Source organism: Saccopteryx leptura, chromosome 2, assembly GCF_036850995.1.
Source record: "Saccopteryx leptura isolate mSacLep1 chromosome 2, mSacLep1_pri_phased_curated, whole genome shotgun sequence".
NCBI lineage: Eukaryota > Metazoa > Chordata > Mammalia > Chiroptera > Emballonuridae > Saccopteryx > Saccopteryx leptura.
In genome coordinates, this window is record NC_089504.1 from 183713857 (window position 1) to 183830535 (window position 116679).

At 44.6% G+C, this 116679-nt stretch overlaps 3 protein-coding genes and 1 non-coding gene across 16 annotated transcripts; 1 reads left to right on the forward strand and 3 right to left on the reverse strand.

The window, feature by feature from the left end:
• Window positions 1-29008: 29008 nt before the first annotated feature.
• On the reverse strand, window positions 29009-73449 carry CBX5 (chromobox 5). Of its 9 annotated transcripts, none has more exons than XM_066369671.1 (6): window positions 73297-73449; window positions 53783-53880; window positions 47424-47599; window positions 39869-40055; window positions 34781-34881; window positions 29009-30420 (listed from the first exon to the last, which is right to left on the reverse strand). In XM_066369671.1, the coding sequence occupies exons 3-6, from the start codon at window positions 47555-47557 to the stop codon at window positions 30270-30272; spliced, it is 573 nt and encodes a 190-aa protein (XP_066225768.1). In that variant the 5' UTR covers window positions 47558-47599; window positions 53783-53880; window positions 73297-73449; the 3' UTR covers window positions 29009-30269. The 9 variants fall into 9 exon arrangements, with proteins under 9 accessions (XP_066225768.1, XP_066225769.1, XP_066225770.1 ...); XM_066369672.1 differs by having other exon boundaries at window positions 73321-73447; XM_066369673.1 differs by having other exon boundaries at window positions 73201-73431.
• LOC136396162 (small Cajal body-specific RNA 11) lies at window positions 47678-47816 on the reverse strand. The gene has a single exon (XR_010749568.1). It is a non-coding gene; the product is annotated as a small Cajal body-specific RNA 11 (non-coding RNA).
• Window positions 73450-73969: 520 nt separating the features above from the next.
• HNRNPA1 (heterogeneous nuclear ribonucleoprotein A1) lies at window positions 73970-80197 on the forward strand. Of its 4 annotated transcripts, XR_010749299.1 has the most exons (12): window positions 73970-74102; window positions 74644-74760; window positions 75036-75182; window positions 75276-75486; window positions 75565-75657; window positions 75733-75825; window positions 75960-76034; window positions 76268-76426; window positions 76936-77091; window positions 77325-77390; window positions 79817-79884; window positions 80057-80197. XR_010749299.1 is itself a non-coding variant. In XM_066369688.1 (11 exons), exons 1-10 carry the CDS (start codon window positions 74088-74090, stop codon window positions 77378-77380), a joined length of 1122 nt encoding a protein of 373 aa, XP_066225785.1. In that variant the 5' UTR covers window positions 73970-74087; the 3' UTR covers window positions 77381-77390; window positions 77628-78352. The 4 variants fall into 4 exon arrangements, 3 of the variants coding, with proteins under 3 accessions (XP_066225785.1, XP_066225787.1, XP_066225786.1); XM_066369688.1 differs by lacking the exons at window positions 79817-79884; window positions 80057-80197 and adding an exon at window positions 77628-78352; XM_066369690.1 differs by lacking the exons at window positions 76268-76426; window positions 79817-79884; window positions 80057-80197 and adding an exon at window positions 77628-78352.
• A 3891-nt stretch (window positions 80198-84088) lies between these two features.
• On the reverse strand, window positions 84089-95310 carry NFE2 (nuclear factor, erythroid 2). Of its 2 annotated transcripts, none has more exons than XM_066365861.1 (3): window positions 95085-95310; window positions 87322-87491; window positions 84089-85295 (listed from the first exon to the last, which is right to left on the reverse strand). In XM_066365861.1, the coding sequence occupies exons 2-3, from the start codon at window positions 87433-87435 to the stop codon at window positions 84294-84296; spliced, it is 1116 nt and encodes a 371-aa protein (XP_066221958.1). In that variant the 5' UTR covers window positions 87436-87491; window positions 95085-95310; the 3' UTR covers window positions 84089-84293. The 2 variants fall into 2 exon arrangements, with proteins under 2 accessions (XP_066221958.1, XP_066221959.1); XM_066365862.1 differs by lacking the exon at window positions 95085-95310 and adding an exon at window positions 87735-87885.
• Window positions 95311-116679: the final 21369 nt, after the last annotated feature.

The window sequence follows — 116679 nt, forward strand, 5'->3', positions numbered from 1 at the left end:
GGAGAGGGAGGACAAGGAGAAGGCAGAACCTGTGATGCCCCAAAGGCACACGGAAAGGGGGCCGCTAGGGGTGGAGGAGGGTGCCCCACACTTCCCAAGGAGTCTTCCAGAAAACACTCAGAACCTGGCTAAAGATGAACAGCTCCCAGGGAGAATCGGGAAGAGCAAGGGACCTGGCCTCCTCCACGCTCACGCCCTCCCTCCCTGCTCCCCAGTCCCTTACAAAGACGGAAATGGAAGTCAGATAAGAGAAAGAACCTATGACCTTGGCTGAGATGGGGCTGCATCCCCTTCCTGACCCCCAGATATTGGGGTTCCTCAAATCTCCCCACCCTCTGCTCTCCTATTCATGCCCACTACTGAGTTATTTCATAAGCGGGTAGGTCAAGCTCAGGGCACTTTAAATGCTAGACTTTTCCTCAAAGTGATTGGCAAGAAGTCCTTGAGCAATGTCAAGGGCTACAGGGCTGCAGTCCCCTCCTTCTGCACCCCCATACCCTCTAGTAGGTCTGCTTTCCCTTCTCCAACCCCTTTCTCACCAACTGCCCCCCCCCAGCCTACCCAGCTGCAGTCAAGAATTTCAAACAAGAGGCTAGGTTCCAGGCCCGTGTTTGTGTTTATTTCATGACAGTCTCTGTCTTGTCAGAAGCTGCCCCTGCGCCTGACCCTCTGCCCTGCCCCCAGAGCTCTGCTGAGAGGATACACTGAACAGGGATGCCCAGGGGACAGGCCCTGCAGGGGCCAGAGCCTGGGGAGTGTGGGTGTCCGTATCCTCACAGAGCCTGAGCCCCAAACAGGTGGGGCTGGTCATGTGAGGGTGTCCCCTCCTGAAAGGCCTCTTCAGGATTCAGGGGCCACCTCTGTCTCCTTGCCCTCCCTATGTAAGTATCCCTGCATTCATCCTCCCATGGCCCAAACTGGGAGCCACCAGCACCCCATGCCCCCTCTCAGCCCCATGTCTCCTCTAGCTATAGGGCCCAGGTTCTCAGACCCAGGCCTTCCTCTGCCCCGTGTCCCCTTAGAGTGCAGTCTTGGGGAAGGGCCTGCAAATAGGGCACCAAGAAGAGACATAAACACACAGTGCATGGGAGAGGAACTGGAGATACAGAATGAAGCTGACCCCAAGCAGGTCATAAACAAAGCAGGACCTACTATAAATAAAGAATGAATTTCGCTGTAAACAGAAATGAAAGGGCTATAACATAGGACCAAGGTGGTCAAAACATGATCACTGGCCCCTCCCCAAGTGAGCTGCAAAGGGAAGAAGACCTGGGAGCATCTGGCCCAGAGAAAAGGAGGCCTGTGGACAGGGGCCACAGGAGGGACAAGAGCTTACTGCTGTCTGAAAGGACACCACATAAGGATATGAGTTGCTGGGATCTCCAAACAGCAAGAGAGATGATGGTGGGACTTACAGAATGACTTCTTGGTGTCAAGAACAAGTGTAACATGCCACCCCTTTCCTCTCTCCTTTTATCCTCGCATCTCCCCTCCTTCCAGCCCCACAGAGCAGTGGGCAGATTCCCAGGGGACAGCCAAGAGGAACACTTCAGAAGCTGAGGCCCACTCCAAGCCTCAGGAGAGAGGAGGCCCTGAGTGGAGTGGAATGTGTGGGAAAGTGGGCACAGAGGGAATTATCAAACACCCCAACAAGACAAAAATACCAAATCCTGGAGCGGGCAGGCCCCAAATCCAAAGGTGAAGAGTCATGTCTATTTTTTCTTTCCTCCTCCCACTCCATCTCATCTTGCCCTTCCTCACCTCCTCTGGTTCTACCTCCTTTTTGACCCTCCTCTCGGGTGGCATCTGCAGTTCCAAGGTGTCAGGCTTAAAGGCAAAACTTTGAGTCAATCTGAGTATTGCTTTTACCTATCAACTGATGGATCAGACCGACACTGTGGGAACATCTGGACATCTGGCTCTGTCTTCGTCTCTCCCCACTGGTCCCACCCTGTCCTTACCCTGTCCACACATACACACATGCACACTCACACACACTCCTAAGTGCAAGTTCCCTTCATCTTTCTCTCACCTCTGTGTGCATGTCCCAGACTCTATGACCTGCACCCATCTAAACTCTGGAAGACAAGGTGAGACGTCTCAAATTGGTGCTTGCCTTTGCAAAGGGACCAGATAGACCCTGTTCCATTCCATGGGGGAGAGATGGGGCCTATACACCTTCCCAAAACTTCCTGGGACCAGAAGGTCCAGACACTACCGGACCTTAGAGCTAAAACCTGCTCCGTCCTGTTTCCCCACCACCACTCAATTACTATTCATAATACACAGCTGGGTGATTAATGACCTGATAATTACTCAGGCTAATAAAATAATTAATTAATTTGGCAAGCCATTATTTATCTGTTCATTCTCAGCCTGAAACTCTGCAACTAAGAGTTTAGGAATCTCTCCTCCAGGCTCTTTCAAAAATGTGCTCATTAATGTAGACCAGGAAGGCTGGGGGATAGGACCTTTCCATCCTGAGACCCTCCTAAGGTAGGAGAGGGGAGGGCCTAAGGGCCTCAGAACAAGACGGGAAGGCCTGAAACTAGCTCTCCAGGCAACCTCAAGCCCTGGAAGGAGCTTACTAGGGAGGCTGGGTGGGGGTGGGGGGGACATAACAGGGAACTTGGGGGTAGCTAAGCACCATGTTTGGAGATTTTTTGGATTCATTCTCTCTAGCTAATGATTGATGACACTATTTTTAACAAATGATCTTTTTTCTTCTTCCTCTTTTCCAACTGAGAAGAGGGGAGATAGAGAGACAGACTCCTGCCTGTGCCCCAACCTGATCCACTCAGCAACCCCCATCTGGGGTCAATGCTCTAACCATCTGGGGCCATGCTCGCAGCTAAGATATTTTTAGCACCTGAGGCAGAGGCTCCATGGAGCCATCCTCAGTGTCCAGGCCCATGCGTGCCAATGGAGACATGGGGGGCGGGGAAGTGGCGGGGAAGGGTGGAGAAGCAGATAGTTGCTTCTCCTGTGTGACCTGACTGACCTTATGGCAGGCTGACACTCTATCATGCAAACTGGACAGGGTCTAAATAAATATATATATATTAGCGAGAGAGAGATGGAGAGAGAAATGAGAAGCATCAACTCATAGTTGCAGCACCTTAGTTATTCAGATTGCTTTCTTATACGTGCCTTGACTAGGAGACTCCAGCAGAGCCAGTGACCTCTTGCTCAATCAGTAACCTTCAGGCTCAGCAACCATGGGGTCCCACACTCAAGCCCGGCAACCACATACTCAACCTGGTGAGCCTGCGTTCAAGCCAAATGAGACGATGCTCAACCCAGCAATCTCGAGGTTTCAAATCTGGGTCCTCCGCATCCCAGGCCGATGCTCTATCCACTGCGCCACCGCCTGGTCAGGCCTCAACAAATGATCTTTATCTTACCTCTTGTCTCCCAGATGTGTTATTTTGCCCCTAAGCCCCAGGCTAGACAGGCAAAGACCCAGTGAGTTCTGGTGTGGAGGTGGGCTCAATGTGGGGTCTAAGGATCACTGGGGTATCTCCAGGACTCTGCACGGAGAAGTCTCTCCCTACCATCTGTTTCTGGGCCCTTGAGAAATAAAGCTCTAACTGGAGTTAGATTTGGGTCTTCAAAACCTAGAGGATCTGCAGCACCCCTTCCCTGCAGGGAGGGAAGTAAAAAGCAGGGAGAAAGAAGGAATAGGTGATCTCCTGGGGAGAAAGGGGGAGGCAGAGGCCGGCCCAGCAAAGAGCAAAGATGACTGGCATGTCCAATCAATCTTTAAACAGGTAGGGACATCTCTGCCATGTTCCAGGCCCAGAGGCAGACACAAGACACTAATTCTTGATGTCTGGGCTAAAGTACCGGTTGGTCAGTCACTGAGCAGACCTCTATTGGACTTACCAGTATGTGCAAGGACAAACAGGAATCAGGTCCTGCTCTAGAGGAGCTCAAGTTCTTGTGGGGGGGGAAACAGATGTGTAGATAGATAATGCCCTAGTGTAAGTACCATAAAAGCAAGGTGTATATAAAATGTATGGGAGCACAGAAGCAGCCTGCCCAGAGGCACATCGGAGACAAAATCCCAAAGAGGAGACATTTGAACTGGACCTTGAGGAATGCACAGGAGTTTGCCAAGTAAAGCTGGAGAAGTCTGTGCGAAGACATGGAAGAGCAATATGTGTTTGGAGAACTGTGAGTAGAGATGCAGGAGGCCAGATCATAAAGAATGGAGGTGGCTTGAACCTGAGTCTGGACCTTTTCATGTAGGCAATGGGGAGCTACTGGAGATAGAAGAAGGAGAATGACCCGTGTTTTAGAAAGAGATGGTAGGCAGGGGATCCGGGTGGAAGGCTGCAGCCTATAGGATCTGAGGATCCTGAAGTGCTAAGAAGCTGAGACCTGGCGGTGGCCAAGGAGCTGAAAGAGGACAGGTTGGATTTCAGTCCTTCATAACTGGATGGAGACTACACAGACAGCTGCTGAGATTTACCTCTCCACCCACCACCACACCGTCTAGAGTGGGTGCGGAAATGGGTAGGAAACCCAGACTTGGATTCACCACACTTCTGAAGGGTGGGGAGGAGCTGGACCCTACTCCACAGAGCTGAGAGACAGGGAGAGTTAGAGCCATGCCTGGCTGGAGAGTCAGAGGTCTGGGTTCTGTCGGTCTCCCGCAGGGGAGGCCTGGCCAGACGAACGCAGTGCAGAAACCCACTCATTGAGTGGCTACAAGAGCGGTAGCCGCGTGGCGGTGGCCCCAGTGGCCAGCAGAGGACGCGCAGGAAGCGGGCCGGGCCAGGAGAGGGCTATTGCGATGGTGGTAGCGAAGTGGCTACGCTGGCCTGGGCGCCCTCTGCTGGGGGGTCTGCCCTACAAAGCACGACTCGCGGCTCCCACAGTGGGGTCTTCCATTCCGGTTTTCTGGACCCTCACCTGCTGGACTACACCCAGAATCCCGCAGGGAACGTGGGTCCCGCCCTGGAGAATCATATCCTAGTCCTGGGATAGCCAGTTATGAGGCCACCTGTCTCATTTTTGGGTACCCTTTCTAGCATCTCTGGCAGTTGTCTCTCCAGCTTTTGTTTGATCACTTCCAGAGACCAGGGAGTAGGAGCTTCAACGCGTGTGTCTGAATGTGAGTGTACTTATGCCTGCGCACCCGGGTGTCTGCGTGGCTCGAACACCCATAGTTCATATTTGCATAAAACAAAATGCTTTCATCCATTACTTCACGCAGTCCTCCTTTCAACCGAACAAGACAGGAGGAGTACACCCCATTTCACAGATGAGGAAATGGAGTCTTCAAACCTAGGTCACACGGTTAGTGAATGCAAGAATTAAACCCAGCCCTCCACCTCAAGGCTATATTGATGTCCCTACTGTGTGCTAATCAAGCTGTGTCCCTATTCTGCGAGTGGGGCAAGCTTCCGGAAAGGTACAGGGGGGTCATTAAAGGAAATAACCTGGGAGCGCCAAAGTGGGTGGTGAGTGGGTGATGTGCTGCTGGAACCCATGTAGTTTCTTCAAGCAAGTCTGTGCTGCCAGTGTGCGGTCTGGTACTCGGATGCATCCAGACACAGCTCACCCATCTGGCTGGGGGGACACCCCACACACAAGCCCTATGCAAGGAGTTAGGGGGGTGTCTCGGGGCCACCCAGGTATCTGTCCCGGTAAGCGGTCAGAGTGAAAGACTACTCCTCGGACCCCACAGGCGCTTCCGTGGGGGAAGGGCTCCCGCCTCCACGTAGGCTTCCATGGTACAGAGATTTCAGGTAATTCGCCTCCAGCAGCACCCTCATCCCCACGGGAACAACGTCATCATCCCCTGACTCCAACGGGTAAGTCCTTTCTGGTGTCTGACTACCATTCTTCCTGCTGCAGCTTCAGCTAAACCTAACAAGTTCTGTTCTCACGGGAGCAAGTGGTTACTTTAACTTTCCTTCAATCTAAACCTCCAGCCTCCCTTTCCACGCTGATATCCCATTTCCCCATCCAGACAAGACCTCCCTTTTGGAGGTCCCCATCTTTTGTTTCTCTCCTTTTGTAGTCAAGGTAATTCAAGATTGTCTTCTGATTGGCTGCCCCATCCCTTCCAATTTCCCCTTTCACTACCGGACCTCTCCAGCTGTACTAGTTCCTAATTCCAAGCGCTTGGGCCCATAGTTGGCCTCAATTTCCGCAGTAGGTAGTTGCACCACCCCTGTGGCGCCCCCCTGTTTGGGGGGAGGGCCCTGCTCCACCTTGTATAGGTCATCTTCTCCCTCCCCCAGCTTCTGAACAGGACACTGCCACATTCTTTCATTCATCTCAAAAACATTTATTGTGCCTACTATGTGACTGTTTCAAGTTCCTCACCTGGACTCCCAGCCCTCTGGCTGCTCCCTAGGTTTAGAGGAAGGATCAAGCGATCCATAAATGCTGAACTTCAGTCTGAAACTCTAGGTCAAAGAGCTGAAGGTCGTCCGCAACTGGGTTAAGCCACTACGGTAGAGGGTGTGGGTGCTCGGGGACCACAGAGAGAACACTTCCCCAGGCGCCCCTGCTTCCCAGAGCTCCAGCCAGATGCAGAATTTCTGCATTCTTAGCGCAAGGAAGACCCCTTGTGGCTGTTGTGGGAAGAACCAGCAAGGAAAGGGGGCCGGAGGGAAATGACAGTCCACAGGCCAGACTCCCTTCTAGGTCTTGCCTGGAGTAGGGACTTTTCTCCTAGGGGATTTGCTGGCTAGTTGTGCCCAGAAATCCTTCACCCATCCCCATACCCTCAAAACTCAACAACAAGAACTCCAGGAATAGTCTTCTCGCCAAACCACAGGAAAAATAAAACAAACAGCAAGAGTGACTGTGGTTAGACTTCTGGAAGGACTTCTTTAGAAGCGGAAGAAAAGCAGTAGGACGGATGGCAAGGAAGGGGTAAAAGAAGACAGGCCTTCCGACCTTCTCCTTCCCTGGTGGTGGGGAGAGAGAATTCTCTGGGGCTGGGGTGCCTGTGGGATTATCAAACCCTGCCCTGGGGCTCCTTTTCGCTCACAAAGTTGGAAGGAAGCTATCACTAGCAGGGGGGCTCAGGTAGTGTCCGCGCCAGGGGCTGTCCCTCTGCCTACACCTAAGGTGGGATGGGGTGTGGTGTACAGGTCATTGGAAACAGGGAGGGAACTCCACGTTCGTCATGATAGACTGTTACGGTTCCTAGGCGAGACCGTCAGGGCAGGCAAGTTATACCTCACACACACCTTGTCTGAATATCTTTGAGGGGCATAAGAGCACTTAACAATGCTGCGCCCCTTCCCCCTCTCTGTGAGGCAGCTAGAGACCAGGCCTGGCCAGAGGCAACGCTGATTTGCATATATCTGCATACCCAGCTGCGCACAGCTGCATCTGGCTTTGGGCCATAAATTCGTTGCAGGCGGCTCCGAGTACAGGAGCTCCGCGCCGGGTGGACGCTCTCTTCGCAGGCCGTGACACTAGTTCACGCCCCCGGTGCGGGCGGGTCCTCAAGCCTCCCTGAGCAGCCGCCGCTGCTCCCCTGTCTGTCCCACTTCCCCGGCTCGCGCCACCTTCCGGGCATCTGTGGCTTCGCACAGCTGCAGGCCCTACCGTGGTTTCTTGGGACAGGTTTCTGGTCGGAATTTCCAGCCAGGACTAGGGCATACTCCCTAAAGTGGTAGTCCTGCCTCCAATGGTACCTTGCTAAAAAACAGGTCTAATTATGGTCAATAACTTAAAACTCTATGAACTCCCCAGGCCTGAGAATAAAGCTTATATTGTTCACTCCTGCCAAAGAAAACCCCTCACATTCTGTCAGCATCCCTATTAGAGGGAGGGAGGGAGGGAGGGAGGGAGCGAGGGAGGGAGGGAGGGAGAGAAAGAGAGAACAATAACATCTATTTGTTGTTCCACTTATGTATGCATTCATTGGCTGATTCTTGCACGTGCTCTGACCGGATCAAACCTTGGCTTATTGGGCTAATGCTCTAACCAACTGAGCTACCTGGTCTGGGCAGCATCTGTCTTTTCTTAATCTTTAACCTTATCTCCCACAGGGTAGCCAGTCCCTTGCCTACTACAGACTGCACTACAATTACACAAAACTGCTGAGATTCATTAAATTCCCAGTAAGCTCTCTCCCTCTGCCTGGCCTTTACCTGCACTGTTTCCAGCTGGACTGCCCTTCCCTCTTGTCTGCTTGACAAACACATTTTTAAATCAGTGCTAAAACATTCTCTCCTCTGGGAGAATGTCCCTAATTTCTCTCTCCCCTGGCAATCTGCAATGACATCTATCAGCATTTACTTCACAAAAGGTTGGTAAGTTGCACCCAGCAGATTGTGGAGCTTGCTCAGTTAAGTCAAGAACCACATCTGTTCATTGTTAGGTCTCAGTCCCCAGACACACAGTCTTGCACCAGCAGACGATCAGAAATACTGAATGGGTGAATGAATAAGTAAAGCTGCAATTATCCCAGGCACCCCAGAGTATGACACACATACAGAAAACACTCAGGGCTCTGCTGGTCCCAAGCAGCCCCCCCCTTTTTTTTTACAGAGACAGAGAGAGAGAGTCAGAGAAAGGGACAGATAGGGACGGACAGACAGATAAGAGCAGAGAGAGATGAGAGCATCAATCATCAGTTTTTTGTTGCGACACCTTAGTTGTTCATTGATTGCTTTCTCATATGTGCCTTGACCATGGGCCTTCAGCAGACCGAGTAACCCCTTGCTCAAGCCAGCGACCTTGGGTCCAAGCTGGTGAGCTTTTGCTCAAACCAGATGAGCCTGCGCTCAAGCTGGCGACCTCGGGGTCTTGAACCTGGGTCCTCCGCATCCCAGTCCAATGGTCTTTCCACTGCGCCACCACCTGGTCAGGCCCAAGCAGCCTTTACATGGCACTGTGAGCCCATGGAAGAGCTGTTTCCTCAACTGTAACATGGCAGTAATATTGACTACTTAATAGGGACTTCACAATGATTGAATGAAATAGTTCATGAAGTGCTTACTACATATCAAAAAGTGTTGTATTCCTTGAGATTCCAGGCAGATGTGAGGATCCATCTTACTCCCCTCCCATGGTGAGGAAAGTACTTCCACTAACAGTCTAAGCCAAGAAGCTTAAGGGATTGGGGTTTCCAGAGCCTCAAATTTCACCACTATACATTCTGCAAGAACATATGGGACAGCAAGACCTTCATTCCCTAGGGTGAAGGTCGTACCTGCTTGCTTGCAGTGGTCCTCATTGCTGTTCCCTTAATGGCTACCAGGGGGCAGCACAAAACCCCTAAATCGCCTCAGGCTGCCTAAGGGCTAGACGCAGGCAAGCCTTCTGTGCCAGTCTCTGAGAACTGAGTCCTGGTCCCCATTTCCCTTTGATCTATCCCCTCCCGGGCATGTGTTAGCGTCCCGTTCCTTTCCCCCACTTTCTCGTGTCTCCTGTCTTTTCTGATGGCTTTGTGCTCCCTTAGCCAACTTATAGCAGGTTCCTAGGCCCCTTCATTGCCCAGCCTGCCCTTGATTCTGGCCAATCTTGCCCTAAGTAGGCATCTCAGAATTGGGAGGGGCACAGCCAAAGCCTCTGGAAACAGAATATAGCAGGGAATTCTGTGGAAGATAGAGCTGGGTTCCAGGTCTGGTTCTACCACTAATCAACTGTGATACCTTAGGCAGATCTCAAAGGACTCAGTCTTCTCTCAGAGTTGTGACATATAAATGCATTAACTACATTGAAAGTTCCACTTTGCTCTATGTTTGTTTTATTCAACACTGATTTTTCTGACTCTGCCCAGGATTCACCACATCACGGCTTAGGCCAGAGCCTCCTTCATATCAGCTCTATTTTTATTTATTCATTTTTTTAACAAGGAGGGAGGACAGATAGGGACCGACAGACTGGAAGGGAGAGAGATGAGAAGCATCAATTCTTCCTTGTGGCACCTTAGTTGTTCATTGATTACTTTCTCATATGTACCTTGACCGGGGGCTCCAGCCAAGCCAGCTCAAGCCAGCGACCACAGGGTCATGTCTATGATCTCATGCTCAAGCCAGATGAGCCCGCACTCAAGCTGAGATCAGAGGCTTGAGCATGAGTTCATCCGGCTTGAGCATGGGGTCACTGGCTTGAGTATGGGATCATAGACATGACCCCATGGTTGCTGGCTTGAAGCCCAAGGTCAAGCAAGGGGTCAATGGCTCCACTGGAGCACACCCCCCCCCCCATCAATGCATGTATGAGAAAGCAGTCAATGAACAACTAAGGTGCTGCAACAAAGAATTATTTTTTGAGATTTTATTTTATTTATTTATTTTGTGTGTGTGTGGCAGAGACAGAGAGAGAGTCAGAGAGAGGGACAGATAGGAACAGACCGGAAGGGAGAGAGATGAGAAACAGCAGTTCTTCGTTGCAGCTCCTTAGTTGTTCATTGATTGCTTTCTCATATGTGCCTTGACCGGGGGCAGAGGGGGGGCTATAGCAGACCAAGTAACCCCTTGCTCAAACCAGCGACCTTGGGCTCAAGCTGGTGAGCCTTGCTCAAACCAGATGAGCCTATGCTCAAGCTGGCGACCTCGGGGTCTCGAACCTGGGTCTTCCACATCCCAGTTCAACGCTCTATCCACTGTGCCACCGCCTGGTCAGGCTGCAACGAAGAATTGATGCTTCTCATCTCTGTCCTTGCCTGTCCCTCCACCCCATCATTAAAAAAGAAAAAAAGAAGACCTATCATCCTTAACCCTAACATGCCCTTGGGTACACACACCAAACAACTACTATTCCACCAAGATATGCATCTGGATGCAGCTCTATACCATCGAGGCTTGTGCCCAGTACTGAGGCAATAACATAGGATTCCAGTGACCTTCCACTTATAGAGTCCCACCAGGCTTCTTTTCTGGGTGAGACAACTAACAACTCATTACCTTATAGGAGGCTAGTATGTGTGTGTGTCAGAGATTATGACACCCAAGAAGCTGGGTGCTGGACTACCCAGCCCACTCCCCTCAACCCACAGATAGAAGGACTTGAAGTTGTCCCTGCCAAGACTCTCATCACCTTCTTTCATGGTAATGGCATACAGGAGGTACAAAGACGCAGCTCAGTGCCCCTCCCTCCTGTGGCGCCTTTTCCCTCACTCCCTACCATTCCTCATCTTTCTCGCCATCCTTTTTATTCTCTTATTTTCCTCTCCTTTTATGCACCTACCCTTTCTACTTCCATGTCCTCTCTCCTGACTTTTCTGGGGCTTAGTTTCTTCCTATCATTCTTACCCTCTAGAAATCCTAGTCTCTTTTCACCCCAAATGCTTTCCCCTGGCCTCCTAGGGGAGCTTTCAATCATCTCCCTTCAATTCTCCTCTCTGTTCCCTCCCAGACCTGAGACACCACCAGGGCCCACATGATTTATGCCACACTCTTTAGAGATCTCAAACTCAGAAGCTAACACCTTCTGGGCCTTCAAGGGATATAATGTGTAAGCTTGCAGCTGGGACAGCCTTACTGATAAGAGTATTGAGACCAAGACAGTCCTATGCAGAAAGGGGGGGAGGAGATCTGTAGGGTTGGGGCCAGAAGGGGTCAGACCGTCTGGGCAATGAAAGTCTTGTCAACAGTTGATCTTGGTGAGTTTCACACTTGTTGGTGATAATGGAGACAAATCCAACCTCCCTCGATGTCATGTCATTCTTTAAATTATATTTACTGTCCATCTGTCTGTAATGAACATCCCCTACACCAACTATGTCTTAACTGTGAGCTCCAGAAGGCAGGGATGACATTAACTCCTGCCATAAACACTTCACCTTGAGAAGTCTCCAGGCTACTCAGGAGGAGGCAGCACAAGGCAAATGGATACAGAGGGAACAGAGAAACAGGTTTGGGGTTAATGAGCCTTATTATAAGCAGGGGTTGACATTTTGAGAGTGGCTGAGCTACCTCAGGAGAAGGGAACAGTGGGATGAGAACAAGAGATGAGAGTGCAACGTGGTAACCGCCACTATTTCAAAGGTACGACGCTGAGTTGAAATGGCCTGAATTTTTTCCCCAGTGCCTAGTTGTTTTGGGCTGGTGCTTGGGCTGATGTGGGAGCAAGGTCAGTTGTGAGCTTATATTGCTTCCTAACATCTCTCACTCCAAACTTCATCCTACCACTATTCATGCCCTTGGCCTTCTAATAGCATGCTGCCCCTGAGGCCCTCTCTATCCTCCCTGCCTTTCCACCTGAAGAGACACATTCCCTGCAATTTTTGTTTCTGATCTGTATGACTGTTCTGATCCAGCTCTAAGAGCAGTTTTCCTTTGCCACCATTAATGACTTCTTCTTGACCCAGAGAAGCCCACAAGGCACCTTCCAAAACCCATCCTGAGAGCAATCCAAAACACCAAGGCCGTTGCTTTCCCTCCATTAGAGTGACTCAAACTGGACTCAATGGAATTTCATATGTTCAAATTAATACATCCTTCCAACCCTCATACACACACAGACTGGCCATTTCAATGGGGGAAGAGGGAAGCTGTTTGCCCTATCTCTTCCTTGGAGACAGCAATAGCTATTCAGTTCTGAAAACTCTCTAATCTGCAGTCAATGGCACCTGTACTGCTGACCCCCCAATCTGTTTCCCTATATATACTCTGCTCTCATACCCTTCCTGGTACCATCTGAAGCAGGATTGGGCAGTTGAGGAAAAAAAACATCAGGATTCCAGGATCTCCACCCCCAACACCAGAGTGGAAATGGAAGTCATTCAGAGTGCAGAAGGGCCTCCTGAAGTAATCAAAAATATATTTTTAGATTTTTCAGGGTTGCCAGCCAGTCCAGGGCAAAGACCATTCTAACTCAAAACACATGAGAGTAGCCTGACCAGGCGGTGGCGCAATGGTTGGAGTGTCAGCCTGGGACACAGAGGACCCAGGTTTGAAACCCCAAGGTCACCAGATTGAGCACAGGCTCACCCAGCTTGAGCATGAGCTCACCAATTTGAGTGCGGGGTCGCTGGCTTGAGCTCAAGGTCACTGGCTTGAGCAAGGGGTCTCTCGCTCTGCTGTAGCCCCCTGGTCTAGACACATATGAGAAAGCAATTAATGAACAATTTAGATGCTGCAATGAAGAATTGATGCTTCTCATCTCTCTCCCTTCCTGTCTGTCTGTCCCTATCTGTCCCCATCACCAAAAAAAAGATATCTTTTCAATCAAGTCTTACCAAAAACTTATATATATATAACAAAAAACATGAGGGTAAGTGCTAAATTGTTTCACTGCCTAGAGCTCATCAAAAGTGAAGTTCCAGCTGTCATTCTCTGGGTGAAGAAGACATTCTGCCTGGAGGCAAAGGATGCAGCTTCAGAGGGCCTACAGGCCCCTCTCTGAGCTTTTACATTCCCTTCTTTGCACCTGCATTTTGGCATGTGCAGGCATGAGTACACACACCCTGCACATCTGTTTTTCTAAGCCTCTCATCTCCCATCCTTCCTCATTTCATTCCAGTCTCCCAGGTTTTCATGAGGAAATCCTTGTGCCTCCTCTTGCTTTCACCTCCTCGATCCAAGCTTGCAACTTCATTCCCTACACCCCTGACACAGCTCCTTAAACCCAAACAGAAACTGTCCTCTCTGCTTTCAGTGAAAGAGCGTGGAGGAGTCAAGAGTGGGCACGAGTCAATTGCTGTTCCTCACCTCCTTCTATAGGCAGGCCGGGCCTGCCTCTCAGGGATGGGAAGGAAGTCAGGGAAATGGTTTCTACTTCCCTATGATCCCTTCTGCTGATTAATGGTCACAGGAAATCCCCAAATAGGGGAGTAGTTATTCCCATGCCAAAAGGCAGTGAAAATTTCAGACAGAAATAAGGATCTAATTGGTTTAGCTAGACACTAAAGAACAGTGATTTCTAGTCTTTTTTACAACACCCCAAATGACTCCAGTCATTTCAAGGAAAGTTATAAAATTCTCAAGTTATGATCTTAAAATTTTTAACAGAAAAATACCACATGGAGAATTTTGTTTTTGTGAGGATGGCAAGAATCTCTTGCACATACAAAATCACAAAGAACCCAATAAAAACAGAAACTGGTTTTCAAGGTTAAGAATCCCTGTTTTAGACATCACTGCTGAGAGAATCGGGAGATCTAAGGATGGAGAGATGCTCCAATCTCCAGGAAAAGAAAGACAGCAATATTCCGGTTCCCTATACCTCCAAAGGGGAAGAGGAAAAACAATTTAAACTTTCCTTTCACTCTCAACCCCTTCCCTCAAGCCCTCCTATTAGCTGTCTACTCCTAAAACCTGAATATGGCCTGACCTGTGGTGGCACAGTGAGTGGATAAAGCGTCAATCTGGAACGCTGAGGTTGCCGGTTCAAAACCAGGTTTGCCTGGTCAAGGCACATATGAAAGTTGATGCTTCCTGCTCCTCCCCCTCTCCTCTCCTTTCTCCTGCCTTCCTTTCTAAAATGAATAAATTTTAAAAATCTAAAAATCCCATGGATATAAAAAACGAAGAGGGGAAAAAAGGCACCTAAGAAACTGAGAAGGTAATTAAAAGGGGGAAATGTAACTGAGAAAAGATGATGAAGGAGAGAAAATGGGAGAGGCAAACAAAAAGAAGGGTAGAGAAATCACAGAAAGAGGGCGTACCCTTTGTGTACTGGTCTAGAAGCCGGAGAGATGTGCCCACGCCCCAGAAGAGCAGGTAGCCCCAGCCCTGCTCTCTCCAGGCAGCACTGTGGCAGCTCCCTTTGCTCTACCTCCCAGCTCCATGCAGAATGACTGGAATGGTGAGGCAGGAACTAGAGAAAGGTGGTATGTGACAGAGGACAATGGAGCCCAGTCAGGCCCAGATCTCTGGGGGCTGGGTTCCCTGGCTCTGGCCCGGAATCACCGAAACATACAGCAGCAGTTACAGTGGGGCAGGGGGAGTAGAACCAGGCTGCACAGCGATGTGCTACTTAGTATTGAAACAGCATGAAGGAATGGTCTATCTCATTCTTGCATGGTACAGGCAAGAGTTTTGGTTCACCTGCCCTCCTCCCCCCTGGCTGCAGCTCACATACCTCCCCCCCACACCCCAGAAGCAGTGGCTGTGGCCAATACCAGTTTCCCACCAGCTTCCTTCCCCAGAAGACGGCAGCAATAGGAATGGGGAGAAAAAGGAAAAGGGTGCAAAAATAACCCCAAACGTTCTTATCTCAGCTGCCCCTCAATTTATCAGCAATCTCAATACTCAGCATCTCGCCTGACCAGGCGGTGGCACAGTGGATGGAAAGTCGGACTGGGATGCGGAGGACCCAGGTTCGAGACTCCGAGGTCGACAGCTTGAGCACGGGCTCATCTGGTTTGAGCAAAAGCCCACCAGCTTGAACCCAAGGTCCCTGGCTCCAGCAAGGGGTTACTTGGTCTGCTGGGGACCCGCGGTCAAGGCACATATGAGAGGGCAATCAATGAACAACTAAGGTGATGCAATGCACAATGAAGAACTGATGATTGATGCTTCTCATCTCTCTCCCTTCCTGTCTGTCTGTCCCTGTCTATCCCTCTCTCTGACTCACTCTTTGTCTCTGTAAAAAAAAAAATAAATTAATTAATTAAAAAAAACAAAACTCAGCATCTCTTCCTCTCTCCCTGGCTCATAACAAAATGATCACACAAGGCTTTGCTGAGAAGAGGCAAGAGGCTGTTGAGCTGGCATTGTCTTCTCCCATCTGGGAGGGAGCATCACATTACACACAGAAGGAGATGCACCTGTTTCCAGAGGTGGCACGCATGGAGTAGAAAGAGCTTGTGAAGAGTCACAGATTGTTGCAAAAAATAAAAATTTGATGGTGTTAAAATTAAATATCCAAATCAAGGCTGTGTGCGGAATTTAAAGAGTGTAGAGAACATGTGGTGGAGAGACCAGAAACAAGAAGAAAAAACACACACACGATATAGTAGACAAAGGGGAGAGACCATAAAAAAAAAATACAGATGCACAAATAAAGACAGAAGCTGAGGAAGGAGCCAGCACCTGGAAAGCAAGATGCCACAGCGGCAGAGTAGGTGGGGGAAGCAGGAGAGCAGAGTGAAAGGAGGAAACAGGCAAAGGAGCCAAGGAATTGAGGACCAGACACCTCCCCTCCTGCACCTGCCGCCGTCCACTTTAAGTAGGTGAGTTCACAAGGTTTCTCACTCTCTTCGCTGATTTCTTTTCTTTTCTTTTTTTTTTATTTCTTTTCTTCATCTCTGCTGGAATAACAGAGCCCGTGTTTGTGTAGCATGCTCACACATCAGTTGGCTCCAGCTTTTGCATTGTCTACCCCCTCACCCCCACGGCCCAGGCCGCGCTAGAAGTTTGAGCAGCAGCTTTGCATGTTTACAGTCTGTAATGGGGTTCCCCTCAGCACATGCTCAAGTGCAGCAGCCAACACTAGGCTCCCAGCCCCAGCTCACACTTCCTCCCAAGGGCGGAGGCTGCCTGCTCTCACGGTGATTCCACGCTGTGTGCTCAGTGATCCAGCTAAGCACAGGCTCCCACACAGTGATCCTCCATTTTCCCCAGCTGTCAGTGCTGCATCGATTTCACTGGCTCTGCAGCCATTTCACTGGCTCTGCAGCCGTTCATGTAGACAAAGGGAGGCAGAACGTCTGGCTCTGGGCTTCTCCAGAGCACTGAGGGGCAGGATTCCTGGGAGAAGAGTTATAAGCGATGATGAGCTCATCTAAATGAGTGCCATCCAGGCAGGCCCCCTGACACACTAGAGCCAAGCAAAAACCAAGACACAGTTGTTTAGGAGTGAGAGTGCAGGTGTCAAAATCCTGGAGTTTTCAGATGGGCCCTAGGCAGTGATAAAGTGGTGATGTGAGAAAACTAAAAAATCAAAAGAGGGCAAGCAGTTCCAGGCTTCGAGTTAGGAAATAAATGATGTCCAGAAGGGTTTGGCTCCTAAGTGGACCAAATGGCTCTCTTGTCCCGTGTTTATGGGGTCGTGGACCATTAAACCAGCCAATCTGCCTGACCAGGCAGTGGCGCAGTGGATAGAGCATTGGACTTGGATGCAGAGGACCCAGGTTCGAGACCCTGAGGTCGCCAGCTTGAGCATGGGCTCATCTGGTTTGAGCAAGGCTCACCAGCTTGGACCCAAGGTCGCTGGCTCGAGCAAGGGATTACTAATCTGCTATAGCCCCACGGTCAAGGCACATATGAGAAAGCAATCAATGAACAACTAAGGTGTTGCAACGAAAAACTAATGATTGATGCTTCTCATCTCTCTTTGTGCCTGTCTATCCCTCTCTGTGATTCTCTATCTACGTAAAAACAAAACAAAACAAAACCCAGCCAATCTACAGATGTCTTCATAAGACTTTATGAGATTAGACTGAGGAGCCCCTATAACTCAGCAGCAAGGAGGGAACATGAGAAGGTAGAATTTGGTAAGTGGTGGTAGAAACAAGAGAGTTCAGCCTTAGGAAAAGTCAAATCTCAGATGTCTGGGTTCTGGAATCCCTATTTTCCTCACTTCTTACTCTTCTGTAAGTTTCTGCCTGTATCCATTAGAGTCAAAACTGCATCAGGCATATATTACCCAATAAATTCTTGATTATCTACATATTTTCTCCTCCTAATCCAACTTCCACTTGCCCCTACTGCCCACCCCAACCATGTTCCTGACCTACAATCATTTGGTCCTCAGAGAAGACAGTTTCTTTGACATTTATGAAGCAAATCAGAAAGATAATAAAAGTTATACCTACAAACTCAGACATGCTGGGATTTTTCAAACTTGAAATAGATTGTCAATGTGGCTTTCCACAAATTCTAAAAACCAAGAGCTGACTCTTTTAGGGGTCCCTGAAGAATAATGTTTATTATCTGAGCGATTCAGAGCAGAAACAAGCAAGACACCTGGAAAGCATACAACCTGAACTGGTAAAGGAATAGAGTAAAGAACAGAACACACATTATTTCCTCAAGCTTGCACCACCTTGTGGCTATTTGCAGAAAGTCAGAGACCAACAATTCTTAGAAAAAAGCTCTTGTTCTCCAAAACTCACTACTCCTTCAGAAATACATGTGTGATGACTGGTTGACATTCCAGGACCCAAATTAAAGGGTATGCCTGACCTGTGGTGGCACCGTAGATAAAGCATCAACCTGGATGGAATGCTGAGGTCGCCAGTTCGAAATCCTGGGCTTGCCTGGTCAAGGCATATATGGGAATTGATGCTTCCTGCTTCTCCCCTTCTCTCTCTTCCCTAAAATGAATAAAGTCTTTAAAAAAAAAAAAAAGAAGGGGTGAAAGACCCAGATCTTCAAACCACCACTCAGGACCCGTATTTGAAAAGCAACCATTTATTAGAACCAATACAAGAGTATGAAAAGGGGGAAAAGAGGAGGGTGGAAAAAGGGGAGAGAATGAGGTCTGCATTGGATGTCAGTTGTGGAAAGCCATAAATTGCCAACTTTGGAACACTTACATTTAAAAGAACATATATATATATATATATATATATATATATATATATATATATATATATATATATATATATATGTTCTTTTAAAGAAACATATTGTTGTTCAAGAAATACCAGTACTCCCCCACAAACCAGAGTCCAGACTTCAATTTCCCATTTTTCCATTCAGAAATCTGGCTACAAAGTGTGATTTGTTTTGTTACTCAGGATGGTAGAGAGCAGAGAGAAACCCAGCCTCTTGTCTCTCTGATCCCATCTTGCAGGAATGCTGTGGGCCCTAGGCGAGTCAACTCCTGGCTACTTGACAGGATGTCAAACAGCTTTCTCCATCCTCCAGAACTCCATAGAACCACTCCGTGCCATCAGTGCTGCGTGAACAGAGGAGCAGAGTTCACACAAAACACGGAAAACCAAAAGTGACTGCAGCAGGGGATCAGGACCTTGTGCTTTATCGTGGGTTACACATCTAGGGCCAAGGAAAGGGAAAGGAGAAAGAGCCCCATTGGGAAGGAGCTGGGTGAGCCCCTAAACTGAGATGGAGAGTAAGGCTCTTGAGCCCACCCTCAGGTAAATAGAAAGTGTCCAAAGTTTTTCCAAACTGGAGGGGAAAAAAGGTCAGTAAGGTTCACTGGACACTGTGAATTGACAGATGCTGAATGCAGCGAATTGGATGACACTTGGAAGAGCATCAAAGCCCAGTTCTGAGCATTACACATATCTCTAGAAAATATTTTCCAATGTGGCTCTTTTTAGGTGGGGGCTGGGGGGAATGGTTATTGATCAAAAGAGCTGGCTTCTAGGGGAGGTGGAGACTTCGGCACAGATGCCATGAAGGGCTGCAGTGTCCCAGCTGTCTGGGGGGTCAGGTCAGGAAGTGATAAGCAACAATATATATAAATCTAACCCACTGTCTTTGCTCTGCTTCTGAGACAGCCTGAGACTGTTTCAAGCCCATGGGGCATAGGACCTTAATTCCAAACTTGCAGAGAAACAAGTAGTAACATCCCTGCCTCATGAGTCCCTAATCCAGTGCTCTTGGTCTGAAACAGCCTCTTGGTGGATGTGAGATGTAGAAAATACTAAGTGCCTTCCCCCAAAATACCCTATTAAGACTCCAACACTCACAACAACACTGTCAACATCTGAACTAGCAGCTTTGATGAGGGGTGGGGGATAGAAAACTTTGAATTCACTAATAGTTCCAACCTTGCTCAGTGAGGACTAACACCTATGTCAGGCCTAGACTTCAGCTCAAAGCATCCTCCATCAAGGAACATAAGGTATTCTATCAACTTTGTTTAACAATGCCTCACAAGATCCCTGTGAGGTAGTCAGTATTATCCCCATTAGACAGATGGGGAACTGAGGCATTTAAAGGAATAACTTGCCCAAGGTCAGCCATCAAGAATCAGATGAGCTTGGCACACACAGTTAGCATCCACTCATTCCTGTCCCACTCCCCAGAACATCTGACTTGGGGTCCTCCCAGTGCACTTGGGAGCAAAAGGAGCCAGTAAGTATACCTCACTCTGCAACTAGATAGACTCAGTAAACCCACCAATATTAATTGAGGGCTATTATTTATCTAGCATTATGTGAGGAACCTTGGAGAAACAAACTGCTTCTGAAAGCCACATGTTAATAGACTTTTTGAAAATAAAATTACACTTTAAACTTTAAGGTGAAGGACTAAGTCACACCAATTTCCCAAAATTCTGTACTGAGTAACCCAAATTCCTAAAATCTAGAATGAATCGCCCACACTCAACCGGGAAGATAAAAACCATTGTCCCAGTAGTGGTCTTGGCAATGCTTTGAGCTTCAAGAGCAAGGTTGGTGGGGAAAAGCCGGCAATAGCAGTGACAGCAGCATCCTCTACAGGTTAAACCAGGAGCACAGGAATCCCAAGACCACCACCATCCTCCTGCATGCAGCTCCTGGTCCCTCCTCCACAATTCCCAGAAGACAGCACCTTACCAAACTTTCTGGACTCAGCTCAACTTCAGGAATTGTGGCACCATTATAAACAGTTCAAGATTAAGGATATAAATGGTAACCCCTCCCCCCTACTTTTTCATTTCAGGGAGAAAAGATAAAGCATTCTCTATAACCAATCATAAGACTCTTGTAAATCTTTCCCCCTGTCAGAGGCCTCACCCTTTCACAAAATAAAGGAAAAAGAAAAAATAAACACACGCTCTCCCTTTGGATTTACAGTGAATTCTAGTAGAAATCATTATGACTCTTATCCTAAAACTAGCTGGGGGTGGAGGTGGGATACACTAAATCCATAGCATGCCCTGGTTTAGAATAAAAAATTAAAGCCATACCCCCTCACAGTAGCCAGAGTGGCCGGACTGTACATACACCAGAAGATTAAAGAATGATTTATCAACATATATAGTATATGTTCACCAGAGGTCATCTAGTTCCAGGAAGGACCAACCATTCCAAAACCTAAATATAAACCTTTTTCCATTGATTGCTGATCACTCTGAACAAGTCCAAATTATGCTCAAGTTCAAGACTGACTAAAGTGGCAATGACAGTTCAGGTTCACTCTGTTTGGAACTCCTCAAAGTGTGACAAACTGGCCCCTGGGGCCTGGAGCCACTGGGAGGGTCACATCTGCAAATGCCAGGAGACATCACACACACACAGAAATACAGAATGGCAAGATAGAAAGTTAATTGCATTCAATTTGACCTAATTTCTTGATAATAGTTTCCTATTAGCTTTTCTGATTAATACGGATGGCTCTTACCTAGGCTGTGATAATTAGGTTTTGATCTATTATGACAATGATCACAACCAGTTGACTTTGAAACTTAAGTTAATGGCTCTTTCCTTGTAGGCTGCCTCTAGTGCAGTTCTGCTCCCTCCCTGTTGCTTTTTAACTCCTTCTCTTACTGATCTCAGAGACAAATGACATTTGGAGAATCACTTTCTTCCCATAAACCAAGATCTTCAACTATTTTAAAACACTTCTCCGACAGGGAACAATATGTAAGGTGAAACGAAGATTGGAATGAAAAGGCAAGAGAACATGCTTTCAATGAATAGGGAAAAAAAATCCATCTTAAAAAATGGCCTAAGTCAAGCATATTAAAGAGACAATGACAAGTTGAAGTTAACTCTAGAAAGACAAGATGAGGTAGTTTAAAATTGAAGAAATCCAGCACAAGCAAAAAGAAACTAGAATTGTTTTCATGAAGCTATCTGAAGAACCTTCACACTTTATAATTTTCCAGAAATTATTCAAATTCCTGGGAATTCCGACTTCCAATAGTAGTCAACTCTCAATTGTCCAGCAGAGAAGTGTTCTTTTCCCCCCCTGTGGTCAGCACTAGAAAATTTAAGGTCAGACTGTTTCTCAATAAGGCTAGGCCTCAACCTAACTTTTAGATTTAGATTGAGTAAATCTAAATTCCAGGGTATATTCCTGGGAAGGTTTCCACATAATTGAGAGAAGTCTCTGCTTTAGGAATCACCATCGTGCCCTGGCCAGGCAGCTCAGTTGGTTACAGCATCATCCTGATTTACCAAGGTTGTGGGGTTTGATCCCGTCAGGGCACATAAGAATCAATCAATAGGCCCTGGCCGGTTGGCTCAGCGGTAGAGCGTCGGCCTAGCGTGCGGAGGACCCGGGTTCGATTCCCGGCCAGGGCACACAGGAGAAGCGCCCATTTGCTTCTCCACCCCTCCGCCGCGCTTTCCTCTCTGTCTCTCTCTTCCCCTCCCGCAGCCAAGGCTCCATTGGAGCAAAGATGGCCCGGGCGCTGGGGATGGCTCCTCGGCCTCTGCCCCAGGCGCTAGAGTGGCTCTGGTCGCAATATGGCGACGCCCAGGATGGGCAGAGCATCGCCCCCTGGTGGGCAGAGCGCCGCCCCATGGTGGGCGTGCCGGGTGGATCCCGGTTGGGCGCATGCGGGAGTCTGTCTGACTGTCTCTCCCTGTTTCCAGCTTCAGAAAAATGAAAAAAAAAAAAAAAAAAAAAAAAATCAATCAATAAATGAATGAATAAATGGAACAACAAATAGACATTTTTCTCTCTCCCTTCTGCTCTATAAAAAAAAACCGGGCCTGACCTGTGGTGGCACAGTGGATAAAGTATTGACTTAGAATGCTGAAGTCACCGGTTCAAAACCCTGGGCTTGCCTGGTCAAGGCACATATGGGAGTTGATGCTCCTGCCCCCCTTCTCCCTTTCCTCTCTAAAAATAAATAAATAAAATCTTTCAAAAGAAAGAAAAAGCTAACTTTGAAACAAAAGATCACCATAGTGCAATATTGAATAAAACTACATTTCCCAGAATAGGCATCCAGGTATTAACAGATGTGCCCCAAACCTTTTTAGCAAATCTCATCATTGCAAAAATGTCCCTGTTTTAGGCTTAAAGCCAGGCTCATGTTAATTCCTCCAAAAGGGATGAGAAAATGAAAAAGGAGTGAGCGACTCTGATAAAATGTTCATGAGGAATAAATGTTACAAAACCTACAAACTTAATACATAACTGGACCTATAACACAGGTTAATACTTTTCCATAAGGAGTAATTATACCATTAAATACTTTGGCAAAGAGCCTAAAATAGGGACTGAAATCTGGGGTTCTCAATCCCCACTCATCTGTTGTTCTCAGTAATAACAGCATTTCTAACTTTGTTATTTTTATTTGCTGGAATAAAACAAGCCCTTGTTATGGTCTATGGCCATTTAACTCAGTTCATTCAAGGTCACAGGTCTTTTCCACATATGAACCAATTGTTACCTTTAGGATCACAAACTGTGTCAATAGCTGTTGCTGCCCCAAAATCAGAAATGTGTATCCATTGAAAACATGTATTATGAGCTATGAATAGTTCACCAAAAGTTCTCTGAAGTCAGGGACAGCATATTTTAGAACTTTGTATCCCCTGGGCCAAAAAAATGCTGAATGTTGATATACACCAATGTGGTTGGATATAAACAGCTCAGTACAAATCTGCCACTATTAATTGGGTGGGGGCACCTAATTCTTAGCATATACTATTGGACACAAGGCTGGCAGTTTCTATTTTTGAAAACACAACTTTTAGAATTAGTGGTAAAGCCAATCTGAAACTGGAATACACTGGGTCCAGACCTTCCTCTTCTCCGCTTTGCTACAGGTATGCTTGCTTGGTGGTCCAATTACAAAGGTACAGACCTCAACACTATAATTTTTACTCTAAAAAAGTTCAAAACCAGAATGATGGAGTTGTGGGTGCAAAATTAAGTTTTCCCTTGACCTCATTTGTGAGAAACAATTTCTACATTTTAAAGCTAATTGACATAACCCTTTCTGGGGTTTTCATGTCATTGCAAAGTAGTCTTTTGGGCCCTTGACTTCAAACTCTAAAGGCAAAAGACAATCACTCTGCAACCCAAACATAGATTCCTCTGTACTTGAAGTGAGCTGGTCTAAACACAGATCCAACAAAATCACGACATGAAAATCCCAAGCACCTTCCCCACGGCCGTATGATTTATCCTGAATATAAAGTAAATGGACAGCAAGGTGGCTACAGAGCAGGATTGAAATGAATAACTGCCCAAGTATGGAAACTGAACCTACCTTTCATGAACAAAATGTAACATATAGATATGGCTGGGGAAACCCAAGGACCATCTAGACTTCTGAGTGTTAGGGAGCACCATGGGTCTAAATGTTCCCTTGAGCAGACAAAAACTGCAGGAACGGCTCTCTCCAGGTTAAAAATGGGTGCTTCTGGCCCTGGCCAGTTGGCTGTGGTAGTGCATTAGCCTGGTGTGTGGATGTCCTGGGTTTGATTCCTGGTCAGGGTACAGGGGGAGCAACCATCTGCTTCTCCCCCCTTCCTCCACAGCCATGGCTCAGTTGGTTCCAGCGCATCAGCCTGAGAGCTGAGGATGGCTCCGTGGAGCCTCTGCCTCAGGCGCCAATAGCTCCATTGCAAGCATGGCCCCAGATGGGGTTGCGGGTGGATCCAGGTCAGAGCACACATGAGAGTCTGTCCACCTCCCCTCCTGTCATTTGGAAAAAGAAGGGGAAAAAAAAGAGTGCTTTCATTGGGACCAACATTAGATGTTCCTAACGGCTAATCTTAACGTGAGGTCATCAGTCCAGCTCAGGGTTCAGAGAAGCGGCTACATAGACCTTGGTAAACTTTGCTGGGCAAAGCTCTACTACATTCTGTGAAAAGGAGATCCTTGAATTACTTAAGAAATCCCTTATTAGAAAAATGTTTTGAAAGGACTATACAGAAAAGATAAACTGAGCACCTGAAACCTAGTTTAAGAGTGCTTAGCCCATGACTACTATGAACTCTTCTGAGAGATAAAAACAAGTTTCTGTTTCTGTTTCAAGTTGCAAATCTCCAAAGGCCAGGACAGTTACTCAGTATCAACTAAAGCTAGAGGCATAGGGAGGCACCTGGTTTCCTTTCTGCTGAAGGCTGAGATCAGTGTTGGCCTCTGACTCCCTAATTCCTACAGAAGCAGCTGTGGATAGACAGGGAACGGGAGAGAACGAAAATTATTTTGGTGGCACTCAGCACAAGACCTTGATTCAATAAACTGGACAGAAAAAGATGAAGAGTAAGGTATTACAGGAGTGATAAATACATAGATAACATTGGAGTTATTTTGTTAAAAGAAAAATCAGATTTTGATGAATGTCTTAAATATGTATTACCTATAACCCTAGCAACCATGTGTCTCAAGTTTCTCAGAATCTCTCAGACAGTGGTACCTTGACACACGAGTTTAATTCGTTTCAGGGCTGAGCTCGTGACTCAATCTGCTCGTGTGTCAAATCGAACTTCCCATTTAAATTAATGGGAATGCAATTAATCCATTCCAGCCCCTAAAAGCCACACGAATTTTTTTTGTTTTATATGCTTTTAAATAAAATGTACTTTATAAATAACAAATATATATGTATATATATATCTATATGAGAATGTAAAGAAATAAACTGGTTTATGAAATGTTATTTACCTTCAAGGTCAGGCAAAGATACTGGCAGAGGGTTTCATTTCATGCACTATCACTTAACCTAACTTACTCTCTACACACTTAACACTACATTTAATTGCAAAATTGACCTTACACACTACAGTATGATACTGTATGTACATTTTTATCAAGTTACTCACTACACACTTAATGCTACATTTATTGCAAAATTTAACTTACACACTACATATGATATGTAACTTTATCGTTAAACTTAATTGCTATTTTTTTACTTTGCTTAATCATCATTTTCTTCACTGACTTTCTTGGCTTTTTCGCCACACCTTCCTCGCTTTCACTTAGAGGCCGTTTCAACAAAAACCTTTCCATGGAAGTTTGTTTCTTCATCCCTTTCAGAACGTTTCGATAATGTTTTACAGTAAAGCAAGTCTCTTTACACAGCTCCAGCATATAACCTGTTGCAACTTTTCCTGGATGTGTCTTTTCAATAAACTTCAATATTTTCCCAATTCCCCAACATTTCCTTAATCTCACTCGTACTGATTACCTCATCCACCTTGGGATCCTCCCAGCTCATTTCCTGCAAAATCTCTGTACACTGCTGCTGCTGTAACTCCTTCAATTCCTCCATCGTCAGTTCCTCGCTGTGCTTCTCCATGAGGTCATCAACATCTTCTTCATTCACCTCTGGGCCCGTGGACATTCCAAGGGACACAATCTCCTCCATCACTGACACTTGAGGTTCGAGTCCTTCAAAGTCCCTCTCAGACACAACCTCAGGCCACAGCTTCCTGCACGCAGAGTTCAAGGTCCTCCTTGTAATACCCTGCCAGGCCATGTGATAATTGAGGCAAGTCACAACATTGTAATGCTCCTTCCAGAACTCTCCAAGGGTGAGGTTTGTGCTCTCCATAACCTCAAAGCATCACCAGAACAGCTGAATCATGAAGAGCTTTTTCAAATTTAAAATCAACTGCTGGTCCATGGGCTGAAGGATAGGGGTGATGTTAGGTAGAAGGTAGAGGACCTTGATGAATTTGAACTCATGAAGGATGTCCTATGAGGTTTGGTGAGTGCATGGGAGCACTATTGAGGACAAGGAGGGCTTGCATGGGTAGGTTATTTTCCAACAGATATTTCTTTACAGCAGGACCAAAGAACAGTTTTACCCACTGCACAAATAACTCCCTGGTGACTGACCCATACCTTTGGGTTTGCCCTCCACAGAACCTGCAGTTTTTCTTTATTATATGAGATTTAAAGGCTCTGGGGTTTTCTGGGTGGTATACAAGTAGCAGCTTGATAGACTCGACACTCACATTTGCACAAAGTGCAAGGGTTAGCCTATCCTTCATAGGTTTGTGGCCTGGCATGCTCTTCTCCTCTGCGGTTATGTACGTCTTTCTCAGCATCTTTTTCCAGAATAGCCCTGTCTCGTCACAACTGAAGACTTGCTGGGGGATGTGTGCTTCGTCTTCTACCAATTTTGCAAAAGTTTCAATGAAACCCTTTGCTGACTCATCTGCGCTTGCTGCCTCACCATGCCTGACAAGTGAATGCCTGACTTTTTTTTTTTAATTTTGTTAGTCCTTTTCCGAAGCTGGAAACGGGGAGGCAGTAAGACAGACTCCCGCATGCGCCCCACCGGATCCACCCAGCATGCCCACCAGGGGGCAATGCTCCGCCCCTCCGGGGCGTTGCTCCGTTGCATCGAGCCATTCCAGCACCTGAAGCAGAGGCCACAGAGCCATCCCTGCTCCAATGGAGCCTCGGCTGCAGGAGGGGAAGAGAGAGACAGAGGAAGGAGAGGGGGAGGGGTAGAGAAGCAGATGGGCGCCTCTCCTGTGTGCCCTGGCCAGGAATCGAACCCAGGACCCCTGCACGCCAGGCCGACGCTCCACTGCTGAGCCAACCGGCCAGGGCCCTGACCATTTTTTGAAGTTATCAAACCATCCCCAACTGGCTTTGAATGACTCTTATGATGCTTCGTCCATTGATGTTTCCGGTGTCTGCTTCACCAAATCACCGTAAATCTCTCATGCCTTCTCACAGATAATGCTCTCAGTCACGATATCTCCTACGAGCTGCTTCTCCATCAACCAGACTAGAAATAACTCCTCCATCTCTTCATGGACAGAGATCTGGAGCTTTGAATTAATCTTAATACCCTTGGCTGGCATTATAACCTTTAACAACTTCTGCTTCAAAATTGTATATATTGTCAATGTACTATGATCATATTCCTTCGCCAAGTCGGCAACACGCACACCTCACTCAGGTTTTTTGATGATTTCTTGCTTTAATTCCGTGGACATCATCCTTCTCTTCTTCTCAGCACTGCCCTTGGCACTCATTTTCTTAGGACCCATGGTTAAAAGTTAAGAAATTTGCCAAAAAACTGTCAATAAAGGCAAAAACAAAGAACAAAGCAACAGCAATTCAATATGGATGCTCGCATAGCCAGATAAACCCGTGAACTAAATGACACAGCCTCGTGTAACCTGTGAAACCAAACGTTTGGCAGGCTATCTAGTGGAGGGTGGCAGAAGCTCGTGATTCAAATACCTGCTCGGGACTTAAAAGCAAAAAATCCCACAAGTGACTGCTCATCTCTCAAATTGCTTGTGATTTAAAGGCTCGTGTGTCAAGGTACCACTGTAACTGTTTTGTCCACACGCTGGATTTTGATTTTAAAAATATGGTCACTGTAGTTTACAAGCCCACTGCTCCTGGGAGACACACACTGGCTACATGGATAAACTGTCCTTTTCTCCACCTGCAAATTTAGACCTAGAGTACTTCCTCAGGGGCTCTGGCCTCCTTCTGTCCTATCCTTTTGTCTACCCTAATTAATATTCTTGAATACCTATATAACAAGTCTATTTTCTGACCACCCTTTCCTTTAAATGCCCATCAGATTAGCAGTAAAATGGTCAATTACCTAGCACTTGATCTAGGCCTTTAATCCCTTCAGAGAGAAAGGAAGATGGAGATAAATCCCCTACCTACATTGAGGTATAGATTATGAGCTTTTACCTAATCATATTACCATTCAGGATTTTCCTGATGATTTAAACCAAAATCCTCATTGTTCCAGCCTGTCATCACTGCATTAACAGCTGTATTTTCAATTGTGCAGTACAATTTTTGATATAATTTATACAAGCACAAAGAATTCTACCAGCAGCTGAGCAGGGAGGCAATGTTAACAAATGCTATGAATGGGGATATGATTTGCATGTAATTCAACTCAACTGTGGACTACAGCAATCTATTCATTCCCTTTGCTACTCTGAATAATCTAGAAATGGTTGAATGCTCCTAGCCAGCTATGTTTTAAAAATCAAAGCAACAACAAAAACAATTTCGATGGCTGATGAATTCTAGAGTTAAGGCTATTTCAAGCATTTATGTATTTCCTCAGCTCTGGGCTAGGATAAGGATGCTCAAAACCCTGCTATTTCCTTTAGTTTTGATTTCTCTAGCGCTCCCCACAAGAAAAAAATGTAAAGAGGAGTAGGGCATTTCTTAGGAGACAAAGACAGGTTACAATCAGAAAAATAAACTCTTACTATAATGGTAAATCATGAGGAAGCCAAAAGGGAAATATTTTGCTGCATAGGGAGAGAAGGCTGTGTTGACATACTAATGCCAGGGCCTGTCACTCTCTGAGATGATAGTCTTCCATGGAAATGCATTTTAAAAAAGATACAACTAAGAGTTTTCAAGGTGGAAAAAGGAAGAGCATTAATACTTTGGGGACTCTTGGCAAATCCAAGAGTCAACAAAGCAGAAAATTTATGACTATAAATGCTATGAATATTTAAAACTGATAGTGTGGCCAATGGCTCCCCTCCAAGAATTCCCCAGTGAAAACAATGGCATGGAGGGAAAGCTGGGTCCACTGAGAAGTGAGGGTCAGGTCTGAAGTCTCTTTGGTTCACAGGAATGCTTTGGGAGGCCACGAAAGTTGGCAGGGTTGGAGGGTGCCTAGCACCTTGGCACAAGCAAGCACCAGGCAGTCACTCACACCTACATAAATAATATCATCCAAATGTACAGGATGGAGGAAATAAGACATATATATACCATATGTGTTGATAAAGACAGTTATATCCTATCCCATCATCCTCATGTACTAACAGATAAAAAGCTCCACAGTTAACGATCTTGTCATTTTATGACTATTCCACCTTGCAGAAGCAGAATCAGGGATTGCTAAGAAATAAAGTAAAAAATCCTGGGGCTAAAAGAAGTACTTTGAGAAATCTGAAGTCCTCCAAAGGCTAGAGCTATTCTGGGAGGATGGTGAAGATGAACAACAGATGGTGGCCCAGAATACCACACCAGGAACCCTGTATTCTCCTGGGTAGAGCTAAGTGAGAGTGGGAAAGCCCCAACAGGTAGGCAGTCGCTACTGGCTTTTTAAAAAGATAGGCAACATCTTTTCCACCCCAACATCTCAAACAAAGGCTGGCTGGTCATTAACATGTTTTAAGAACCAAAACCCATCATCATTGTAACAAAATCCCCCAATCTAAAAAGTGACCAACCCTGAAAAGATCAAGACTCTACTAAGGTAATTAAAAAGTTAAAACTCATCTTGAGGTCACAGGGAAAGAGAAGAAAGAGATCAGGGCACAGGAAAAAATTGTGAGAATTATACATAGTTGTAAATGCCTGGTCTTCATGGAGATAGACACATCATGAATCAGACCATCAATTATGTTACAAGAAAACCAATACCAACATTCCTCCTGTGAAACACAGTGATAAGCACATTTTTTTTTATGAGTGTTTAGGATAGAAGGGGGCAGGTAGAAGGGAGAGAAGGCAGGGAAGTGAATGCATTATGTACAAAGAAAAATGACAGAGACCACCCCTCCTTTAGCTCTTTGATGTTTCTTTCTCTTTGTTTTCCGCATCCTCGGGGTATGCATGCCATGTCAGTCTCTCTTCATAAAATGCTATCACAATCTGCGGACATTTTACATTAGCTTCTTTTGCAAGAACCAGGTCTGCTTCATCTGTGTCTTTCCTGGAGAGAAAGAACAGAAAGAAGACTTAAAAGGAGAGGCAAAGTGAAAGTCTATCCAAATATAGGTTTCTGTCATTATCTGGATTTAGCTAACTTGAATTTCTCTTCATCCTGAGTTTGAAGTGAGAAGAATCCTACCAATATTTGTATTGCTTTAAAAATTTTTTATTGAATTTATTGCGGTCCCGTTCAATATTTTCAAGGAGAAATTTAAATAAATGAATTAAATTATGGTAGTTCCATCTCATGTGTGGTTTCACTTTTTACAGTTTGTTACCCAAAGCCAACTGCAGTCTACAAATATAAAATGCAAAATTCCAGAAATAAACAATTAAAAAAATTTTTTTAGTAAGTGAGAGGAGGGGAAGCAGAGCCATAGACTGCATGCACCCCAACCAGGATATACCAGACAAGCCCCCTAAGGGTGATGTTCTGCCCATCTGGGCCATTGCTCCATTGCTGGTAACAGAGCTATTTTTAGCACCTGAAGCCAACTCGCTAGAACCATCAAGCCAAAGCTGCAGAAGTGGGGGTGGAGAAGCCAATGGTTGCTTCCCTTGTGTGCCGTGACCAGGAATCAAACCCAGGACATCCATAGGCCAGACTGATGCTCACCAGTGAGCAAACTGGCCAGGGCCAATTTTTAAGTTTTAAATTGTGTGCCATTCTGAGCAGCATGATGAAATTTTATGCCATCAGATCAGGATGAAAATCATCCCTTTGTCCAGTATATCCACGCTATACATAAAGATATCTTGAGAGAGAGACCACATAACTCTGATTACAGTATATTATTCGAGTTTATCATTAGTTATTGTTGTTAATATCTCACTGTGCCTAACTTATAAATTCAACTTTCTCACAGGTATGTATGTATAGGAAAAAACATAGTGCCTGACCAGATGGTGGCACAGTGGATAGAACATTGGCCTGGTACATGGAGGACCCAGGTTCGAAACCCCAGGTTTGCCGGCGTGAGCATGGGATCATAGACATGACCCCATGGTCACTGGCTTGAGCCTAGAGGTCACTGGCTTGGCTGGAGCCCCCCAGTCAAGACACATATGAGAAAGTAATCAATGAACAACTAAGGTGCCACCAGGAAGAACTGATGCTTCTCATCTCTCTCCCTTCCTGTCTGTTTGAACCTATCTGTCCCTCTCTCTCCCTCTGTCTCACTATAAAAAAACAAACAAAACAAAAACATACTACATATAGGATCCATACTATGAACAGTTTTCAGGCATCCACTAGGTGATGGAGGAAAGACTAGAATATATCCACCAGAAATAAGGGGGGACAACTGTGTTACTAACTACTATATTAGTGAATATCATTTCACTACTATATCAGACAGAAACGGAAATCTTCACAGCTAGAATATGGTTGAGAAACAGCAGGCTTAATTAAAAGGCTAAAAATTAAATTACATAAATTCTATTCCCGTAACATTTTTTTTTTTTTTACAGAGACAGAGAGAGTCAAAGAGAGGGATAGACAGGGACAGACAGGAACAGAGAGATGAGAAGCATCAATCATTAGCTTTTCATTGCACGTTGCAACACCTTAATTGTTCATTGATTGCTTTCTCATATGTGCCTTGACTGCGGGTCTTCAGCAGACTGAGTAACTCCTTGCTCAAGCCTGCAACCTTGGGCTCAAGCTGGTGAGCTTTTGCTCAAACCAGGTGAGCCCTCGCTCAAGCTGGCGACCTTGGGGTCTCGAACCTGGGTCTTCTGCATCCCAGTCCAACGCTCTATGCACTGTGCCACCGCCCGGTCAGATTTTCCCATAACTTTTATTTGTATGTGTGAGCATGTGAGTGAGTATACAATCAATCCCACATTCACCCTTAACGATTATGTATAAATTGATCAACCCATTTTTTTGGGTCATCTAAGTCAGTGGTTTTCAACCTTTTCACACTTGGGGATTGCTGAAAATAGGAGAATTATTTCAGGGACCACTAGGGTAGAAATCAACCTGAGCATAAGGGAATTTGACTAAGGTCACTAGGCCTATAATCTTCATACAACATCAGGGCGGTTAACTCTTTCACGAACCCACATGAAATTTCTGGTTGATGGGTCTGCAGACAGGTGGCTAAAAAACATTGATCTAAATGGAAGCATCCTGCCTGACCTGCTTGAGCCCAAGGTCACTGGCTTGAGCAAGGGGTCACTTGGTCTGCTGTAGCCCCCCGGTCAAGGCACATATGAGAAAGCCATCAATGAACAACTAAGGAGTCACAACAAAGAACTGGTGTTGGCCCTGGCCGGTTGGCTCAGCGGTAGAGCGTCGGCCTGGCGTGCGGGGGACCCGGTTCAATTCCCGGCCAGGGCACATAGGAGAAGCGCCCATTTGCTTCTCCACCCCCGCCCCCCCTCCTTCCTCTCTGTCTCTCTCTTCCCCTCCCGCAGCCAAGGCTCCACTGGAGCAAAGATGGCCCGGGCGCTGGGGATGGCTCCTTGGCCTCTGCCCCAGGCGCTAGAGTGGCTCTGGTCGAGGCAGAGCGACGCCCCGGAGGGGCAGAGCATCACCCCCTGGTGGGCGTGCCAGGTGGATCCCGGTCGGGCGCATGCGGGAGTCTGTCTTACTGTCTCTCCCCATTTCCAGCTTCAGAAAAATACAAAAAAAAAAAAAAAGAACTGGTGCTTCTCATCTCTCTCCCTTCCTGTCTGTCTGTCCCTCTCTCTGTCTCTGTCACCAAAAATAAATAAATACATAAACAAATAAAAAGAAAGCATCCTAACCCTCCTCATCCTGTAGCCTTTAAAACCAAACATTCTTTATCCTTTTGGTCAGAACTATGGATTGGAATATAAGAAAACAAAAATTTAAGTCAGAAACAGTACTTATAAGAGAGTAGGAAAAATGTAAAATGTAATACTAAAATGAAATGTAGGAATTAGCTGCAAATTTTGATTATCCAAGTTATGCTGGCTCTACTACATACAATGTATAACAGAAAAATCTGGCAAGTTCCTTAACCAGGATTCTAAATCAAGGACGAAAAAAACTACTTAAAATTCCACTGAGATGTGAGCAAAGACAACTACAGTACCTCCTTGTCTAGAAAACTGAGATGTTTAATTCATAGAGGTATTATGAGTGAGAAGAGGAAAGGGAGACCTACAGCTTAGAAAAGATACTCAAATTTGGACTGTGGTGGAAAGAGCTAGTTAATATGTGACTACGGGAAATGCAGCCAATACAGCTCCTAACTTCTGACAGAGTATATTGATTCTTCAAAAATAGGCTTTTGGGTAATTTAAAATTTCAATCAAATAAAATGTTAAACTTTTTGATTATACACCATTTAAGGTAATTAGCTTCCTTAGTGGCACCATAGCATGAACTCTATTTGGAGACCAAACCTAAAAGCTCAGAATACTTGGATACAGGAGGTAGTGGAGGCCAAACCATAAATCACCTTGTCTTTTAGAAACCAAACTGAGGGGAAGTAACTACCCTTTCCTCTAAAAAGCCATTCCCTCTACCAGATGAAATAACTTGTGCTCTGGCCAGTATTATTCTTAATGCTTTTTTGTTTAGGATTAATTTTTCTTTTAAACATTATTCAGTGGTCTTGGTCCTCAAAAAAGCCTTTAATTCTTATCCCACGGCCACAGGCTCATGGTCTGATGGTAAATGATTCAGAATGGTGTAGAAAAGATGGTGAGACCATGTTTATGTTTCCTACCTCAATCTACCTTTTTCTGGTATGTGGGCTAATATAACAAATTTGACTTAATACCAAAGCTTGAGAATGTCTTGAATTCATTCCAAGAGTAATTCCCATTTAATACCAATCGGTGTCAGTTAAAGATTCTTGACAATCAAAATTCTTGGATGGGCCCTGGCCGGTTGGCTCAGCGGTAGAGCGTCGGCCTAGCGTGCGGAGGACCCGGGTTCGATTCCCGGCCAGGGCACACAGGAGAAGCGCCCATTTGCTTCTCCACCCCTCCGCCGCGCTTTCCTCTCTGTCTCTCTCTTCCCCTCCCGCAGCCAAGGCTCCATTGGAGCAAAGATGGCCCGGGCGCTGGGGATGGCTCTGTGGCCTCTGCCTCAGGCGCTAGAGTGGCTCTGGTCGCAACATGGCGACGCCCAGGATGGGCAGAGCATCGCCCCCTGGTGGGCAGAGCGTCGCCCCATGGTGGGCGTGCCGGGTGGATCCCGGTCGGGCGCATGCGGGAGTCTGTCTGACTGTCTCTCCCTGTTTCCAGCTTCAGAAAAATGAAAAAAAAAAAAAAAAATTCTTGGATGGGGAATACTTAGTCTTCCCACCCTATCTTCCATACAAATTCAAGTCACTGGCAAAAAACCCCACAATTGTAGAACATGACACAATCTCTCTCACCATTTCATTAGGAACATTAAGTCGCCACAGGAATCTGTCGCCCCAATGATCTTTTCTGGTTCCAGTCCTCTCTCAAAGCCCCGAGCGATATCATTGCTTTGCTATAAATGGAAAATGAAGAAAAATTACAGCTTGGATAAAGAGTTAAAAACCTCCCTACCTCTCAGCTTAACAAAGCATAACCTTATTTAATATCATCTTACACCATATTTGTTACCCATTCATAAAATTGAAGAAATACAATACTGGGTCACCCAGTGACAGTGATGCCAAGACAGTTTTGCAAGGAGATACAGCTGTCCCTCCAGTATTCCTTCAAGATCAGGAATGGCCCCTAAAACTCGATATCCCTTACAATATTTTGGAATCATCATCTAGGAACTCCTCTAATCCAATCTCCTTAATGTTATAAATTGATTACCCCTAACTTGCTTCCGAGATAAAAAGTCTATATTTACCCAAACTAAACCCTTTTGCATATTATAAACTTCAAAGAGACCACACCTCTCAATCTTTTTTTCAGACTTTTAGTTTACCTTAACACTGACCAATATTTTTAACACATATTTTCACATAGTCATCTATATTTCTGAAAGAACAAAGGAAAGAATGATTCAAGGACGTACCATAAAACAACAAATTTCTTTCAGAGCTCACATTGCAATACCCACGCACTGGAGAAGAGTCCCTGGGCTGTGCCTATCCACTCCTGATGTGCCTGAGTCATTAGCATTAGAGAACAGAACTGGACAGTGATTTAAAACACACAAGCTAATTACTCTCTAGGGGAGCATTCAAATTTGGTCAGAATGTAATCATGCAGTCTAGACTTAAGCACAGGGTCTGATTCAGGTATGATGGCACTGGTGAGGAAAAAAATGGCAACATTTTATAAACAAAGCAGTTAATTTAAAAAATCGTATTATGGAAGATAAAGACTGGGCAAATGAACTAATATTTCATGTCTGATTTTCAAATAAAACCTCTGATCTGACATTCATCATGCTTTTTTCTGAGAAACAGAAACATTCAGGGTCCAGGTGGTCCCAAAAGATACCAGAACCCACACTGGGAAGGAAATTCCATGCATGGATCAGGGGAGATACTGACTCAAAAACACACTCTTTTAGGGACATTAAGGGGAAGAGGTTCCCAGATGTGCACACAGCTGCTCACAGCTGGAATGCTGGCACATGAACTGAGTTGTAAATCATAGCCGGCAGCTGAAAACAGTTTGCCACATAGTGAGGGAAAGGAAGAAAAATGTTCAAGCTGCTGAAAAGGAGACAAGTCAAGGAAAATGCTAAAATCACCACACAGGCAGTAATCTTAAATCAAGCATAATGCCGACTAATAAATTTCTTCTTCAGTGATCTAAAGAAAGAAATGCAATCCCCTCCTGTACCTTTAAAACACACAATCACCTATCTTCCTAGCTGCCTAGCTGACAGCCACCAGCACTGTTGAGAATGTTGTCAGGGGCTCCAGATGAACATTACAATATAAGGGACATGGGGTTGTTTTCAAGGTCAGCAGCATCAGAACCGGGCCCAGAAACAAAACTCTCTGCATTGGCCAGTGGCTCTAAGCCAGACTGCTCTGCTCCTTTTTTAAAGGACAAAAACCTCAAGTTGAAAAAATGCACACTATATGTCACAAAAGACTAGTTAGGAAGGAGTCTTACACTGTGTTGTTTTTTGGTCTCTTTACTTAGCTGGAAAATTAATCAAATGACAAAAGCCAGACTATAAAAGACTATTAACAATAATAAAAAAAAAGATGATGTATTGACCCTGGTCAGTTGGCTCAGTGGTAGAGTGTTGGCCTGGCGTGTGGAAGTCCTGGGTTCAATTCCCAGCCAGGGCACACAGGAGAGGCACCCCTTCTGCTTCTCCACCCTTCCCTTTCTGCTTTCTATCTCTCTCTTCTCCTCCCACAGCCAAGGCTCCATTGGAGCAAAAGTGGCCCAGGCGCTGAGGATGGCTCCATGGCCTCTGCCTCAGGTGCTAGAATGGCTCCAGTCGCATGAGAGCAACGGCCCAGATGGGCAGAGCATCACCCCCTGGTGGGCGTGCCAGGTGGATCCTGGTCAGGCACATGCAGGAGTCTGTCTCTCTGCCTCCCTGCTTCACACTGAATAAAAATACAAAAAATAATAAAAAAAATAATAAAAAAAAGACGTATTATAAAATTGTATATCTGAAATGTTATTAACCAATGTTACCCCAATAAATTTAATTTTTTAAAAAACTAGCCAAATCTTAGCTCCTTAGAGAAGAAAAAGCATTCTCAAAAAATTTTTTTAATTTTATTTATTAATTTTTAGAGAGAAGAAGAGGGGGAGGGAGAAGGGAGGGAAGGAGGGAGAATGACTTGTTATGCCACTTATTCATTTGTGCCATCCTTGGTTGATCCTTGTACATGTCCAGATTGGGGATCAAACTCGTAACTTTGGCATGTCGGGACACTCCAAATGAGCTACCAGGCCAGGGCTCAAATTCTTTATCATTAGTTTATCATAATGATATACACACCTTATCAGAATAGGGCAGTCTATAAGGTAAAAAATAAATTTAATGAGGGAAACAAATAAGGAGACATACAAACCCAGAGTCCTTTTTCACTTTCAGCCTCCAATCTATCACTTTTATATCAACCCTTTTGGGAAAACTGGTCTCCCATTTTCTCTCATATGGAGACCAGGAATCACTTGTATAAGTCTTTATAAAATACTGATGCTGACCCTGGCTTGTTTGCTCATTAGCTAGAGCATCAGCCCAACCTATGGACATCCTAGGTTCAATTTCCAATCAGGGGACACATGAGAAGCAACCATCTACTTCTCTCCTCCTCCCTCTCTCCCTCCCACAGCCAGGGCCTCACTTGGTCCGAGAGTCACCCAGGGTGCTGAGGATAGCTCTGTTGGTCCGAGCATCAGCCCAAGACAGGGGTTGCCAGGTGGATTCCGATCAGGGAGCATGCAGGAGTGTCTATCTCCCTTTCTCTCTTAAAAAAAATAAATATTAATGCCTAAGTCCAACCCACAGAAATTTTAATTTAATTGATCTGGAGTATATTTTGGGCTCTGGAGGTTTTCAAAAGCCCCCCTCCACCCCACACCTCCATGATTCTAATGTGCAGTCAGAGTTGAGAACTAATGCTCTAGAAAGATGGTTATCTAAGGAGAATAAAGAAAATAGGACTGCACCTGGCCAGGCGGTGGTATAGTAGATGGAGCGTCAAACTGGGACGCGGAGGACCCATGTTCAAAACCATGAGGTCGCCAGCTTGAGCGCAGGCTCATCTGGTTTGAGCAAGGCTCACCAGCTTGAGCCCAAGGTCGCTGGCTTGAGCAAGGGGTCACTCACTCTGTTGTAGCCCCCCTAGTCAAGGCACATATGAGAAAGCAATCAATGAACAACTAAGGTCCCATAAGAAAGAACTGTTGCTTCTTACCCTCTCTCCCTTCCTGTCTGTCTATACCTCTGTCTCTGTCACAAAAAAAAAGAAAGAAAATAGGATGCTTATGGCAGTGATGTTAGAAGATACAGATTTACGATTTTATTACACTTTAAGGGTATGATACATGCTTCAACACAAAAGGCTCCACAATCTTGTAATAAAGGAAAGGAGTGGAAACTGGAAGGGGGTGTATGTGTCTGCAGAGGTGGAAAAGATATAGATGAAAAAGAGACAATAACAGTGCTTATGCTAATTAAATGAGACTCAAAGATCAAAAGGGACTAAAGCAACTAAAGGAAACCAAATTTCCAATTCTGCAAACTGAACCATAAAATAATTTTAAAAGATTAAAATTAATTTCTTATGTGAAGCATGTAAAAAGAATAAGACCAAAAGAGACTATATGTACATGGCACTGAACTGTACACTTTAAAATGGTTCATTGTATGTTATGTGAATTTCATCTCAATGAAAGAGAATATAAAGGATTGAAAATAAGGGCTATCTTTGGAAGAAAAAATAAAAAGGAAGTGAAGTGGTAAACATTTTTTAAAATTTTATTTATTGATTTTAGCGAGAGGAAGGGAGGGAAAGGGAGAGAAAAACATTGATTTGTTGTTCCACTTATTTATGCATTCACTGGTTGACTCTTGTATGTGCCCTGACCAGAATCAAACCCACAACCTTGGTGTATTGGGACGATGCTCTAACCAAATGAGCTAGGGCCAGGGCAAAGTAGTAAACATTTTAAAGTCATTTTCTACCCTTAAAAAACTCATCCCAGGAGATGCCCCACCTTTTCCCTTCCCTCTCCCACCAAGGCATGTTTCTCTTTTTTCTAAGCTCCCCTTATTTTGCCTCTGTAATCTCTTTCCTAAAGCCCAATTTCTTCTATTTTTGTGACTTCCTAATAAACTTTCTCTTATAAAAAAAGGAAATTCACAGAAGACTCTTCCTCTCTATGACTGCTTATCCGGCCCTGGCCAGTTGGTTCAGTGGTAGAGTGCCTACCCCGCACATGAAAGTCCCTGGTTCAATTTCCAGTCAGGGCACACAAGAGAAACGATCATCTGCTTATCCACTCCTTCCCCAACCCCTTCTCCTCCTGCAGCCATGGCTCTAATGGTTGGAGCAAACTTGGCCGGGACGCTGAGGATGGCTCCACGGCCTAGGCCTCAGGTGCTAAAATAGCTTGGTTGCCTAGCAAGGGAGCTGTGGCCCAGCCGGTAGGGGCTTGCAAGGTCAATCACAGTTGGGTGTATTCAAGAGACTGTCTCTGCCTCCCCGCCTCTCAGTTATTTAAAAATAAATCAATAAAAAGATAGCTTATCCTTCTTCTTTGGAGAAGACAGAAAGGTGGCTGATGCTTTAAAGGGATTTAATTTTGCCACCTCGATGCAATCCAGTATACATATATTAAATTCCTCATTCAGCCAGGAGGGGGTGCTGTAGTTAACATACTTCCTTGGATGCTCTTTTGTTCAATAATTTTATCTTGCAGTCCATCCTTACAGCAGAAATAAACAAAATAAAGGCTTTTTGGTGGGAGGAGAGAGGGGACAGGGGTTGTCACATGAGGGTGGCAAAAAATACTTTGTGGGGAAAAGGAGAAGAAAGCAAACTTACCTCTCTCTTCTTTTTGGATTTGATATCATCAGCACTGTTTGAGAAACTGGATTTCCTTTTGTTACTTTCTGACTTCTCCCTGGGTTTGTTATTTTCACCCTCCTTCATCTTCTTATACTTTTTCATAAACTCAGAAATTAGCTCAGGGCAATCCAAATTTTTCTCAGGTTCCCAAGTATTGTGCTCCCTGCGCAAGAACAAAGATAAAAGTAAAAGAATGAGGGGGGAAAAATCCAATGCCTTGGTTTAAATACGACAAGTAGGCAGAAGGAAAAGAACCCCTACACTGAAAGGAGATAAATCTGATCCTATGAATCTATCCAAGAAAAATGAAGAAAAAAAAATAGATCCACAAAATACCTTGCATACAAGCAGCATTTTGTAGCACCATTTTAGTAGCCAAAAGACAATTCAAATGTCCATGAACTGTTAAATGGATAAACAAAATGTGGTATATCCAAGGCCCTGGCCGGTTGGCTCAGCGGTAGAGCGTCGGCCTGGTGTGCAGGGGACCTGGGTTCGATTCCCGGCCAGGGCACATAGGAGAAGCGCCCATTTGCTTCTCTACCCCCCCTCCTTCCTCTCTGTCTCTCTCTTCCCCTCCCGCAGCCGAGGCTTCACTGGAGCAAAGATGGCCCAGGTGCTGGGGATGGCTCCTTGGCCTCTGCCCCAGGCGCTAGAGTGGCTCTGGTCGTGGCAGAGCGTCGCCCCTGGTGGGCGTGCCGGGTGGATCCCGGTCAGGCGCATGCGGGAGTCTGTCTGACTGTCTCTCCCTGTTTCCAGCTTCAGAAAAATACAAAAAAAAAAAAAAAAAAAAAAAAATGTGGTATATCCATACAATGGACTACTATTCTACAAGAAGAAACACAATACTAATTACTACATGCTACAACATGGAAGAACCTTAAAAACATTATGCTAAGTGAAAGAAACAAGATGCAAAAGACTGTCTATCGTCTGATTCTATTTACATGATATGTCTAAGAAAGACAAAGAGACAAAACACACATCTGTGGTTCCCCAGGGCTCAAGGAAATGTACGGAGGTTATGGAAAGGTCCTAAAACTAGATTGTGGGGCCTGACCAGGCGGTGGCGCAGTGGATAGAGCATTGGACTGGGATACAGAGGACCCAGGTTCGAGACCCCGAGGTCACCAGCTTGAGCGCGGGCTCATGCGGTTTGAGCAAAGCTCACCAGCTTGGACCCAAGGTCGCTGGCTCGAACAAGGGGTTACTCAGTCTGCTGAAGGCCCGCAGTCAAGGGACATATGAGAAAGCAATCAATGAACTAAGGTGTCGCAACGAAAAACTGATAATTGATGCTTCTCATCTCTCTTCGTTCCTTCTGTCTGTCCCTGTCTATGCCTCTCTCTAACTCTCTCTCTGTAAAAGAAAAAAAAACAGCCCTGGCCGGATGGCTCAGTCAGTTAAGAGTGTCGTCCTGAAGCACAGAGGTTGCTGGTTCTATCCCCGGTCAGGGCACATACGGGAGCAGATTGATGTTCCTCTCTCTCTGTCTCTCTCTCCCTCTCCCTGCCTCCTCTCACTAAAATCAACAAATAAAAACAAAATTAATTTAAAAAAAAACAGAAAAAAAAACAACTGGATTGTGGGGATGATTGCACAACTCTATGAATTTACTAAAAAACAACAAAGAAATCACTGATGTAGTCTTTTTCTTTTGTGTGTGTGTGAGTGTGTGTATGACAGAGAGGGTCAGATAGGGAGGAACAGACAGGAAGGGAGAGAGATGAGAAGCATCAATTGTTCATTGACTACTTTCTCATATGTGCCTTGACGGGGGCAAGGGGCAGCAGCCACAACAGAGCGAGTGACCTCTTGCTCAAGCCGGCAACCGTGGGGTCATGTCTAGAATCCCATGCTCAAGCCAGCAACCCCGCACTTAAGCTGGTGAGTCTGCACTCAAGTTGGTGACCTCGATGTTTCGAACCTGGGTCCTCTGTGTCCCAGTCCAATGCTCTATCCACTGTGCAACCGCCTGGTCAGGCACTGATGTACACTTTTTCTGAATCTTATAACTGTCAGAATGATTTTCACAGATTTTAAGTATATCTCAATGAAGCTGTTAAAAAGTCAACTGTGAACTCTACAAGTGGCAAAATCAAGACTTTATACATATACTCATCTATATAAATCATGAGGACAATATAATATAAATCATACTTCCCCAATTAAACATGTTACTTACATTTGGAAGAAATGTCAATAAATTATTGGAGAATTATACATAGTTATTTAGAATAAAGGCAGTAAGAGCTGAAATCATTCGACTACAAACAAATCATAAGACTCAGAAGTGGGACTTGCAGTACATTAATTCAATTGTCTGCACTGAAGTCCACTGTCACTAGGTAGTCAAAAAGTTATTAAGAAAAATCAAAACAAACAAACAAAAAAACACCAAAAACAAGAAACGCCAAACTGAATAACTGGGTCTAAATAAACTTGGATGAAGGGAGTCCTATGATGAGGATGGGTTTTAGAAAACCAAACCCCCAACTCCATCATAAGCTCATGACCTCAAAGCAAGAAATGTACTACCTACATAGCACATGGTACTACTAAACTAAACCAGCATCCTCTTTACTCCTAGCAAGTGTCAGAAGTTCTTTTGGTTATATAGTAAGGATTAGTTTATATACTAACATACATCTGAAATAGATCAGAAAAGCAGTTTCTAAAATACCTTTATAAACTTGGGAACATTTTATTTTACATATTTTATTGTTTTTGTTTTTAAAATGAGGTATCTTTAGATAGGAATGATTTGAACACATGATACGACTCAACTAGGAAGCAGAATGATGAAAAAATTTGAGAAATTACTGTAGACTTCAATAACTCTGTGAAAGAAGCTTAAGAATGACACAAAATTTATTTTTAAGTCATTTGAGCTAAAACTAGAAAAGCATCTCTTGTTCACAGCCCCTTATCAGTCAAAAAAATAAAAACTTAAAAAAATCTTCATACAGTACCTTTTCCCCAAATCGATAAACCATACAGTTACTATCCCAGAAAAAATTAAGGCACCAAAGTCAAGAGGCACGCCAACACCAGATATGGGGGTAGGAGAAAGTCTCTGTTCACAGCACAGAAAAGCAGTCCTATAATGGGACTATCCCTTTTCCTACCATATGTATTGATATTGCTGTTTGTCTATCAACCAAGGTAGAATCTGACCACTGCGCCTAGTCAACAGCAGGTACTTAATTGTAGGCAATGCTGAAAGGGCAAATATGTTCCAGTCTTTAATGAAATCTTTAGTGAAATCTTAGACATTTCTGAGAAAGGACAAATGCTTAATCTGTCTACACCACCGTCTTTTCCTCTTTTATCCTTTTTTTTTTTGGGGGGGGGGTTGTGTGTGGGAGAGGCAGAGAGAGAAAGAAAGAAACATCACACTGTTCCTGTATGTGCCCTGACTGGGGATCGAACTGGCAACTCCTGTGCTTCAGGATGATGCTAAAACCAATCAACCTCAGTCAATACACAACTACTTGGTGTGTATCAGGCCAGGGCTTTATTTTTTATTTATTGAATGATTTTTAGAGAGATAGAAAGAGGAAGGAAAAGAGAGGGGAGGGGGGAAGGGAAATATTCATTTGTTGTTCCACTGTCATGCAGTCATTGGTTGCTTCCCATGTGTGCCCTGACCGAGGATCAAACCCACAACCTTGTTGTTTCAGGACTATGCTCTAACCCAGTGGTCCCCAACCTTTTTTGGGCCACGGACTGGTTTAATGTCAGAAAATATTTTCATGGACTGGCCTTTAGAGTGGGACAGATAAATGTATCACGTGATCGAGACAAGCATCAAGAGTGAGTCTTACACAGATATAACAGAGGGAATCTGGTCATTTTTTAAAAATAAAACATCATTCAGACTTAAATATAAGTAAAATGGAAATAATGTAAGTTATTTATTCTTTCTCTGTGGACCGGTACCAAATGGCCCACAGACCGCTACCGGTCTGTGGCCCGGGGGTTGGGGACCACTGCTCTAACTGACTGAGCTAACCAACCAGGGCCCTCTTTTGTCTTTCTTTAGAAATATGGAGAATTGCCTGACCAGGAGGTGGCGCAGTGGATTGAGAGTCAGACTGGGACATGAAGTTCCCAGGTTCGAGACCCTGAGGTCGCCAGCTTGAGTGTGGGCTCATCTGGTTTGAGCAAGGCTCACCAGCTTGAGCCCAAGGTCGCTGGCTCGAGCAAGGGGTCACTCGGTCTGCTGGAGCCCCCCCAGTCAAGGCACATATGAAAAGGCAATCAATGAACAACTAAGGTGCTGCAATGAAGAACTGATGCTTCTCATCTCTCTCCCTTCCTGTCTGTCTCTCCCTATCTGTACCTCTGACTCTCTCTGCCTCTGTCACAAAAAAAAAAGAAAGAAATATGAAGGATAAATCTGTTTGCTGTGTTATCCACCTTTAGTGCTATGTGTGCTAGATATGCTAAGCATTCCGTAGTGCAGAAATGGTGGCACCTAAAACAGTGCTCTGGCCTGACCTGTGGTAGCACAGTGGATAAAGCGTCAACCTGGAATGCTGAGGTCACCAATTAAAAACCCTGGGCTTGCCCAGTCAAGGCACATACAAGCAGCAGCTGCTACAAATTGATGCTTCCCGTTCCCCCTCCCTCTCTCCTCTCTCTAAAAAAAAATTAAAAATCAATAAATATTGGCCCTAAAAAAAAATTAAAAATCAATAAATATTGGCCCTGGCCGGTTGGCTCAGCGGTAGAGCGTGGGCCTGGCGTGCGGGGGACCCGGGTTCGATTCCCGGCCAGGGCACATAGGAGAAGCGCCCATCTACTTCTCCACCCCTCCCCCTCTCCTTCCTCTGTCTCTCTCTTCCCCTCCCGCAGCCAAGGCTCCATTGGAGCAAAGATGGCCCGGGCGCTGGGGATGGCTCCTTGGCCTCTGCCCCAGGCGCTAGAGTGGCTCTGGTCGCGGCAGAGCGTCGCCCCCTGGTGGGCGTGCCGGGTGGATCCCGGTCCGGCGCATGCGGGAGTCTGTCTGACTGTCTCTCCCCGTTTCCAGTTTCAGAAAAAAAAAAAAAAAATCAATAAATATTTAAAAACAAGCAAACAAACAGTGCTCTGGGTAAGAACCTTTTTTTTTTTTTTTTTTTTTTTCCCTGTACTTCTTTGAAGCTGGAAACGGGGAGAGACAAACTCCCGCATGTGCCCGACCGGGATCCACCCGGCACGCCCACCAGGGGGCGACGCTCTGCCCCTCCGGGGCGTCGCTCTGCCGCGACCAGAGCCACTCTAGCACCTGGGGCAGAGGCCAAGGAGCCATCCCCAGCGCCCGGGCCATCTTTGCTCCAATGGAGCCTCGCTGCGGGAGGGGAAGAGAGAGACAGAGAGGAAGGAGAGGGACAGAGAGGAAGGAGAGGGGGAGGGGTGGAGAAGCAGATGGGTGCTTCTCCTATGTGCCCTGGCCGGGAATCGAACCCGGGTCCCCCGCACACCAGGCCCACGCTCTACCGCTGAGCCAACCGGCCAGGGCCTGGGTAAGAAGCTTTGATTCACATGATGAAATAACCTTAAGTACGTTCCGAAGGCTCCTGATTCATACCTTTGTCCAAAGGTACTGTCAAAATCTTTTTAGTATATTTAAATCCTAAACTTGAAAGCTATGATGTTTAATATGGTAGCTACTAGCCACATGTGACTACTGAGCCCTTGAAATGTGACTAGTATGAAATGAGATGTTCTATAAAATGAAAAATACATGCCTTGGCCAGTTTGCTCAGTGGTAGAGTGTCCACCTGGCGGGTGAAGTCCCGGGTTCAATTTCCCATCAGGGCACACAAGAGAAGCGACCATCTGCTTCTCCACCTCTCCCCCTCCTTTCTTTCCTCTCCCGCAGTCATGGCTGGATTGATTCAAGCACACTGGCCCCAGGCGCTGAGGATGGCTCAGTGGAGCCTCTGCCTCAGGAGCTAAAAATAACTTAGTTCTAAGCATGACCCCAGGTGGGCAGAGCATCAGCCCAAGATGGTCACCGGGTGGATCTCAGTTAGCAGTGCATGCAGGAATCTATCATCCCTCCTCTCACTTAAATAAATTAAAAAAAAAAGTATATACACACACACATCAGATTTTGAAGCCTTAGTATGAAAAAATAATGTAAAATATCCCAATAATTTTAAAATTATTGTTGAAATATCATTTTGGTATAGTGCATTTAATAAAATATATTAAAATTATTTTCACTTTTCTTTAATATGGCCACCAAAAAATTAAAAATTATACATCTAGTTTTCATTATATTTCTACTGGAAAGCACCACTCTAAGGAGGCTAAGCCATTTCTTATTAGTTCATTGGGGTCCTAAACAATCCATTCTTTGTTATCAGGTATCCTGAGAAAAGAATTAACCAGCAATTTAGGCAAAATGCCTAATGTTTACACAGCTTCATACATTTCACCTCTCAAGCGACTTCTATGCTTCAAAGTGTCTAGTTCTATTTATTTCAAAGAAAAAAATAATCTACGTTAGCACTTCAGCACAAAGCCGGTTACCGCCTAACAGACATTCTAGGTATCACTTCAGCACCATTCTTAAAGCTCACTGACTTAATGAGAACAGTTTTCAGGTGGTTAAAAAAAATAAGATTGATGGATAAAGGAATAGATGAATAGATTGCATAAAAATGTTAATTGTAGAAACTAGGTAGTATGTATCTGAGTGTTCGCTCAATTTTTGCCTGTTATATATCTGAAAATTTCAAAAATAAATATGGGGTGGGGGGGGGAAGGACAGAATATGGCACTATGGCCTCAGATTTAAGTCTCATTAACATAAATACTTCATCCTAGGACAGTTCTGAGATCTAGGGATCATTCTGGAAAACTATGGGCTACAGGATCCATGACAATGACTTCATCATCATCTTCTTCAATGTATGTAGTTTGGCTTAACTATATCCAAAAGAACCGGAATAGTCTCTACTTACACTGAGCTTATGTGTCAGGCTCCATATATCTACCCAACATCTCCATGCCAAGTATTATTTCTTATCTCTTTTTTTTTTAATTATTTTTATTTATTCATTTTAGAGAGAGACAGAGAAAGATAGAGAGAGAGAAGGGCAGAAGAGCAGGAAGCATCAACTCCCATATGTGCCTTGACCAGGCAAGCCCAGGGTTTTGAACTGGCGACCTCATGGTTCCAGGTCAATGCTTGATCCACTGCACCACCACAGGTCAGGCTCTATTTTTTTTGAGAAGAAAAAAAATATATTAAGGAACTTAACCAAGGTCCTATCATAAGTGGTGGTGCAAAAATCTGGACCCAGGCAGTCTGGTTCCCAAGTCTATGTTCCCAACCAATTCATTATACTCTCAAAAGCATTATTAGAATACCAGCTCCAAAAAGGGGGAAGACTTTGTTTAGTTTACTGCTGTCATCTGACTCTTAGGAAAGGAGTAAGTGGGGGGAAAAAAGACAAACTGGCAGTGGCTCATGAGGAAATAAAGCAAACGTGTCTACATCTGCAGAGTCCTAGGCCTAAGAGAAGGCACTTACTCAGAAAAGCCTTTCCACTTCAGTAGATATTCCACTTGCCCCTTAACCACACGCCTATCTAGCACCTTCTCCACGACGTACTCCTCCTCATCCTCTGAAGAACTGTCAGCTGTTCGCTTGGTTTTCTTTCCCATGTCGCACACTCTTCCACCTGAAGGACTAAGGCCACTGGGTTCCTGCAAATGGAAAGGACAAAATGGTCAGAATCCATGTGAGGAGTTAAAACTCTCTGTCTCTTCCTTTTTTTAAAAAAAACTGTCCTCTCGTGCCATTAAGGGCCAGCCCTATACTCAGGACAGCCCTCTTAAATTGAGAGGGAGACTGCTGTGTGTCCTGCCAGACCCCCTGTTAAAACTGAGCACAGGGGAACAGAGAAAGCATGGGCCAGGACAAGTGGCTGTCTCTTCTTGATGAGATGTAGAGGGTATAACACAATGCCATGTACCCTTCTCTCAGGTCAAGCATTCTACATACGAATACTAAGAATTTAATAAAAAATTGGGTATATCGCTTGACCAGGCAGTGGTGCAGTGGATAGAGCATCGGACTGGGAAGCGGAAGACTCAGGTTTGAGACCCCGAGGTCACCAGCTTGAGCGCGGGCTCATCTGGTTTGAGCAAAAAAGCTCACCAGCTTGAGCCCAAGGTCACTGGCTCAAGCAAGGGGTTACTCAGTCTGCTGAAGGCCCACGGTCAAGGCACATATGAGAAAGCAATCAATGAACAACTAAGGTGTTGCAATGCACAACGAAAAACTAATGATTGATGCTTCTCATCTCTCCGTTCCTGTCTGTCTATCCCTCTCTCAGACTCTCTCTCTCTGTCTCTGTAAAGAAAAAAAAACAACGGGTATATCCCCACTTTCCCAATCACAAGTTTCTCTTCAACTAACGGGACCAAAATTAGATGGCACAATTGTCTAACTCATATAATTTCAGATTCCAAAATGACAAGTAGTGTGGCATGTTACTCCTGGCTACTTCAGTAACTGTTTACAACAAGCCAGGAACTCAAACAGAAATGTGGAAAACCTGCAGTTAAAAGAACCATGATAGAAATAAAACCTTTCCTTCCAAGGTAAACAAGGTTCTTTATAAAAATGAAAAAAAAAAAAAAAAAAAAAGCCACCAAAATGTAACTTTCCCCTGCTCTGAGCATCTTGACTGATCAGTCTCTTAGCAGCACAGAAAGGCCTGCTCAGCCATCTTTCACCACATTCTCTGTTACTCAGTACATTTCCCTTAAACAAACCAAGCTCCCCCTCAGAGAATCCATCAGCTCACAAAAGCAAGGCTGACATCTCAAACACACTAAGCCTCCTTTTTCATTTGGGAATGGGAGGGAGGAGAAAAAAATTTTTTAGTCCTAAAATCAAAATTAGTCATTGGATTGTTCAGTAATTCTCAAGGCTCAACTAATCCAAATAGTTAAGGAGGTACCTCTCCTCTTAACTCAAGCTGACTTCAGGACAAAGAATGAGGAGGAGGAAAAAGAAGTCTGGCTCCAGACTCACATCAACATGAAGCCTCAAAACACAGAAGAACTATTCATTGGCCCAAGGAAAGCTGAAGGCAACACAAATGAAAATTGAGTTAAGTGCAGAAATATGCACAACTGGGGAGGAGGGGGTGTTCCCCAACAGAGAATCTAGTTTTTAAAATTCCCATGTTATTACCATAATCATTTTTAAGAATTCTTCTTTAACCGTGTTAAATGGTGCCTACAGTCTGGATTATATATAGTGTAGCAGGAATTGTTTTCTTAGCTGAACTCCGTATTTACTTTGCTGTATTTTTAAAGATTTTTTTCAGCACTCTAAAAATATTTCCATCTTGACTAGGAGACTACTCCTAGGATTAGGTAAAGCCACTATTAATCTCAGAATTTTGTTCAGGTAAAGTAGCATAAAAAGTTACATTTACTAATTTACTTCAAATAACAAAATTTAAGGAATTATTCCAAGTATATATAGTTGGAAACCGTATCTCCAGAACTTGCTACCAATAGGTCTGCCCACCAAATAAACTGCCTGTACCCATTAGGGCCCTGTAATAAAACTAAGTTTTCATTAAAACACTTGATTTGGAAGAGGGTGTGGGCAGAAGAATGTAAGTAGAGGGTTTCTAAATAATTTTTCCATGAATTTAGAAAGGAGTCCTAAGCTTCAAAATATATATATATGATTTGATTTATTTAAAATTTAAACAGACTCTGACCTCACCAGAGACAGGAAATTTTCTATTCCAGGGAGAGGACCCCACCCCACCCCCACTCACCTTGGAATTTCCGGGAGCTGAGCAGTTTAGGTCAAGAGCGCTGGGGTTAAAACCAGCCCTGGGTTAGATGCACGCAGTTAAGCATTGTGGCTATGGCCTCCCCTGCCTCACGAGGAAAAACAAGAATTTACATGTGTTCTTCTGTTTGAGGGAGAAAAGAGGAAAATCTCCCTTTATACCTTCATGCAGAAGAGACGGCCTAAAGGGAGATGATGAATGGGGGTTCTCTTTACCTACCGGATCGCCCCAGTTCTTTCTTTCCCTCTGGGCTAACAGGAGGGGCCTTACCTCCTAGGTCTGGGGCTTGGCGGGCTGGCAGCTCCCCCGCCCCCACCCAGCTGCCTGGGCGCCACTGCGCAGCTGTCCCAGTCCGTTGCCATGGCAACTGGCAGCCTTACTAGACTAAGAGGGGGAGAGGCCAACTGAAAAATTGAAAGCCTTAACTTTCCTTTTCAGTGCAGGCTGGGTGAAGAAGTTGGAAGGTACCACCTACCTCGGCCTCAAGGCTAAGGCATTCGGAGCTCGAGGGAACTGGTTCTTGGGTTTTAAATCCAGAACTTGTGCTTATTCCTTTAAAAGCACTGGGAATTAATCAATACCATTTTAAAATCATCTAACAGGATTATAGCTCAACTGGAAGGGGGAGGGGAAAGGCCATGTCCTACAATAGGATCAGTGCAAACCACCCAACCCCTAATCCAGCCCACCAGAAGCACTTTACACAAGACCTCTCTTCTACCATCTGTCACTGAACAGTTAATTAAAATTGCTTGGGGGTAGGAAGGCGAGGAGGAGAGACAACACAAGTGTAAGGAGAGTATTTGGGATACTATATAACCAGGGGTAGTCAACCTTTTTATACCTACCGCCCACTTTTGTATCTCTGTTAGTAGTAATATTTTCTAACCGCCCACCGGTTCCACAGTAATGCTGTTTTATAAAGTAGGGAAGTAACTTTACTTTATAAAATTTATAAAGCAGTTACAGCAAGTTAAAGCATATAATAATAATTACTTACCAAGTACTTTATGTCAGATTTTTGCTTAGTTTGGCAGAATAAATCTTTATAACACAACTTACTATAGTTAAATCTATCTTTTTATTTATACTTTGGTTGTTCTGCTACTGCCCACCCTGAAAGCTGGAGCGCCCACTAGTGGGCAGTAGAGTCCAGGTTGACTACCACTGAGCTATATAACTGCCCTTCTTAGGGAGATTACTAGATACAGAAACAGAACCCAGAGCCTTGAAAAACTACCAAAGAACCTTTCAACTCAAATTATAGATACAAAAAAATGTTAACCCTTAAGTAGTTTTTAAAAAGGGAAGGGGAGAGCAATCCAGCCACAACCATTACTGTTAAAACCACTTCTCCATCCAGGCTGGGCCGCTAGTTGGTTTAGTGTCATCCCAATATGCAAAGTTTACGGTTTGATCTCCCATCAGGGCACAAACAAGAATCAACCAATGGAGCAACAAATCCGATGCTTCTTTATCTCTCTCTCCCTCTCTCTCTAAAAAAAATCAATAAAAATAAAAAATAAATCTACCAATTAGTACATTAATAGGTGGAGCAACAAACTGATGTTTCTAAGGGGTGGGGGAAAGGGAGTAAAAAAAAAAAGAAATCAATGTTTCTCTCTCTAAAATCAATAAATTGAAAAAAAAAAACCCACTTCTCATTAGTTCTTATAATGTTATATAACAAGTTTTAAAATAATCACTACCCATCGGAAAAAATATATAATTAAAAATTACGTATATCAATAATCTGTAATACTTGAGAAAAGGAGGACTAGGATAAAGATCTTAGAGACTTGCAGTTCCATAAATCTGCATTTCTCCTGGCCCTAAAGAACACTTTAGAGAGCTCCAAAACCTGCTCTGTTTTATAGATATTTGTCTTTAGAGCTAGAGGTAGCTGCCATAGGAGAGTAGTAAAAAGGAGCTACCAAAAGTAACCCGATTTGAGGAAAAAGCAGAGAACGAGGACTATTTTAGTTATCAAACCGAAGAAATTACCTGTATAGGATATGAGAGCAAAGTAGACAAGTTTTCAACTATAGAAGATTTACTCAACTTTTAATGGACCCATCATGAAATCTGATTAAATGTTGCCTTTTTTTAATTCTTCCAACTTTCAAAAAGCTTTTCAGTTAAGGGATCACAAGAAAAATATTTAGATGTTCTAAATTAAAATTATAGCAGCTTGAGAGTGAAAGAGATAGAACATTAGTCTCTTAATAGTTGTGAACTAGTCCTGGCCAGTTGGCTCGGTGGTAGAGTGTCGGCCTGGCGTGCAGAAGTCCCGGGTTCGATTCCCGGCCAGGGCACACAGGAGAAGCGCCCATCTGCTTCTCCACCCCTCCCCCTCTCCTTCCTCTCTGTCTCTCTCTTCCCCTCCCGCAGCGAGGCTCCATTGGAGCAAAGATGGCCCGGGCGCTGGGGATGGCTCCTTGGTCTCTGCCCCAGGCGCTAGAGTGGCTCTGGTCGTGGCAGAGCGACGCCCCGGAGGGGCAGAGCATCGCCCCCTGGTGGGCAGAGCGTCCCCCCTGGTGGGCGTGCCGGGTGGCACATGTGGGAGTCTGACTGTCTCTCCCCGTTTCTAGCTTCAGAAAAATACAAAAAAAAAAAAAAAAAAAATAGTTGTGAACTAGTCCTGACAAAAAATTGCTCATTTTTCCTATATATCAGCTGGGTTTTTAAAAAATGTTTATTTTATTGAATTTAGAGAAAGAGACAGAGACAGGAACATCAACCTGCTCCTGTGTGTGCTCTGACCAGAACTGAACCAGCAACCTCAGTGCTTCGGGATGATGCTCTAACCAAACACATTTTCCAGCCAGGGCTATATCTGTTGGAATTTAAAATTAAATTACAGTCATTATTTCTTAAATTATCCAAGAGAGAATACCAGGATCCTATGTATTTTATTTACACATGAACTTTCCAATCTGCTACCCACAGCTAATCCATAGGAGTAGTCACTTCTTCTTTGAGGACTCTACTGTGCCTGTCCCAGAACCAGCTGTTTCAACTGCTCCCACCTCCTCTGTCTATAGTGAATGTAAATCCGTTCAGACTGGTTACATCTTTCTCCCCTCTACCTGACATATAAAAATGCTTGCAAAATTCTGGGACAACAGGCATATTGTCTACCTTCCCCAGCCAGGCTGCTGGTGGTTTATACTCCATGCCTCAAGACAGGGTATGTTTGCTCGTTTTGCTAGCAATGGCATGATAAACCCTTTCTTTTAGACTTTCAGCAGTGGAAGTTAAATTACTTTTTTTCTGGTATATGAAAACAATGCCAAAGGAACTGGATCAGAATTCTGATTGTATGATAAACTTGCCATGTGTGATCTTGAGTAAATAAGTTTCGATCTAACTCCACAATCACTAAAATAGGCCAAATAAATCCCCACTGCCTACCTCCTAGGGAAAGAGTGAGTTTATGTTGAAACCAAAAAGCTGTTCAGTGCCCTAAAGAGAAGCTTTTGTAAAAATATTATAGGGCCGAATACAACAGCAGCAAGAAATATGACCTTCCAAATTCCTAAGCTGTTAAACCATATCACATGCAATAACTTCTGCAACTCAACATGTTAGCAGACAGCAAGAAAGGAGGAACAGTGTCTGTTAATTAAGTGATAAACTAATAAAATAAACCTCCAGAGAAAAGGCAGGTATGTTCTCTCTTAAGAGTAAAATACCTCTTCTGCTTTAAAACTCAGAAAAGCACATGAGAGGACAGAATGAAAAGACTGACTAAAAGTAATTCTGTGAAGAGATAAAGGACAGGAAAGAAGGAGAGCAACACCAACACTTCATTTATTTTTTTAGTGAGCTAGAGACAGACAGGAAGAGAGACGAGAAGCATCAGCTCATAATGATGGCATCTTAGTTGTTCATTGATTTTTTCTGAGTCTTACTGGGGGGCTCCAGCAGAGCCAGTGACCCCTTGCTTAAGCCAATAAACTTTGGGCTCAAACCAGCGACCATGGGGTCATGTCCATGATCCCACGCTCAAGCCAACAACCTTGCGCCCAAGCCAGGTGAGCCCACACTCAAGCTGACAACCTACCTTGGGATTTCAAACCTGGGTCCTCAGCGTCCCCGGCCGAAGCTCTATCCACTGCGTCACCACCTGGTCAGGCACACCAACACTTTAGGAACACTAACCTGTTAGGAAAAAAAAAAGGAATTCAAGGAGGAAAAGGACAAAAATAATCTGGAGTCCACCCATCTCCCTAAAACATCTGGGAATAGAGTCAGATCAATTCCCTCTTTCCATTCTTAAGAACCTAAAGTGGCCCTGGCCGGTTGGCTCAGCGGTAGAGCGTCGGCCTGGCGTGCAGGGGACCCGGGTTCGATTCCCGGCCAGGGCACATAGGAGAAGCGCCCATTTGCTTCTCCACCCCCGCCCCCTCCTTCCTCTCTGTCTCTCTCTTCAGCCAAGTCTCCATTGGAGCAAAGATGGCCGGGGCGCTGGGGATGGCTCCTTGGCCTCTGCCCCAGGCGCTAGAGTGGCTCTGGTCGCGGCAGAGCGACGCCCCGGAGGGGCAGAGCATCGCCCCCTGGTGGGCAGAGCGTAGCCCCTGGTGGGCGTGCCGGGTGGATCCCGGTAGGGGGCGCCGGGTGGATCCCGGTTGGGCGCATGCGGGAGTCTGTCTGACTGTCTCTCCCGGTTTCCAGCTTCAGAAAAATACAAAAAAAAAAAAAAAAAGAACCTAAAGTGCACATGGCTGAGATCCATTACTCTTTGGGAAATAATTTTTTCCCACCATCTCTGTTTGTTTATTTACTTATTTTAGAAATTAAACTTAATGGGGTGACATTGATCAATAAGAGTACATAGATTTCAGGTGAACATTTCTATAGCACTTGAATAGTTGATTATGTTGTGTGCCCATCACCCAAAATCAAAGGAAAATGGGTTTTGTAACAGCTGACAAATCAAATTGGGCCTGATGCCAGGAGTTGGAGTCGAACCATAATATTCTGTAAAGAAGGGCATGCAATTGTTTTGTAAATCTCCTGGACAGTCACAGATCAGAAGCTGGCAAGTATGATGACAAAGTTCTGATGGAATGTGTCTTATCTTAACCTTGAAGTTACAGATCTGCTCAGGAGCAGCAGTAAGAAATGAGAAATGCACTCAGACATGGAAGGAGACATAATTCTCTTTTAGACAGTGCAACCCAGTGTATTAGGGTCAAATGAAACACAAAGCCAGATGGACTATTTAAGGACTAGAGCCCGGGCCAGATAAAGCATCAAGACTGGTGGTGGTTCACACTGAGCTTGGGAGGAGGTAGGGTTTTAGTATGAGAAATGAGACATGACTGGCAGGAGGACGGAGTGATTAAGGCAAAATCCTGATACTGTGCAGGAGGAAGAGAGGATGAGCCTCTCAGTGCAACCTTATCCTTGTGGAAATCTCCATGGGATGGGGAGAGGTGCTTCTCAAATTTCCAGTCTTCAGGCATAACATCTCTAAGCCCTCTCTTGAATATACACAGGAACTCTCTGTTAAAGGCATCAACATCTACAGATTCCAGTAATTTAACTACCCATAAGGATACAAGAAATAGTGGGTCCCACCAACCCTTCATGTCAATGATATAAGGCAAATTCACCTTACAGACTTGAGTGCCAAATAGACACCTAAACCAGGGAACTGGTGAGAGCTGGCTTTGGAAACACATCAAAGAGCATTGTATTTAGGCAGTCAGAACCTTCATTTCAAGCCAATGATAGGGGATGTCTTTAATAAATGAAAATAATCTTCCCCCCCAAAAGGGGGGGGCGAGGAAGAGCTGAGGTGGTGAAGCAGAAAGAGAACAAAAAAAATCCCACACATTACAAGGATAAAAGAAGCCTGGCCAGGTGGTGGCGCAGTGGATGGAGCGTCGGACTGGGATGCGGAAGGACCCAGGTTCGAGACCCCAAGGTCGCCAGCTTGAGCACGGGCTCATCTGGCTTGAGCAAAGAGCTCACCAGCTTAGACCCAAGGTCGCTGGCTCCAGCAGGGGGTTACTCGGTCTGCTGAAGGCCCGTGGTCAGGGCACATGTGAGAGGGCAATCAATGAACAACTAAGAAGTTGCAACGCGCAACGAGAAACTGATGATTGATGCTTCTCATCTCTCTCCGTTCCTGTCTGTCTGTCCCTGTCTATCTCTGCCTTTGTAAAAAAAAAAAAAGAAAGAAAAAAATATTAAAAAACTGCCAATTGGCCCTAGCCAGTTGGCTCAGGGTCAAGTGTTGGCCCGGTGTGTGGATGCCCCGGGTTCAATTCCTAGTCAGGGCACACAGAGGAAGTGCCCGTCTGCTTCTCCACCCCTCCCCCTCCTGTCTTTCTCTCTCTCTCTTCCCTTCCTGCAGCCATGGCTTGATTGGAGTGAGTTGGCCCCGGGTGCTGAGGATAGCTCCAGGGTCTCTGCCTCAGGTGCTAAGAAGAGCTCATTTGCTGAGCAACGAAGCATCGCCCCCTAGTGGGCTTGCCGGTGGATCCCGGTCAGGGCACATGCCAGAGTCTGTCTCTCTGCCTCCCCTCCTCTCACTGAATTAAAAAACTGCCAATCCCCAGATATTAAAGAGCGGGGAGGCCTGACCTGTGGTGGCGCAGTGGATAAAGCGTCGACCTGGAAATGCTGAGGTCGCCGGTTCGAAACCCTGGGCTTGCCTGGTCAAGGCACATATGGGAGTTGATGCTTCCAGCTCCTCCCCCCTTCTCTCCCTCTGTCTCTCCCTCTCCTCGCTAAAATGAAAAAAAAAAAAAAATTAAAGAAGCTGGGGAAATCCAGAAGAACAAATGATGACTAAAACGTGTATTAACCAATCAGTTCTGAAACCCCAGAACCACCCATATTGGGTCTCTATCTGTCTGCTCTGTATAGTTCAGGCTCTGCTCCAGTCCCTCCAGTCTCTTTTCAATGCCAGCTGCCTTGGTGGCTTTTCTCAGATCCTGGGGTAGCAAATTTTATTATCATCACTACTTTCAAGTAAAAGCATACATATATATAACACAATTTTAAATCTTTCTCTAGGTTTTCATTGAATTACTTAAAAAGTAATAGAGCCTGACCTATGGTGGCATAGTGAATAAAGTGTCGACCTGGAATGCTGTTGTTGTGGGTTCAAAGCCCCGGCTTGCCTGGTAAGGCACATACAAGAAGCAACTACTACAATTTGATGTTTCCCACTCTTCCCCCTGCCTTTCTATTAATTTATTTATTTTGGGATGCTAAAGTCGCTGGTTCAAAACCCTGGGCTTGCCAGGTCAAGGCACATACAGCAAGCAATAGACAAACAACTAAAGTGAAGCAACTGCCCTGGCCGGTTGGCTCAGTGGTAGAGCGTCGGCCTGGCGTGCAGGAGTCCCGGGTTCAATTCCTGGCCAGGGCACACAGGAGAGGCGCCCACCTGCTTCTCCACCCTTTCCCCTCTCCTTCCTCTCTGTCTCTCTCTTCCCCTCCCGCAGCCAAGGCTCCATTGGAGCAAAGTTGGCTCAGGCGCTGAGGATGACTCTGTGGCCTCTGCCCCAGGCACTAGAATGGCTCTAGTTGCAGCGGAGCAACGCCCCAGATGGGCAGAGCATCTCCCCCTGGTGGGCATGCTGGGTGGATACCGGTCGGGCACATGCGAGAGTCTGTCTGACGGCCTCCCTGTTTCCAACTTCAGAAAAAAAAAAAGTGAAGCAACTATGAATTGATACTTCTTGTCCCCCACCGCTGTAAAATCAATAAATAAAATCTTTAAAAGAAAAAAAAGGGCAAAATCCTCCAGAAAAAAAGTCATTCTAAAGTGTTAGAAACTGTGAGGACATATGCAAAGCTCCCCATTACATGTATTAATTAAATATGCCAGCAATTTTCATCTAGTGTGCGTGGTGAGAAATTTTAAAACATGTAACACCTGACTATTTAGTTAGGAGCACTGATGTCTTTTCCCTTAGTTTCTCAAATAAAAAATGACAACAATAGGCGTCTGGTGTGAATGAATAAAAATTATACATATTTTTTTGTGAGATCAGCAAAAAAAATTGTTTTTGGTGTGCCACAGAATTTTAGTAATTAGTTTACGTGTGCCATGAGATGAAGAGGTTGAAAATTGCTGCAATCTGCCACTGATGGGTGACTTCAGTGGGCCCAGGCTTGAGAAATTCCCAGATCTCCCCTAAGGTCCTTGGGGAAAGCTAATGGATTAAGTAAAGATTTAAATTGTCAGCTACAACATCGTCTTTAGAGTGTCCTCTCTCTATCTAGCCTTATTGTAACAAATAAAACAGATGAGAAGAAACCAAGTTTACAAATTTACAAAAAATCAAGTATCCTTGATTATCCAAGCCTTCTGCTCCAGTGAGCAAAGGCCTTTTTTCTTTTAAATTAAAACATATACATCATAAATGGAGATAAGGGCTGCCTCATACATTTTTAAAATTTTTTTCATGAGAGAGAAAGAGAGAGATGGAAGCATCAACTCGTAGTTCCACTTAGTTGTTATACTCAGGGAAGCTTCTCGTATGTGCCCTGACAGGGGATTGAATCTGTGACCTTGGTGTGCCAGGTGGATGCTCTATCTACTTAGCAATACAGCCAGAGCCCTGACTTATTTTATTTGGCTGCACGTCCTTCAAGATCAGACCAACATTAAAAAATATGAATTGAGCCCTGGCCAGATATCTCTGTTAGAGCATCAGCCTGAAGCACAGAGGTTGCCGGTTTGGGCACATACAGGGTCAGGGCACATACAGGAATGGGTTGATGTTCCTCTCTCTTTCTTCCTTCCTCTCTGGCTAAAATCAATAAATTAAAAAACTTTTTTTAAAAAAATGAATTTAAAAAGAGAAAAATTTAAATGAATGTGTACTACAGAAATACTCAGAAATGCTTGTAGTTATATATAAGTCTGGTTCTCTGGTATATTTAGCAATAACACACAAATTCTTGATATAATTACCAGATCACATTCCCACAAAATAATTTCATTCCCTTTATTAAAATCTACTGAATTTCTCCTCTCAAGTGTCAGTCTTCTTTAAATTCTGTTAGGGCAGCACACTTAAACCATCAGGGGGCAAGAGGTTAGATACCAAGATTTATGACAAAGTAGAATTTGGCATCACTATGGGCAAATGCCTTCCAGATGGTACTTTCCAACAACTCTATCCTTGGAATGTAGTGAGCTCATCTCAAGGCACTACAGCCTCAGGTGGGCGTTAATCTCACACCTACCATCTCTTAATTAAATGTGATGATCCAGGAAATAGTAGATCCTGGCATCTTTCATAAAGAACCTGGAGATTTCATCATAAACAAATCTTAAGAAAAATGAGTAATAGCCATGTTTGAGTACATTATTATGAATCTTAGATTTTTCCATACCACTTTAGTAGAACATGTTCACAAAATACGGAAGGGATATAGGAGAACTAAAGTGTCCACCCCCAAATAAAGTTATGGTCATAAAGCATTTTTCAAACAGCTATGACATAAAGACTTGGGGCTCACACTGGCATCATCTAGTTTGTACAGAGTTTGGACATCGGCAGATTAAAGATTACAAATATCCCTTCAAGTCATTTTAACACAACCTCTATTTTAAGAAAGTTTCTACTATGCAGACAATTTACGTGCTCTCATAATCTAAGTTTAGTGAAGACATTCTAGAGACATAAAAATTAATTTGTATAACCATAACTAAAATCTCTAAAATATCCCTAGTTTACTGTTGAGATTTTATTAGAATGTAAATCAATATGCTAAAATTTGATTAACACATGCTGACAAAGTTTTTATATATAATAATTGGAATAAGAAAGATAGCTCAGACTATAAAACTTCAGGGAGTAAAAGAGAGCATTCCTTCAACATATGGCATAATTTTGTGCTTTGCTATTACCTTGGTATATCTGCAACATGAATTATATTGAAGTCATAGCGTACAATTTAGATAAAGAAAATCAAGCCAGTATTGAACTTTTTCCCATCCCATACAATAGCATCTTTGGCAGCTCCTTGGCCATCTATTATAATCCTGACCAATTTCTCACTATGGCAATTTAAAAGCTGTAAAGAAATACATAATAGGTGATGACAGGAGAAACAAACCCACACCAGAAATTATTGAACCTTGTAGGTCTTTGCAAGTGTCTCTATTGACATTTAAGTGTGAATTACTATGCCACGATATCATAAAAGTGTGTTCTATATTTCAGATATATTGATAGTTACATGCAAAGAAAGGCCACCATCAGATAAACGGCTAAAGGGATGGCCAATCTCACATCACCCAACTCTTCCACTGAGCATTCTGACATGTTACTTAAGACAAATTAGATGTTCCTGACTCTCTTTTTGTCTAGTCTCCAACAATAACCCTGATTCAAATCCTATACCAAAGGAATAATTAATATATTAATTCTGATTCTTGCTCTAAAATTGTTTGGCATGGCCCTGGCTGGGTAGCTCAGTTATTTAGTCTTGTCCTAATGTGCCAAGGTTGTGGATTAGATCCCCGGTCAAGGCACACACAAGAAACAACCAATGAGTGCACAAATAAGTGGAACAACAAACCAATGTTTTGCTCTTTTTCTTTTTTTTTTCTTTCTTTTTTAGAGAAGATATTTGGGTTGAGCCTTGGAAGTAGATAGGATTTGAACAAAGGGAGATTTAGTAATTTTTTTTTTTTAATTTTATTTATTCATTTTAGAGAGGAGAGAGAAAGGGAGAGAGAGAGACTGAGAAGGTAGGGAGGAGCTGGAAGCATCAACTCCCATATGTGCCTTGACCAGGCAAACCCAGGGTTTTGAACCGGCGACCTCAGCATTTCCAGGTCGACGCTTTATCCACTGCGCCACCACAGGTCAGGCTTGCTCTTTTTCTTTTACTCTCTATAATCGATTTTTAAAAATTAAGAAAAAAAGCCTGGCAAGGTAGTTCAGTTGGTTGGAGCTTTGTCCCAAAATAAATGTTTCTTTCTCTCCCAAAAAGGAAAAAAATCAATACAATTTTTCTAAAAATAATAAAATTGTGCCTGACCAGGCGGTGGCGCAATGGATAGAGCGTCGGACTGGGATGTGGAGGACCCAGGTTCGAGACCCCAAAGTTGCCAGCTTGAGTGCGAGCTCATTTGGTTTGAGCAAGGCTCACCAGCTTGAGCCCAAGATCACTGGCTCAAGCAAGGGGTCACTTGGTCTGCTGTACACCGCCCCCCTCCAGTCAAGGCACATATGAGAAATCAATCAATGAACAACTAAGGAACCACAATGAAGAACTGATGTTTCTCATCTCTCTCCCTTCCTGTCTGTCTGTCCCTATCTGTCCCTCTCTCTGACTCTGTCTCTCCTACAAGAAAAAAAAAAAAAAAACCAAAACACTAAAAATAAATAAATAAATAATAAAATTGTGGGCCCTAGCTGGCTGGCTCAGAGGATAAGAGCATTGGCCCAGCATGTGGATGTCCTGGGTTCAATCCCAAGTCAGGACACACAAGAGAAGTGACCACCTGCTTCTCTCCCATCCTTCTCCTTCTCTCTCTCTCTTTCCCTCCTAGTCAGTGGCTCAACTCCATAGGTCTGAGCCATTGTCAGGCACTAAATATAGCTTGGTTATTTTGAGTATCAGCCCCAGACAGGGGTTGCCAACAGATCCTGGCCAGAGTGCATGCGGGAGTCTGTTTCACTATCTCCCCTCCTCTCACTTAAAAAAATAGAATAAAATAATAATAATAATAATAATAAAATTGTTTGGTTGGTTATGGGATATTTATTGAGGGCTTTGTAAGAGTCAAGCATTGCAGGGGTACTGAGTCTAACCCAGTCTTCAACTCAAAGGCTAGAAATTCTAACAGTTTGTCCTTGGTTAAATCAGGGGTTAGCCCTGTCTCCAAAGGCTGTTAAAAAAAAAAGCTACTGAAGAGGCAAATATTTAACAATAGCAAGATCAGGACTAGGAATAAGATGTGGGGCCTACTTCAACTACATCACTGAAAGGTCGAACTAGAGCGTTCACTTAACCTTAAGGGTATTAGTTACTAGCCCTACTTATCTCACAGGTCTGCTGTGTGAGAAAAATAACAGTAAAACTAGAAAACACTTTTAAAAGAAGCAATAGAAATTAAATGTCTAATAGCAAATGAAGTTAAAAATAACAAATGCATTGATAAGTGTTCCCTCCTCTTCTATTTTCCTGAAGACTTTGTGTAGACCTGATATTATTTCTTCCTTACCTCTCCTAAAATTCACCAGGAAAGCCCTTTGGGCCTGGACTTTTCCCTATTGGTAGGCTTTCAACTACAAATTCTTTTTTAATAAATACAGGGCTAGTGAAGTTCTGTATTCTGAAGTGAGCTTTGGCAGTTTGTCCTTCAAGGAGGTGATTCATTTCATCTAAGACACTGAATGTACTGGCATAGTTGTTCACAATATTCCCTTATTACTATTTTAATGCCTGTAAAATAAGCAATGATATGCTTTCTCTTTTACTCCTGATACTAGTAATTTGTATCTTCTTTTTTTCTCCCTGATAAGAATTTCTTAGTTTATTAGTTTTTTTTTTTGTTTTTGTTTTTTTTCATTTTTCTGAAGCTGGAAACAGGGAGAGACAGTCAGACTCCCGCATGCGCCCAACCGGGATCCACCCGGCACGACCACCAGGGGGCACGCTCTGCCCACCAGGGGGCGATGCTCTGCCCATCCTGGGCGTCGCCATATTGTGACCAGAGCCACTCTAGCGCCTGGGGCAGAGGCCACAGAGCCATCCCCAGCGCCCGGGCCATCTTTGCTCCAATGGAGCCTCGGCTGCGGGAGGGGAAGAGAGAGACAGAGAGGAAAGCGCGGCCGAGGGGTGGAGAAGCAAATGGGCGCTTCTCCTGTGAGCCCTGGCCGGGAATCGAACCCGGGTCCTCCGCACGCTAGGCCGACGCTCTACCGCTGAGCCAACCGGCCAGGGCAGTTTATTAGTTTTTTTTAGGTGTTTTTTTTTAGTTTATTAGTTTTATCAGAACATCCACTTTCAGTTTCATTGATCTTTCTGTTTTTGTTTTTTCATCAATTACTTATTGCTTCCTTTATTCTGCTTACTTTGGTTTAATTTGCTCTTTTTTCTAGATTCATAAGGTAGAAAAATAGGTCACTTACTTTAGGCCTTTTAGCTTTTATTGAAGCACTTAATACTACTATAAATTTCTCTCTAAGCACTGTCTTAGTTACATCTCACAAATTTTGATATGACATGCTATTATTTTTATTCAGTTCAAAATACTTTCTAATTTTCTTTGTGAGTTCTTCTTTGACCCATGGGTTACACAGAAGTGTGTTGTTTAACATAATTGCAGATGTATATACTTAAGTTTTATTGTTTTTTCTTTCATATATTTCAAAGCTTTATTCTTAGTTATGCAAAATGTAGGATTGTTGTCCTCTTGATGAATTGATCCCTTTATTGTTTAACCTAGTGTTAGATACTTTCCTTACCAACCTCATGTCTGTTATGGAAAAAGAACAAGACATTTTTAAAAATAAACACTAAACAGAATGTAAATTGCTTGATGAAAGAGGGAGTTAAAAATAACTTTAATGAGCCTGACCTGTGGTGGCACAGTGGGCCTGGAGTGCTAAGGTCGCCAATTCAAAACCCCAGGCTTGCCCACTCAAGGCACATATAGAAGCAAGATGCTGGCCTGACCTGTGGTGGCGCAGTAGATAAAGCATCGACCTGGAAATGCTGAGGTCGCCGGTTCGAAACCCTGGGCTTGCCTGGTCAAGGCACATATGGGAGTTGATGCTTCCTGCTCCTCCCCCCCTTCTCTCTCTCTGTCTCTCTCTCTTCTCTCTCTCTCCTTTCTAAAATGAATAAATAAAATTTAAAAAAATTTAAAAAAAAAGATGCTTCCTGTCCCTCCTACCCCCACCTTCCCTCTAAAATCAATAAAATCTTTTTGTATGTGTGACAGAGACAGAGAGAGAGAGAGAGAGAGAAACAGACAGACAGATAGACAGATAGATAAGGACAGACAGGGAGAGAGATGAGAAGCATCAATTCTAATTCTTCATTGTGGCTCCATTGTTCATTGATTACTTTCTCACATGTGCCTTGATGGGGGGGGGCCTACAGCAGAGTGAGTGACCCCTTGTTCAAGCCAGCTACCTTGGGTTCAAGCTAGTGAACTGTGCTCAAACCAGATGAGCCCACGCTCAAGCTGGCAACCTCAGGGTTTCAAACCAGGGTCCTCTGCATCCCAGTCCAACGCTCTATCCACTGTACCAGCGTCTGGTCAGGCAATAAATAAAATCTTTAAAAAATGATAATTTTGCTCTGGCTGGTTGGCTCAGTGGTAGAGCGTCGGCCTGGCGTGCAGGAGTCCCAGGTTCAATTCCCAGCCAGGGCACACAGGAGAAGCACCCATCTGCTCCTCCACCCCTCCCCCTCTCCTTCCTCTCTGTCTCTCTCTTCCCCTCCTGCAGCCAAGGCTCCATTGGAGCAAAGTTGGCCCGGGCGCTGAGGATGGCTCTGTGGCCTCTGCCTCAGGCGCTAGAATGGCTCTGGTTGCAACAGAGCATCGCCCCCTGGTGGGCGTGCAGGGTGGATCCCCGTCAGGCGCATGCGAGAATCTGTCTGACTGCCTCCCCATTTCCAACTTCAGGGGAAAAAAAAAAAAAAAAAAAGATAATTTTAATGAATTTTCTGAACTATCTATAAGTTTTATGTATGTTTGTTTCCCACTACTCATATAAATGAAGTTTGCCTATGTTTTATCAGATCCTTTGGTATAATTTATTATTGTAAAGTACTGAACAAATTGGCAGTATTATACTCCACAATTCCATCTGAGGTGAATCTTACTGACTTATTCCATATGCCTTGATGAAAAACAAGGCACATGAAGTTTAAGTATTTGCCTTAGAAACCAAACCTTTTTTTTTTTTTTTTACAGAGACAGAGAGAGAGTCAGAGAGAGGGATAGATAGGGACAGACAGGAACGGAGAGAGATGAGAAGCATCAATCATTAGTTTTTTGTTGCAACACCTTAGTTGTTCACTGATTGCTTTCTCATATGTGCCTTGACCCGGAGGCTACAGCAGACCAAGTAACCCCTTGCTCAAGCCAGCGACCTTGGATCCAAGCTGGTGAGCCTTGCTCAAACCAGATGAGCACGCGCTCAAGCTGGCAACCTTGGGGTCTTGAACCTGGGTCCTCTGCATCCCAGTCCGATGCTCTATCTTCTGCACCACTACCTGGTCAGTCTAAAAACCAAACTTAAGATAGATTTCCCAACCTGTTGGTTGACCTCTTTAGCATAGGGCATTTTATCATGACATAATTATGCCTGCTGGCTCAGATATAAATTTGCTTTAAGACATGTAGATTATGGCCCTGGCCAGATGGCTCAGTGGTAGAGCATCAGCCCGGTGTGTGGATGTCCTGGGTTTGATTCCTGGTCAGGGCACACAGGAGAAGCACCCATTTTCTTCTCTACCCCTCCTCCAACCCCCCCCCCCTTCCCCTCCTGCAGTCATTGGTGGAGCACAACTGCCTGGGTGCTGAGGAGGGCAGATGTTCTCCACCTCAGGTGCTAAAAATAGCTCAGTGTGAGCATGGCCCCACATGGGGGGTCGCTGGGTAGATCCCAGTCAAGGCTTGTGTGGGAGTCTATCTCCCCTCCTCTCACTTGAAAAAGAAAAAAAAGATGTAGATTACAATCAGAAGAATACTGGAATTCAGTTTGGTTTCTCCTCTCCATGGAAGAAATAGATAATGAGTATGTTATAAAACTTTCTTTTTTAACTTGATCTTGAAATAGTTCTTTCAACAACACCATCTTAATCCCATGCTTTCTATTGTCCTTCCTAGTAACGAAGCATAATGGAACAGGAACTTAGTACATTTGAAGAACACAACTGCATGTGAATATTTCTAAATGGAGGCCCATGACCTAGTTTCAGGTAGAATAATCCGTTAGTGTTTAATTTTGACAAACTGCTCTTACTAGAAAGGACATTCAGACTACAAAGTTCATAGCCATAGGATGAAAGTTAAAAAATGGCCCAGCTAGTCCATTATACTCTCCTTAGAAAAATCATACACAATTAGTAAGTACAGGTTTGTTATCCTACGTTGATAATACCCCAAGGAACTGACAACCAGCCAACAACTGTCTTCTATCAATTCCTAGGCAAAATCACCCAACCAAAATACTGGGTGAGTTCTTGATTTGCACTTAAAGTTACTGACTTCAAAAACAAATTCCAACACCTGACCAGTGGTGGAGCAGTGGACAAAACATTGGCCTGGATGCTAGGTCCCAGGTTCAAAACCCCAAGGTCACCAGCTTGAGTGCAGGCTCACTGGCTTGAGCATGGGATCATCAACATGAGTCTGAGGTCACTGGCTTTGAGCAAGGGGTCACTTGCTCAGCTGGAGTCCCACTCCCAGCTAAGGCATGAATGAGAAGCAATCAATAAACAACTAAAGTGATACAATGACAAGTTGATGCTTCTCATCTCTCTCCCTCTTGTAGAAAACAACAAAAAGGCCCTGGCCAGTTGGCTCAGTGGTAGAGCGTTGGCCTGGCCTGCAGGAGTCCCGGGTTCAATTCCCAGCCAGGGCACACAGGAGAAGCGCCCATCTGCTTCTCTACCCCTCCCCCTCTCCTTCCTCTCTGTCTTTCTCTTCCCCTCCCACAGCCAAGACTCCATTGGAGCAAAGTTGGCCCGGGGCGCTGAGGATGGCTCTGTGGCCTCTGCCTCAGGCACTAGAATGGTTCTGATTGCGGCAGAGCGAAGCCCCAGATGGGCAGAGCATTGCCCCCTGGTGGGCGTGCCGGGTGGATCCCAGTTGGGCGCATGCGGGAGTCTGTCTGACTGCCTCCCTGTTTCAAACTTCAGAAAAAAAAAAAAAAAAAAAAAGATGTGAAAGGAGAATTTCTCCTAGATTATCTGGATGGGCCTTAAATGCAATCACATGTATCCTTATAAGAGAGACAGAAAAAGGAATTGACAGAAATACACTGAGGGAAGGGACTCTCCCCTAGAGCCTCCAGGAGGCTCAACACATTAATTACAAACTTTGAACCTCCAGTACTGTGACAATAAATTCCTGTTGTTTGAAGCCACCAAGATTGTGTTAATTTGTCATAGCAGTCACAAGAAACTAACACACAGCATGATTTAAAAAAAGAAACAAAGAAAGAAAAGAAACCCCTGGCCAGATAGCTCAGTTGGTTAAGGCATCATCCAAGTGCATAGAGGTTGCTGGTTCTATTCCTGATCAGGACACATATCAGAACAGATCAATGTTTGTCTCTTAAAAAAAAAGAAAGAAAGAAACTAACATACAAAGGAAATAAAATGTTTTCCTTTTAAAATTAATTAATTAATTGTTTTTATGAAGTAGGGGGAGCAGGAAGAATTAACTCCCATTTGTAAAGCCTTGATGGGGCACAAACCAGCAACCTCAGCATTCCAGGTCGATGCTTTATCCATTGCGCCACCACACGTCAGGCCAGGGAAAATAAAATTTTAAAAATTGTGAACTGGACACATAAAACCAATTCTGATTTGAAAAGAAGTGTGCTTCAAGTTACCTAAAGACTGCCTAAAACTTCGAATCCCTCATTTTGAATGGTAAATCGAGACAATCACAGGTTGCAATTTACTCAAAAATATTGGCAGATCTGAAAAGACAAACTCAGAAAGGTTTAATACTTACATAGCTGCTAAGAAAAAGAGTGTAGGTTTCCCCCCAAACATGCTAGCTGGTAGAGCTCCTGGACAGACTAAAATAGGCAACAGTTGTCATTGTGGGTGTTCTGCCAACACAAGTGTAAAGTTGTCATCAGAAATGAATATGTGCCTTCAAGTGGCTTACAAAAATCCAACAAATCTGCATTTTGGACTCTGCACAAGCCAACTCTTCTCAGGATGACCTGGACTTCTTCCCATTAGTACAATGATCAGCTAAAGCCATCCTCTACAAGGAGCAAAGGAAAATCAAAGTTTATTTACGTCAGGGAAAAAGATGATAACCCAGAGTCCAAGTTCATGAATAACAACGTGTAAGAAACGATCGTACTAAGTCCATTACAAGCAATAGTTCACACTGTAATTTAATATTTTTTAAAATCAGTATCTATAGTACACAGCTTTAGACTCAATTTCATGTAAGGTGAATGGAAATAAAAATAGAGCAAGTAGCCTGACCTGTGGTGGCGCAGTGGATAAAGCGTCAATGTGGAAATGCTGAGGTCGCCGGTTCAAAACCCTGGGCTTGCCTGGTCAAGGCACATATGGGAGTTGATGCTTACAGCTCCTCCCCCCTTCTCTCTCTCTGTCTCTCCTCTCTCTCTCTGTCTCTCCCTCTCCTCTCTAAAATGAATAAATAAATAAAAAAATTAAAAAAAATAGAGCAAGTAATATTTAACACTGTCTTTTACATTTTTTTATGTAGTAAGTATTACAATAGAATCCTAAAAATACACCTCAGAATGGGCAAACTAAAAAAAAATAAAATAAAGCAAGTAAAAGAATAAAAAAGGAAAGAAATGCTTTACCAGAGGTTGTTAAAGGGGCTATTCTAGTAAGATAAATCACGCTACATGTTTAAATAAAATACCTCAATAAAAGCAAAAAATACTTCTCTTTCTCAGAAAATTTTGTGCCCTGAACACCTTTCTCTATTTTCTGGAGTTACTGGCAGGGCTCTGTAAACAACAGAACTTTCCTAGACATATAAAAAACCCAGTCACCTCAAAAGTATGTTCTTCCTTTTTTCTCAAACATCATTCTGCTCACCTGCTGACTGGTTTTCAGTGAAGATGTGTTATTTTCTCTTTTAGGTTTGGCTAAAATAGTATGCCTCTAAGAACTAAACACAAGAGCTTGAAATTTAATTTTTGTAACATAGGCTCAAAATTTTGTATTAACAAGCAAGCCAGGTTCCCCAAAGACAAAAAAAAAAAGTCTAAATTTAGAAAATTCCAATGTGATACTCTCAGAACTTCAATGAAAAACTACCCACTAAAATTTCCCCACCAGAGTACCCCCAACACCCAGCCCCGGAATCACGCTCACTTTCCCATAACATTTCTAGAGCCAAAGCAGCCTCACCTAGACTTTCTACTGCTGCTGCTTCTGTCCTAGGCCCCTCCTTGTTTCACTTTCCCCAGCTTTTAAGGGAGACAGACAGACAGAAAGACAGGGACAGACAGAAAAGGAGAGAGACGGGAAGCACCAACTCATAGTTGTGGCACCGTAGTTGTTCATTGATTGCTTTCTCATGTGTACTTGGGGGCAGGGGGCCTGCAGCTGAGCAAGTGACTCCTTTGCTCAAGCCAGCAATTTGGTGTGCAAGCCAGTAACCATGGGGCATCATATCTATGATCCCACATTCAAACCAGCGACCCTGCGCTTAAGCTGGTGAGCTCAGGGTTTGGAACCTGGGTCCTCAGCATCCCAGGCTGATTGATGCTCTATCCACTGTGCCACCACCTGGTCAGGCTTTAAATAAAATCTTCCCACTAAAGAAATGTTCATCAGACCTATATTGACTATGACATTGTAAGGTAATTCACAATAAAACAAGCGATTTTTATTTGTATACCACATACTATGGTTTTGGTATTTGTAAACCAAAAACTATGTTCAAATCCTGAAATGTTTCAAATTAAAATATACAGAAAACATCAAATGAGTGGTCACTGAATAATGTGTTTATACACCAAAGTAACTGGGAATGGAGACTGGGGGAATCCACTCAGAGAGTAATCTAAGGTGGCATAATTTGGTTACCTATTCTATAGATCAGCTGTTTTTCTTTTTTCTTTAAACTGTGAGTCTGTATACAGCTGTGAAACCAGCAGAAAATGACCTATGTTCTTAGGAAAATGAAATAGTGTACTGTAGATACAAAATCTATCACAGTGCTTTACACATTTATTTGTACAGTTTGTTTCAATGTGTGTAGAGAGTCAGTATAAAATATATTTCTCATTGAGGATCAAGGTTAAAAAAGGTTCGAGACACTGATCCAAAAGAATCCCAGTAAAGGAAAGACGTTTGACTCAGGTGAAATGCAAGGAGCATTTGAAGCAAGTCTAACTTCCTAGAAAACACACGTCATTATTTTAGGAAGCCAAACATAAGATACAATCAATGGTAAAAAAAAAAACTTAATGAAATTTTCCTTTTATCCAATACAACAATGATCACTCTATATCTGAAGAGGTAATCATTAGGATTTAGTGTTTCATTTACCAATGGTCATTTCCTAAATACTTTACCCATCTTCTCCCTCAAGTTTCCAATTAGTAAAAGATTTTGACAAGATAATTAATTCTAGTTCTGTCATTTTATTTTTTTGTATTTTTCTGAAGTTGGAAACGGGGAGGCAGACAGACTCCTGCATGTGCCCAACCGGGATCCACCTGGCATGCCCACCAGGGGGCGATGCTCTGCCCATCTGGGGCGTTGCTCTGTTGCATCCAGAGCCATTCTAGCGCCTGAAGCAGAGGCCACAGAGCCATCCTCAGCGCCTGGGCAAACTTTGCTCCAAGGGAGCCTTGGCTGCAGGAGGGGAAAAGAGAGACAGAGAGGAAGGAGAGGGGGAGGGGTGGAGAAACAGATGGGTGCTTCTCCTGTGTGCCCTGGCCAGGAATCGAACCCAGGACTCCTGCACGCCAGGCCAACACTCTACCACTGAGCCAACCAGCCAGGGCCTACTTCTGTCATTTTAGATCAATGGTTTTCAATTATTGAAGATTTTGCTCCAACAACACAGCCGACAACATCTGGCAATGGCTGGAGACATTTTGTCACAAATGGGGATGGGAGGAGGTGAGATGCATTTACCCTGCCAAAAATATCAATGGTGCTACCACTGAGAAACTCTGTACACCAAATTGTATTCTTTTTTAACTTAAATAAGGTAGAGATATCCTTAACCTATAACCTTTTAGTTCTTATAAACTAAGCAGCTGTTATTAGTATACCTACAAATAGTTTATAATCAAATATGAAATAGGTTTGTCCTTTGGCAAGTGCCAGAACGTGAAAATCACTCCTCTGTTCACTGTAAGCTAAACCAAAATCATCTTTTAAATCATCAAGATCTCTAATTATAATGGTACTTCATATGTACCAAATGTAATAAAAATTTGTAATGTAGCCAAAATGTAATAAAAATTTATTTAACTAAAGATCTTAGAATAAGAATGGGTATTACCAACAGGAAATGGACTGCATGTACAATAAACACTTTGAAGGAAGTATAATCAAAAGGCAAAAGAAAAATCCAGGTGATGGATGAGCCCTCCTGCTGCAACACCCTAAATATCACCTTCCTTCTTATCCAAATTCAGACAGCCTCAGAAAAACAGCAAAAAGAGGCTCAGAAACTCTTTAATGGTGTAAAGAAAAGATATATATGTTGGGAAGTTCCTCAAAGAGACATAAGAAAAAGGCACCTAGGGCATGGATAATCCTTGTAAAGCACCTAACCTGATGCCTAGCATGTACAAAGTACTCAAAAAGTTGCTTTTTGGCCCTGGCTGGTAGCTCAGTGGATAGAACCTCAGCTGGGTACACGGACAGATGTTGCTCGGTTTGATTCCTGGTCAGGGCACACAGGAGAAGCAACCATCTGCTTCTCTCCTCCTCCCTCTCCCCCTTCCCCTCCCACAGTCAGTGGCTCAATTGGTTCTAGCATCACCCGCCTGCTGAGGACAGCTCGGTAGTTCCTAGCAACAGCGTCAGGCACTAAAAATAGTTCAGTACTCCAGCATCGGCCCCAAACAGGGATTCCAGGTGGATTCCAGTCAGGTTGCAAGTGGAAATCTGTCTCACTATCTCCCCTTCTCTCATTAAGAAAAAAAAAAGCTACTTTTAAATTTTATACTTCTAGGCCCTGGCCGGTTGGCTCAGTGGTAGAGCGTCGGCCTGGCGTGTGGGAGTCCCAGGTTCAATTCCTGGCCATGGCTCAGTGGTAGAGCGTCGGCCTGGCGTGCGGGAGTCCCAGGTTCGATTCCCAGCCAGGGCACACAGGAGAAGCACCCATCTGCTTCTCCACCCCTCCCCCTCTCCTTCCTCTCTGTCTCTCTCTTCCCCTCCCACAGCCAAGGCTCCATTGGAGCAAAGTTGGCCCCGGGCGCTGAGGATGGCTCCATGGCCTCTGCCTCAGGCGCTAGAATGGCTCTGGTTGCAACAGAGCGACGCCCCGGATGGGCAGAGCATTGCCCCCTGGTGGGCATGCCGGGTGAAACCCGGTCAGGCGCATGCGGGAGTCTGTCTGCCTCCCCGTTTCCAACTTCAGAAAAATACAAAAAAAAAAAAAATTATACTTCTAGACCAGAATCACCTTAGTTCCTAAGGGAAAAACAGCTCTCTTTTGAGGTGTAAAAAATGGTGGTGAGAAGGTGATTATGAATGGAAACACAAAAAACAGCTGATTTTTAATTTATTTATTCATTTTAGAAAGGAGAGAGAGAGAGAGAGAGAGAAAGGGGGGAGGAGCAGGAAGCATCAACTCCCATATGTGCCTTGACCAGGGAAGCCCAGGGTTTTGAACCGGCAACCTCAGTGTTCCAGGCGGACGCTTTATCCACTGCGCCACCACAGGTCAGGCAAAAAACAGCTGATTTTTAACTTAATTTTAATCACAAATTACTATCCCTGTAAAGATTTAAACATTAGATATCCAATTTGCCCTGACCCCACTGTATCCCTAGAGATAACACAACTTTAGTTATGTAGCTTTCCAAAACTCTATGGATTTACAAATACTGAGTTATTCGTGGGAATATGCATTATGTGGATTTTCTCGGGGGCCTTTCCACGATTGTACATAGAGCTTTATTCCATTCGTTCTAAAATTTCAAGTCAATCTCTCTGAAGAAGCCAGTTCTCAAAGTCAAAAGACTTCACTTGCTCCCCCCAAAATCAATGGTAGATGATATAATGTACAGATATGGGGGAAATGGCATACTCGAGGTATACAGGAGTAAACATATAGCTTCCCTAAGAGGTTTACGGGATGGAGACCTAAAAGCTCCATTAGAGAAGTCATCGTGGACAAAATATCCACCCGACGCGCCATCACAGGCATTGAATCCCCTTACTCTCCACACCAAATATTAGACCCGTCCTTTGGGGTGCTGACTGGACAATCCGGCCGAGCGACCTCTAAAGGTTGTTCCCTTACTGGCTCCAGATTGGGTCTAACCCTTCAACAGCCCTATTCCTTTAGTTCCCATTGGAGTCAAACCGTTGCCTATCCAAGGAGCCCAACCTACCGCGCGCTTCGTGCTCATTGGCTTAGTGAGACGCTGCTCAGGAGAAGACCCGCCTCTTACATATCGATAGCCCAAGAACCGATCAGTCGGCAGCTAAAGGCAGACCCAATTGGGCTAAATACTTGCCGGTCAAACCCTTCGGCGGCAAAGCTCCACACAACCTAAGGGGACAAAAATATCCGCCCCTGTTCTTCCATTGGTTGACCGGACCCACCCCCACCTCCGCGCTCCATTCATTTCACACAATAACGGGCCTAACTGGAGTCGTTCCAAGACCTCGTAGGGCTAAGCAAGGCTCTCCTCCATTCACCCAGGATCTAAGCCGATCACTCACGCTAATGTCTTCCCTCTTTCTCTGTGATGAGGCCGGATGGCAACCACCTCAACCGCTGTCTTCTGCGCAACGCCAACCGCCCGCCAAAACGGGTCCTTCTCTGCGCCTGCGCGACAAAATCCTGAAACCAGACCTTTTTTTCTCCGCCCACTACGCCTGCGCAAAACGGAACACAGCTTCCGCCACTACGCAGGCGCTGTAGATTCGCCGCCGTCTCCCGCCCGCCATTTCATATGTTTCTTGAGCCAGCGGAACTTCTTAATACGCCTGCGTACTCGCCATTTTACTACACATGGCTTAGCAGACAAGTTGCTGCAAAAAATAATTTCTTGCTACTTGATACATAGTATTAACCATACTCTGACAAAAGTAGAATGTAATATTTGAGACGTGGAAGATTAAAAAGTTATTTATTTAAATACCCTAGGTACATTCAAATATGAGTGATTGGTTGGCCAGCCAATCAGACTAGCTAAGAGCAATGTTACTCGGGAACCAATGGATTCTGGGAGGTGGAGACTGCGTAAAACGCCCAAACGGCTGACGTTAAACAGTAATGCAGTCTCACAGACCAATAGTAGCCGAAACTATTTCAAGTATCCAATCAGAGCTACTCAGGGGCGGAGTCTACCAATACCGTAAGGGTGGAGGCGGGATAAAAAAGCGAGGCCGAAGGTAGGCTGGCAGATACGTTCGTTAGATCTCTCCTTTTTCCTGGTGGACGTCGCGGAGTGAGCATCGCTGAAGTCTATTCTCCTGCAGTCATCATGTCTAAGTCAGAGGTGGGTAAGACCCTCTCTCCAAATTAATTTTCTTTCTCGCCCCTTCTCGAGTTCGGTGGGATGCAGTTTGGATTGGCTTCTTGCACTTCTCAGTTCGGCGGTCCTTCGGTGCGGCCAGGGCCTACCCCTCCCAAAGTTCAGGTCGCCATTTTGTCCTCGTCGTGGCCATGAGGCCGCCGTCCTGTAATCCTTATTTGTCTCGGCTGGCTCATTCTTCCCAGGAAAACTTTTTGGCACGTTAAGACTTTTTTTTTTAACCTTGTCTCTGGCGAGTTTCTTAAAAAAATAGCTCTATTCTCTTATTCGGGATGGACTTCTCCCGCCCAGCCCTTTTGTTACGCGTGCGTCGGGGAGCAGGGACGCATGCGCTCGCTGTTTCCCAGCCCCAGCATACCGTCTCGCGGTGGGGTGAAGCACGTGGCATGCCGCGACCCAAAGGGACAATAAGTGCTACCCACGTTGCTGTTTACTTTTGCTTCTTTTCAAGTGATAGGTTTTGCGTTATAGACCCAGTTAACGTTTTTTCTCCTCCTACTCCTAGTCTCCCAAGGAGCCAGAACAGCTGCGGAAGCTCTTTATTGGTGGTTTGAGCTTTGAAACAACCGATGAGAGTCTGAGGAGCCATTTTGAGCAATGGGGAACGCTCACAGACTGTGTGGTAAGGCTTGGAGGAAATAAATGAGCGGTAGAACTGCTGATACACTTGTCCTTGTTTTTGAATGCTTATGAAGATTGTTAACAGGATTGTAGTTTGAAGTAACTTGACAAGGGGAAGATGTGGCTTTAGAAAGCTCCCTCTTAATAAGTTTCGGGTAGATGGTTGATGGGAAACGGGTTTTATGTAAAGGGTTAATACATCGTTTTCTATTTTATCCAAGAAAATGGCAGTAGTTTTTATGGTCTTACCATGTATTAAATGAATTGACATCTCAGGTGATGAGAGATCCAAATACCAAGCGCTCCAGAGGCTTTGGGTTTGTCACCTATGCCACTGTGGAGGAGGTGGATGCAGCCATGAATGCAAGGCCACACAAGGTGGATGGAAGAGTTGTGGAACCAAAGAGGGCTGTTTCGAGAGAAGTAAGCTATTGAGTGGATTACACATTTGGGGATTCATAACTTAATTTTGGTGTATATTTACTAATATAAATAACTTAATTTTTTTTCTCTTAGGATTCTCAAAGACCTGGTGCCCACTTAACTGTGAAAAAGATCTTTGTCGGTGGTATTAAAGAAGACACTGAAGAACATCACCTAAGAGATTATTTTGAACAGTATGGAAAAATTGAAGTGATTGAAATTATGACTGACCGAGGCAGTGGCAAAAAGAGAGGCTTTGCTTTTGTAACCTTTGATGACCATGACTCTGTAGACAAGATTGTCAGTGAGTGTCAAATTAAGTGTTTGCTAAGGGTTCTGAAGTCTGGGTTGTGTTCTAAACCCTGAAGTTGTGTTTTTTTAGTTCAGAAATACCATACTGTGAATGGCCACAACTGTGAAGTAAGGAAAGCCCTATCTAAGCAAGAGATGGCTAGTGCTTCATCCAGCCAAAGAGGTGCGTTTGTTGCTATAATTAAACCTTAAAGACCAATTTCAATCTGTATGGTTTAACACAACCTCTCTTGTTAAGGTCGAAGTGGTTCTGGAAACTTCGGAGGTGGTCGTGGAGGTGGTTTTGGTGGGAATGACAACTTTGGTCGTGGAGGAAATTTCAGTGGTCGAGGTGATTTTGGTTATACTTTTTGTTGTTACCAGTTAGTAAGGTTTAAGTTTAATTATCTATGTTAAAGGCTATAACTCCTGCAGTTTATATATTTTACACACTTTTAGTCTGCTTTAAAAACTGCTTTTTTCCAGGTGGCTTTGGAGGCAGCCGTGGTGGAGGTGGATATGGTGGCAGTGGGGATGGCTATAATGGATTTGGTAACGATGGTAAGTTTTGTACTTTTTGTTTAGATTTTTTTGTTTTGTTTATAGAAATAAATAGGTAAAAAGTTTTGGTGACTTATAGAATAGGTTGGTAGACTAAAACTAGTATATCTGGTGCATGACAAGCTAAACTCTGACCATAACAGCATGATGCAAGCAGGCTGTTACCCATTACACATAAAAGATTTTGATTGTTGAATACTTTTGTCTTATTGAGAAGAATTGTATTCTTGTAGGTGGTTATGGAGGAGGCGGCCCTGGTTACTCTGGAGGAAGCAGAGGCTATGGAAGTGGTGGACAGGGTTATGGAAACCAGGGCAGTGGCTATGGCGGGAGTGGCAGCTATGACAGCTATAACAACGGAGGAGGCGGAGGCGGCTTTGGCGGTGGTAGTGGTAGGTATCCAGTGATCCAGGTACTTGGTGTAGTAGCTAGATTAGTTTTGTAGAATATATGCCCATGTGGGGATTAGATGCTCTTAAAGCATTATGTGGCACACTGCATGGTATGCTTTAATGGGCTTGCTATGCTACCTCCTAGCTTTAAGCTGGGCCGCCTCACTCCCAAATAGATGAATAAGTGGATATAGTGGCATCTTCAACTAGAACTAGATTAGCTCTAGTAGGATTTAGTGTTTTCTTTGGGACCATAGGCACTTAGTTGATGTATCCAGCATAGGTTTGCAGTGCTCCCTGAAAGGGTAAAAGCCTACAGGTTTAGATATAGTATGCGTTGTCATGGTGAATTGGGTAAATTTTTTTTAATACTGTATTCAACTGAATGCCTTTGGGAGGAAGGCAGGCAGATCATGCAACTTGTTTTTTCCACTCTGAACACTGAATAGATTTCAGAGCTGTCATCTTTCCTAAGTAACAACAGATAAAAACCCTCTTTTCATTCCTAGGAAGCAATTTTGGAGGTGGCGGAAGCTACAATGATTTTGGCAATTACAACAATCAATCTTCAAATTTTGGACCCATGAAGGGAGGAAACTTTGGAGGCAGAAGCTCTGGTCCCTATGGTGGTGGAGGCCAGTACTTTGCCAAACCTCGAAACCAAGGTATAGAATGTGTGTATTCATGTAGTGTTAGAGGGCTAAGTGTATTTACAATTGGCGCTAGTGATAAAACACTGAGTTTAAAACCTTCAAAATACTTACGTGAATGGTAACCTGCGATAATTGAAAACGTTATCTGAGCTTAAACTCAGATTTGAGTTTTGTTGCCTCAAATTTAGAAGTGTCTATTGCCACTTCCAAAAGTTAAAGGAACAAACTTTAAACTTTATTCTTAGGTGGCTATGGTGGTTCCAGCAGCAGCAGTAGCTATGGCAGTGGCAGAAGGTTTTAATTACTGCCAGGTAAGTAACCAACCACCTTTTTGTATTTTGATTTAGTTTTTATAATTGATAATCAGCCCCGTAACCCTAATTTTGCTAAGCAGTGTAACATAGTTAACATTGTAACTGCAGTAAAATTGTGAAAATTAAGTTAATGTGCAGATTAGCAAAATTTGTGGGAAACAAAGTTGCTGTTGGATTGTAGCCTTAAGTCTTAATATGTTTAGATTAACAACTTTATTCCATATTGTTCAACAGGAAACAAAGCTTAGCAGGAGAGGAGAGCCAGAGAAGTGACAGGGAAGCTACAGGTTACAACAGATTTGTGAACTCAGCCAAGCACAGTGGTGGCAGGGCCTAGCTGCTACAAAGAAGACATGTTTTAGACAATACTCATGTGAATGGGCAAAAAAACTCGAGGACTGTATTTGTGACTAATTGTATAACAGGTTATTTTAGTTTCTGTTCTGTGGAAAGTGTAAAGCATTCCAACAAGGGTTTTTAATGTAGTTTTTTTTTTTCTTTTTCTTTTTTTTTTTTTTTTGCACCCATGCTGTTGATTGCTAAATGTAATAGTCTGATCATGACGCTGAATAAATGTGTCTTTTTTTAAATGTGCTGTGTAAAGTTAGTCTACTCTGAAGCCATCTTGGTAAATTACCCCAGTGTGAAGTTAGAATTCTTCAGGATGATGCCAGGTTCCATTTGAAATTTATTTGCAATCTGCTGGGCCACAGAAGCAATTGTCTTCAGAAACCTTGATGTAGTTGAATTGACAGTTACTGTGTTGTGACCTGGAGTTCACCATTAAAAGGGTCACCCAAGCAGAGTCACGGGTTTATTTGGTTATTAATGATTGTTGGCACATCCTATATGCAATATATCTAAATTGAATTATGGTACCAGATAAAATTATAGATGGGAATGAAGTTTGTGTATCATCCATTATGTGTAATCAATAAACGATTTAATATCCTCTTGAATGGAATGACAACTGTATGGATTTGGGACTGGCAAAGCTTTGGACTTTCCCTACCCACTACCCCTGAAAATGTTGAATGCTCTATCACAATTCAAGTTCAAAACTTTGCCAGAAAATAGAAACAGCTGCTGGCTAATGCCACCCCAAAAGTCCACGGATTAGAAGTATTTGGGAGACATTTTTAAACTGACCAGCACCAGTAAGAATTTCTTAACCCTACACAAAAACAGGCTTACATTAAAGGAAAACTGCAGTTTACTTTGTTCTGGTTGGGTGGGTCTGTATAGAAGTTCTTTGATTTTTTTTAATTTTTTTTTTAACCACACTAGTTGTCTACTTGGAGATAAATATTATGGAGGTGTTGAGGACCCTTATTGCTTACAAACATGCTAACTGCAGTTTCCCTTTAAGTGTGGCACAAGATCACACATTATCCTGAAATGTTAATTGTATAGAAAATGATTTCTAAATCTTATAACAATAACTTGATCTCCAGTCATTGTTGTTTGTACATAGATTCTTTTGAGCTCTCCCTGTGATGCCCTTAATTTCAGTGCCATTGTATCTACCTAGTAGCATAGAGATTTGTTTATCACTAGGACTGTATTTCATCCCATGGGTGTGTTACTTGGAGGTTTTGTGGAGGGGAGGGTCGGGGAGGTGGGTGGGAGGTGGAGGTGGGTGGGAAAGCATGGATGGATGATACAGTTCCATGGGTTTGATATTGGCTGAGTTTGCAATGGCAGGTGGAACCGTAACTATTGAGGGAGTTTGCAGATACCTCAGGATTCCTGACAATGCCTTTAAAGATCCAGGAGAGATGTTCAGCTACTAGGAACTGCTAGCAAATATAGCGCGAATGGCTCCGAGCTCAGACACTCTACAGCTGAGAGTAGACACTTGTGGTATGTGGAGTACAGATAAGCCAGGGGCAGGCCACGGCACCCTCCATGAAAACTAGGAGGGAGTGAAATTTCAGTGACCATCGCAAGAAAGGAGGCAGACAAGAGTTAAGGCACATCTGACTCTTAGGACTAGCAGTCAGAACCAGGAGGAAAGGTTTTATTGCTATGCTGGTAGGTAAGAACAGATTTTACTTCCATATAGTTATCTAAAATCCAGTTTTCTGTTATATTTTTCTTAATATATTGAGCCAAAACTAGTCCAGTTAAGCTGAATTTGGTTTTTCTGGAGATGGATTGTTTTAAATTGACACCCTTGTGACTACTTAAATGAAGGAAATGAGCACTTTAACTGCCTCTACTGTGAATAATAGTTTTGCCCTTTTTAATCCATTTCCTATCTTTCTTTGACCCATTTCCTTAAAACAATGGCTCAATGCATTAGAATCTGCCCCAAAATGATGGTGGGAGGGTGGGTGGACCATTAGTGGTGGGTGGGGGTTTAGCCTGAGTTGGGGCTTGGTCTCAGAAAAGCTAGTTCTAAAGGGTGTTTGCTTTTCTAGGGAGGAGTCTACTACAGGATTAATCAACTGTTATAAAACACTCATCTCTCCAAGCTCATGGGTAAAAGGTAAGTTTTTATTTATTAAGTAATGGACAGTAACTATGTTTGGTATTGCCAAAGGAAAGAAAAAAAGTTTTCCTCAAAACCAGAAAGACTTAATAATCTTATTTGATAAAAATGGGCTAATAAAGTTGACTGGAACACAAAGTGCTTCATACCCTTATTTTTGTTTTTACAGGACATCCTTAGGGGACAACCTTTATCTGAGCCTCTGTGTACTTCATTTTCACTGCCATGCAGTTTTCATGAGCTCTGCTGCAGCTTGAATCAATCATTCAGTTTTATGAATAGACTTTTTAAATAAAATGCTTTTAACTTGTTTCTGTTTATTTTCCTTCTCTCACTTAAGGTAAACTTGGTACTGTACATTTCAAGTTTAAGAAAGGGAAAAACAAGAGGACACTAGATTCCTGTTAAACCAGAAAACTTAAGGGACAATCCAAAGGAGCAGGGCCTAACAGCTTATATAAATACTTTAAACAGCCACTAGTTGGCACTCAGATTGAGAGGATTGGGTTGTGGGAACTGATTATAATTCAAAATTTATCCAATTGGCACCATTTAGTGAAATCTGAGAAAGGTTCTCACTGCAGCAACAAGTCTTGACCCCATTAGAAGTGAGCCGTTAACTATTACTCCACTTGAGGATATACCTTTTCTAGTTAACCTGACAAGAAACAATTGAGTTATAAAAGAACCACCACTCTTTGGAAGTTAGGCTTATCTGTTCCATTTTTAGAGGAGCTTAGTGGATATGAACTTCGGTGAGCAAGGGTATGTTTCTAGCATGGATTCAAATGATTTCAGCATTCCCAATTGAATACCTACTGCCACCACAGGCAAAGTGGAAGAGGGAGGTTTAAACTTTAAAGGTAATAAACCTAAAAATTTAGGAGCACTAATTTCCCATTTTAGTGAATGATTAACCTTTAATATTCCTTACCATCAGGTCATTCAGCCTCAATTTTAACAAAGGTGTGGGTAATGAGGTGTAGGTGAGTCGAGGTCATTTATCTTGCTAGTCCATTTTTGGTTTAGAAATTACTAGATGTGGTTCCTCATACAATAGTGGTTTGATGAGATAGGGCAACGGGGGCTACCAGTTTGCTAAAAGCTTTTTTTTTTAATTTATAGGGGTGACATTCTGAAGAACACTCCCATTACATTCCGTGTACATTGATTTAGAAATGGGAAGAGTAGACTCGAAAGAATTGCCCTGTTCCAAGTGGGTGCAAAGGCTCACAATCCAGTCATTCCAAGGCCATGTTCTACCTACCCTGTTTTAGGCACATACTGAACAATACCGTATTTTATTAAATATGACACCATTTGGTTCAGAATATTTTTTTTCTTAAAACTCCAGGTGTGTTTTATAGTCACGTGCGTCTTATGGAGCGAAAAATATGGTATATGTTCACTGCAGTGTATCTCCATAAGCACAGCATTGTACTGTTTGCTGTCTCCAGGTTTTAGAACTAAGGCTTATGATGTGCACAGCAAATACTCATTGAGTAAATGTCTAAACTTGCATCTGAAGTATATTTGTGAGCCTGATTAGAATGAAAAGTCTTGTCCCTAAAGTGGAATACTAAGTTTCTGAACAGATAACTCTAGGCCCTGCCCTTAATAATTTGATCCCAGATTTTCAATTTTTTGAGAATATGGGTGTGTCTTTTGGACTATATTCAGCTCTATCAAAAATAGAAAGCTTTTGCCCTGGCTGGTTGGCTCAGTGGTAGAGCGTCGGCCTGGCGTGTGGAAGTCCCAGGTTCAATTCCCGGCCAGGGCACACAGGAGAGGCGCCCATCTGCTTCTCCACCCCTCCCCCTCTCCTTCCTCTGTCTCTTCACCTCCCGCAGCCAAAGCTCCATTGGAGCAAAAGATGACCCGGGCGCTGGGGATGGCTCCTTGGCCTCTGCCCCAGGCGCTAGAGTGGCTCTGGTTGTGACAGAGCAACACCCTGGATGGGCAGAGCATCGCCCCCTGGTGGGCGTGCTGGGTGGATCCCAGTCGGGCGCATGGGGGAGTCTGTCAGACTGCCTCCCTGTTTCCAGCTTCAGAAAAATTAAAAAAAAAAAAAAATAGAAAGCTTTTAGTTACTGTATTTTTTGCTCCATAAGATGTATGGGTATTTTCTCCTCTTTTGGGGGAAAAAAGGTACATCTTATGGAGCAAAAAATATGGTACTTTCAATTCCCTAAGCCTAGTTAGAGAACATGTTTTTCGGGATATGTAGGTATGAAGATTCCACATCTATGATCTCTTCTGCTTTTGTCTTACAATAGTGTCTATCAGAACCTGGAAGTAAGGTTTCCCTACTGGAAAGGAGCTAGTAAAGTTAAGTAGAAGTATAAATGGAAATAAAATACCCCCACATAGTTGTGTAATTTGGTGCCTGAGAAGATTGGAAACCACCCAACTCCAAAGACATGAAAGTGTGGTGTTAGAGAGGTATGATTGAACTTTGATGTAGCATCTGAAACTTACTTTGTTTCAAGAAAGTTATATATGGCCTGACCTGTGGTGGCGCAGTGGATAAAGCGTCGAACTGGAATGCTGAGGTTGCTGGTTCAAAACCCTGGGCTTGCCTAGTCAAGGCACATATGGGAGTTGATGCTTCCTGCTCCTCCCCCTGTTCTCTCTATCACTTTCCTCTCTCTCTCTCTCCAATAAAAATGGATAAATAAAATCTTAAAAAAAAAGTTATATGAAAATAAAAGTTATATGTATACATACTACTAATAAAAGATCTAGAAAAGGAGGACAAGAATTAGGTAGTGTCTGTCTAACCAGGGAGATAAAAAGTCACCAAAATGTATATTGTGCTCCACTATGGAGCAGCTTTTACCCAGACTTGGGTGTGAAGTTTCTAAAACTGAGACATCCAATCAAATTCTCTCATTCCAATCTACAGTAGCTCACTCAACCTGAGAGCTCTGGTATATCAGGCCCCAGGCTGAGGGAGTCCTAAGGAAGTAGACAGGAGAGGGAGAATAGAAAAAAGGCCTGTGGGCATTCTAGGCTTTTCTGTTTCTAAGATTGAGAAAAGAGAAGTCTAAATAAACCTCAGGGACTTGCACAGAGGGTCTAGCCAGCTTTGGCAGCAATCCTAGTTCTTTAAATGGGCCACCCGGAAGGGTGGGATTCCTGAGATCATTCATGGCCCCTGGCTCTAAAAGGAAAAATGAGGCTCTGGCGGGTTAGCTCAGCGGTAGAGCATCGGCCTGGTGTGTGGAAGTCCCAGGTTCGATTCCCCAACAGGGCACACAGGAGAGGCGGCCCATCTGCTTCTCCACTCTTCCCCCTCTCCTTCCTCTCTGTCTCTCTCTTCCCCTCCCGCAGCCAAGGCTCCACTGGAGCAAAGTTGGCCCGGGCGCTGAGGATGGCTCTATGGCCTCTGCCTCAGGCGCTAGAATGGCTCTGGTTGTGGCAGAGCGATGCCCCAGATGGGCAGAGCCTCACCCCCTAGTGGGCATGCCGGTGGATCCTGGTTGGGTGCATGCGGAAGTCTGTCTTTCTGCCTTCCTGCTTCTCACTTCAGAAAAAAAAAAAGAGAAAAAAGAAAACTGAAGCCTGGCCAGTGATGGCACAGTGGATAAAAGCTTCAACCTGGAACTTTGAGGTCATCAGTTTGAAACACTGAGGTCACTGGCTCTGAGCACGGGTTCATCAGCACTGGGCTGCAGGCTTGAGCGGGGGATCATATGATCCCAAAGCTCCTCAGCTTGAAAGGTCTCTGGTATGAAAAGCCCAAGGTGGCTGGCTTGAGCAAGTGGGCACTGGCTTGCCCCAGTCAAGACACAAACAAGAAGCAATGAACTCAATGTACAACTAAAAGTGAAAGCAGCCCTGGCCAGATAGGTCTTTGGTTGGAGCATCGACCTGAAGCACAGAGGCTGCTGGTTTGATTTCTGGTCAGGACACATGCAGGAACGGATCAATGTTCCTCTCTCTCTCTCTCTCTCTCTCTCTCTCTCTCTCTCTCTCTCAAAATAATAACAATAAATTAAAAAGAAAAAAGGATGAAGGTGGTAGATCTGCTTCAGACCAAATTGTGTACTACTCTTATACAGAGCTATAGGTGAAAAAAATGAGCTTGGCAAAATTCCCTCCCCACCATCACCAAAAAATGAGCTCTAAGGAGAGCTCAGCTTCATCACCCTCCCTGGAGAAAAAAGACACAGTGGAATGTTATTTCTGTAGAGTGCTTTATATACCGAAGCTCAAACAAGAAATGGAGGTTGGAGACCTGGGAATCACACAGACTCTAGCATCCCCCTCACATATTTGCTTCAAGGCAAGCCTCATTAAACACACCTTGGACCTAATAAATATCAGGTTTTTCATTCTTTTCTCTTCTGGGCCTTGGGCAATTAAGAAAATCTCCATTACCAGTCCCACCCCATCAGGCCAGCTCAGTCTGTGGCCTCCAACTTGGTGCCCCGGGGCACCAGGAATATGGTTCCATCAGCAGCCTGCTGTAACACATATTCTTCAGGGGAGTAGTTGTTGCCAGCTTCATCCCGCAGGTGCTGGAAAATGTCACGGTACAGCTCGGTCAGCTGTTGGCGCATTACCTCTAGGGTTCGGTCAGCCTCCCCTCGGGCCCTAAGAAGCCGTTCCCGCTCACTGCCTAGCCGCTCCAGTTCCTGCTCCAGCTGCACAATGGTCTCAAGCTTTCTCTTGCGACAGTTCTGGGCAGCTACCTTGTTCTTGCCCCGCCGCCGAATGTCCCGGACTAGTGCCAGCTGGCTTTCCGTCAGAGGGTACCGTGCCAACAGCTCATTGAAGTCATCTACCGGCAAGTTGACAATCTTGTCCGTAGGGAAGGGGATCTTCATGGCCATGGCCCGACACTCATCCCGACTCCCAGCCTCCCCCCGTGCAGCGGGCTTGGCCCGCACAGGGCCCGAAGAGGGCTCTAAGGCTAAGGGGGTCTCGGCAGGTGGCAAGGCATAGTTGGGATGGGCCAAGGAGCTGGGCATAAGTGAGTAGGGGTACTCTACCGGGTACATAGCTACATACTTGCTGCACTGCCGACCAGCCTCTGTCCCCTCCAGCTCAAGAGATTCAGCGTCACTATAGTTGAGGGATAATCCTGAGTCAGATTCTGGGTCTTCATGGGGCTTAGGTGGCCCCGCTGGCAGCCCAATATCCAGGAGGGCTAAGGGGTCTGGGAGGGGCTCATTGAGCAGGCCTGAGAGGGTAAGTGGCTTGGAGACTGGTATGACCATGTTGCTGTAAGAGTATGGGGGGTCCAAGATATGAGTTGAGGGCACTGGGAGCTCATAAGGTGGTGGAGGAAGAGGGAAGCCAGCATCCGGGAGGATTGAGCAGGGACAGTAAGTTGAGGGTGGTGGAGGCCCAGGATATGGGGTTGGGGGCTCAAACGATGGCTCATTTGGAGCATTTAGGCCCTGCAAGAAAAGACATAATAAGGAGGTTTGGAGACAGGCTGACGAAGAGAACCAGCTCTCTCTCAGGATCAAGCTGGGTCCTTCTGAAAGACCCAGTCAGATAATAACAAGGGAACAGAAAGGTGCTAAAACTCATTGAAAGCTTCTTGTAAAGTAGAAATGCAGCTACTCCAAAAAGAAAGCAGCTTAAACAGGAATGAAAGTCACTGAGGTCAGACTTCAGAAAGAACTAATATTATGCCTGGCCTATGGTGGTGCAGTGGATAGAGTGCTGACCTGGAATGCTGAGAGCAACTGTTCAAAACCTTGGCTTGCCCAGTCAATGCACATATGACAAGCAATCCATGAACAGCTAAAGTGAAGCAACTTCTTGTCATCTCCCCCCCCCATAAAATCAAGAAATAAAATCTTTTCTTTTTTTAGGTGAAAGGAGGGGACATAGTGAGGCAGACTCCCACAGGTGTCCCAACTGGAATCCACCCTGCAACCCCATCTGGGGCTGATGCTTGAGTATTGAGCTGTATCCTCAGTGCCTGGGGCCACGTTGGAACCAATCAAACCACTGGCTGCACAAAGAGAAGAGGAAGAGAAGGGGGAGAGGGAAAGGGAGACAAGCATATGGTTGCTTCTCCTGTGTTCTCTGACTGGGAATCGAACCTGGGACGTCCATACACCAGGCTGACACTATCCACTGAGCCACCAGCCAGGGCTGAAATAAAATCTTTTTTCTTTTTCTTTTTTGTGACAGAGACAGAGAGGGACAGATAGGGACAGATAGACAGGAAGGGAGACAGATGAAAAACATCAATTCTTTGTTGTGGCTTCTTAGTTGTTCATTGACTGATTTCTCATATGTGCCTTGACCAGCGAGCTACAGCAGACCGAGTGATCCCTTGCTCAAGCCAGTGACCTTGGACTCAAGCTGGTGAGCCTTGCTCAAACCAAATGAGCCCGCACTCAAGCCAGCGACCTTGGGGTTTTGAACCTGGGTCCTCCGCATCCCAGTCTGATGCCCCATCCACTGCGCCACCACCTGGTCAGGCCGAAATAAAATCTTAAAAAAAAAAGAACAAAAAACTAACATTACAATAATTATGGAATCTCCTCCTCCTCAGCAGTTCTAACTGGATTGAAATGGCTCATGTTCCTCTATTTCTCTCAGGAAGAGAAGGAGTTGTTATCCAAGATGACCCCTGGGAACCTTTTCCTGCTGTAGTTATCTAGGGTCAAAGGGTCTAATTCAGATCCTGGCCATGCCTTAGCCGCCCAGCAGAGGGAGCTGCTGTGTGGACACCAGGGATTAGGGCAAATCCTGAGGACCCATGCGTGGTGGCCGAGGAGAGAAAGGGGACAGGCACAGAGCCAGGCCGGGGGCTGAGAGATACCTTGGGAAGCAAGCACAAGCTCTACCCTCCACTTGTCAGTCCCTCTGTCCTTGCCCAGGAGCAGAGAGGAGGAGAGAACATGCTAGAAACTGGGCCCCCAATCCACGTTGAGGAGCTACCCTGTTCTAGCCCAGCTGGGGACAAAGGCATCATTGTTAAGCCAACAGACACTCCTTTGTCTAACTAGCAGTAGGAGAGGACCCCGGCATAGACTGACCCCCCTTTCTGAGGCCCCTAAACTCCTGCTCAGCTACCTGGGGGAAAGGGGCCCAGCTGCTGAAGCAGGGGGAGAAGATGAACAGGATGGAAGGAGAGAGGGGTCAGAAGGGAAGAAGGTGAGAAAGGGAAGGTGGGGCAGGAGGTGGAGTAAAGAGACATGAGCAGAGTGGCTACTGAGAGAGCTTACGGCCCCAATCAGCTCCTTCCTTCCCCACCACTCCTGTCCCCTGCTCTTCTACACCCCTTCCCCTTCACGTTGTGGTCTCACATCCAGCTCTCCCTCCTACTCCAGCCCTTTCTTTTCTAGTGCCTGGAACATTTCCAGCTGAGACTCCAGCCTTCCTTTTCCCCGCCCTTTGCCTTAGCTATCACTAGACTCCTGCTTCTCCACTCTCCCCTGCCCTGCCCCCGACTCCACTCACCTGCAGCTCAGTGATGGACATGATCTCTTGCCAAGTCAGTTCCATCTCACCCTGCTCCGGAGTGGACAGCTGTGTCACCTTGTTTCTGCTCTGCTGGGGAGGACACGGGGGCATCCTACTAGGCCAGGGCCTGGTCCAGGGTCCCCCAAAGCCCAACTAGCCCCAGCAACCTGTGTCAAAGAAGAAATGGGGGTTAGGGCTCTCCTGGTAGTGGTCAGCAATTTTGTCTTGTCTGCCTCCAATAGAGAGGATTCTTCCAATGTCACTTGAGAGAAGGGGAGACCTAATTCCCTCCCGCTCATGGTGGACTCACCAACCAACTCCTTAAGCTAGGAAGTCTTTCTCTGCAGTGTGATCTCCACCTCACCTGGTATGGCTGTTATCAGTTCCTTTGGAGCACATTAGGTCTTTACCTTTTTTTCAGACAAGATGCCATCTCTTTCCCCTACTTCCTTCTCCTCAAAACTATATCACTGGCTGGGGAAGAAGTCACGTCTTCTAGGTTTTTTCCCTCATTTTCTGGGGCAACATCAGAGATCACCCCTGCTTTCCTCCTCTGTTCTCCATTTTAGGGTCTCAGTCCTTTCTTCCCAAGATGAGAGTGAGTGCTTGGGGATCCCCAAGGACCGTGTTGTGGGAAGAGCCAAGCAGACAGTCCCTCCCCTTGTCTGAGATACAGCCCAGGCCTGCTGGCTGATAGCAGCCCTGCCCTTGCCTCCTATCCTGGCCCTGGACTCCCCTGCCTGGGCCAGATAAAAGGTTTATCAGCTGCAAGCAGCAGAGGAGGAATGGTCTCTGGAGTCACTGGACCTCTGCCCTGTGTCCCCACAGGGTCATCTTGGCCATACCCCAGTCCACAGCCAGGGATCTTTCCTCTTCTAAGATAATATAACAACTGTAACAAAGACTTATTAAAGTATTTGTCAAGAACTGTATTGGTGTTCTATGAGCATTTGTTTATGAGATTGATTTCCACAAAGATTCTATTAGGTACACTCAGAAATTGAGACCCAAGCTGATATACAGCAGAGTTAGGTCTGGAACTTCTACTGACTTGGTCTACTAGCCCATATCACCTTCCAGAAACCTTCCCATCCTGCTCCTCTGTCTCCATACCACAAGCTCTACATGGCAGTCAAAACCATTAATTCTTTCTGTGGAATCTGCCTCTTTTCTCCTCTTCTTTAGAACCTTAATACACCTTCCCCTCCAGCTCCTTTTCTTTTGATCTGGACTCTAGCTGCAGGTCTGCCACAAAATAGCAGTGTGATGCTGGGCAAATCATTGCACTTCTCTGAGCCTCTGTTTCTCATTTGTAAAACTAGGGTTTTGGACAAGTTATACTTGGGGGTCCCTTTCTGCTCAGACAGCTTAACTTTCTCAGCAAACCCTCGCCTCTGCCTTCATCTTCTCCCTGTCGGCCCTCTCCTCATCCTACCTCCATATTCCCTGACACCTCTCTTTCCCTGCATCTGTTCTCCCTACTTTTGACAAGAGATTCCAAGTAGATTTGGCAAAGACCTTCTGCTCTCTTAGGGCCAGGCGCTACACCCTACTCCTGCCATATAAGTACAAGCAGGCAGACCAGGGTTTGAGGAAACTTATAGAAGAACAGAGGATAGGACAGAATGACCTCAAATTGCATGACCTTAGATTACCACAAGGATGGTCTACCAGAGCTATTTGGTATGGAGTCTACCCTTTGACTTAAAACATAATTAGCAACTGCCTGACCAGTGGTGGTGCAGTAGATAAAGCACTGACCAGGGATACTGAGGTCCTGGGTTCCAAACCCCAAGGTCACTGGCTTGAGTGCAGGCTCACTGGCTTGAGTGTGGACTTGCCAGTTTGAGCGTGGTGTTGCTGGCTTGAGTGTGGGATCGTTGACATGATTCCAGGGTTACTAGCTTGAACTCAAAGGTCGCTGGCTTGAAGCCTAAGGTCACTAGCATAGGCCCTAAAGTCACTGACCTGAGCAAGGGGTCACTGGCTCAGCTTGAGCCCCCTGGTGAAGGCACATACAAGAAGCAATCAATGAACAACTGAAGTGAGGCAGCTATGAGTAATGCTTCTCACTCTCACTCTTCCCTCCCTCTCTCTCTCTTGCTCCCTTCCTGTCTATCTCTCTAAAAAAACCCAAAAATAAACAAAAATAAAAACAAAAACAATTTATTTTTAGGATTTTTAAAAACATCATTTTAAAGATATTTTTTATTTTATTTTTTAATTTTATTTATTCATTTTAGAGAGGAGAGAGGGAGAGAGAGAGACAGAGAGACAGAGAGAGAGAGAGAGAGAGAGAGAGAGAGGAGAGAGACAGGGGGGAGGAGCTGGAAGCATCATCTCCCAAATGTGCCTTGACCAAGCAAGCCCAGGTTTTCGAACCGGCGACCTCAGCATTTCCAGGTCGACGCTTTATCCACTGCGTCACCACAGGTCAGGCCAAAAAAATTATCATTTTAGAGAGGAGAGAGAGAGGGAGAGAGAGAGAGAGAGAGAGAGAGAGAGAGAGAGAGAAGAAGAAGAAGAAGAAGAGGAGGAACAGGAAACATCAACTCCCATATGTGCCTTGACCAGGCAAGCCCAGGGTTTCGAACCAGTGACCTCAGCATTCCAGGTCAATGCTTTATCCACTGCACCACCACAGGTCAGGCAAAAAACAAAAATGTAATTTGTGAGAACTGCAAATTATCCTTTTGAAAGAGGATCTCCCCGCTGGACTGGGCGATGGCCCAGTGGATAGAGCATCGGACTGGGATGTAGAGGACCCAGGTTCGAGACCCCAAGGTCACCAGCTTGAGTGTGGGCTCATCTGGTTTGAGCAAAAGCTCACCAGCTTGGACCCAAGGTCGCTGGCTTGAGCAAGAGGTTACTTGGTCTGCTGTAGTCCCCCGGTCAAGGCACATATGAGAAAGCAATCAATGAACAACTAAGGAACTGCAATGAAGAATTGATGCTTCACATTTCTCTCCCTTCCTGTCTGTTCCTCTCTCTGACTCTCTCTGTCACAAAATAAATAAATAAAATTAAAGATTTCTTAAAAAAAAAAAAGAAAGAAAAAAAGAGGATCTCCCCTAGCCCCTACCTCCCACTCCCTTGTTCTATAGCCATCCCCAGAGCTGAAAGTTGGTATACGCACAGGCCCTTGGCCAGTGGGCAGAGTGGGTGGGGTGTTTATGTCTGTCCAGGATGCCATTTCAACACCGGAACCCCAACCTCCCCCACCCAGGTTCTGGAGGAAATTGCCCAAAGGCAAAGTGAATGGAGAAGGGGGTTATGCGGCAGGGACAATGACTCTTGCCTCATAGTTCTTCACACACACACACACACCTACCCATTCCCCTTCACCCCTGCTTATATCTTCCCGGATCTGACTCTTAGGTGCAGTACAAAGATCTTGCCCTAGGAGGCAGGAGATAGGATCTCTGGCCTTCCAGATGCATGACCTTGGACAAATTGCTTCATATTCAGTCTCTTCCATTTCCTGGAAACAGGACTGAAGAACTTCCATGCTGTGAGAGGAAGTAGGTTGTCTAGCTCAGGCAGTCACGAACTTTATTCTGCACCACATTCACCTGGGGTACTTGTAAAAACAGAATCCTGAACGCCACCCCAGACCTACTGAATTGAATTCGTAGGTGCAGCTACCCAACAATCAGCTTTTTAACAAGTGTTCTGATCATTCCAATGCCAGAGGCCCACTACACCTTGAGAAATACTAAACACTAAACTAGTCAAACCATATGGATTTACAGGGAAAAACCACAAAGCCAGAAAGGAGCCCAGCAAGTGATCTCTAGGCTTTTCCTAGCTTCAAATCCTTGATCCAGGCAACACTGGCTTCTGAGTGCCCCAGCATCTGAGACTAGATATCAGCCCCATCTCATGATGACCAGTAGCTCAATCTTCCCCTCAATTTAGGACAGGGAAACCAGAATCCAGAAGGAGAGCAGAGGGAGGCAAGAAGTTGGGGAAGAGGAGTTGAAAAGAACATCTGAATCAGTTCCAAACAGCTTTCTGATACAGTGGCAAGTTTGCACTAAGCCAAAGAGGAAGAATATGTTTTATCCTAGAGACTCAGGGATATATGGTAGTCTATATACCAAGCATAGGCTCCTCTAAGTCTTAGGAGACTACCCTCCTAAGGACCAGCCAGGGGGTTGGCAGCAAGTGGTATAAATCAGGGAAGAGGGTATAGGCAGAATTGGATCAAAAAGAATGTCACTTAGGCCTGACCTGTGGTGGCGCAGTGGATAAACTGTCAACCTGGAAATACTGAGGTTGCCGGTTCAAAACCCTGGGCTTGTCTGGTCAAGGCACATATGAGAGTTGATGTTTTCTGCCCCTCCCCCCTTATCTCTCTTTCTCTCTCTCTCCCCTCTCTATAATGAATAAATAAAATCTTTAAAAAATAAATAAATAAATAAAAATAAAAAACCAATAAATGGACAAAAAGAATGTCACATAGAGTACAGAAACAAGAGAGATACTGGGAAAGTGGAGCAGGACTCCTAGTGTCCCTTTTCTCTTTTAAAAAAAATTTATTCGATCCCAGGTCAGGGCACATACAAGAGCAGGTTGATGCTTCTGTCTCTATCTTCCTCCCTCTCTAAAAGCAATTAATAAAAAAATAAATTTATGCCTGACCTGTGGTGGCACAGTGGATAAAGTGTCAACCTGGAAACGCTGAGGTTGCCGGCTCAAAACCCTGGGCTTGCCTGGTCAAGGTACATATGGGAGTTGATGCTTTCTGCTCCTCCCCCCTTCTCTCTCTCTCTCTCTCCCCTCTCTATAATGAATAAATAAAATCTTTATAAAAAAATTTTTTTAAATAAAAAAATAAACTTAAAAAAATTTATAACTTTTTATTTGCTTTGTTGTTGTTGTTTTTACAGAGACCGAGAGAGAGTCAGAGCGAAGGATAGTTAGGGACAGACAGACAGGAACAGAGAATGAGAAGCATCAATTATCAGTTTTTCGTTGCAACACCTCAGTTGTTCATTGATTGCTTTCTCATATGTGCCTTGACTGTGGGCCTTCAGCAGACCGAGTAACCCCTTGCTCGAGGCAGCAACCTTGGGTCCAAGCTGGTGAGCTTTGCTCAAACCAGATGAGCCTGCGCTCAAGCTGGCGATCTTGGGGTCTCGAACCTGGGTCCTCTGCATCCCAGTCCGATGCTCTATCCACTGTGCCACCACCTGGTCAGGCAAAAATTTATAACTTAAAAAAAATATTTTTATTGATTAATTTTAGTGAGATAGGAAAAAAGAGAGAAAGTGAGAAACATCAATCTGTTCCTGTACGTGCCCTGACTGGGGATCGAACCTGCAACCTTCATGTTTCAGGATGATACTCTAACCAACCAAACTATCCAGCCTGGGCTCCTTTTTTTTTTTTTTAGAGGAGAAAGAGAGAGAGAGAGAGAGAGAGAGAGAGAGAGAGAAGGGGAGAGGAGCAGGAAGCATCAACTCCCAAATGTGCCTTGACCAGGCAAGCCCAGGGTTTTGAACCGGCAACCTCAGCGTTTCCAGGTTGACGCTTTATCCACTGCGCCACCACAGGTCAGGCCTAAAATTATCTATTGATTGATTAATTTTACAGAGAAAGAGAGAGAGAGAGAGAGAGAGAGAGAGAGAGAGAGATTTGAGAGAAACATTGATTTGTTGTTCCACTCATTGATGCATTCATTGGTTGATTCTTGTATGTGTCCTGATCCAGGATCAAAAACCCACAACACTGGTGTATCATGACTACACTCTAACCAACTGAGCTACCCAGCCAGGGCACCTGTGTCCCTTTTCTTTTACTATAATAAGTTTCTACTTCCCAGTTTAGCCCACACTTTGTGGTCACACAGCCATGTTACTCCCCAACAGTGTATCAGGTAGGATTGGAGCCATCTTCAGGGATTATAATCCACCTTTTTTATTCTCATCCTGATGGTCCTACCCTGAGAGAGAGAGGAAGGAAGAGAGAGAGAGAGAAAGAGAGAGAGAGAGAGAGAGAGAGGCATCAATTCATTGTACCATTTAGTCGTGCACCCTTACTTCTCATATGTACCCTGACCAGAGCTTGAACCACCAACCTTGAGGGTGAGCTGGCACCCTCAGGATTGAACTCCGTGACCCTGGGATCAAGCTGGCAACCTTTGCATTTTGGGAGGATGCTGTATTTACTGACCCACTGGCCAGAGCTAGGGAAAAAAATTTTTTTCCCTTTCTACTTTTTCCAAGTGAGAGGAGGGGAGATAGAAAGACAGACTCCCACATGCACCCCAACTAGGATCCACCTGGCAAACCCGTCTAGGGTTGATGCTCTGTCCATCTGGGGCCACTGGAAACCAAGCTATTTTTTAGCGCCTGAAGCAGGAGGTGGGGTGGGGGCTCCGTAGAGCCACCCTCAGTGCCCGGCGATGCACTCAAACCAATTGAGCCATGGCTGCTGGAGGGGAAGAAAGAGAGAGAGAGAAAGAGAGAGAGAGAGAGAAGGGGAAGGGACGGGGTGGAGAAGCAGATGGTTGCTTCTCCTGTGTGCCCCGACTGCTAATTGAACCTGGGATGTCCACATGCAGAGCTGATGCTCTATCCACTGCGCCAACCAGCCAGGGCAGGGCCAGTAAAATGTTATCACAATCCCTGAGTACATGGGGCTTTATGCTTAAGGATACAGGATGAGGACCATTTAGGGAGGGATGCTGGAGAGAGGAAGAAATTTGACCTCAACTGTTGTCCCAGGGATCCTGTTCTGAGGCTTGTTGGACCACTCCACCATTCCCGGTGTCAACAGAAGCAGCGAAAGAATGAAGAGAAATCAGTGAAACTTGGGATTTAAAGAGGCAGGTGAGCAGCCTATTTAGAAAGATTAGGAAGCATGTTCAAACAGGAAGAGGGACACTAAGGTGAGAGAAAAACAAAGGGAATGGAGAAAAAGGGGAGAGAGACAGTTGATCTGAGCGAGATTCAATCTCCTGGGGCATACATCACTGACACAGGTGAATGGAAAAAAGGGAGAGAGGGACAGTTTCTGCCACTCTGTCACTTGGTCCTTAGACTGCAAACTGTAGTCCTTTAGGGTGCAGTGACTAGAGTCCCAGCCCAGCCCCTCTTCTCTTCCACTGCTTCCCAGAACGGTCCCTTCCTGCTGCCAAGATTTCCAGTTGGAAGAAACTACACTGGGAATGGGATGCCTTCCTCTCCCTTCCAGTTCCGGCTGATCTCTACTGCCCAGAGAAGAGAGGAGGCTAAGGGAGGCAAGAACTAGCATCCTCTACTCCCACCACCCCATCTTGCTACAACAACATTTCTCAGTGATCCAGGCATCCAGTGTCTCCAATTCCTCAAGCCTCCACCAAACCTTCCCAGCCAGCTGGACAGAGCAGCATGATGGAATGAATGGAGAGGAGAAAGGGTGAGACTATATACCTGAGAATCTATTATAATCTTCCCCAGGGCAGCCAGCCTGCTGAAGGGTTACTCAGGGTCGTTCTCCAGCCCCCTCAGGGGTGCTTCAGGGGACCACAAAGTCTGGTCCCCATCCACAGACTTTCCCCTCAAGAATCCTAGAACACTCCAGAAGCCATCTAGTTATGCTTCCAGAGGAGTTCCCAAAGATGTCAAATTCTTAAACCAGAAGCAGCCTGGAAAGGTCTGAGTTCTCTTAAGAATATGCCAAAAGTTGGGTATTTTCTCCCTCTGCCTCCTCGACCTTCCCAATCTGTCCCTGGGTCCCACTGGAATCGCCCTTCCAGCCCGCCCCTCAGGCACCTGTGGCACGGTCCAAGCAGGATGCAGAGAGAGACGAGGCTCCGGTGCTGTCCCTGGGGAAGCTGCGCCTGGGCTGACACTTCCTGGGTGAGGATCCCTGCTACCTCTGAGAATCTGGTCGGTCTGGGCCCCGCCCCCTGGCCATTGCTGAGTGCTGAGTGTGGAGGCTCTCAGACTGAATACAGAGAGCTCTGGGGTGGTGCACCAGCCTCCTCTCTGAAGACCTCGGCCTGAGTTCTCTGTCCTTCCTCCAAACCTCCCCTTTCCCCCCTGGCCCTCCTCTCCTCCTGCCCCTTCTGGCCAAGAGAGGAAACTTGAGCCTAGTGTGGTTTCTGCCCACACCCCACCCCCACTCCGATTCCAGCCAGCAGGGGCACACATGGCTCTGAGTCTCTCCCAGCCCTCCTTTTGAGCCCAGGAGTTCAGCCAGGTCTGTGTTTCTCCCAGACAGATGACGAATTCCAAGCTGATGGTCCACTCCAAAGTGACCTCTAAACTTTATACAAGTTGTAAGCCCCTTCCCTCTGCTCTCTTGATTCTCTTAGGGACAGGGAAACTGAGCCATCACAAGGTGGAAGGCAGCTGAAGAAAAGGACCAGGTCTCTAATGTTTCAGCTACTTAGGCTGGTGGGCATTTAGGGCACTGCTTTTATTTGAGGAAAGCCTGGTTCTGGGAAAGGGGTAGGGGAGCTATTTTGGGAAGGAGGGGTAGTCGGCTGCTTTGATGTGTCCTTTCACCTGTAGCCTTCTCTCCTCCCCATGCAGCCTCAGATGTCTAGGGACAAAGGCCTCTTTCTTGGCCAGGTTTGTTGTCGGTGTGAGGGGAGTTATGTGTGTGTGGGTGGGTGGGTGGGGGGCTCTTAGCAAGGACATTATTCACCTCCCTTAAAGGGGACCCCAGATGTCCTCTGTCCTACTTTCTTCCAGGCAAGGCACCCCAGCCACATGGTAGCCACATACCTTAGACAGGCCAGGACATGTGAGTAGGGTATTAGTTCCCCTAGCACCCACAGTAGCTCTGCATTAGGTCACTAAGTACCCCCAGAAGATACTCATTCATTTTTTTGCCTCCAACACACAACCCAAGTCTCAGGCCAAACGGCTCTCTCTCCAGAGACTAAGAAAAAAAATCTTGCTTTCTCCTAGTTTTTAGTGGCTTTCAGCTCTAAGGAAAGTCCCTCCTATGTCTAGCTTCAGTTCTTACAGCTGCAGCTTACACTTTTTCTCTATTATTATTTTTCTTATGGTGTTCAAGTTAAATTGGAAACAGTTAAAGACTGGGAAGGCAGACAGATGTCACCCTAAGGCAGGTCTGGCATTTAACCAGTACTCTCTGATAGGATTGTGTTCACTGTTAAAATAATGAAAATGCTCTGTCCCAGTTGATAAAGGATAGCTGCTGGAAGTCCTCCAAATGTTCCCCACCACTGTATCAGCCACTCCAGTTCTCTCTCAGGAGCCCCACAACCCAGCAAACACAGCTAAGCAACTCAAAAGGCAATGCGCCTGACCAGGCAGTGGCACAGTGGATAGAGCGTCGGACTGGGATGCGGAAGACCCAGGTTCAAGACCCCGAGGTCGCCAGCTTGAGCACGGGCTCATCTGGTTTGAGCAAAAAGCTCACCAGCTTGGACCCAAGGTTGCTGGCTCAAGCAAGGGGTCACTCGGTCTGCTGAAGGCCTACGGTCAAGGCACATATGAGAAAGCAATCAATGAACAACTAAGGTGTCGCAACAATAAACTAATGATTGATGCTTCTCATCTCTCTCCGTTCCTGTCTGTCCCTATCTATCCCTCTCTCTGACTCTCTCTGTCTCTGTAAAAAAAAAAAAAAAGGCAATGCAATACTGCCTCTTGGACAGCCTCCCTGCAGCCTGTGTGTGTGTGTGTGTGTGTGGGGGGGGGTTGATCAATGTTCGTTCCAAATCCATGGTTAAATGTTTTAAATTCCATCCCTATCCCAGGAGATCATGATTCTACCTGTATGATCTATGTAGGACAGGAGTTGACCCATAGCTTCACTGTATGTTACATGTGGGTTCAGAATCCCTTGATGACTTGGGCATGCCTCTGGTTAACAAACACGCACATTCAGATATAGCTTTCTTGCATACTTATTTGGGCACCTCAGAGGGGATCAGGAGAGGTGATAGTCACACTTATGGCTGATTAAGTAACGATACAAGGTTACAGCTGGTCAACAAACATTTATTGAATGAAAACTACCAGTTCAGGACACTGTGGCATTACAGATATAACTATGGAAAACACACAACCCTCATCATCCGTTCATTCATTCAACAAATATTTATTGACTCTCTACTGTGGTTTACACTCCAGGATCACAAATAAGTATAAGACGTATCCTATGTCCTCATTCATTGTCTAGTCAGGAAATTACACTAATAAAGGTCTATATAAAGTGCTATGGAGCTAAGTTTCTGCCTGGTGAAATTCAGAGAACACTTCACAGACGGGCTAACAATGAAACTGAGCTGTGGAGAATGACTAGGGTTTCCACAAGCAGAGAAGGGGAGAAGGAATTCCAAGCAAAGGTGTGGAGGCACAGAGGCATAAAACACAGTGTAATACTTTGGATTTACTAGGGGGGGGGGGGTGTAGGGTAGGAAGCGGTGGAAGATAAGCCTGGGAAGTTTGACTGGGGCTATATTGTAAAGTGTCTTGAAAGTCAAGCTAGGGAGGTTGTAGTTTATCCTGTAAAAGCATTTGAGGCAGTTTACTGCTTATTAGGGGGACAAACATGGTCAGGTCGGCTGAGCTAAGTGAATAGCTGCTCTCACTCAGGCAATGGGCAGGGCAGACGTGTCTCTCCCACCTTACCCTCACTCTCCTCCTGTAAAAAGAGGCTGTTACTGTGGTCCCCAGGTTGGGTACTGTCTCCAGAACACCCTTAACAGCCTTTGGAAGGAGAATGGTTCCTTTAGCCCCCTCCTCTCAGATTCTTCATGTCCAGAGTCAACACCCTTCCACTTTAAGTCTCCTCTGCTTAATGTATGATTAGCAGGGGATTAGGAGCCTGAATGGGTTGGATAGTGCCTGTGGCTTGGCAAGGTAGAATACCTAGGATTTTCTTACCCCTCAAGATTCTTCCACTTCAGCAGAGGTAGCCCAGACAGAAAACGGAGAAAAATGTGGCCACATATCTTTAGTGCTATACCATTCCCATCCATGCTGCTCACCTCCCCCAAAAGACTGACTTCTTGTCACCCCTGCTCAATCCGCCCCCACCCTTACCCCAAAGCGTGTGCACACCACCAGCAGCATCAGGTCAAGCCACAAGCAATGTTGCCAAACACCCCGCTGGGTTATGCAACCAGCTTCCCGAGTAGGGCAGGGCACCTAGAGATGGAACAGGGGAGGGCCTTGGGTCCCAGAAGGAGCTGGCTGCGTTGCCTGCTTGCCTGATGGTCTGACCGCAGTGGCCCCAGGGGGCAGGGGCAGGGCTGTCCCTTTATCAGTGCCCTGCAGGGTTGCACCCGCCACCCTCTGGCTTCCTCTCTCAACAGACGGAAAAGGGAGGCAGCCACAGGGGCAAAGGGAGGGTTGGGCATTATCCTAGGCAGCAGAGCTTGGCGGTTACCCCAGATGCTGGAGTAGGTGATGGAGGGAGTCTGGAACCAGGGAATAGTGAGGCCTCTCTTAATAAAGTAAACCACCGGGAAAGGCGTGGGGGATATAAACTGAGGCCCAAACGGTGGAGCCAGATTTCCTACGCTATCCATTGTTTTTCCCTTGTGTTCTAGTTGGGTAATATGGATAAAATTAAAAAGTTTTTGAGGATGCTCCTTTCCACAGATAAGAATTCCTAGAGAACTGACTCAGGAGTATTCTTGTGGGACACTGAACCCCACTCAGGCCAGAAGAGCTTGCTGCTTTCAAGGGTCCTTCCTGGGAGTTGGTAGGGTTGAGGTTCCCAAACCTGGCATTTAAGAGTTAGGGCCCTCTAGCAGAACCCAGCATTGAACCCAAAATAGATAAAGGCTGATAGATGAGTCCAGAATAACCCAGAAGAAATAACCGCTAGAGCAGGGGTCCCCAAACTACGGCCCGCAGGCCACATGCGGCCCCCTGAGGCCATCTATCCGGCCCCCGCCGCACTTCCGGAAGGGGCACCTCTTTCATTGGTGGTCAGTGAGAGGAGCCTAGTTCCTATTGAAATACTGGTCAGTTTGTTGATTTAAATTTACTTGGTCTTTATTTTAAATATTGTATTTGTTCCCGTTTTGTTTTGTTTTTCTTTTTTACTTTAAAATAAGATATGTGCAGTGTGCATAGGGATTTATTCATAGTTTTTTTTTTATAGTCCGGCCCTCCAACGGTCTGAGGGACAGTGAACTGGCCCCCTGTGTAAAAAGTTTGGGGACCCCTGCGCTAGAGCTTAATTCTAAATCCAGAGAGAGAAGTAGGTTGCATGGTAGATAGTAGAAGATCCTAAATCTTTTTTTGTTTGTTTGTTTGTTTTTGTTTTGTTTTGTTTTTTCATTTTTCCGAAGCTGGAAATGGGGAGGCAGTCAGACAGACTCCCGCATGTGCCTGACCGGGATCCACCCGGCATGCCCACCAGGGGGCGATGTTCTGCCCCTCTGGGGCGTCGCTCTGTTGCATCCAGAGCCATTCTAGCACCTGAGGTAGAGGCCACAGAGCCATCCCCAGCGCCCGGGCCATCTTTGCTCCAGTGGAGCCTCGGCTGTGGGAGGGGAAGAGAGAGACAGAGAGGAAGGAGAGGGGGAGGGGTGGAGAAGCAGATGGGCGCTTCTCCTGTGTGCCCTGGCCGGGAATCAAACCCGGGACTCCTGTACGCCAGGCCGACACTCTACCGCTGAGCCAACCTGCCAGGGCCAAGATTCTAAATCTTAAGACCTGGATTTGGATTCCTTCTCTTATTAGCTATGTGGCTCTGAGCAACCCAAGCTTTCTGAATTTTGTTTCCTCACCTGAAAAATGGAGATAATGATGATAATATCTATTTAATGGAGTTGTTGGGAAGATAAAATGAAATTAATAAGAAAGTAACTCTGTTGTGATTAGAAGATAGAAGCTTTGAAACCTGGAGGCCAGAGTGCCTCAGGGGTTTGAGGAACTGAGATCAATCTGTATATTTGAAGCCAGATTCTGGCAGAAGGATGCTTGGGGCAGAACTTAAAGCCTTTGAGCAGCCTGCTTCTGGGAGAGAACCAGCAGTAGGATGCAGCTGTGTTGGAGGACCAAGGGGTGGGGGTGGTGGCTAGACTTCCAGGAATCAGCCATCAGGCCATGGCTCTCCCACCCCAGCATATTGGGCGGGGCAAACTTTAGCCACACAGTAGCACAGTGCCAGCATTATAAGCTTCAGTCATCTACCAGGAACCCCAGAACCCCCACCTTCACCCTATCCTGTTGCAATCCTCTGTGATGTGCAGAGCTGCCTAGGAAGTCCCGCCCTCTGTTCTTTAGAGGATTGAAGGCGTAAAGCCTATTTATTTTCTCCTTTTCATAGGTATCCTGTTTATTCCAGCCTGTCTTTGCTCCTGCTGCTCCCTTTACCAGGATGCTGTCCTCGGGCCTATCTACCAACCTGAGGCCATATGGAGTGGAAGAGAGATCTGGGATCCAGTCTCAGCTTAATACTTTGCAGTGTGGATGAGGGCAACTTATTTAACCTCTTTGAGCCTCAGTTTCTCCTTGGTAAACAGGGATAACAAAGCTTCTATCACAGGCTTCTGTGAGAAATCGGTTAAGACAATGCAAATGCTGTGCTTATTCAGAAAATATATTCCCTTCCTCTGATCCACTCTCCAAGGTCCAGTTCAGTTCAAGCACTATCTTTGCAACGTTTTTGTTTTTAAGTTATTTTTTTTTAGATTTTATTATTCATTTTTCAGAGAGAGAGAGAGAGAGAGAGAAAAGTGGAGGGAGGAGCAACTCCCATGCGTGTCTTGACCAGGTAAGCTCAGGGTTTTGAACCTCAGCGTTCCAGGTCGACGTTTTATCCAGTGCACCACCAGGTTCTTTGCAACACTTTCACTGGTTACTTCAGGCCATATGTATATTTCTCTTTTGCAATATTATATGTAGCCAAGAATCAATAACTTCATTTAATTATTTTATTTTCTTTAAAAACATTTAAAAATTTTATAGATTGATTTTAGAGAAAGAGGAAGGGAGAAAAGAAAGAGACAGAAACATCAATCTGTTCCTGTATGTGCCCTGACTGGGAATTGAACCCACAACCTTTGCATATCAGGAAAATGCCCTAACCAGCCAAGTTACCCGGCCAGGGCAATATTTTATTTTCTAATTGAACTATATTGTGTCTTATTATATTATCCTATAATAGTGATGGTATAAATTATATTGTACAAAATTTGTCTTAAATACTGTAGTATAATGGTTAAAAGCATGAGTTTTATAGTCAAAAAGGCCTGAACTCAAATCTTCGTGCCAATAGTCATTTTGAGATCTCAAGCAAGTTCTTTGAAATCTCAAAAATTATTTTACCCATCTGTAATTTGGGGGTAATAGTAATAATTATCTTACATGTTATTGTTAGAAGTAAATATGTTAAAAACTGGTTCACACTAGCTGGATAGCTCAGTTGATTAGAGGGTCATCCTGATATGCCAAGGTTGCAGGTTTGATCCCTGGTCATGGCACCTACAAGAAATAACCAATGAATGCATAACTAAGTGGAACAACAAATCAATGTTTCTCTCTCTTTCTCTCTCTTTCCCTACCCCTCTCTCTATAAAATCAATCAAAAATTTTTTTAAAGCTGGGTTTGTAATGTTTGGTTTTTTAAATTAGTTGATTTTAGAGAGAGAGGAAGGGAAAGATAGAGAAACACTAACTTATTGTTCCACTTAGTTATGCATTCATTGGTTATTTCTTATATGTGCCCTGTGTGGGTGTCAAACCCGCAACTTTGGTGTATGGGGATGATGCTCTAACCAACTGAGCTATCAGGCCATGGTTGTATTTGTTTGCTTAATACAGTGATTCAGGGCCTGGGATATAGTAAGCAGTATTAAATGACACATACAGGGTAGGGCAAAAGTAGGTTTCAGTTGTATGTTTGTATGGGAAATAATACAATGATTAATAATAATACAAGAATAAACTGTATTTCATGTACTTACTACTGTAAACCACCTTCTATATGGTACATCTGCTATTAAATAATTAAATAAATATTAAATACAGTTGTACCTTGAGATACAAACAGACCAACATATGAATTTTTTTTAAGATAAGAGCTGCAACTCGGTCCATATTTTTGTTCGAGATACAAGTGTAATTCCGAGATACAAGTCGTGATTCGGGAAGCTGTCGCTAGTTGGCGCGTTTGATATATGAGTTGACTGACTTACAAGCTCGGTTACAGAAGGAATTAAATTCATATCTCAAGGTACCACTGTATATTAAATTAGCCTTGGCCAGTTCGCCCAGTTGGTTGGACCATCATTCCAATATGCCAGGGTTGCGAGTTCAATCCCCCATCGGGGCATATACAAAGTCAACCAATGGATAGATGGAACAACAAATTGATGTTTTATTTTTCTTTCTCTTGTTCCCTCCTCTCTCTCTAAAACAAACAAACAAATATATTTAATTAATTTTAAATTTAAATTAACTAATAGATAAACTTTTTAAAAAATTTTTTTATTTATGGATTTTTAGAGGAGAGAGAAAGAGGGCAGAGGTGGAGCCGGAAGCATCAACTCAAAATAGCAGTTGCTTGTCGAATGTGGGGGGTTTGAACCAGCAATCTTAGCATTCCAGGTTAATGCTTTATCCACTGTGCCATTACAGGTCAGGCTAGAGAAACTTATTTATTTATTTTAGATTTTATTTATTTATTTTTTTATTTTTTTTATTTTTTACAGAGATAGAGAGTTAGAGAGAGGGATAGTCAGGGACAGACAGGAACGGAGGGAGATGAGAAGCATCCATCATCAGTTTTTTGTTGCGACACCTTAATTGTTCATTGATTGCTTTCTCATATGTGCCTTGACCGTGAGGCTACAGCAGACTGAGTAAACCCTTGCTCGAGCCAGAGACCTTGGGTCCAAGCTGGTGAGCTTCGCTCAAACCAGATGAGCCCGCGCTCAAGCTGGCAACCTTAGGGTCTCGAACCTGGGTCCTGAGCATCCCAGTCTGATGCTCTATCCATTGCGCCACTGCCTGGTCAGGCTATTAATTTTTTTATAGAGTGAGGAGAGAGGGAGAGAGAGAGAGAGAAGGGGGGGAGGAGCAGGAAGCACCAGCTCCCATATGTGCCCTGACCAGGCAAGCCCAGGGTTTCGAACTGGCAACTTCAGTGTTCCAGGTCAATGCTTTATCCACTGTGCCACCACAGGTCAGGCAAGATAAACTTTTTAAAAAAGATTTCATTGATTGATTTTTAGAGGAGAAAAAGAGAGACAAAGGGGAGAAGTAGGAGCAGGAAGCATCAACTCATAGTAGTTGCTTTTTTTTTTTTAATTTTTATTTATTTATTTATTTTTTACAGAGACAGAGAGTGAGTCAGAGAGAGGGATAGACAGGGACAGACACACAGGAACGGAGAGAGATGAGAAGCATCAATCATTAGTTTTTCATTGCGTGTTGCAACACCTTAGTTGTTCATTGATTGCTTTCTCATATGTGCCTTGACCGCGGGCCTTCAGCAGACCGAGTAACCCCATGCTGGAGCCAGCAACCTTGGGTTCAGGCTGGTGGGCTTTTCCTCAAACCAGATGAGCCCACACTCAAGCTGGCAACCTCGGGGTCCCGAACCCGGGTCCTCTGTATCCCAGTCCGGCGCTCTATCCACTGCGCCACTGCCTGGTCAGGCAGTAGTTGCTTCTTATATGTGCCTTGACCGGGCAAGCCCAGGGTTTCCAACCAACAAACTCAGCACTCTAGGTTGACGCTTTATCCAGTGTGCCACTATAGGTCAGGCATAGATAAAGTTTTTATTGGGAGAAACTGCATTTTATGTCTTTTTTCTTTCTTTCTTTTTTTATGTATTTATTTTTAGAGGGGAGAGAGAGAGAGAGAGACAGAGAGAAAGGGGAGAAGTGGGAAGCATCAACTCATAGTAGTTGCTTCTTGTATGTGCCCTGACTGGGCAAGCTCAGGGATTCAAAACAGTGACCTCAGCATTCCAGGTCAACGCTTTATCTACTGTACCACCACAGGTTGGGCTTTTGTCTTTTTAGAAATATCTTTTTTATATATACATCAAGGTGTCTAGTTCTGAATATATTATACCTTCACTCAACAATTCCTAGAGAGTATTTAGCAAATTGTTAATTTTTTTTTTTAGATTTTATTTATTCATTATAGAGAGGGGAGAGAGAGAGAGAGAAGGGGGGAGGAGCAGGAAGCATCAACTCCCATATGTGCCTTGACCAGGCAAGCCCAGGGTTTTGAATCGGCAACCTCAGCGTTTCCAGGTTGATGCTTTATCTACTGCGCCACCAACAGGTCAGGCCAAATTGCTAAATTTGAAGGATACAAAGATAATTAAGGAATGATCCTTGCCTTTGGGCACTCACAGTCTAATGGTGCAGGCACGTGTATTAACAGATGAATGGATGTGGCTAGTGAGGTGAGAATGGATAAATTAAGTTTTGAGGGAACAAATAAAAAGGAGCAACCAATTACATCAGGGAAGACCTCAGAGAAAAAACCTTTGAACTAGTCTTGAAAGATGAAAGAATCTAAATTTTTTAAGGAGAAAAATGGAAGACAACATTCCAGGCAAGAAGGACAATGCATGTAAGTGCACAATTGTGGGAGGATCTATAAAGGTTTCATCAGGTACAGAATATGGGAGCTCCAGGGTTGTAAAAGGAGGTTTGGGTAGAGAGGACATTTCCTGCAGTTTCCTGACAGCAGGATAGGTCATGGTGACCAGGCACAGGGCCTGTCAAAGTTCTTAGATAGCCCTCTAGCCTTCTTCCTCCAAGGATCCTTGGGTAGGTTGGGTTGACCTACTCTGGGAAAACTCAGAGAGTTTACTGAAGTGCTTCCAGTCTCTAAGAGTCACCATCTTGGCCAAAACTGGCAAGGAGGGGGACATCCTGGAGTTCTCTTCACTGTGGTGACCCTGGGCCCCTTTGATTCCCCAAGTCTCATGTACGCTACATGGAGACACAAGATGAAGGTGTCTAATGCTCTCAGTGCTTTGGCCCCTTCCCAAATTCCCTCTGTATTTAAAGCTCTTCTCAAGAAGGCTGTCTCCACACCAGGGCCTCACACTCTCCCTGTTGCCAATTCTTGTCTGTGTTCTCTCTGGTTGTAGATGAAACTGTGCTCATAACCTGTTTGCTGTGGCCTCTGGCCATGGGTTTCCCCAAAGAGGTTACTTGCCAGAGTGTATGACACTTACCCAGGAAGGAAGCTTTTGGGTTCTGGCCTCATATTTCCCCAACTCTCAGCTTTCTTTCTCTAGAATGAAGAGACAGAAAAAAAGAGAGGCGGAGATCCATATTGAAGACTGGTGAGAGCCAGCAGCTCAGTCACCCAGACAGGTAATGAAAAATTACTTCATTTCTTCTTCTGTCCAGTGAGAGGAGAGGGGGAAAGAAGAAATAGAACAATTCAGTCCAGATAAAATCTTCTGAAATGTCCAAAAACCTCAACCTCTTTTTACTATCTTCTTCCTTTCCTTTTCATATCCTAACACCTCTGCTCCCATCCAAATACCCTCCTTTCTCAAGGACATCAAGACCATTGGTACTATATTTTAATTTTAAAGATTTTTTATTTATTGATTTTAGAGAGAGGGGAGAGGGGGAGAGAGAGAGAGAGAGAGAGAGAGAGAGAGAGAAAGAGAGAAAGGTGGGGAGGGCAGGAAGTATCAATTCATAGTAGTTACTTGTTGTATGTGCCTTGACCAGGCAAGCCTAGGGTTTTGAACCAGTGACCTCAGCATTCCAGGCTGACACTTTATCTACTGTGCCACCACAGGTCAAGCTATATTTTAATTTTAAAGATTTTATTTTATTGATTTTTACAGGGTGGGGGAGCGAGAAGTAGCAACTCATTGCTTCACTTTGGTTGTTCATTGATTGCTTGTCGCTTGTTGTATGTGCCTCGACCCAGCAAGTCCAGGATTTCGAACCAGCGACCTCAGTGTCCCAGTTTGATGCTCCATCCACTTCCCATTATATCCAGAACTATGAACTTGCGGACACTGTTAACTTCTCCCCCCCCCCCTATTTAATTTTCTTAGAAAAAAACCGATCCAACAATTCAGCTTCTCCACATCTATACCTGGGTGGCTAAATATTGATGGAGAAAAACCTCAGAATGTTGTTGACTTTTCAATTTATACCCCAAAATTCAACATTGCCAAATAATTCTACATTTGCCTAGAAAATCCTCTTTTCTGTTTTGCTCAATAACTAATTCACACCTTCTCTCTTCTAAAATTTTCAACACTCCCTCCACTTTTCTCTTAGCAGATGACCTTGCTTCATATTTTATTGACAAAATAGATGCAATTAGATGAGCCTCCCTTATTTTTCTTTTTTTATTTACTTTTTATTTTTTGATTACAGTTGACATACAATATTATATTAGTTTCATGTGTACAACCCAGTGATTAGATATTATATAACTTGCTAAGTGATCGTCCTAGTAAGTTTTTTTTTTTTAATTAAGTGAGAGGTGGGAAGGTAGAGAAACAGACTCCTGCATGCATCCAACCAGGATCCACCTTGGCAAACCCCTACCAGGTGATACTCTGCCCATCAGGGGGGCTGTTGCTCTGTTTCTCCACAACTGAGCCATTTTAGCATCTGAAGCAAGACCATGGAGCCATCCTCAGCACCCGGGGCCAACGTGCTCAAACCAGTCAAGCCATGGCTTCAGGAAGAAAAAAAGAGAGAGAGAAGGGGAAAGGGGAGGGCTGGAGAAGCAGATGGTCACTTCTTCTGTGTGCCTTGACCAGAATCAAAACCAGGACTTCCACACATTGGATCTATGCTCTACCGCTGAGCCAATCAGCCAGGACCTTTTTTTTTTTTTCTTGAGAGAGAAGGACAAGAAAAGAGAGATGAGAGGCATCAACTCATAGTTGCATCACTTTTAGTTGTTTATTGCTTGCTTCTCATACATGCCTTGATCAGAGGGGCTCAAGTTGAGCCAGTGACCCCCTGCTCAAGCCAGTGACCATGAGATCAGTGTGAATGATCTCATGTGGATGATCTCATGCTCAAACCAGTGATCCCACACTCAAGCTAATGAGCCTGTGCTCAAGCTGGATGAGCCCGCGCTTGAGCCTGTAACTTCGAGGTTTTGAACCTGGGACCTCAGCATTCCAGGTTGATATTCTATCCACTGCATCACCCTTGGTCAGACTGTTCTGTAGTTTAGGATGTGTTTACTTACATGCAATCTTGACCAGAAGTCTCTGAGACTGCCTTATTTTTCTGTTATTTTGCTGTTGTTGTCACATCTCTTAAATATCTAATTGAATTTATTGAGGTGGCATTGATTAATAAAATTATACATGTTTCAGGCACACAAGTCTAAAATACATAATCTATAAACTGCATTGTGTGTTTACCACCCTAACTTGTCTGCCCTTATTTTTCTTTTTTTAAAAAAATTATTGATTGATTTTAGAGAGAGAGGAAGGGAGAGAGAGAGAGACAGACAGAAACAATCGTCTCTTCCTGTATGTACCCTGATCAACACCGAACCCACAACCTTTGCATCTGGCCAGGGCTCCCCTTATTTTCCTAATATCAACTCTGTCAGCTTACTTGCATCTAGCCACACATGCTGGCCTTCTCCCTTATCAAGATGAAAGAAGTATCCCTGTTCCTAAGTAAGTACATCCCTTCTCAGCTCGGTGAAGAAATGAGAAAATTAGATTTCTCTGAATGCACAGCTAACACTTAATTCCGCACCAAAGCAAGGTTGCTCTTTATACAGCTGACTATGTGGAGTCAGTCCTGAATAAGAGTAAGAAAATAGCCTGACCAGGTGGTGGCGCAGTGAATAGAGTGTTGGACTGGGATGTGGAAGGATCCAGGTTCGAGACCCCAAGGTTGCCAGCTTGAGCGCGGGCTCGTCTGGCTTGAGCCAAAAAAAGCTCACCAGCTTGGACCCAAGGTCACTGGCTCAAGCAAGGGGTTACTCGGTCTACTGAAGGCCCGTGGTCAAGGCACATATGAGAAAGCAATCAATGAACAACTAAGGAGTCCCAACGAAAAACTGATGATTGATGCTTCTCATCTCTCTCCGTTCCTGTCTCTCTGTCCCTATCTATCCCTCTCTCTGACTTTCTCTCTGTCCCTGTAAAAAAAATAATAAATAAAAATTTAAAAAAAAAGAGTAAGAAAATAATTCAGGGGTAGAGCTGAATGGCAAGTTGGCAGTCTTTTTTCTTCTCTCTTTTTTTAAGATTTTTGTTTACTGATTTTAGAGAGAGAGAAAAGTAGGCGGTAGGAGTGGGAAGCACCAACTCGTAGTGGTTGCTTCTCATATGTGCCTTGGCTGAGTAAGTCCAGGGTTTCAATCGGATGATCTCAGTGTTCCAGGTTGATGCTTTATCCACTGCATTACCACAGGACAGGCAAGGTCGCAATCTTGAGTTCATCCAGGTAGAGCTCCCAACCCATTCCTTTAGATCAGGGGTCCCCAAACTACGGCCCGCGGGCCACATGCGGCCCCCTGAGGCCATTTATCCGCCCCCGCAGCACTTCCAGAAGGGGCACCTCTTTCATTGGTGGTCAGTGAGAGGAGCATAGTTCCCATTGAAATATTGTCAGTTTGTTGATTTAAATTTACTTGTTCTTTATTTTAAATACTGTATTTATTCCCGTTTTGTTTTGTTTGTTTTTTTTTAAAGATTTTATTTATTCATTATAGAGAGTGGAGAGAGAGAGAGAGAGAAAGAGAGAAGGGGGGAGGAGCAGAAATCATCAACTCCCATATGTGCCTTGACCAGGCAAGCCCAGGGTTTCGAACCGGCAACCTCAGCATTTCCAGGTTGGCGCGTTATCCACTGCACCACCACAGGTCAGGCATCCCGTTTTGTTTTTTTACTTTAAAATAAGATATGTGCAGTGTGCATAGGAATTTGTTCATAGTTTTTTTTATAGTCTGGCCCTCCAACGGTCTGAGGGACAGTGAACTGGCCCCCTGTGTAAAAAGTTTGGGGACCCCTGCTTTAGATGGAAGCAGAAGTTATATAACCCTAGGAAGCCCCCTTTTTGTGGTCTTAAGTTTCACTATACTTGTATGTTGGGGAGACACTTCCTATATCTCAGAGACAAAGACATTTTTGACCTGCTGCTAGGTCAAAAAGATGCTAGCGCCTGACTGGGATGCGGAGGACCCAGGTTCGAGACCCCGAGGTCACCAGCTTGAGTGCGGGCCCATCTGGTTTGAGCAAAAGCTCACTAGCTTGGACCCAAGGTCGCTAAGCTCCAGCAGGGGTTACTTGGTCTGCCAAAGGCCTACAGTCAAGGCACATATGAGAAAGCAATCAATGAACAACTAAGGTGTCACAACGAAAAACTGATGATTGATGCTTCTCATCTCTCTCCGTTCCTATCTGTCTGTCCCTATCTATTCCTTTCTCTGACTCTCACTCTGTCTCTGTAAAAAACACACACAAATAAACAGAAAGATGTTAGCTTCTATTTTCTTCTGAAGGCCAGCTTCACTGTTAGCAGCTGCCCCACTGAACACCCAAGACTTGAGATGTCTTCACCAATAGTCTTGTGGAGAACATGTACCCACATCTTCAGGCCAAGAGCTGTAGCTGCTGACATTCTGCTGTCTGTGATTACCATTATTTGTGCTGTCCCATGCAGCAGTGACTAGAGTAGAAGCAATCTATTTGGGGCGAGAGGTAGAGTGCTTTGCACCTAATCTAGGCGAACTGTATGCTGCCCTAGGCACTTGAATCACCCTTTCTTTCTTTCCTTCCTTCCTTCCTTCTTTCCTTCCTTCCTTCTTTCTTTCTTTCTTTCTTTCCTTCCTTCCTTCCTTCCTTCCTTCCTTCCTTCCTTCCTTCCTTCCTTCCTTCCTTCCTTCCTTCCTTCCTCCTTCCTTCCTTCCTTCCTTCCTTCCTTCTTTCCTTCCTTCCTTCCTTCCTTCCTTCCTTCCTTCCTTCCTTCCTTCCTTCCTTCCTTCCTTCCTATTTCTTTCTTTCTTTCTTTCTTTCTTTCTTTCTTTCTTTCTTTCTTTCTTTCTTTCTTTCTTTCTCTTTCTTTCTCTCTCTCTCTCTCTCTCTCTCTCTCTCTCTCTCTTTCCCTTCTTTCTTTCCTTCCTTCTTTCCTCCTTTCTTTCTTACTTTTTTTTTACAGAGACAGAGAGAGAGTCAGAGAGAGGGATAGACAGGGACAGACAGACAGGAATGGAGAGAGATGAGAAACATCAATCATCAGTTTTTTGTTGCAACACCTTAGTTGTTCATTGATTGCTTTCTCACATGTGCCTTGACCGTGGGCCTTCAGCAGACCGAGCAACCCCTTGCTAGAGCCAGCGACCTTGGGTTCAAGCTGCTGAGCCTTGCTCAAACCAGATGAGCCCGCACTCAAGCTGGTGACCTCGGGGTCTCGAACCTGGGTCCTCCGCATCCCAGGCTGATGCTCTATTCCCTGCGCCACCGCCTGGTCAGGCTTACTCTCTCTTTTTCTTTCTTTTTTATTATTTTAGAGAGGAAGGGGTGGAGAGAGAGATAGAGAAAAGCATCAACTCATTGTTCCACTTAGTTGTGCATTGATTGCTTCTCACATGTGCCCTGTCAGGCTTGAACTAGTGACCTTGGTGCTCCAAGGTATTGCTCTATCCACTGCACCACTGGCCAGGGCTTAATCAGTTTTCTGAGTCTCTGGTTCCACCTTAAAATGGAAAAACAAAACAACAAAAATTTCCTCTCACTATCTCTCTGAATATATATAAAATAAGTCTCCTTCCACACCTTGTGTTGATGTTAGAGTAACTAGAAATAGAAACATTGATTTTTCTTCCTTTTTTTTTCTTTTTGTATTTTTCTGAAGTTGGAAACAGAGAGGCAGTCAGACAGACTCCCGCATGCGCCCAACCGGAATCTGGGATCCATCCGGCATGCCCACCAGAGGGCGATGCTCTGCCCATCTGGGGCGTTGCTCTGTTGCAACCAGAGCCATTCTAGTGCCTGAGGCAGAGGCCATGGAGCCATCCTCAGCACCCGGGCCAACTTTTTGCTCCAATGGAGCCTTGGCTGTGGGAGGGGAAGAGAGAGACAGAGAGGAAGGAGAGGGGGAGCGGTGGAGAAGCAGATGGGCACTTCTCCTGTGTGTCCTGGCCGGGAATTGAACCCGGGACTCCTGCAGACCAGGCCAACGCTCTACCACTGAGCCAACTGGCCAGGGCTGATTTTTCTTCTTTTTTAAATTACATTTTTTTAAGTGAGCAGCACGGAGCAGAGAGACAGACTTCTGCATGCACCCCAACCAGGATCCACCCTGGCAAGCCCACTAGGGGGCGATGCTCTGGCCCACATGAGGCATTGCTACATTGCTCAGCAGCAGAGCTGTTTTAGCACCTGAGGGGGAGGCCATGGAGCCATTCTCAGTGCCTGGGGCCAACTTGCTTCTTCCACTTCTCTTCTCTTGCAGAAGTGGAAGAGAAAGAGAGAGAGAAGGGAGAGGGGAAGGGTGGAGAAGCAGATGGTCGCTTTTCTTGTGTGCCCTGACCAGGAATCAAACCCAGGACATCCACATGCTGGACTGACGCTCTACCACTGAGCAAACCAGCCAGGGCCGATTTTTCTTCTTTAAGAGAATCCAAGCCTCAGCTTTTATGCTCAGAAGTTGATTTGGTCAATTACTTTATCTTGGGAGAACTCATTCATGCTGACCAAACTTAAAAGAGCATGATATGTAGCCCCGGCCGGGTTGCTCAGTTGGTTAGAGTGTAGTCCCCATAAGCCAAGGTTGCAAAGTAGATCCCCAGTCATGACACATACAAGAATTAGCCAGTGAGTGCATAAATAAATAGAACAACAAATTGATGTTTCTCTCTCTCTAAAAAAATCAATACATGTAAATTTTAAAAAGAGCATGATACAAAGCCATATGATTGATTTACATAGTTCTACATAAAACTTACAGTGGCCTAGACAATACTATTGCTGATCAAAATATTTGACAAATATGAGAGTCAAATATTATAATTAGGCTTGACCTATGGTGGCGCAGTGGATAAAGCATCAACCTGGAAACGCTGAGGTTGCCGGTTCAAAACCCTGGGCTTGCCTGGTCAAGGCACATATGGGAGTTGATGCTTCCTGCTCCTCCCCCCTTCTCTCTCTCTCTCTCTCTCTCTCTTCCCTCTCTATAATGAATAAATAAAATCTTAAAAAAATATTATAATTAGAAGTTTGCTTAGTGAAAAATAAAAATTAGTTGGATATATATATATATTTTTTACAAAGATAGAGAATCAGAGAGAGGGATAGATGGGGACAGACAGACAGAAACAGAGAGAGATGAGCAGCATCAATCGTTAGTTTTTCGTTGCAACACCCTAGTTGTTCATTGATTGCTCTCTCATATGAGCCTTGACCGCGGGCCTTCAACAGACCGAGTAACCCCTTGCTCAAGCCAGCGACCTTGGGTCCAAGCTGGTGAGCTTTGCTCAAACCAGCCCTCGCTCAAGCTGGCGACCTCGGGACCTCGAACCTGGGTTCTCTGCATCCCAGTCCGACGCTCTATCCACTGCACCACCACCTGGTCAGGCAGTTGGATACTTTTAATGGCTAATAAAACTGTATTCACATCCTTTATAAATACAGGGTGGGGCAAAGGTAGGTTACAGTTGTGAATATGTGAAACACTTTATTCTTTATTACTATCTATTATTATATTAGTTTCCATTCAAACAACTGTAAACCTTGTTTACACAGAATAAACTCTATGTTTCATGTACTCATAATGGTTAACCAACTTTTGCCTACTCCTGTATACAAGATATTAACTACTGTTAACCAAAGAATCTTATCTTTTCTTTCTTTCTTTCTCTCTCTCTCTTCTCTTTCTTTTTTCTTCTCTTTCTTTCTTTCTTTCTTTCTTCTTTCTTTCTTCTCTTTCTTTCTTTCTTTCTTTCTTTCTTTCTTTCTTTCTTTCTTTCTTTCTTTCTTTCTTTCTCTCTCTCTCTTCCTCCTTCCCTCCCTCCCTTCCTTCTTTCCTTCCTTTCTTCCTTTCTTTCTTCCTTTCAGCAAGAGAAAAAGAGAGAGACAGACAGGAACAGACAGACAAGAAGGGAGAGAGATGAGAAGCATCAAATAATAGCTGTGGCACCTTACTTGTTCATTGATTGCTTTTTCATATGTGACTAGACAGTGGGGGGATCCCAGTCGAGCCAGTAGCCCCTTGCTCAAGCCAGCCACCAGCAACCTTTGGGTTCAAACCAGCAACCATGGGGTCATGTCTATGATTGCATGCTCAAGCTGGCGAACCTGTGCTTAAGCCAAATGAGCCCATGCTTAAGCCAGCAACCTCAGGGTTTTGAACTTGGGTCCTTAGCGTCCCAGGTCGATGCTCTATCCACTGCACCACTGCCTGGTCAGGCAAGAATCTTCTTTCTTTTATTTTATTTTTTATTTAAGAAGATAGTTTGTGTGTGTGTGTGTTGTTTGTTTGTTTGTTTTTTACAGAGACAGAGAGAGAGTCAGAGAGAGGGATAGATAGGGACAGATAGACAGGAACGGAGAGAGATGAGAAGCATCAATTATCAGTTTTTCGTTGCGACACCGTAGTTGTTCATTCGTTGCGACACCGTAGTTGTTCATTGATTGCTTTCTCATATGTGCCTTGACCATGGGCCTTCAGCAGACCAAGTAACCCCTTGCTCAAGCCAGCAATCTTGGGCTCAAGCTAGTGAGCTTTGCTCAAATCAGATGAGCCTGCACTCAAGCTGGCGACCTCAGGATCTTGAAACTGGGTCCTCCGCATCCCAGTCTGATGCTCTATCCACTGTGCTACCGCCTGGTCAAGCAATAATCTTCTTTCTTAAATGTCACTGGAGAAATATTGACAACATCTCTCTCTCTCTCTCTCTCTCTCTCTCTCTCTCTCTTTTGGTTGGAGGGAGGATTCTATGCAGATAATCTCCTCCTTCTATGAAGACAAAGTGCAATTCAATTGATTGGGTTTCAGCTCCAGCTTCAGCTACAGATTAGTTGATTCTGTTTATGTTCACTCTAGCCATTTTATTATAATTCATTGTGTTAGAGTTTGATTGTGTTAGGGCTCCAGTCATTTTGCTTTAAGTGATTAGGCTACAGAGCTTTAGATACATTGATAGAATTATGCTTTCCTGAAACGACATCAGGTCATTTACTACTTTTACGTATGGCTGATCTCATCCATTACACTTTGACTTTTCTTAATTTCACTTGCACACAATCTTTTGGGGGCATTTTCCTACTGTTACTATTTTGTGTTCACTGCAACCTGAAGAACTGCAATGGTTTCCTAGTTGGTCTTTTTGCTTTCATCTCTCCTCTAATTCTTCTTGCACACAGAGTTGTCAAGTTAATCATCTTAAATTTTCTTCCCTACAACCTACAAAATAGGAAAAAATACAACTCAGATATCTGATAAAGGTCTAGTATCCAAAATATATAAAGAACTCTAAAAAATATAAACAACTTAACTTAAAAAAATGGGTAAATGACTTGAGTAGGCTTTTTTCCAAAAAACATATAACATATACAAATGGCCAACAAGCATGTGAAAAGATGCTCAAGTCATTAGTTATTAGAAAAATGCAAATCAAAATCACAATGAAATACCATTTCACATCAACTAAATGGTATTTTTTTTAAATTTTATTTTAATTTTATTTATTCATTTTATTTTTTATTTTATTATTATTTTTTTTTACTTTATTTATTCATTTTTTAGAGAGGAGAGAGACAGAGAGAGAGAGAAGGGGGGAGGAGCTGGAAGTATCAACTCCCATATATGCCCTGACCATTCAAGCCCAGGGTTTCGAACCAGCGACCCCAGCATTTCCAGGTTGACACTTTATCCACTGCGCCACCACAGGTCAGGCTTTATTTATTCATTTTAGAAAGAAGAGAGAGAGGGAGAGAGAGAGAGGAGAGAGACAGAGAGAGAAGGGGGGAGGAGCAGGAAGCATCAACTCCCATATGTGCCTTGACCAGGCAAGCCCAGGGTTTTGAACCGGCAACCTCAGCATTTTCAGGTCGACGCTTTATCCACTGTGCCATCACAGGTCAGGCGGATTAACTTTTTTTTAGATTTTATTTATTCATTTTTAAAGAAAGAGCAGAGAGAGAGAGAGAGAGAGAAGGTGGGGAGAAGCAGGAAGCATCAACTCCCATATGTGCCTTGACCAGGCAAGCCTAAGGTTTCGAACCGGTGACCTCAGTGTTCCAGGTCGATAACTGTTTTTTTGTTTTGTGTGTGTGTGTGTGTGTGTGTTTTAAGAGAGAGAGAAAGAGACAGAAAGACAGAGAGACAGACAGGGACAGAGACAGACAGACAGGAAGGGAGAGAGATGAGAAGCATCAACTCATAGTTGCGGCACCTTAGTTGTTCATTAATTGCTTTCTTATATGTACTTTGACCGGGGTACTCCAGCAGAGCCAGTGACTCGTTGCTCAAACCAGTAACCTTGGGCTCAAGCCAGCAACCTTGAGGTCATGTCTATAATCCCATGCTCAAACTGGCAACCCCATGCTCAAACTGAGCCTGCTCTTAAGCTGGCGACCTCAGGGTTTTGAACTTGGGTCCTTAACATCCCAGGCTGATGCTCTATCTACTATGACACCACTGTCTCAGGCTGGATGTACAATAATGTATTCAACTATTTTCCTATTGATAGACAATAATAGTTATTTTTGCCATTATAAACAATGTTGCATAATCATTCTCATATATGTAGCATTCTGTACTGAGTTGTACTTGTAATTCTATTGAAGAGGTTGTATCCATGTTTTTTTAATTTTAATTTTAATTTATTTATTGTTTTTAATTGATTGCTTTCTAGGGAGACAGAGAAAGGAAGAGAGAGGGAAGGAAACATTCATATGTTGTTCCACTTAGTTGTGCATTCATCATTTTCTTCCCATATATGCCCTAACTGGGGATCAAACCTGCAACCTTGGCATTTTAGGACAATGCTCTAACCAACTGGGCTAACCGGCCAGGACTCATTTTTTTCTTTTTCTTTTTTTTTTTTTTTTTTACAGAGAGAGAGTCAGAGAGAGGGATGGACAGGGACAGATAGACAGGAACAGAGATATGAGAAGCATAAATCATTAGTTTTTCATTGCGCGTTGCAACACCTTAGTTGTTCATTGATTGCTTTCTCATATGTGCCTTGACCGTGGGCCTTCAGCAGACCGATTAACCCCTTGGGCTCAAGCTGGTGAGCTTTTGCTCAAACCAGATGAGCCTGCGCTCAAGCTGGCTACCTCGGGGTCTCGAACCTGAGTCTTCCGCATCCCAGTCCAATGCTCTATCCACTGCGCCACCGCCTGGTCAGGCAAGGACTTATTTTTCTTTCTTTTATTTTTTGAAAGAGAGAGAGAGAGAGAGAGAGAGAGAGAGAGGAAGAAAAGAAGAGATAT

What these genes read in the sequence shown, in the direction of transcription:
- NFE2 (XM_066365861.1), bottom strand. Translation starts at nt 87,435, where the DNA reads ATGCCCCCGTGTCCTCCCCAGCAGAGCAGAAACAAGGTGACACAGCTG. An exon ending in TGTCCATCACTGAGCTGCAG is followed by an intron (nt 85,296 to 87,321) that starts GTGAGTGGAGTC and finishes CTTTTCTTGCAG; the next exon opens with GGCCTAAATGCTCCAAATGA.
- HNRNPA1 (XM_066369688.1), top strand. An exon ending in AGGAAATTTCAGTGGTCGAG is followed by an intron (nt 75,826 to 75,959) that starts GTGATTTTGGTT and finishes GCTTTTTTCCAG; the next exon opens with GTGGCTTTGGAGGCAGCCGT. An exon ending in TGCCAAACCTCGAAACCAAG is followed by an intron (nt 77,092 to 77,324) that starts GTATAGAATGTG and finishes CTTTATTCTTAG; the next exon opens with GTGGCTATGGTGGTTCCAGC.
- CBX5 (XM_066369671.1), bottom strand. Translation starts at nt 47,557, where the DNA reads ATGGGAAAGAAAACCAAGCGAACAGCTGACAGTTCTTCAGAGGATGAG. An exon ending in AATCCAAAAAGAAGAGAGAG is followed by an intron (nt 34,882 to 39,868) that starts GTAAGTTTGCTT and finishes TTCCATTTATAG; the next exon opens with CAAAGCAATGATATCGCTCG. An exon ending in TTAATGTTCCTAATGAAATG is followed by an intron (nt 30,421 to 34,780) that starts GTGAGAGAGATT and finishes CTTTCTCTCCAG; the next exon opens with GAAAGACACAGATGAAGCAG.